General features: G+C 39.1%; 13 protein-coding genes across 19 annotated transcripts in view; 11 read left to right on the top strand and 2 right to left on the bottom strand.

Annotated features, from left to right (window-relative positions):
- Positions 1-6,090: 6,090 nt before the first annotated feature.
- On the top strand, positions 6,091-9,441 carry LOC147217919 (actin, alpha skeletal muscle A). Its single transcript, XM_086174959.1, has 7 exons — positions 6,091-6,145; positions 6,879-7,015; positions 7,585-7,909; positions 8,153-8,314; positions 8,406-8,597; positions 8,682-8,863; positions 8,950-9,441. The coding sequence occupies exons 2-7, from the start codon at positions 6,887-6,889 to the stop codon at positions 9,091-9,093; spliced, it is 1,134 nt and encodes a 377-aa protein (XP_086031085.1). The 5' UTR covers positions 6,091-6,145; positions 6,879-6,886; the 3' UTR covers positions 9,094-9,441.
- Positions 9,442-9,563: 122 nt separating this feature from the next.
- Positions 9,564-15,718, top strand: ccsapb (centriole, cilia and spindle-associated protein b). 3 transcript variants are annotated; one of them, XM_086174962.1, is made up of 5 exons: positions 9,564-10,373; positions 11,319-11,660; positions 11,740-11,835; positions 12,847-13,064; positions 13,149-15,718. In XM_086174962.1, the coding sequence occupies exons 2-5, from the start codon at positions 11,330-11,332 to the stop codon at positions 13,329-13,331; spliced, it is 828 nt and encodes a 275-aa protein (XP_086031088.1). In that variant the 5' UTR covers positions 9,564-10,373; positions 11,319-11,329; the 3' UTR covers positions 13,332-15,718. The 3 variants fall into 3 exon arrangements, with proteins under 3 accessions (XP_086031088.1, XP_086031086.1, XP_086031087.1); XM_086174960.1 differs by having other exon boundaries at positions 12,844-13,064; XM_086174961.1 differs by lacking the exon at positions 9,564-10,373 and adding an exon at positions 10,394-10,570 and having other exon boundaries at positions 12,844-13,064.
- Positions 15,719-15,830: 112 nt separating this feature from the next.
- On the bottom strand, positions 15,831-21,821 carry rab4a (RAB4a, member RAS oncogene family). 2 transcript variants are annotated; one of them, XM_086174963.1, is made up of 8 exons: positions 21,657-21,815; positions 20,207-20,287; positions 19,650-19,764; positions 19,452-19,514; positions 18,898-19,052; positions 18,644-18,739; positions 18,106-18,244; positions 15,831-17,661 (listed from the first exon to the last, which is right to left on the bottom strand). In XM_086174963.1, exons 1-7 carry the CDS (start codon positions 21,670-21,672, stop codon positions 18,129-18,131), a joined length of 642 nt encoding a protein of 213 aa, XP_086031089.1. In that variant the 5' UTR covers positions 21,673-21,815; the 3' UTR covers positions 15,831-17,661; positions 18,106-18,128. The 2 variants fall into 2 exon arrangements, with proteins under 2 accessions (XP_086031089.1, XP_086031090.1); XM_086174964.1 differs by lacking the exon at positions 18,644-18,739 and having other exon boundaries at positions 21,657-21,821.
- Positions 21,822-22,301: 480 nt separating this feature from the next.
- Positions 22,302-33,070, top strand: phf10 (PHD finger protein 10). The gene is made up of 12 exons (XM_086174957.1): positions 22,302-22,439; positions 23,633-23,742; positions 23,957-24,087; positions 24,211-24,294; positions 24,402-24,526; positions 24,660-24,809; positions 25,415-25,524; positions 25,615-25,762; positions 26,100-26,252; positions 31,181-31,289; positions 32,308-32,496; positions 32,604-33,070. Exons 1-12 carry the CDS (start codon positions 22,368-22,370, stop codon positions 32,699-32,701), a joined length of 1,479 nt encoding a protein of 492 aa, XP_086031083.1. The 5' UTR covers positions 22,302-22,367; the 3' UTR covers positions 32,702-33,070.
- A 2,911-nt stretch (positions 33,071-35,981) lies between these two features.
- psmb1 (proteasome 20S subunit beta 1) lies at positions 35,982-38,555 on the top strand. The gene is made up of 6 exons (XM_086175040.1): positions 35,982-36,170; positions 36,491-36,598; positions 36,809-36,890; positions 37,278-37,407; positions 37,573-37,679; positions 37,815-38,555. Exons 1-6 carry the CDS (start codon positions 36,070-36,072, stop codon positions 37,998-38,000), a joined length of 714 nt encoding a protein of 237 aa, XP_086031166.1. The 5' UTR covers positions 35,982-36,069; the 3' UTR covers positions 38,001-38,555.
- Positions 38,556-39,666: 1,111 nt separating this feature from the next.
- On the top strand, positions 39,667-43,084 carry mpc1 (mitochondrial pyruvate carrier 1). Its single transcript, XM_086174956.1, has 4 exons — positions 39,667-39,833; positions 41,262-41,358; positions 42,095-42,227; positions 42,501-43,084. Exons 1-4 carry the CDS (start codon positions 39,759-39,761, stop codon positions 42,523-42,525), a joined length of 330 nt encoding a protein of 109 aa, XP_086031082.1. The 5' UTR covers positions 39,667-39,758; the 3' UTR covers positions 42,526-43,084.
- A 637-nt stretch (positions 43,085-43,721) lies between these two features.
- On the top strand, positions 43,722-52,935 carry kifbp (kinesin family binding protein). Its single transcript, XM_086174953.1, has 13 exons — positions 43,722-44,209; positions 44,765-44,863; positions 45,458-45,537; positions 45,700-45,758; positions 46,996-47,120; positions 47,242-47,335; positions 48,005-48,117; positions 48,274-48,423; positions 50,224-50,298; positions 50,772-50,934; positions 51,063-51,237; positions 51,318-51,503; positions 52,179-52,935. The coding sequence occupies exons 1-13, from the start codon at positions 43,757-43,759 to the stop codon at positions 52,315-52,317; spliced, it is 1,911 nt and encodes a 636-aa protein (XP_086031079.1). The 5' UTR covers positions 43,722-43,756; the 3' UTR covers positions 52,318-52,935.
- Positions 52,936-56,502: 3,567 nt separating this feature from the next.
- LOC147217912 (uncharacterized) lies at positions 56,503-63,432 on the top strand. The gene is made up of 4 exons (XM_086174955.1): positions 56,503-56,651; positions 58,451-58,592; positions 62,804-62,976; positions 63,087-63,432. Exons 1-4 carry the CDS (start codon positions 56,597-56,599, stop codon positions 63,191-63,193), a joined length of 477 nt encoding a protein of 158 aa, XP_086031081.1. The 5' UTR covers positions 56,503-56,596; the 3' UTR covers positions 63,194-63,432.
- A 1,237-nt stretch (positions 63,433-64,669) lies between these two features.
- vps26a (VPS26, retromer complex component A) lies at positions 64,670-71,623 on the top strand. The gene is made up of 9 exons (XM_086174954.1): positions 64,670-64,810; positions 66,086-66,235; positions 66,534-66,609; positions 67,638-67,794; positions 68,436-68,600; positions 68,718-68,824; positions 68,940-69,041; positions 69,214-69,323; positions 69,487-71,623. The coding sequence occupies exons 1-9, from the start codon at positions 64,808-64,810 to the stop codon at positions 69,601-69,603; spliced, it is 987 nt and encodes a 328-aa protein (XP_086031080.1). The 5' UTR covers positions 64,670-64,807; the 3' UTR covers positions 69,604-71,623.
- A 515-nt stretch (positions 71,624-72,138) lies between these two features.
- Positions 72,139-79,292, top strand: supv3l1 (SUV3-like helicase). 4 transcript variants are annotated; one of them, XM_086174633.1, is made up of 16 exons: positions 72,139-72,538; positions 72,734-72,811; positions 73,431-73,538; positions 73,633-73,747; positions 74,019-74,187; positions 74,321-74,432; positions 74,513-74,590; positions 75,298-75,389; positions 75,502-75,682; positions 75,914-76,007; positions 76,392-76,511; positions 76,616-76,715; positions 76,809-76,889; positions 77,352-77,528; positions 77,780-77,928; positions 78,244-79,292. In XM_086174633.1, exons 1-16 carry the CDS (start codon positions 72,271-72,273, stop codon positions 78,671-78,673), a joined length of 2,352 nt encoding a protein of 783 aa, XP_086030759.1. In that variant the 5' UTR covers positions 72,139-72,270; the 3' UTR covers positions 78,674-79,292. The 4 variants fall into 4 exon arrangements, with proteins under 4 accessions (XP_086030759.1, XP_086030760.1, XP_086030761.1 ...); XM_086174635.1 differs by having other exon boundaries at positions 72,143-72,538; positions 73,431-73,542; XM_086174634.1 differs by lacking the exon at positions 72,734-72,811.
- A 137-nt stretch (positions 79,293-79,429) lies between these two features.
- Positions 79,430-90,687, top strand: LOC147217909 (hexokinase HKDC1-like). The gene is made up of 21 exons (XM_086174631.1): positions 79,430-79,878; positions 81,869-82,031; positions 82,155-82,312; positions 82,406-82,528; positions 82,649-82,744; positions 82,987-83,086; positions 83,757-83,940; positions 84,031-84,186; positions 84,384-84,617; positions 85,192-85,330; positions 85,479-85,635; positions 85,746-85,885; positions 86,496-86,615; positions 86,780-86,875; positions 87,176-87,275; positions 87,366-87,469; positions 87,544-87,704; positions 88,108-88,263; positions 88,517-88,604; positions 89,963-90,108; positions 90,192-90,687. The coding sequence occupies exons 1-21, from the start codon at positions 79,816-79,818 to the stop codon at positions 90,325-90,327; spliced, it is 2,820 nt and encodes a 939-aa protein (XP_086030757.1). The 5' UTR covers positions 79,430-79,815; the 3' UTR covers positions 90,328-90,687.
- Positions 90,688-99,378: 8,691 nt separating this feature from the next.
- On the top strand, positions 99,379-119,338 carry hk1 (hexokinase 1). Its single transcript, XM_086174632.1, has 21 exons — positions 99,379-99,801; positions 107,298-107,460; positions 109,097-109,245; positions 109,393-109,512; positions 109,705-109,800; positions 109,895-109,994; positions 110,125-110,308; positions 110,911-111,066; positions 111,166-111,253; positions 111,417-111,562; positions 111,655-111,847; positions 111,938-112,049; positions 113,285-113,433; positions 114,318-114,437; positions 114,722-114,817; positions 114,938-115,037; positions 115,155-115,338; positions 115,472-115,627; positions 115,780-115,867; positions 116,689-116,834; positions 117,579-119,338. The coding sequence occupies exons 1-21, from the start codon at positions 99,739-99,741 to the stop codon at positions 117,724-117,726; spliced, it is 2,757 nt and encodes a 918-aa protein (XP_086030758.1). The 5' UTR covers positions 99,379-99,738; the 3' UTR covers positions 117,727-119,338.
- A 2,333-nt stretch (positions 119,339-121,671) lies between these two features.
- tacr2 (tachykinin receptor 2) overlaps positions 121,672-123,620 on the bottom strand; it is a 7,650-nt gene continuing 5,701 nt past the window's right edge. The window contains exons 5-7 of the mRNA XM_086175115.1: positions 123,511-123,620; positions 123,359-123,435; positions 121,672-122,638 (exon numbers count right to left, since the gene is read on the bottom strand). The exon at positions 123,511-123,620 is cut by the window's right edge and continues 10 nt beyond it. Of these exons, the coding sequence (XP_086031241.1) occupies positions 122,293-122,638; positions 123,359-123,435; positions 123,511-123,620 (533 nt within the window). The 3' untranslated portion in view covers positions 121,672-122,292. The remainder of the gene's footprint in view (positions 122,639-123,358; positions 123,436-123,510) is intronic.

Below are 123,620 nucleotides of genomic sequence, written 5' to 3'. Positions count from 1 at the left end.
TAAATACAATTAAAAATGGATAAATGTTAATTATTACCCATGTTTTTGTGCTAAGCACAATTTTAACACAACCTTAACATCAGTTTTGTGTGAAAGTGATTGTCCAAATTATGCTGCATCATTTTCTGTTTAATTTCAGCGGCTTCAGTTTGTACTTTTGTTAAGTGCAGTTACACATAGCTTTTGCATGAAATGAACTCTTTATATTAGTCATGTGTAGGCCTGGAAGATGTGAGGTAAGATGAGAGTCAATAGTACAGTAATGTAAGATTTAACACCTGATGCCCTCTTTGTTTTGCAGGGATTATTTCTGTCATTATGTCAGTAAATTGAGTCTTGTAAGTCTTTTGACACACAAGCCAAGGTCAATATAGATCAAACATTTCACGATTACTTAAACTGCACTTTACTGCTGTGAATCAAATTGCCATTGCATAGCTTGTGTTACAATCAATACGATGAGTATGCACTTCTTTTACACTGAGGAATCTTTCAGAAATTCAGTTTTAGACTTATATTTGGAAACATAATTATTAACTTGTTTTAGATGATTAAGAAATGTATCTATCTCCTTCCATCATCTTTCTTAGTTGATCACCTACTCCGGGAAGTACAAAATAGAACCTGTCCTACCCCTTTTACCAGCTGTTTTGCATTGTGTGTGTGACAAACATGGTATTTTGCAAACAATTCAAAGATAGTACTTGACGGTTGAGTACCGTGTAGTTGTAGTACCCCCGGTCGCCACTGGGTGGCGCTGTTAAGTTAAATTGGACGGCAGCCAGACAGGCGGATCAGCGAACATTCAGTTCATCGGTCTAAAATAAAACTTCTTGGTACTGATTTGAGTACTGTGTGTTCAGCTGTTGTGTAGATGTGATGAGAGTTGTGAGCTTGTCACAAATAGAATGCAAATATTGATTTCTCTTGGAGAAGCTTCTGTCACAGCTTCTGAATTTATTGAGATTAATAAGCTGTAAATGAACCTATCTGAATCACATCCAGGTTTATAATTAGTACGAGAGTAACATTACACCAAATTCTGTCACAAGAGAAGAGACTTTTTTGTAAAATAACCACTTTGATTGAAGTATTTGATCATTGTGGTTTGAAATTGCATGAGTGGGTTTAAACTGCATTTAAAATATAACACCACCACCCCCCCAAAAAAAAACTAAAACACATTGCAAATAGTATCTTCTCCCTGTCTTTAAACATCAACTCTCTCTGCTCCACAGCTCTCTTTAAAATGTTACTGAACACACAAAGCAGACAAGTGTGAAATAGGCAGTTGGCTGACACTCACTTCAGAAACAATGTATATTTTTCAGTGCAAGGAGACTTTAAGCGCCAAGCCAGCAGTTACTCCCCTGCTCAGCTGGCTCTGGCCCTTCATGGGTTTCTAATTTCTGCCTCCATGTGCTGCGGCTCCTCTCACTTTCCTCAGAATCCGCTCAGTGCTATTTGAGGAACTCAAGGAAATGGGTGTCTGACCTTTGTCACGGGGGCATCACAAGTCATAGTGATTGATAGATTCATTCCAAAATTGGAGGGGTGAATTTCACATCACACCAATTACCCAAATGGCAAAAAGTCCCTCAGTTGTTCGATTCAGTTTAAACAGGAAAAACATAATTTACCTGGCACTGCATACCAGAGAATGAACGTTCAATTTGAGGCCTTTTCATAACTGGTTCTGTTACCACATCTCCAAGGAAAGTATTCATTTTTAGCCTAATGCATTCAATTCACTTCACCAATTCTTAGTTTAAAATGTTGCATATTTTTGCTTTATTTATTCTATCCTGTATATATTTTTGCCTTTTTATTTGCACTGTTCTATGTATCACCGGTAGGTCGTGTTGCTTGCTGCTGGAAGAAAACAAACATTCCCTCAGAAATCAATAAAAATCGATCTAATCTTAATTAGAAAAAAAAAAAAAAATCAAGTGATGTATTATGAGACAGCAACCGTCACCAAGGTCTGTCATTCTGTTTCTGTGCTATGTAAGAGGAGCCGACTGTGTAGGAAACTCCTGCTGGGTTTGCAGAGCTGCTGTCAGGCCCCGGTTAAGATCCTCGGTCTCTGTAATGAGACTCATCAAAAGCCTGTCGGATCCCCTGCGTTTCCAATGGCGTTTTCAAACTTTATTTTTCCATGCTTGTGTTAAATGTGCGTCAGATCCTCTCTGTCGTAATCAGTTCCGTCACTTTAAACACCTAAAATACCGCAGCTCTCTCCCAAGCAGCTATAGTCCTGCTGAAAGTCAAACTGATCATTCACAGAACTCAGCAGAGGTTCAACAGTGGGACACCAATAGTTTTACTTAATTGGAAAGGGAGATGTGTGATAATATTTGCATGTAATAGCATGAAATCAATGCATTCAAATACTTCACATACTACCTGTGCCTTCCCCTGCAATAAAGTACCAAGAAAATATGATTATACATACATAAGAGGAGGATAATAAATACCAATCAGGGTTTTTTAAGTAAAGAATAGTTCCCAGGTTAGCGCTAGACAGCACAGTTGAGACAGCAGGATTGACTTATGTGACTTATGTTTATACTCGTTCCCTTTCGTTGCTGTCATGAAACCTTTTTTTGCCATGAGGAATTAACAACCAAACTCCGAGCTGTGGTGATACATCAGGTATTCAGTACCTGGGAGAAATGCAGTATTTACTGTGCGGCATTTAATACTAATTTCTGTATTCCAGTTCTTTCTACTACCTCCTCAACGCCATCACAATCTTCTTCTCCCTGTGAAAAGCATGAATCCCCCGACGTTTTGTTTTACCATGTTTATGATAAACCGAAAGAGTAATTGTTTCTTGATATGATGAGAGATCTCCATCTCCTGAAAAGGAAGACGCATCGTTACAAAGCTGCGAGCGGTTTGTGTTTTTTGGCCTCACCCAGAAAAGCACTCCCATCAATGAGCTGTGAGGATCTTTGAGATTAAAATACCCAGCAGTATTTGAACTCCTTAAAAATGACCTCGGCTTTTAACATGTACAGCAGTGAAGTACACACGCACATTAATACAGCAGTATCAACAATCAAATCATATAATAGTAAATAACACTATTATATTATCTTACATTTGCTCATCTCAGTACATTGTGCTGATCATACTTACATACTTTCATTTATGCAAGGTATTGAACTCAGGACTTAGATTGTTACTCTTAAAGAGTAGTACATCTACTAAAGTGAAAAATACGAATACTTCCATCTATTATTGGCCTCATCGATCAAACAACTTAAAAAACTATTAAAAAAACTTCAACAAGATGTGTTATTTTTAAACCAAGCTGTAGTTTTAAAAAAGGCTATAGTGTAATGGAGGTTCCATCGCTATCTGTGCAATTCTTAAGCTTTGTCGAATATTCTCAGCCTCCATGTTCTTGTTGAAGAAAAAAAGATAACACTTGAGAAATAACCAATCAAATTAAATGTGAAAAACCACCTATTTCCTCCACTTGTCCTTGAATTCCCTGCCTAACACGCTCTTTGCTCCTCTCATCTTCACCGCGGCTTCACAAAGCACCGAAAAATACTCTCCATATCCCAAGACTCCTTCAGCTGGCTCGGCTGCATATCTTCTGCCAAGCACAATTTTTCGGCCACCTGCTGCATACGCCCTCTCACCTCCCCCTGCTCCTCCCCCTGAAGCATCCTCCCCCCAGACCTCTCTCCTCCCCCTGAGCTCCTCTTCCCTCTCTCCCAATCACCCCCAACAACTGCCCGGCCACTTACATTTTAGGCGTTTCACAGGCCCTCTGATCCAAAATGGCTCACAACAAGTACATAAAAGTAGCTCAGCCTTGCTGACCCCTTCCACCCTCCACCCCCTACCCCACTGCTACACACACACACACACACACACACACACACAGATTCACTCATGCGCTCACTACATTTGGGAGTCTTCCACATGCTACCTTCCACTGTCTCATTTTTTTGTCCCTCTTAAAAGCTTCTCCTCCCTCCTTCGATCCATTTTCATATATTATGATATTATATATGAATATTATGATATTAAAACTTATCTGTACAAATACTACTACTAATAAAAACAATAATGATAATGACACCAATAATAAAAACAATAATGATAATGACACCAATAATAAAATCTAATACTAGCAATGCAGTACAATAGAATATTCCTTTCATCATTCCACAGTGTGAACATTTCAATTCACATGGCAGAAAGGTGATAATAATGTCATAATGGTAGTTGATAATGTGCAAGCAGTAAGATATATAAATATCAGGAAAATAAATATATATATATAAAATAAGCAGATACAATCATAATAGGATAAATATGAAACAATTATAATCATAACTGTGATAATATAGATGAAGGTCCGAATCGACACACACAAGCAAGCAATGGTAAAATGCTGTGGAGAAGAACAGGGATGGCCGCTGTTACTGACAACTTGACACAATTGGCTTCATTCTCTCCTCATTCTGTTTTCTCAGGGTGTGAAGGTCTTGGACCTATGTGACTACTACAACAAGAATCAAGGGCATGAAAGGTTCTTAACATTTTTTCGTAATGTCGAGGCTAAAAATGCAATCATATGACAGTTATTCATGATGTTTTATTTTATTTTCATATCCTCCTGATGAAGCAGCAACAGCTAGTGATCCAGGAGGTCAGTGATCAAGATCTGCAACCAGTGATTTAAAAGAAAAACAAAACTGAGTCCAATGATGAATATATTTGTCCTTGTAACTTTACGCTTTCAACAAAGCCGTGCCTATTTTCTTCCCTGCATGCATCTCTGTCTTTTCTTCACTTCTTTCTGCCATCCCTCATGTCCTTTGGGTTTATTTTAACCTCCGCTGCACCCCCTCTTTCTCTCCTTGTGGCCTCTCATGCTGCAGCACCTGCTGACACACATGTGCATGCATGTACGCACACCATATTCTGGCTTTCTCGCTCTCCTACAGGAATACACACATGCACAAAAACACTATAGCTTGTGTGCATTCGAGTTATAATTAATCCAGCTGCTCCGGTGACAGATAAGGTTTCAGGTGGTGGATGCTTTGGTCGGTGCTTCCTTATTTATGCAATCGGGCTGTCAGAGATGTGTGTGAATAGCGGGCCATGTGCTCTGCAGGACGGCACATTCTGAGGGAAATGAATGCTCCTGGGGTGGATTTGAAGATTTAGTCGAATGTGAGATGATTGATTCCATACCTGAATGTTAAACATTCGTTGAACGTTTTGCAAAGATGCATTTATATCACCCCGACCGATCTAAATATACCATTTCACAGCTCTTTATCCTTTAAATACGCTATCACGTGCAGCACAAGTGTTTGCTGCAGATATTTTTTTTCATCGTGTGTTCAACTCTAATCTAATGCATCAATAATACTGATCAGTCTGTTCATTAAGATGTGATATGTATGGCTTTCGTTATGAAGGGCGTCACAGGTTGCAGACACACTTTGTTCCAAAGCTTTAGAAGTGAATTGTAATGCATTGATCAGTCTGATCAACTGTTCAACCCGTCAATCACTGGGTGGTGGTGTTTGGGGGGGGGGGGGGGGTCCCCTGGCCTAAATCTGTTCAGATGAAGAAGCGTTTTCCCATTTTAAGGTTGGATGAGGCCTATAGCTGCAAATCTATAACCCTGCTTGGTAGCAACTGGCATCTCCCCTAGACCCTCTCCCCACCCCATTGCCCTGCGCTCTCCTTATACGGCCCTGAGGTGGGACCGTGAGGCGCGATGGGAGGTCAAAGCGACAGTTCCATTTATGGCACGCGTCTCCTCGTCGGGAGCGCGCAGCGTCACTTCGGATCCCCCCCCCCCCTCCATCCCCATCCCATACGCACCCCACTCCCCACTCAAACCTGCTGTATACACCCCACCCCCAACCCCCCACGACCCGATGCCAGACGCGCCTCCTCCGCCGTACCCCACCCGCGCACACCTCATCCACGTCCCGTCAGCATCCTAATATGGCAGAGGGCCGGGATGGGGGCCAGTGCGCAGCTTTGTGAATGGTGGAGGTCGGGTATATAAAGTGCACGGGTGGCAGGAGGGACCGTAGCTGGTTCAGCAGCAGCACTGGTTGGGTCATTCTCTCCGAGCCGCAGACACTCTCCTAAGGTAAGACACCCGCAGGGACCGGTACTCACTTCTTCAAGACGCGAACCCAGGTTTCCAAGCCGGACCGACTGGGGACAGAGAGGCGGGGGGTGGTTAGACAGGATCAGGAGGGTCGAGGTCCGAAGAAAGAAGAAGAAAGATAAAAAAAAAAAATCCAAGTTTTTCGAGTCTAAACTCAGTCTGAAACTGTTGCGCTTAAATTTAGACGCAACAGGTGGAAGACAGGGTTCGGATTAAGTTCCTCGCCCGGATTTTGAATCTGACACCTAAGGGGAGAAGGAGGGGCTGATACCGCGATTTTCTATCGCGGTATATTCTTATATTCTTGGAAATATGATATGTTATAGTTACACCCATATTTGAAGACGAAAAAGGAGTATTGCTTTGAGGGCGGAATGACAGACAGGTGGATTTCAACTGATCTGAAAGGGGCACCGCTTAGACGGTGAAATATTTTACCTAAAAAAAATGATGATGAGAAGAATAAATCGCAGTGTGTATTTTTCAATTTGAGACAGATATCCAGAAGAAAGCAGAAGAGTTTTTCTCTCTCTAAATTACAAATTCCGGGTTTCATGCGTCGTGCGTAATGGTTCGGTGCCAGCGTTGGGGACAATAAAACCACAGTCTTGGTCACCAGGACGCAGACAGTAATATACCAGGAAACAGCAGGCTCATTTTAAGTGTGACTTTGTGCGTGTGTTTGACTAAAGCCGACCTCTCATCCCATCAGAAGCCAACATGTGTGACGACGATGAGACTACCGCCCTTGTGTGCGACAACGGCTCCGGCCTGGTGAAGGCTGGCTTCGCCGGAGACGATGCCCCCAGGGCCGTGTTCCCCTCCATCGTCGGCCGCCCTCGTCACCAGGTAACCAGAGAGATCACAACATTAAAAATGCAGAAATATAATTTTGAAATATCACAATGATTATCACAGAGACATCCCCGGCAACTGCAAGTAATATGATCAACGTTTTAACTATACTGCGCATTCTTTGAAGCCGGTGTAAACTATTTTGGCTACATCTGAGATTCCTTTTAGAAAGAAATCTACATCTATTTGGTAGATCTGAGATTTCTTTTAGACCCCACCCCCCAAAAGAAACAAACCAATATATATAATGTGTATATATATATATATACGTTTCTATGACAACTCGCCGGTATTATCCCGGTGTGGGGTGATGTCATGCCAGATCCTGTTACGACCGCCGGTCTGGCCTTTGCCTCCTTGAGACAAAATTAGTCACAGATGAATTGCAGGTCACACAATTGCGGTCGGTCCGTCTGTGTGACCCGCGGTGCTATTTGGCACATTGACGCAATGGCCACCGTGCCTTCTGCATCCCCCGAGTAAAGACTTTAATCCGGCTAGAGTAAGGTCAGACCGGATCATTCCTCACCTCTCCATCGTTTTGTCCTTCCTCCCCCCTTCAGGGTGTCATGGTCGGTATGGGTCAGAAGGACTCCTACGTCGGCGACGAGGCTCAGAGCAAGAGGGGTATCCTGACTCTGAAGTACCCCATCGAGCACGGCATCATCACCAACTGGGACGACATGGAGAAGATCTGGCACCACACCTTCTACAACGAGCTGAGAGTCGCCCCCGAGGAGCACCCCACCCTGCTCACCGAGGCTCCCCTGAACCCCAAGGCCAACAGGGAGAAGATGACCCAGATCATGTTTGAGACCTTCAACGTCCCCGCCATGTATGTGGCCATCCAGGCTGTGCTGTCCCTGTACGCCTCCGGCCGTACCACCGGTGAGAAACACCTCCCCACGACGCACAAACAAAACACACTTGCATAAAAACACCTTTATTGATTAAAAAACATTTAATAGAAGAAAACACAACCACGCATAGATTATATTCAAAGCCCATTTGCTCGAGATGTACCGCTTTTACGCACAGTCGTACCGGCCTCTCTGAGACTGAGGCGTGGTTTTACGCACGCTTTCTTCCACGTCCACGCGTGGCTGAGATCTCCTCTTTACCTCTCCTCAGGTATTGTGCTGGACGCTGGTGACGGTGTGACCCACAACGTCCCAGTCTATGAGGGTTACGCTCTGCCCCACGCCATCATGCGTCTGGATCTGGCCGGTCGCGATCTGACCGACTACCTGATGAAGATCCTGACTGAGCGTGGATACTCCTTCGTGACCACCGGTGAGGAACTCACTAAATCCCCGCAGTCCCTTGACGACCCACCCTCTCACGTCAAGCTCTTAACGAAACCCCGCAACTTGCTCCCCGACAGCCGAGCGTGAGATCGTGCGTGACATCAAGGAGAAGCTGTGCTATGTCGCCCTGGACTTCGAGAACGAGATGGCCACCGCCGCCTCCTCCTCCTCCCTGGAGAAGAGCTACGAGCTTCCCGACGGCCAGGTCATCACCATCGGAAACGAGAGGTTCCGTTGCCCCGAGACCCTCTTCCAGCCTTCCTTCATCGGTAATATTTGCGGCATTTTTGTTTGCTCCTCTCGGTGCTAGGAACATCCGGAGACGCTCACACTTGTGCTTCTCACCTGGACAGGTATGGAGTCCGCTGGCATCCATGAGACTGCCTACAACAGCATCATGAAATGCGACATCGACATCCGCAAGGACCTGTACGCCAACAATGTGCTGTCCGGTGGTACCACCATGTACCCCGGTATTGCTGACAGGATGCAGAAGGAAATCACCGCCCTGGCCCCCAGCACCATGAAGATCAAGGTAAAATGCCCATAAATATCACGATCTCACTGAGCTGAAGCAAATCTTGATCGTCCACTCATCCCAACATCTGCTCCCTCCTCCAGATCATCGCTCCTCCCGAGAGGAAGTACTCCGTCTGGATCGGTGGCTCCATCCTGGCTTCCCTGTCCACCTTCCAGCAGATGTGGATCTCCAAGCAGGAGTACGACGAGGCCGGCCCCAGCATTGTCCACAGGAAGTGCTTCTAAATCCTCCATCTTCTACACCAGCTTCTCCGCCCTCCTCACCAACCACCTGTGCGGAGATCGAGCAAGGAGGAGGAAAAACCTCTGCGGCATCGCAACATTCTGCTGTCAATGGACTGTCTGCGCTGTTGACGTGCATATGCATTTTTTTAACCTGTTAAAAATGTGCATATTGTAAAGCTGTCTGTTGTCTGTATTGCACGGAGAAAGGCTGTGAAAAAAACCAACTCTGAACCATGCATCCACCCAAAAAAAAACTTTAATAAAAAAATAACAACCACATGTTGCCCAACACATGTGAATGTAAGTGTATATACATATTGATAATTTATTAAAGTCCAATATTTGGTATATTTGACCCTGGATTATTTATTCTGATCAAAAGGGGTTAAATAGCCTGCAAAAATAAGCCTTTAAAATGCATCCTAAGGATATCAACGCGACTTAATATTTAAGAACATATTTCAAGTTAAATTCAATACTAAGAAATTCCTGGGGAAAACAAACTAGGATAATTTAAAAAAAACTTCACTGGCGAAAAGGACAAGAAATGGGAATCATTTCTACTGGCACCTGAACATATGGAAACAAGGCGTCCCCAAAAATCGATCATGACAGGTGTCGGGGTGAGGCGGCGGTCTCACTGTCCTGTCACCCGGGCGGCTGAAAGGTTACGATGTTAAACTTAGACAGTCTCGGTTTGACTCGCCAGGAATCCGGGAATGCGCCCGGGCAGCAGGAGCCACGGCGGGACAGCGGGAGACGCGGCGGGGCAGCAGGAGCCGCGGCGGGGCAGCAGTGCGCAGCAGCGTTCGGTTCTCCGTGACACTCGACACCTGAGTCCCCGACCAACTTTAGCCGGGACCGGAACTCCGTGGGGGCTGCCTTATAAGCACACACGACCGATGCGTGGGCTGCAACGGCCGCGTCCTCGTCCCACTTGCGCCCACTTCCGTTCACCTACCTGCTTGGAACGCGTCTGCACAAGATATCGCGAGAGTTGCGAGGGGGTCGGTGGACGCCACTAATTCGATTAATACCAAGTAAATTGTCACTCGCGTCATCGGTTCAATAACACACGCAAGCACAAGGTGCTCTTTTAGTGTCACCCTTGCGTAGTTATCACGCAGCTTCGGCCGCGTCCCGACGTCTCCCCGACCACCTGTTGCGAGTGTGTTTGGCTTTTTAAAAGCGCCTTGAGGCGGGCGGAGCTAAGAGACGCTTTGCAGCCGAACCATGATCGCCATCTGTCCCGCTCCGCTGCCGTGAAACCCGAGCCTGGAGTGAGTATATCGAACCACCCACCGCATTAGAATCTGGCATCCCACGGTTTCTCCCGTCAGGCTTTGCTTTAGGTGACGATAGCGATCGATGGATTGGCAATGACACTGATATCGATGACCGGGACATCGTGTATCTGTCATCGTTGGCAGTTGATTATTAGTATTCCCCGAACGTAAACAACGAGTGCATTAATGAGGTAAAGGAAGTAATTTGGTTGAACGAAAATCAAATCGAGACGGTCACGACTTAGGGGGATTTCGATTGACATATGCCGCCGCGTATGAAAAATTAATAGGAGCTGCTCGACAATTAAAGTGCAAACAGCATCCGTTCAGAGCAAAACGAAGGCGCTTTCTAGTTAAAAACGGCACCTTGTTACAACGAGGCCGCAGATTTAATTGACGCTCACGTTGACGTTTATTTGGAGAATTTAACAACCATAGTCATCTCGGCAGCCAATCACAGGAGGGCGCTGTTACGTCATCAGTATTACGACGACGTGGTTCGCGTCTAAAAGGGCGATACATTTCTTATCAACGCCCTTCAATATATTCGGAATGCTATTTACACGCCTAAATCAAATAATTTGTTTGTAATTTATTTCATTTAATAATTTTCCACCGTCTGCTTGAGTGGGCCTGCTAGCTCCGGGCAGAGCAGGAAGTGGGCGGGGCTTGCAGACCCTCAGCTGCTCCCTCATTGGCTGTAACCACGGTTTGCGTTATGGTTTAAATGTCTGGCGGTGGAACGCGAGTCATCCCCGAGTCAGTGTTACGAACCCTGTCGTTGTTGTCGTCGTTGTGTTTCAAGACTTTGTAAAGTATACGGAAATATACATGTTGATGTGATGTAGTAGCGACAACATAGCTTCCGAGCTCGTTGTATGTGGGTAACGCGGTTGCTGTTTACATTTTTTTTTCTTTTTGTGCTCCATCTGGTTCAAGAACTTTCCAAAATGGTGACCAAGAGGATTCGCTCCGAGTACATGAAGAAATTCAAAGACCCCAAATGGGAGTCTTACACCAAATGTTACGAGGAGATGCTGAAGTACAGGCTGACCCGACGGCTGCTGGAGCACACACACAACCCCTGGTTCTGGAACGGCTCCGACAGTGACTCGGAGTCCGGAGGAATCAGCCCGCCTCCCCCGGGCAAGAACCGAGTCCAGAGCGAGACCACCGGGGCCGAGCTGGAGGTGTGTGAGGGGGCGACGGGGGCCGACCAACGGCCCAGAGACGTACCCAGGCTGCCTCTGCTGGAGGAGGAAGTAAAGGAGGGTGTTCATGGTAACAGATACAAATGAAGCGGGATCATTGTGCTGGATGCTGGATTGCTACTGTCTATGTAATCACTCACTCCTTTCAGGTTCTCAGAAAGGAGCTCAGGAGGAGAGGGAGGCACAGGCAGCCTGCAGCAACAGAGGCAGTAAACATGTTACACTTGCTCAAAGAGAAGAACCAGGTAGTCACATCTCCGAAAACACTTTGCGTTTGCAAAATCACGGGAATATTCCAGAGTCAAATGGCACTTAGTGAGATTTTGTCAGATGATAGGCAAGAAATTGACGAATCTATCGTAAAAAATGATCTAAACCGGACAAGAAATTGCCAGTAGAATGAAATATCTTGGTAAAATGTTGCATAGTACCGGTAAACAGTAATGGGAAAATATCAGTTTTCCCTCGGTTCACTGTCAAAGTCCTAAAACTCCTTTCCTGTCTCAAGTTCCCCGCAAGAGAATTGGCAGTATATTCATAGATGTTTAGTTTTTTAATGAGGGAAGCTGATTTTTAGCATTATTAATCCCCAAGGTAATTCTTGTGTCAGGCGGCTCCAAAATTACAGTAACAACAGTACAGATATGATCAATACAGCATAAAATTAGCAAAGTATAAAAATAACCTGTACTTATAACAACTAAACAGTACTCGATAGAATACCAGTAAAAGTAAGATAAGTGAAGTACAAAGTGAAGCAAAGTGATGCGAATTTACATAGAGAGTAAGATTGGCAATGCTGCTGCGAGGTTATATTGCACCGGATTATGAATGTAAAGATAGCACATATATTAAGATACTAGCATAGACATTAAATGCAATTACATGATAGTAAACATAATAATAATAATAATAATAATAATAATAATAATACTAATGAACAGTGAAGAGTAATATAGGCCATAACAGCTACTGATAAATTATAACTGAAAGAGAGAAAAGCATTATCGACATAAGAGCAGTATGCCCTTGAAATATACCCTGGAAACTATTGCCTTTTTTTTTCTCCTCTTTTGCTTAACAGTCCCTCATGCTTTTTAAGTGTTTGCAAAACAATGCTTCTCGAACATTTACAGCACATGTGGATTGCTTTTCTTGAATTTCACTGTAATAGGGCCTGTAAATTATCATTTTTATAAATCTGCCACATTTGTGATAGTTGACCACTCATCCTCATCTCTTATCTTGTGAAGCAGAGAGAGGTCCTGCAGGTTCCCGGCCACTACAAACCAAGCCTTCTAAACTTTCCAAAAAAGCGCGACACCTCCAGCGGGTGAGGCCTGTGGTGACCCGGCCGCCCAGGGAGGACGGCAAAGACAAGCATCCTTTTGCTTTGTATGGTTCAGGCGAAAAGCATGCTGACATTGCAGGTAGAAAGACACACAATGTCAGGCCGGCTGCCTCCACCAATGAGGTATTCTTTCAGTCTTTCATGTCTCTCATATATGTTTCCTTGTAAATTGATGAAAAATGTCAATAGGAACTGTTTTCCCTGTAGATCTATGAGTCAGCTCTGCGGGCGAAGACCAGGCGGGAGGTGGAGCGGCAGATCCAGACCCAGAGGACTGAGCGACGGAGAGCTAAGTCTGTTGATCTTGGCAAAACCAGGAAGGTGGTTCAACCTGAGTTCAACCCCTGGCTCACTGAGTACATGCGCTGCTTCTCTGCTCGCTCCCGATGAACTGAGGACACATAGAGACCAAACAAGAACTCAAGCCATATTTCTATAAAGACCATTGAGGTTAAAATGTCCACTAGTGAATGATACAGCACATTCTCCAAACTGTGGCCTATTGTGCATTTTGCAAAATCATCATGTAAAATTCCAACAAAGAAAAGAGTAAACCTGTTGAAGCCAAAAACGGCAACAAACTTATTTTACAACTCCATAATTGACAAATACTTGTCAGTGCGAACATACAGGGTTGAAAATGAATTTTAAAGCCATATGCTGATCCAATCCCTTTAAACATACACTGTATCAGATGTGAACCCACATTCTTCAGACAAATGTTTCAGTGTTGGAGATTCAGATGAGTAATGATTGCATGTAGCCATCCGCCTGAGTACACTTAGCTGTTTTCTGATAACACAGCTTTCAAAGAAAAGTGTAGATCATGAAGACTGAACAACAACTGTGTTAATTTTACCCGAAACAGTGATTTTTAAGCATATCACACTTTATTTGACAGTTTACAGCTTTTTTTGTGGGCAACTTTAGATTTACAACTGCTTTTATAGATTTACGTGTTGCAGTCAGTGTAACAAATAGATTGTTGCATGACATGCACTGACAGTCACTGCACAGTGAAAGACTACAGTGATGTGTTCAGGAGGCTGTAAATTAACAATTGTAGGTTTGTGACTTCCTCACATTTTTATATGAAGTTTGATTGCATGAATTCATTAATCTGCCTCTGAACTAATCAGTCAGCTGGATCTGGTAAGACAGGGTGACACTTTTAACACCAGCGGGTTACTGTCCACAGTGTGTCTTTTCATAAGTCGTGTCCGTTTTTTCACCCTCAACATTTTAGACTTAGAATAGCATGTTGTTTATTGTTAAAGGTGAAGCCATTATTTACCCTAATATAAATGAATGTGCTTTTAAAATAGCGTTTTTAAGGTCTGGGCTATTGCTGTTCCATTTGATGTATGTGAAAGGTCAGATTAAGACATTGGTTACACCACAATATACGATAAGTTGTCATTTTCAAATTAAATGTCACCATAATATGTTATATAACACACATAGAGCTTGTAATATTCTAAAACATTCTGTAAAGACAACGGATAAAACATTATTATGAATTATATAACAAAGTAAAGGAAATTTCATTGTGATTTTGTATTAGGCTAATTATAAATTGATCAGGATGAGAATCACAAATGGGATCTGGTTTTAATATATAATCGTAATCTTTAACTTCTAATTTCCCTTTGCCAAATTATACTATGCTAATTTCCCGCTCATATACTCTTACTATGAGAAAATAATTTAATGACACTGATGATCTGTTTTGGCCTCGACAAGTAATCTGACATTACTTTTCCTCAATTTTGTGATGTTTCTCTCCGCCAATTGAGCCCCTCCCACCTACTTTTATAGCCCCTGAAGTTTTTCAGCCATAGCACAACCATTGGGATATACTGAACAGTCAAGTTCATCTTGGTTACTGACAGCCTCCTGGATGAAGTAGAAATGCTGTGAAGTGTATTTTGATCTGCCGTCTATCATTCTTTCTTGACCGTCTGTGTCTGTGTTTGAGGGAAAGCACCCAACTGTTCTCACTAACATTGCACGATACATTTTGAGATCTTTTTTATGCCTGTCAAAACTACAATAAATCTTTTCACAGAGCATCTTTGCTGTCTAATAGTAACAGCAAAGATGCCATCCAGTTTATACACCACTTGGTGTCACTGATTTTAAAAAGTGTAAATAAGAGACCTCTGCTTTGTAGTGGATACTTAAAGATAATTTCCCACATGTTGTTGCACTTTTAGAGTTATGTATTCATTTGATTTTTGAGAGTTTTGGTATAGTTTACTTATGTGTGTGGTGTAATTCTGACTGAAGGCAGATGTAGTTTAGTGCAATATTTTGATACTGGGAGTAGGTTACAAGTGAACCTTGACAATCTTAAAGCCGGAGCTAAACAGCATGGGAAATGCATACCTTTATGCTTTAATACACCGATGCACAAATTTGTCAGCCTCCTATGGGTTTGCATCATCAGTGTAATCTCATAAACATTCATCCTCCTGAAAATGTTTTGACTTGGTGAGGAAATATTAAGAGCTGTACCATCAGTATTAAAACCTCTGGGAGTCAAATGACACAGAGAACCAGAATAATTCACATTCATAATTAGATTCCAAAATAAGTCCAAAAAATATCCAAATTTATTGCTGGTAACAACAATGTAACAACTACTTTGTCATGTGAAATTCTATATTGTTTACACACTTTAGATTTTCATCTTGTAACAATGTGATGGTTTAATATAAAGAATGAGGTTAAAGTGTGTCATGCAAAACTTTAAATAAATCACCCCTTTTCACCTGTCAGTTCTTTTTGAATTTCTCAGCTACTCTAGATTGAAGATTACCTTAACACCCATGGATCATCACACATCTTCACATGCTCAAGCAACAAAAACAACATTGAGGTAACTGGTAGATTTGCATTTGTTTTTATTTTAAAAACATTAAACTTTTATCATACACAATAAATTAAAAATTCCATGATATTCATAATGACAAGTGAAAACTGACATACATAAATAAAAACTAGGGACATGTTGCAGGGCAGCCACAGTCAGACAAAACACACAAGGGTCCTCATGATGTATTCTTGCAGTGGTAGGTAAACCTTTAAAAGTTAATTTAAAAAGGGGACAATCCAAAATGATCAAAAAGCAGTAGATTTACATGTCCTCATGCTTCAATATACTAACTGGTAGAGAATCTGAAAACATTAGAGAGCATGTTCAAAAAAATCCTCGGAGACCAAATAAATCCAAACACATCAGACACCTTCACATCGCTGATATTTCAGATGTATCCAGTGAGTTCTACCGTGGCAGTCCATCAGGTACATGTGTAAATAAGCAATATTTAGTAGTAATTGAAGTCCGTGGGACTAATGTGATACACTGTCAGATATGTCATTATTCTGAATAAGTAAGTGTAAATTACAAGCAGACATGACATTTACTCTTCAGATGTTTGCTCAGTACTTCACCTAGGAACTTTCTGCCTTTTAAGTCTGTAAGGTTAAAGAATGATAAACCTCATCGCTCATAAATAAGTTAGCAAAGATGTAGTCCTCATCAACAAGTTCCCATTTAGAAATATACAAGCAGCTGCAAACAGTACTGCCTATCTATACCGTTTCCAACTTGACAATGTATTGTAGTGTAATGAGATAATACAATGGATAATGTAACTGATGCCGAATATAATACTTTAATATACATATCTCTCGATTGACATATTCTATTTTGAGAAAACATGCATTAATCTGTATATACAAAACATTGTACAGTGTAAGAAGCTGCAGGGGTAAGGAGCTAGAAGTGCGCACAGTATATTGTTATTCTTGATTTGAATATTTTCACTGTTTCTGAATGATAAAGACAATTTTCTCACAATAATGAGTGAAAAATAGTGGGATTTTTTTTTTTTATACTTTGTTTACATTGAATTCCATCTATGACAAAGGTGAGAGGATGGTTACAGATTTAAACTACTGAAATCATCAACCATCTTTTCAAAACTGGGTGAGATTCAAATTAAGGTTTGCTTTGAGCTGCTTTCACAAAAAAATTATGTAACAATTCCAACAATTGTATCATTAATTCAGAAGTGCATTTTTGCCCCTGGAAAATGTCTCATAATTGTGAGTTAATATCTCATTTATTCAGAAAAACAGCAGAAAATATGTTTGTCAAGTGAATGCATTTGGAGTCTGCAACAGTGTTGAGCGGCTTGAAATGATGGAACTTCTGACAGGTGTACTTGCCAGGATTTGCTTCACTGCAGTTGAGGAAGGCATGGCGGTTGTGCTAAACGTATGAATGTCACAGGACTGTTAGTTTATTACCACAGGTGAGCAGGCAGTCACATAGAGGGCTAATAGGAATCTAGAGGTTGTAGTAGGTGGGTAGTTAGTTGTTATAGTTGGGTTATAAATAGCAGACAGTCATTTTGTCAATGTTGGTCACTTTCATCCTGATTTGACCTTGAAAGAGGGGTTTGGTCCAACAGAGAAGGTTTCTTTAGAAAGTGGTTGGTTACCTTAAAAATTTTTGGGGAGTTTTGAGCGGTTGGGGCCTGAAATACGGTTTGGCTCCACGGAGGTGCAGCCATGACAACGAAGGCTCTAAATGTTGCGTGCAAAGGTCGAAGATACAAAGGTCAGGGAGGAGTCACCAGCATAGCAGTCTGAACCCAACATGTTCTGGGGTCCCACGAAGCTTTACATCTTTCTTCTAGTGTTCGCAAACCTGTCTCAACACACACACACACACACACACACACACACTAGTAATAAAACCAAACATAAATATATTCTACTGACAGTTAATAAGACATTTAAAGATCTAATTAAAATCTAAAGAGATTTAGTGAACGCTTATCTTGAAAGTCCTCCTGACAACCTAAAGGTCTATCACAGTCAGGAAAATACTTCCTGAACCAGGGAGTGAAAGTAGCAAAAATCTACATCTGCAATTATTTAGGCAGCAGGGTTTGTCAATCACATCATGAGTGTCTAGGATGAGAAACGGTTAAGTCTGCTAACAATGATTGAATAGCTGAAGTTCAGCACCACCTAAATGCCAGCAATGTTAAAATCCAAAATATATAAAAAAATTACAGTGCATTTATTGTATCATACACACCGTACATTTACAGTATAATAGCAAACATAATGGAAACAGTTGTTTTACCTTGATTCTGTATGTTACGCCTACTAGCAACCACATTCTTGGGAACCCTGTGGCTGAGCACGGCGAGGAGAACGAAGCTGTCGTAGTGCAGCATCTCCATACTGGATACCCGATCCCATCCTCTCAGGATCCAGCTCCCCTATACAAGACAGAGTGGAGAGAGAGAGACCAGATGTTAAGATGCACCCACTCCAAATGATTTTTCGATGGAAAGCTGATACAGTGCTAGCCGTCTACGAAATCTGCCTTAAAATTATCAGTGTTGATAGAAATGTAGTCTTAAATGAAATTGTGAATTGAGGGTAAGTAGAAACATGTAACAAGTCTCATAGTGTCACAGCCTGTTAAAATGCATATACATTTTTGAGCTGGATGCATATAATGTGGTTAGGTGCCTAAAATTTAAGATAGTTCCTGATTTCATGGCTATGAAGAGCTGCAACAGTGCAGGTTCAGGAGTCCAGCCTACTGTAAGCCTGTTGGGATAGCAATAGATTCAGAATCGAGGATTGTGCTTTTAACTACGGTCAGACTTCACCTGATTCTATCTTGTTGAGGATTTTCCTAGCACATTGAACAAAAGCTTCTTCAACATTTTCTCCTGTTAGAGCGCTGGTTTCCAGGAACATCAGCTCTGAAACAAACAATTGTCATCCTCTCAATCCCATTATATACCGCATACAAATATCATGCTATGAACAATCAGCATGTTAGCAATACAATCATTTCCTCAAAAAATGGGTAAAGACTTGTCAAAAACAATTCCCTTCTACTGAATAGATTCAATCTTACCATTCTCTTGAGCAAAGCGTGAAGCTTCCAAGAATGTCACTTCTCTATCAGCATCTAGATCCTTCTTGTTTCCACACAAAATGATGACAATGTTCTGACTGGCCAGCATCCTTGCATCACTCAGCCAAGTGGTCAGAGCATTGTAAGTCTCACGACTGATGCAAAAAGAAGTAAAGACAAACACAGAATGATTAGTAAAATCAACATAAACTTCAGATAGAGCAAGCGTAATGTGAGCTCAAGATAGCAACAACAACAAAAAACAAACAATCTACAAATTGTAAAAGTTCCCCAGCGACCCTGAGTGCAGGATAAGCGGCAGACGATTGATGGATGGATGGACTTAAATAACTGTTCACCTGCATTTTATATTCAATCTCATTATGGAGTAAACGTTATGGAAATGCCGTGAGGCTGTATGTTCATGAGAATGAAGAATCTATGAATGTTGGATATACAAACAATCCCAATTCAAACCCAACTGATTCAAGACAATGGTGTTTCTGGAATACAGATGGGGTAAATTGATTTATAATAAATATAAGATTATTTACCTGGTGATATCATAGACCAGCAGGGCACCTGCTGCACCTCTGTAGTAACTTCTGGTCACAGACCTGAGACAAAGATAAAACAAAGTGAAAACAAACATTGATACTGTAATATGACTTAATAATGTCAACTTCTATGAGAAACATATACAAAGGGTGAAAGGTATCAGCCAGGCTTTTAATGTTGAGATGTGTTCCTACCTGAACCTTTCTTGTCCTGCAGTGTCCCAAATCTGCAGTTTGACCATTTTGTTGACAACACTGATAATTTTAGAGCCAAATTCCACTCCAATTGTGTGGTTTGACTCATCCTTAACTGGAAAACAAGAATTCATATACAGTTTTGTAACTTTAGTTAAATGCAATGCATTTTATGGTGCATGGCCTGCACCATATGTTTTCATCATAGAAATGCAGTGTTGTGAAAAAAATATAAAAATGAAATCACTATTTAGCCTTATGTGTAAGTTATAAGCCATGATACATACTTGTTACTGCCCTGAATCTTTGAACACATCTCAGTTCATAACTTTGCTGGATGTATCATAACTTGAAGGAACTTTCCCAAATTGGGAAGTGTTATTTATTTTCTTCTTAAACTGCTGGTAATATGAAAAGCAGGTACATAGGTAAAAATAGTCAAGTGCTTTGTTTTTTCCAACACTTGGGGGATAAAAAAAAAAAAATCAAACACTGACGCTGCTAAAGAATTTGAAGCAACCATTTGAGATACCATTGCTGATTATCCCATGACTTACATCTCTTCTCTATGAACTGGTGCAGCAGACAGGATTTTCCTGTTCCAGCGTTCCCGATAACCAGGAATTTAAACAGGAAATCTGAGGAAGCACAACACATTTGTTGACACAAATATTCTTTACATGTAAAAATAGACACGATTTAATTTCTGGTCTGCCATCCCTTTATTTTTGGTCCACTCTAACCACTTTATCCAGAGAAAGTGGAGGCTGAGACACAGACATAGATGTTATTTGCTTTGTTTGTTTTTTTGTTTTTTTTGCATTTGTTTGTATCAACTAAGTATCCTGTTAGTCTGTCAGCCCTAGGTGAGTCTGACAACTTACATCTTCAGCATCAGCAAGGTATTCATTCATTCAAAATTGAAAACTCAATTGAGGAATCAAACAAAAACATCTGCTGCCTGAATCTAGTCGTGAGTAATACATTAAAAATGAACTTGGACATTTGGGGATTGTCTAATTACAATACAAAAGTCTAAATGATGATAAACGTTAGACCAATACACAGTATTATTCACTATTTGGTCATATGATCAGCTCAAAATAAATGAAGTCCAATAATGTACATGATATTGCAGTCATATTGCAAGATAAAAACCTTTTATAGACCGTCTGGCAAACATCACTGTCAAATAAATTTTTAAGTCAACAGTACTATGTCATTTCAGTTATGATCCAGATAACAAGTGTTATAAGCTCAATCAAGGGGAATTAGTCGGGCACATTCATATATGTTAAACGCCCTATCATAGCAGAAAATATATCATTTGTTACACGCCTTGAAATAGTTCTATCGCCCCCTAAATCCATTCAAGCTTCGATCAAAGCGCATAACGGACCCAAGACAGACAGCGCTGTTTCTACCGAGCCAGTCATCTTCTGGTTGACAAGAAACAGTAAGACTAGTAACAGTAAGAGGATATTGGGGGGCACATGTGAAAGAAAAACAATACAGTACCCAAGAATAATGACATCAAGTTACGGGTGAAAACAGAAGAGTATTGCTGAGGGCACTGGCGTAACCGTTACCACTCACGGCAAACTAGCACAATCGACGTGCTAACTAGAAAGCTGGGGCAACAGCGAAATCGTAATCTTATTTTTGTATCCCAACTTGCTGCTATTCGCGGGACAAGAATCACCATCCTCCTCATCCTCGCCCCTGTCCCTTCCGTCCGTTAGGCTAGCCTGAGAGGGGATTTCCCCGCACGGAAATCTCGACGGCTGCTTTCCAACGACCACCGTTCACTTGAATTTATCCTCCCTGTAATATTCCTTGCGCTGACATGACATTTAAAGGCCAATATCCTTCAACATCGGCTGAGTTAGCCTGCCAGCTAAATATTTACGCTGACAGGAAAAAAAAACCTTTGACACACCTGCCTCTTGCCATCTGTGATTGTATGAATATGCTGACAGTAGCCGGACGCCTGAAGAAACTCCTTACCGTAAGACTCCGACATCGCCACTGTGGCGTTTTAACGGCAAAATAAACAACAACTGAATGTGGGAAAGTAAGATCCTGAAAGATGGATAGCTAGCCCAGTGAAGGAAAACAGTCCTGTTGATGATTTCCGTGGATTCCAGCTGATTTCGCTCCAACTTCCCGTTCTGGTTTTGTTATTTCAAAATAAAGGTTTCTGTAGCTGCTCAATCGTTGCAACGTCTTTAGCTTGTCACCAAGTGGTGCTGTTTAAAGACATTTCGGGGCGATTAGCGTCGTCTAAATTGCGTAGTACAGTAGAACTCCGTCACCTGTACGTATTATTTAGTCGTCGGTAATATAAATTGGGATCTACACCTCCGTTCAAGACAATTTACAGTTAGAATGTATTTCTAAAGTGGTACCATAACTCACTGACGATGCTAACAAATACAGCCGGTTATGTTCTCTGGAATGGAAAGGCGGATCATATATTCGACGATTTCTAGCAAAATATACGCCTAAAACAGATTTTACATCAAGGGTTTAAGTCATTTTAGTCGCTAAAAACCAAAGTCAAACGGTGGATGCAGTTCCCCACCAGGTGGTGACTCTGTGCGCCTTTAACATCTACTCTAATCCAGCAAAGAAGAAGGAACAGACCTGACAGTCTGAAGACAGGAAATTTAAAAATCGGCTAGCGAGGTAGCTTAGCATAGCTTCATCCAGGCTAACATGGCTGCCGTGCTGCCCGTGAGGCCGCCGTGCGACAGCAACCCCGCTACTCCCGGAGCACAGTCTCTAAAGGTGACGTTCGGAGCCCAAGGCACATTTCGATGCTGTTCGCTGGGCTCTAGATTGTTGTGCCTTCAGCTTATGGCTGGTTAGCCGTCCGGTGGTCGCTCCGGACCGCGAACGGTTTCAATTTGCGGCATCCCCTTTGTTTTCTGGTGCATTACAAGGTTAAGAGCGGGTTGTATTTATTAGCCAGGTAACTTGTATCAATACGAGGTGTTTCTATTTTAATATTTGTAAAAAAATATAATAGATAAATAAATGAGAGGGTCAGAGCCGAACTTGTGTCTTTTGTAGGATTTTCTTTAAAATTATTTACCCATCACATCCTACAAATAGATTAATGTAAGAGCAAGACGAAAAAAACCCATGACAACCATTGACACGTGTTAGTTACTGTTGTTCATAAACACCGATATTTGATTTCGTTATGGTTAATGATTGTTCATCATTTGAATTGATTCAGTTTCAAATTACGAGACAATCCACTGTCTTTTTAACAGAGGTCCAAACATGGTCAACCTGTGGTCGATGTGCCAAACCACCCAAGAACCACTTTTTTACAGGCTGCCAGGTCGTTTGCGCGGAATTTGAATAACTTTTGTTAAACTTGCAAAATATCAGCTGCTTTCTTGGCTTTGAGAGATTGCCCTGATAATGAAGAAGCCTGTTTAAAACATCCTTATGTTGTGTTGCCTTGTGGATTAGTATCATAGCTTAGAAAGTAAGCACTGCTGTATCTCGAAATTGTGGTAGGATTTGATGGAGAAGGAAAGGTTGTTTCCTACTTAAACAGATGTTTCCTAGCCTTGATGATTTGAAAGATAAAATTACAGTCAGAATCCTTTACTGCTTAATGAGTAAGTGTATGTCAATAAGCTGAATTGATGGGACATTTATTGCTGCTGCCCCTTTTACTAGAGATACACTGGTAAATCTTTGCAATTATAAGTTGCATAGCCTTACTGTAATTTACCTTTTAAGCGTTCTTAAAATATGTCCAGTTTCTCATTTTTTGCTGTTTTATTGTCCAGATCCCCCTTCATTTCTGTTTTTTTTTTTTTTTTTTGCATTTTTAGTGCAACTGTAAATATGGTTGTAGGTATATTTCTAACACAGATCTAATAACCATTCTTGAGTAAAAATGTTTGTCATTTAGATGTTGTTTTTTTATGTATTTTTATTTTTTTCTCAAACTTCTGCAGGAGGACATAATAGAGGAGGTGTCCAATGATGGCAGCCAGCCCCTAAAGCGGCGACGAATGGGGTCGGGGGATAGTTCACGAAGCTGTGATACTTTCAGTCAAGAGCTCGGGTGGGTTGGATTTTAGTGTTTGCTCGATTTTTTTATTTTTTTTATTTTTCTTCTTAATCATCTCAACGTTGTCAACGTAGTTGACAAAGTGATGATATTGCCTTTTACCAAGCTTCAAAGCAAGCAGCTGCAATACAGCTGCAAGAATATTTTTACTGTTATTAAACATCTCAACTTTTCCTGTCCTTTAACCACCAAACCCTCCTCCTGACAGTCCAACATATTTCCCAGCGGAGAACCTCACAGAGTACAAGTGGCCAGCAGATGATACAGGAGAGTATTACATGCTTCAGGAGCAGGTCAGCGAGTATCTCGGAGTGACATCCTTCAAAAGGAAATACCCTGGTATGGAATTGAAGAATGCGTTTTTTTTAACACATTAAACTGAGAAATTATTCCTGAAATTATCAGCTTTATGTTTCCTACAAATTGCTGTGAAGATGAACTCTTGTATTTTTTTTTAACCAGATATGGAGAGGAGAGACCTATCGCACAAAGAGAAATTGTACTTGCGTGAACAGAATGTCATCACTGAAACACAATGCACTCTAGGTAATGGCTATCCCCAACGCTAATATTAACAGCTATCTTGCATTTATCCAAAGGATATCATACAAAAATTGTCATTCCCAAATGTGAATGTTTTCCTTTCCTTCAAGGGTTAACAGCCCTGCGAAGTGATGAAGTGATAGACCTGATGATAAAGGAGTATCCCTCCAAACACTCCGAGTACTCCATTATCCTGCAGGAGCGAGAGCGACAGAGAATTGCTAAAGAATACTCTGTAAGTATGCAAAAAAAAATATGCTAGACTGGTGACCACTGTCACCAGTCATTTTACACAAATGCATTTCATAAAAGACTTTGCATATCTCTATTTAGAAACATCTGATGGTTGTTCTTTTTCAATTTCCAAGCAAATGCAGCAGCAGAACCCTCAGAAGGTGGAGGCCAGCAAGGTCCCTGAGTATATTAAAAAGGCAGCAAAAAAGGCTGCAGAGTTCAACAGTAACTTTAACAGGGAGCGAATGGAAGAGAGGAGAGCTTATTTTGACCTTCAGACTCATGTAAGTTAAGTCAAGACTGCAGATGAGTATGGGAACTGTTTGAGTTCCAAAAAAAAATCAGTTGCAATTGCATATGTTTTTGGAGTCCACTGAAAAAAAATTGTGAAGTAGGGCTTGGGAAATATGTAATTGTAAAGTTGTATAAAGTTTTGTTACCAAACATTTTTAAAACAGTTTTACTGTCTGTATCAACAAAAGACTCCATGTCTCCCTAACTATTGCAATTATGCATTGCAATGTCAATCCTGTTCGACACAAATAGACTAAAACTATATATTGTGTTTGTCATGCAATGAAGAAGTTCAATAGTCGCATTATTGTCACATTTTCCACATGTACATGTGGAAAAATCGACACCCGGGGTGGTGCGCATCTGACATAACTCACCAGATATTTTTTATATGTATATAGAATCTTATCACATTTTTTTCACATTTATGAATGTGTTACTGTATCACCCAGCCCTTCAGCAGTTGCCCAAAGATCATGTGTGTGAAAACACCAATTTTTTACTTCTTCACACCCAGCTACTTAGCTTTCCCTCCATCTTTCCAACCTTTCTTGTTTCTTCATGAGGAGTCATGAGTTGTCTTGTGTTGTTCCAGATCATTCAGGTTCCCCAAGGTCGGTTCAAAGTGCTTGCTCCAGAGCTGACCAAGACAGGACCCTATCCTGTGGCTCTCATTCCAGGACAGTTCCAAGACTATTACAAAAGGTATATTTAGGACACGGTCAAATTCCGTGTTTCTAATGGTGAATAGCTATACTGATAGCATTTTTCTTGAGCTTGTGTTGTCCATGGCAGGTACTCTCCAAATGAGCTACGATACCTACCGTTGAACACAGCTCTGTTTGAACCTCCACTGGATCCTGAGCTCCCTGCACTTGACTCAGAACCAGACTCTGATGACGCAGAGGACGGCAAGGATGATAAAAAGAACAAAAATTCATCTGTAAGACTTTAGGCCGCTTAGGGCCTCTGATTTTTTATTTGTAATAAAACAGTTGTGATGTAAACTAGAAATGAGTTACCTTGAAAAAGAGCAAACATTTGCATGAAAAATCCCCCAAAAAGCAGGACGAAGTTTCCAGAAATATTTAGGAAAGGAGCAGATTTATAAAAAAAAGATTAAAAAAAAATTGTTAAACAATTGTCTAAATCAGCTGTAAGTCATTGTCCACATGTAAGCAGAAACAAGTTATCTGTGACATTCAGCATCAGAATGTTCTTTAATATCCAAAAGTGTTTTACTCATACAATTCTCAATCAACACCTCGTCTGCTCTGCAGGATAGTTCTTCAGGCAACACATCAGAGGTTGATAGTCAGGAGGGAGGAGGTGCTAACAGCCAAAAGTCCAAGGCCAAAGACAAGACATCCACACCAGGCAAAGACAGCAGCCACCGCCACTCTGCTGCCAACAAAGCTGGCCCGGGGTACAAGGTAGAGGACAATACCACCTGAACTCTTCTTCAACAGCAGCAGCAGCACTTTTCTAGCCCCTCCTCCTTTTTCTACTACTACCACTTCCTTACTCCATCCATCCCGCCACCCCTCCTTAGCTTTCTTCACTTTGTTCTCCGGCTTCTTCAGTTTGTCACCATATCAGCTGCAACAACTTGGTCCTCAAAAACACACATACAACACAGTAACTCACTGGGGCTCCTTTCTTCGCTTTTTTTTTTATTTGATTTTAGGACTGACGTGTGAATTTTTCCCCCTTCAAGTCAGACTGAGCAATAAGAACATTTGAAAGGAACAGTCTACGTGTTTCTTTTTCTCTGCTCCTTGACATTTTTTTTTTCCAGAAAAGAAAGATTTGAACTTAATTTTGTTTCCTTTTGAATGTCTCAAAATACCTCTTGTGTATCCTCACTTGTCAAAAAAGAGAAACAAACTTCCATGACAAGTTAATGGATGTTTTGGCTGCTACGTTTTCCTTTTTTTCATTTTGAAAAGAATCGTCCTTTTTGTTAATGAAATGGAAAATATAAACCACATACATTTTTGTAGTTACTTTTAAAGAATAGTTGCTGTTAAAGTGAAAATTTTAACATTTATACCTGAAGTGTATAATGCACTTAACTAAAATGTTAAGTTTGTAATGATATAGTGTGCATTGTTTAAAAAAACAACATGTTATGTCCTTTTGTTCAGTAATCCATGATCATCTGAGAGCCGTGTGCTACGGTTTTGCTCATCCCCTACAATATCAGCTTGAAGAATCGAAACCTTGTTCTCACTGTTGCTGAGCTGAACAGGAGGATGTTTGCACACTATTGTTGCACACATCAACCCCCTTACCGGTCATTTTAAATATATGTTGCATCTTCATGTTTCAATCACGTCGGAGGTGCTGGGAACTTAAACACTTATCAGCCTTCTGTTATTGATTTTGACATTAGTTTGTTTCATTGTCACTTTAAGAAATATTGCTGTGTAGTATGGTCAGTGGGAGAGTCCAGTTGAGTTCAGCTCAGCTTATTGGTGTGGGCATGGTCTCTTTCAAGTGTGTGCGTGTCTGAGTGTGTGTGTGTGTGTGTGTGTGTGTGTATGTGTGTGTGTGTGTGTGTGGAGCCCGACCGATACTTGATTTTTGGAACTGAGACGAATAGTGTGAAGAAGAGAAAATCCGGTGTCATTAAATTAATTTATTTTTTCATTTTTTTTTAAAAAATCCATTTATATTCAAAGAGTTTATTAATTTGAGCAAATCTCTTTCACGAATCGAAAAACACACATACTCAACATGTAGTATGATTTATTTGATCATTTATATAATCATTTATTGACAATTGAGCTGCACTTAAATGTGGTCAAAATACAACTTATTGCAATACACAATACTGACAAATTCCCTCTTGGCAACCAGCTGCTCTTGATGTCAAATTAACATTGTATAGTTACCATGAGTAGAAGTTTTGAGTTAACTATGAAAAAGTACTTATACATTGGATTTTAAACCAACAAAATCATCAAGAGACATCACAAATCACATTGTAGATTACAAATTCAATGTTTGTATGATATTGGATTTGTTAAAACCATGGTATCAACTTAAGCTGTCTTTAATATGCCATATTTAGTCATACAGTTTGCATTCAGCAAAATATCAGTATCTAATAAATGTCAGTGTCCTTTTTTTCCCTGATGGGAGATATTTTGCACAAAATATTGCTCTGTCAATTTTGAATATTGGCTCATATACACACTGCTTTTGTGAAAGGCTGACATTAGCTCTTATCTATCGGTCGGGCTCTAGCGTGTTGACTAGTTTCCAGTTTGTGTGTTCAACTGTGACAAACCAGCTGAAAGGTCCTTACACGTCTGATCACTTTGCACGCGGTTTTAGCCTCCCCTGCATGAGCTGAGTTAGCCTGACCTTTAGCTAGAATTTTCAACATACTTTTATCAGTCTGTAATGAGCAGGGGAGGGGACCTATAAATGATATAACTTAAGATATTATATTTAGAGAACTCTATAGTTTCCAGAGTTAAAATGTTACATTATTTCTGCAGCCCTAGTCAATGTGCCAAAGTGAAGTTGACTTAGAATCCACATCCTTCTTCCCAGTAGTTGTTTGATACATATACACATATATATCTTCTTATCCATCTATAAAATGATTTTAATAGGTAACTAGTTATAACCGTTTTTGATGGTTCCCATGCCTCCAGAGTTTGTATGATGCAGTCAGTGATGCAGACTGCTAATTGATAATGTTATTTAATTCTAGTATTGCTGCCAACTACAGTCTATATACAATGGTTTATGTTGATATATGATTGGTGAAGTGCTTGAGTTCTGTGATATTTTCACAATGCGGCTCATGAATAAAACAAAATATTGAAGTATTGCTTCCATCTAAAAACATTTGTGAGTGTGATGGATGTTGCATATCTAAAATTAGATGCAACATGCAGGGGATAAAGACCCTCAATGTTAATGTATTTTTGAAGTGCTGCATTAAATGCCCACCCAGAATATTTCTATTATATTTTCTTTTTCATAATTAAGTCTCACTTGATATTTTGCTCAGACTAAATGAGGATGTTTATTAGTCATCCGATTCCTGTGTTGAGAGTGTCACGTGTCTGACATTTTAAACACAAATACCATGTTTATGATTGTGAATTGCAAGGCGGAGTTGGTCTATATGCCCGGACAGGTCTCTGTGAGGGACAGGTTAGAAGCTGTATCAGTAACAGTAATGTTAATAATACTGATAAGTTAACTTATACTCTTTTCAGAAGAATCAGTCAGTATTTTGACATAAATACCAATATCACAAAGACGCTGTCAATATATAAATTAGCATTTTATCCATAAATCCAAACGATTCAGTTCTCTGGCTTTGAAGTGAATCTCTATAGATTTTCTAATACCAGCTTAGAATGTTTAAAAGAAGTGAACAAAACTACTGCCTGTCTTAAACAAAGCCATCTCTGTCTTTTCTTTGTATTATGTCAGTAAATATTCCCTTAATGGAACGTTCACAATCATCTGTCTGAGTACTCTCTAGTACAAAATTACTGTTTTTGTGTCCTGTTTACCATACAAACCCTAACCCAATAATAAAAATGAAGAGTGAGAGAGAAAACTGCTGTACTACCTTCCCTCTCCAATCCAATTTTGCCTGAATTCAAAACAAAATGCTGGTGGACCCATAGCTAAACTCAAGGCTATCATAAAACGGAGGGGAAAATCCACAGATTGACGTCATTGTTGCACCAGCCCCTTCTTTCATATAGTTAATGCTTAAAAAGATAATTTTCCAAAGCGATGTATTGACTTACTAGTGTAGCAGAAGTGTGATTGCATGCAATGAAAAACATTAATAATGGCTTCATTACAGTGTTAGAGGCCTGTTGTACAGAACTGGTTTATACCAATCTTTTCACACTGGTCAGTGATTTTTGTTGCTTGCCAGATTTTTAGTTTAGTTTTTTGTTTTTTCTTTTACTTTTTGCTTTACTTCAAATGGACATTTTATCTGAAGAGAATTACTGTGCATTTCCTACAAGCCATTATGTCTGCTGTGTAGAGCTGTTGTGCAAATCACTCTAGGCCTGGCTATTCTTTTCTTTTTGGCTGATCCCTTCAGGGGTTGTCACAGTGAATAAACGTCCCCTAGGTATTGCTAATGGAGTAAAAACAGGCCTCTTAGGATATTCACTGCCCTTCCATGTTTGGCATATATCTCAATATTTGATTTGCATGATAACTATTTTAATTACACTTTTATATACATTTTTTGAAAGGCATCAGCACAGAGCCAAATGCAGCATTTTTAGAGCCTGTCACAAGAAAATGTGTGAGCTCAGCAATACAGTGACCTTTTAGATAAATAATCACTATAATTTGACATTTGTTCATTATGATATTTTCATGGTTGATCATTTTTTCTACAATTTTTTGTACAATGGATCACAAATTTAAAATAATTCTGAATGAATGGATCACATATTTAAAATAATTCTACTTCTATGGGCATACTGACCAAATTTGTTTTTTACAGTATCAGGATGGTTTGTCCAATCCTTTACCCAAGTAAATTTCATGTAATACTTGAAATCAGTTATGATCAAATACTCCAGTGATCCAAAATCAATGACGTACTCAACTGGTGAAATTTCAGCTCCTCTGATAACTTCCCTTTCCTGCTGCTGTTTTCTTGTAGTCCTTTAATTAGTTTAATGCACCTGTGTTTTGGCTTGTCTTGGATTTTCATTACTAAGAGCTTAATTGACCCCCTGTTTGTACTTTTGGTCAGCTTGTTTAGTCATCCCAATCTCCTCTTAAGTACATTTTGATTGATAGAACTCTAAAAGAGACCCCCAGAACACCATGTGGTGCTTTTCAGATAAGTATTGTTGAACTATTGCTTGTTGTTGCATCACATTTTCCATTTTAGATGGGTTTTGAATGATTTTGCAATACAACAATTGAACCTTGGTCCGACTGTTGTTTTACTGTGTGACCTCCTCCATTTTGACATCAGGCCTGAACTTCACCACAGTAATAAGTGTTTCACAGAAAACAGCTGCCAAAATTGCTCAAGGAAGTTTCTCATACTTTATTTGCTTTTCATATGTCTCCACTGAACTATATTTTATTCAGGGGCTTTTCACTGTTTCAGGTGTAAACATTGTCTTTAGCCTGGGAATTGCTAAATGCTGTAGTGACTAGATCCTGGTTGGATGGCAGCTTTGATGCAATTGATAAGTGGAAAAAATTCAGACTTCATCTGGATATTGTACTTTGTTTTGTTTGTTTTTACCTCCAAGTATGAAAACTGTTATGTTCATTGACCATTCACTACTACATAATGCTTTTTGGTTGGTTTTATAGCATTGTTCTGCCCTTGCAGCCTAAGGTCATTGCCAATGCTATATGTGGCATTTGCCAGAAGGGTAAAGACGCCAACAAGAAAGGCAAACCAGAGGCTCTCATACACTGCTCTCAATGTGATAACAGCGGTAAGTCCACACACTTCATTTTACAGGAATCTTCCCTGCCATTATACTTGAATAATGTTTTTACAATCTAGTTCAAAAAAAATTTTCTATCAAAATCTTGTGGACATGTACCATATTTAAATTGGAATATTTTGTGCAATTCATGAATTAATTCTACATTAGTTGTGTATTAGATTAACTGCATTACTTTCTCCCACATATAAATCATTGTGGCAGTGTGGCAACTGAGATAATTTAATAATGAAATGAGGGAAAATGTAGAATTAATCCAGAATCCTTTTTTGTGTTAAAATTGAATAAAAATTGACTTAGAATCATTGATCTGATATTTGTTTTTTTTTTATGTTTTGTAAGTATTTTTTGATGTTTTTATCTGAATACTAATTTCTTTACAGTGTGAAGTATTTTCAGTGTTGAATTGTATTCGTGTCAGAGTTTGGGAAAACAAATACCTACAAAGTTGAAAATAAATGGATAAATTGATTCATCATTTTTAAAGAAACTTGATATTGTACTGTTTAAAAAGGATCTTACATATTTTAAATGGTCACAAACAAAATAAATGTTATGTAATGGAAGACATTTTCTGAATTGCTAAGCAGTAATGGTTTCAGACTGAAAGTAAATACATTAAATTAACAAGGCAAACTGTCGCCATTGTGGAAAAATAAGGCCTGTTGATTTCTGTAACCCTTAAAAATTTGGTTGTGAATTGACTGTTTTAAAAAAGGATAGTAACAATTTGAATAAAAATGGAGACCTGATGACCATTTCCTAGCTCTTTGATAACTATTGCAAAGATAGACTCTTGTTTTCATACAATGAGTGGCTTTCTGATATTATGTCTGTATTTGTAATTCCTGTGTGTGTGTGTGTGTGTGCATGCGTGCGTGCGCGCGTGCACGCCCTGGCATTTTTTTCTATTCCTGTATTTGACTACATGTGTGTATATGTCTCCCTGCCTCCTGCTCTCTGCATGCATGTGTGTTTCTGTGCATGCTTGTGTACAAAACTGTAGGCCACCCATCCTGTCTGGACATGAGTGAGGAGCTGGTGAGTGTGATCCAGACATACCGCTGGCAGTGTATGGAGTGTAAGACCTGCACAGTGTGTCAGCAGCCTCACCATGAAGATGAGATGATGTTTTGTGACAAATGTGACAGAGGATACCACACCTTTTGTGTGGGTATGGACTCCATACCTACTGGTGAGTGGATGAACACACCTTTTGTAATGTGCTGGACTGTACACACTCAGTGTTGCCAGGCTTTATCTTTGGCATGTTAAATAGTTGTACAATTTCTCTCTTCACAGGACTTTGGGTGTGTGAAGTGTGTGATAAAAATTTCAATACACCCAAGAGGAGGGGAGGAGCCAGAACACCCAGGAAGACAAAATCAGCTCAGAAATGACAGATGACATCCCTGTCCCAAAATCCTTGACCAAATTCTTTATTGGTTTAAATTGTAACATTCAGGATGATCAGAATGGAATTTGTTTCAAAAGCTATTTGGAAGTCTTCATGGCACAGTCTGTAATCTCTGTTTATTTCAAGAGAAGCACCAAAATCAAAAAAAAAAAAAAACACCACATCAAAAGCTACAGCTGTTGTAACTGATTGAGGACATTTACATGCACATAATATATTACTAAATTTCATATACTACAGTATTGAGAATTTGATACTTGACATGCAAAAAAAAATATTTTGGATTTGCTGAATGAGGCCTTAGTCAAAGTTTAACCTTGTTTTTGATAAAGCTATCTGTTATATGCTGTTATTCAGGTATTTTGGAGCATTCTTTTGGTACAACTTCAGAATCCTCTTCTCAGCTAGGTTTTCGCTATCATTGGAGTCACACAGTGTTTAGCTGAGGACCTCAACTTCACATGTTGTGAACTTGTAAATGCCACCTGCCTTCAGTTTGTTCGATCTGGTGGTTTTAGCAGCATGGAGATCTTCTCCAATCACTTTGTGTATGAATCTTAAATGTATGTACCCAAACGTTTTGGCAGTGATGGCCTACTGCAGTGTAGTTGGTTCTACCACATCGTGGTGGACAGTTGTCTCAACATCATATAAAACCTGGCATTTTTGGGTATATAGAAGTTTTCACACCACTCTCTATCACGAGACTCTAAGGACCACTTCTCTTACCAATCTCTGCTTTATATTCCCATCCAATATTGCTTGTGTTGTTCATGGTGCTGATGTTTACTCTCTCATGATGATGGGAGCTACGGCAGAAGTTGTACGTCCAAGACCGTTATCTTGCATTGATTAGCTTTGTAAAGTATACAAACCAATGGCAGTGATTGGGAATCACAAGAGCAGCATGACGATAGCCAGAAAATGACTGGAAAAATAACAAATATCGTTAAAAAAGGAAACAAACGAATAGGAGGGGTATTCCTACCCCTCTTCCAGTGAGCTGCATATGTATGTCCCCATGCAGATTTGGGTTTTAGCAGAGAATTTATTTTCAAACACAATGCAAATTGCTCAGTTGGAAAGTATTGTACTATTGTCAAGAGCTAGAATATATTTGAAAGCTAGAATATGCAAAAGCATTCAACGTCAGTTCTTCACCAATGGACTTGGAGTTTCCAAAGCTGAGTAATAGCTGTGGTTAATCTTGAAAAGACCTCAAATATGTCTGGACAGTCAAATGTAATCTCAGAAAAACACGATTACCAGTTTACATTTGTAACCTTAATCTGAAACCATGTCGGTACATTGAATGGCATGCATGATTAAAAGTTGAAGTCCAGTTCAATAATCCAACATCTAAAACCTCAAGGGAACAGTTGTATGACAAGTTATCTAAAAACTATGTTATTGGCTTTTCTCCTTAACTACTTGAACAGTGTTAAAGATGTTTCCAGCTCTGTTGGAGAAGCCCTAACAGCAGTTCAACAAAGGAACTTAGGAACTTGATTTTTGTCTCAGATTATCTGCTGTGTGAAAATATTAGAAGGGGTGACTTTATTCCTGCTGAATCTCATGAGGCACTTTCAACCTACTAAACAATCAGAATCATAAACAGTGGGGATATAGTGTTTCGATTGACCATCGACTATACAATGTGGTTGTGTGCTTTGGAAGGAGCTCGGGAAAATGTGATTGATCAAACTTAATCAAATTAATTTCCTTTGGACAACAAAGACTGCCACTGACATTTTCATCTTGGACAGATTTTTTTTTCAACATGATTTTCATTTTTACAAATGACGCCCTTTTAAATGGCTGAAACACTGCATTAATGTCACAATATGTAGCAGGATTCAGCTTTTTTGTAACTTCGTCAGGTGAGGCAAGTTGGTAAGGCTTCTTCTTGACCAAAATGAATTTTCACTTTTTCACTTAAGTGCCCAATCAGTACTGCATATGTGAGTCTCAACAAAATGCTCACTTCTTAAATATCTTAACGATCTATATCTAATTCCAGAAAAATGCTAACTTTTTTTTTAATCACTTGCATAAGCAAGGATACCTCATTGAGCCTAACAAGTCACTTGTTAAACCTTTGTGAAATCCATCAGACTGAACCATCAACAGTGCTACTGCGCTGTTGATACTGTCATTCCTGGTTAAAAAAAATTCTGAGACACAACAGCATAGATGTGTGTCAGGGGGAAAATGGTGCTTTTTACTTTTATACTACTGAAACTGATCAACCAAAACCAGATATTTCAATCAGAAGACATTTTTGATATCATATGAGCTACAGCGTGTTATTTGATTTATTTAATGAGATGGGCCAGTAAATAGCAATGTTATTTAAAGGAAAAGTCTTAAATAATTACATGATACTTATAATCTTGTGTAATATGTAATTGATGCGTCTCTGCGTCTGCAGGGATAATGTGGAATTCATGTCCTCCCATTGGAACAATCGTATTCATGTAACAGTTTTGTCAACCCTCAACCATGGATGATTGCAGAATATTATAAACACTCACTGAAAGTAATTTTAAGCTCATTTTGAATTTTTTTTTCCTGTTGTGTTGCAGTGGTTGTAAAAGGAATATTTGTGATAAGGTCATAGCCACTGAATTCTATGTTCCCTTCCCCTCTTTACAGTAAAAGCTCCAGGCATGAGTAAAGAAAAGTGATTTGTGTCTCATTTGTTCACACAGGGTATAATGCACAATACCAATCAAAGTTTGCACATTGCAATCACCCTCTTTTCTGATCTCTTTTATTTGGCAGTAGTTGAAAGAAAAGCGAAGGTTTATTCCTAAGTTACAGTATCAGTTTGCAGTGAATTATTTTGATAGTAGTTCGAGTACATTTGACTAAATGACAACCAATACTCATAAAGATTTAATATTCAACTTTGCCATCAGAAAAATGGAAATCTTTTTTTAGTAATTTTACATGCCAATTGAACTATGCGCCAATAATTCAGTACAGTGACTCAGCAGCATTCATGTGATCATTTTTCTTTTACAGTTTGGTACTAAGATGTGGAAAAAAATGAGCATACAGTTCGAGTTTTGAAAGGTATTCTACAGCTGACTTTTGTGCCAGCTCTTTTTCAGTAGGACACTGGACCTTGAAGGTATCTTTGTGAATTGTCGCAAACATTTACTGATATGAAATACAAGCTTCAGTCCATCCTGAGATTTGCCATGTCGATGTCATCTAGCTGCCAGTAGGGTGGCGCCCTCTCCCACACGACAACCTAACACATTCGTTGAAGAAGAGTCTGCCATATTGCAGTGATACAGCGAGTTTAGCAAATTGAAGCCTCTACTCTGACACTCGGAAGCAAATATGATCTCCACTCGTACTTTTGGAGACCCTGGCAAGATGAAGGATTATCATTACAGTGGTCCAGTAGAGCATCGCTTCTCACCGTACACGTTCAATGGAGGGTGAGTATTACTTACCCGCTGTGTTGTTAGCCTACTAGCTAGTATATCCATAACGAAAGCGATTGTTCGCCAATGAGCCAAACAGGAAGAAAAATAGTTAATCAAATTTAGATCATATAAAGGGGAAAGTTATAGTTCCAGGCACGGTCTGAATCCCGTTTTAGTCTTGAAAAATTTAGCGATGGGTCGTCCAAAAAAAAATCTAGGTTAATGTTTCACTTTCGAATATGTTGCCTCCGTTAGCAAGTGTGAGCTAAAGCTACTTCTGGAGATGAATGAGTATAACAATAATGAATGTTGAGCGTATCTTTTTTTTCCAGCACTGTACTCGCTGTTGCCGGTGAGGATTTTGCCATTGTAGCCTCAGACACCAGGCTGAGTGAAGGCTATTCAATCCACAGCCGAGACTCTCCAAAATGTTACAAACTGTAAGTGCACCGTCAGCTCGGAAGAGCATGCGTACCTTCCTCGAATACATTTGACATCAGCCCTGCCATTTGGTGTATAGGTTAATACAATTAGAATGAGTAAGATACCCTATAGAGGAAAAGTGTCGGATTGTCTCTATGTTTCCTGGTTTGTTAATCACATGAATTATGACTGTTTGTGTCACTTATTTTGACCTTGGTTTTATATAGGACGGACACAACTGTCATCGGTTGCAGTGGTTTCCATGGTGACTGCCTGACCCTGACTAAAATCATTGATGCCAGGTTAAAGGTACATGAACATAACAAAACTTCTGTTCTCATTGTCTGAGCTATCATTGTCTGGTAACCCAGCTGAAAGAAGTATGTGTTCCGCTATACAGAAAAAACAATATAAAGCCAATATATAGAATGAAATCTCATCAGTATCCAGCCAAATGCTGTTCTTTTTGGCCAGACACCAACTCGAAATATTAGAATGCACCAATACAGGAAGCAGCTAGAGGGATACATTTGTGTTTTGTCAGTAGTAGTCCACTAAAATGAAGCCAGTGCCTCTTAATTTCCAAACCTCCAAACAGTACCAAGAGTTCAGTTTATCTTAGTTACAATGGCTAAATAATGTCAAACTTCCAACTAAATATGGTAGGAAAAGTTAATGGAGCTGTTTCTCTCTCAGATGTACAAACACTCAAACAACAAAACAATGACAAGTGGAGCCATCGCCGCAATGTTATCCACCATCCTGTATGGCAGGAGATTCTTCCCCTACTATGTCTACAATATCATTGGAGGCCTGGATGAAGAGGGTAAGCCCCCAACTAATATTAGAATTGAAAAGTATGTTGCTTTTATGCCCTGTGATGTGAAATTATGCAGAATAACATTTTGCTGCAATTGGTCCCACCTCCCGAAATATGGGACTTGTACGTTTAACAACCTTTTTTGTGTCGTGTATAAATTCTGAATTTTAGGCAAAGGAGCAGTGTACAGCTTTGACCCTGTCGGTTCCTACCAGAGAGACACCTACAAGGCTGGCGGCTCAGCCAGTGCCATGCTACAACCATTACTAGACAACCAGGTGTTTGACACACACACACACACACACACACACACACACATCAGTGCAGCCACAATAGCTACCCAGAGGACATGAAGAACCTGAACATTTAATGCTTCATGTTTAACTTTCTCATCTGCTCTGTTTAAATCCCAGATTGGTTTCAAGAACATGGAGGGTGTGCAGCATGTTCCCCTGAGTAAGGAGAAGGCAGTTCAACTTGTCAAAGATGTCTTCATCTCTGCAGCTGAAAGAGATGTTTACACCGGAGATGCCCTTCGAATCTGCGTCATCACTAAGGATGGCATTAATGAGCAGACTATTCCACTGAGGAAGGACTAAGGAGGGCTCATTATTTTTTTCCCTCTGATATCTTCTTCAATTTTTTTTGCCCACATTCACCCTCTGCTGGTTTTGTCCTTTTTACAGTTGATTTTGTAGAACAGGAGTGTTGACCTAGGATTTATGTCTAGCAACCTCAGCTTAAGTCAAGCTTGAAGCAGGGAAACATATTCATTTTTTAATACTGGTTATTATCTGTTATAATTTTCTTCCTTTTCTATAGTTATTCACTGAATTTCTTGCTGTCATCACATCCACTATTATATGTGTCCTATGGCAACCAGATTCTAGATCTGCACTCCTGTTCTATAAATCAAGTTCTATTCTCCAACCTGCAGACAGTCTGTCTCTGTTTGGACTTTTCATACATGTTCAAAGGACAAGTACTCTGCTCTTCTTTTTACATTCTTAATAAATGTAAAGAATTAACGTAACAGCTTCTCTTGCTCATTTCACATGTTCTCTCATGGACGCTCCCAAGTTAGGTTGTCCTGTTTCTCCAGCACTGTTTGAGCTTAAATTTCCTTATAAAAGAGAGTTCGTTATAAGTAAAAATGGCGCATGAGTTGTGAAGTGAGGACATTTATACAGACCATATAGCATCTGCTATCTGATGCTGAATGTTTTGTAAGTCATTGGAGGACTTGAATCTTATTTTGGAATACTTGTCCTGTACTTGGTCCTGTGTCAGTTTTTTTATAGTAACTCACTGGCATAAATCAACTCTTGAAAAAGGGGGAAAAATAGTGTGTTTTTGTCTTTCTCTATGCTGGTCATTAATGTGACATACTTTCTCGACAGAGCTGTAACAGAATTACTTCAACGGTTAGTGAGAAAGACAGGAATCATTACATTATTTGACTAAATCTGCTAGAATTAAATGGAGAATGAAAATGTAAACTCATGCTTGGTGTTCATGAGATTCCAAACTTCTGTGCCCATGAAACAAACGTGAAATTGTTGGATAAAAATTTGATGTACAGATCTCATATTTGCTAAATTATTTGACTTCTCAGACACTGGACAGAAGACCATTGTCTTGGCCAGAGATCTGATCCAAAAGGGCCCTAATGACATTTTGAAAAGGAGAACTTATCCTCTTTTGGGGCCATGTATTTATCATATATAGTATATTTTCCAATTAGGGTTTTGATATATTCAATTATTAATACTTTTATTGCAACAGCCCTATGGTCATTTCAGGTAATATATTATATTGATTTTACCCACCCTGATTAAACCTTGCAAACACTCAGCGGAGGAATTGGACAAAACAATTAAAAATGCATGTTCAGTTTACAAGTAAAGACAGTCTGTGCTGTATATGAAACGTTTATAGCAGTGCAGTTTTACACAGACATTTTTCTTCCTCTATTTAGTTCATACTTGTTTTGGGGATGTACTCCCATCTTTAGTAAAACAAAAAAAAACAAACTTAAAAAAAAAAAAACCTGAAGGTACTATTACACATTTGAAAAAGTTGTAAATAATATTACACAAAAAGTAATTTTCTTTCTATTTAGTGTCCGCTAAATTTCGATTTTGACAAGTTTCAATAGTGTAAATAAAAAAGACAGCAAAATGATGCTCATTGAACTACACGGTGATTCCCCCACATTTCCGTGTTTGCGACAATGTCGTAAAAAGCGACTCCTAGTCGGTAATTTGACCACTCGTCCTCTGACATCCAGTTTTCGGTCGCCCTTCAAGGCAGAACTAGAATCTGCACCAAAACCGACCCCAGCCCAGCGCTTAACCATGGCCGGAACCATTGCACGGAAAGCGATAGATCACCTGAAGAGTAAAGAATTCAGGGATTATTTGACGAGGTTTGTATTAAAAATTGCACATTTCTAACAGAACATATGATAATGTCGCTTGCTAAAAGCTAGCAGCAAGCTGTCAAGTGCAAAGTGCTGTTTGGCAGCAAACTTGAGTTTTCCGCTTCAATATTTCGCGTAAACGTTATGGATATATTCTACGATTGCGATAAACTTTCAACGGGTCGTAGTTTATTGGTTTTACTCTGGCTAGATTTTAAAGACGATTAAGTTTTAGTTTGAGGTGGAGTGTATGACGTTAATACACACTGCTCAGTAAACCTGTTTACCTACATCACTACATGTTCAGAGCCGTGCGTCGGGAATTTACCACAATTTTTAAACCAAATGTTTGGGGATTGCAAGTTAACGTGTGTTTTTGTGGTTCTATTTCGGATGTTGGTTATTAGTTACGAGTCTCACAGAACTCTCAACAATAGTAATGAGCCATAATGGCGTTATGGCTCATTACTGTTGTTCATTCCGTTGTTGGAAGATTTTCTGATCCTCCAGGTCAAAGACAATTTTTGAAGCCATCATTACATGATACTACATTCTTGAATGTCATTGGAAATTTATCCAGAGTCATTTTGTGAGAGTCTTGATTTCTCTGTTAAAAATGGTTATTAGAAAAAAGAAGCATCCCCATGCATGATGAAAAATCATGTCATGGTTAAAAGCAAGCGTGAACTTCCTATGCAATCCAAGTGCAGCCCTAATGGTGTCCGTGTACTTGCAACACACAAGCTGCATGTTTGTATTTTAAACCAAAGGTCATCATTGTTGACATTTGTCACAAGCAGGCTGGATGGTTATCTCTTCAACCCGCCCCAGATTTTAAACTCTAACCCATAAGAAACACAATTCATTCTATCCGTCTGTCCTACCTTTTTGAGGAACAGAAGTATCACTTACTTTATTTTGTGTTTATATATTAAATCACTTGACATTTCCATTACATATCAATTTATTGAAATATTTACATGTAGTTTGAAATCTTAGCCATGTGGTTCAATTCGAAAAATGACCAGACCTGTAAACTGTTAAGCATGATGTTTGTTTTTGTGTGATTTTTCACTCCGTGTAACTTTATTTATGTTCTGTTCTTTTCCATGTGACTGCCAAATTAAAAAAATCCAAAACATCCAACAGCACAGTAAGTTTTCGTCCTCTTTTTGAGACAGTTTTGTTGCACAGCTTCTGTCATGTACAGTATCTACCTTTCTGCTTAATGTTTGTTATTGTCACCTTTTTGTCATAACTTTGACTTATTGTGTGTATTCTTTGAGGCCATACAGCCACATTGCTGTCCTCTGCATTTTGACATTTAGTTTGCGTCATTGTCTTTATGAGTATTTGTAATTTTGTTCAATATTACAAAATTAGTTCAATAAATGTATGACCCTAATTTTTGTTACCCTTAAAATATTTGTGTTAACAGCATTTCTGGGGTCCTGTAGCAAACTGGGGCCTTCCTATCGCTGCCATCACAGATATGAAGAAGAGCCCTGAGATTATCAGTGGCCGGATGACATTCGGTGAGACTTCAGCAGACACAACAAACCAAGTCATATACTTGTAGGAAGCACAAAATATTCCCATTGCTGATGAGAATTGTGTATCTTTGAAGTTAAAATCTCTAAGTGCCATCATTTTCACAGTGAGTGTTTTGGTTTTATTTCCTGCTTCAAGTTAAAGGCTGTCCTCCAATTAAACCTCTATCCATGTGCTGCAAGTTTTGGTATTTGTTTTTTTCCAAACTCATCTACCTCTCATTAAAGTGAGGTTGAATTTAGGACATTTAAAGCCATGTAGTGGAATTTGAGTTCAATGATAAATAGAATGTGTGTCATAATATCCAATTGGATCTATTAATTCCTACCAAAGAGCCTTTGAATTGGATCATTCTTATTGTATTCATTCGTAGCATCATGAATTCCCTTTCCTTTTCTACCCGCTGTTATTAGGTAAAAGATTGCGCTTCACATGTTATCTTAATTTCACTCTATTGCAAGGTTACTTCAAAGAGAAAGATAAGAATTTAACACTAAATGTAGCATGAAACCACCCCTCTACTTGAAACTCTGGCACAATTTCCTTTGGGATTAATAAAGTTGTTCTCATCTCATCTGTGTGTTACATCATGAAAACTGGAGCTTCAATCTGGACCTCAGAAGGGCCTTTGAGCACAAAAAACTTGAAATTGAATTAATTGAATGAAAAACAATGATATAATCAAGTAATACCCCTGCGTGTTTATTCTTTTCTTTTCAGCTTTGTGCTGTTACTCGCTGCTTTTCATGCGTTTTGCCTACAAGGTGCAGCCACGTAACTGGCTGCTATTTGCTTGCCATTTGACCAACGAGACAGCACAGCTCATCCAGGGAAGTCGCCTCATGAAATACAAGTAAGTGATTTTCAAGTTTGTAATCATTTATCTTTACTACGTTCACGTATCTTTACTATGTTCAAATAGCTTATTTTCTTGAAGTTATATTCAACCTGCTCTTATATTGCCAATATTTTACAAATTATTTTTCTAAACCAAACTAAATGGGCTGATATTTGGAAATCAAATCATTTTAAACAAAATTGTGTTTTATTAAGGCTTACATTATCCTTTCTATCAAATCATAACAATAATGACTTGTACTTTGACATTTTATTTGCATCATTTCAGCATGGAGAAGAAGCTTGCGTCTTAGTGGTGGTGGTGCACACCCTGCAAACCATGACTCTGGACTTGAACCATCCTGCTTTAACAGCCGCATAAATTAAAACATCTCGTCTTTTATTTAATTTAAAAATTTGTGACAGCTCTATTTAACCTGACATTGATGTGATGTCTCACGCTGTTTCTAGCATCTATACACATACACAGTCAGGTGTACTGGTTTTACGAATGTGTCCAATTTCACAGGCTGCTACGCCAGATTAAACACTTTAATATGACAATTTTTTAGATTGATCACAATGATGATGAATACGTTCACAAATGCTGAAATAATAAAAACAGAAGACAGCACTTGTTTGTAGGTAGCAAATACATTGTCCTTGGTATGAGACTGTATATGGAGGTTGCTGAAAGATGTGTTGGTAATAATGACTGGGTAAACCAAGTTACTTTTGTCTGTACTGACCAAACATCTACTGTGTCATTCTCATGAATCAACTCCCTCATAAATTTAATTTATAAGCCCCTGATCAGTGATGTGTTTCTGTGGGTTTGTAAAAATAAACAGACTAAAAACAACCTGGACACAATTCGGAAACTGTGTGATTTTCTTGAGAAATCTCAGGTACCTTATGAAGCAAACGGTCAGAAAAGTGCATACAAGGCACTTCAGGTGATTTAACCTAAACTTGTTTAAACACTTGTCTTAACTTGATTCTGCTCTATTAGCTCTCACTGCCTGTCATTCTTGTTGTATTAAGAGTTTATTCCATCCAAATTCTTCATAAATTTTTACTTCTTAGCCATTTTGCAACATATCCGTCAAAGCAGTTGAAATGTAAGTGCTACTTGGCTGGCATGAGTATGCGTAAAACAAAGAACTTAAAAGTGGAATTAACCCTTCTAAAATACTATGGCAGACAATAAGTTATATGGTTTGATAATCACCTTTTGCATTGTTTTGTTACAAATTAAAAAGTTAGAATGAGGGTACAATGGGTGTTAAACTGCCCTGTAAACAATGTTAGAGGGCACCTGTTAAAGGGCCAGAGGGGAGTGGGGGATAACGCTGAAGAACTGTCCAGAAATAAAGTAACTTTAATTCGATTTTATTTACGACATTTTAACTTAATTCGGGATTGTCAAACGTCACAGCCTCCCCGCCGGCAGGTGATGGAGGGGCGGCCTGACCCACCCCGCCTCCCGGTGCTCATTTAAACGCCCAGTCCTCGTCCGCAGTCAGGCGACAGCGGAAGACCAAGATGGCGTCCCTCGGCAGTGATGAGTGGAGAGCCGTCTGCGACAAATTCACCAACGCCCAAAACCTCTCCGAGGTCGAGTCTCGAAAAGACCCAGAAAATGACCCATTCCGGTCTAAGTACAAGGCCAGGGAGCTCTTCAGGGAAATCTATTGCATGTTGAAGAGCTTCGACGGCGGCGACGGTGAGGACTCTGTCGAAGAGACGGGAGACCAACCGTCGGTGGAACAGCCGGTTGACGGGCAGGGGGAGGACGGGCTAGACCGGGGCATCAGCGGCGACTCGCCGGCTGGGTTGCGGGCCGCCAAACTCGGGGCGGTGGAGTACTTCCTCGGCGTCAACCACGTCGACACCGAGGAGCTGTCAGCGGGCCAGGAACATCTGATGAACTGCATGAAGCTGCTTGAAAGATGCGAGGTGTCCTCGGTGAACGTGTCGTTGTTCATCCATGCCCGGGTAAACTCAAAACTACAATCCGTCGCTAGCTCATGGTCCGACCGGCCTGCATTTTCTGTTTGCCATTTCGTTCCCTACAAAATCCTGACTGTTATCATTTTGCTAAAATTAGTAACATTTATGCATGTTGACAATGCTAAGGCTGAAGATATTTGATTATTGACGGTGCTCCTGCAAGCAGTGGAGCTAGTGTTTTGCTTTTTTTGTATTTTTCAAAACACTTTTCATAAGCAGCAGCCTCACAACAACAAAAACAGCGACCCCACCCCCCAATGATCCAACAAAATCAGGATAATACTAAAGTGGTACTCATTTCTTGTCAACCCTTCTACAGTGATGCCAGAAAGACCAGACTATCACTGACCCTTGAATGTGAGAGACTGGCCGTGCTTTGCTTGTACCACTGGTCCAGCTGACTAAATCACATTTACTATTATCTATGCCTGGATACAAACTATAGGGAATTTTTCAAAGATCAGTAGCACTACTGTTAATGATGAAACAGTTCAAATTGATTATGCAGGTTGGATAACAGATCAGCTGTTTTGATTCCAGAACCAGGTGGGGATACTCTGGGCCGGTCGGGACGAGACAGAGACCGCACAGGGGTTCCTGGAAAAAGCTGAGTCGATCTACCAAAAGTATATGAAGGAGGTGAGGTTGGTTTTTCATGTAAATTTGTATGGGCTGATAATTTGGCGGTATCACGGTTAGCGTTTCTGCCTCACAGCATTAAGGATCCGGGTTTGATTCCCATACGGGAGGCTTTTTTGGTGGAGTTTGTGTTATGTTCTTCCTGTGTCTGTGTAGACTCCCTTACACAGACCAAAACCATGCAGGAGGCTGATTAGAATATATATTAGAATGATTGCCGGGATGTGTGAATAAAAGAATGAATGGTTGTTTGTCCAATACGTGGCCATGTGATTGACGGGTGACTGGTCCAGGGTGTATCCTGCTCTTGCATAATGACAGCTGGGATAGACTCTAGCATTCTCACCCCCCTAAGTGAAGAATAAGCACTTTACATGACTACAAGCAGTAAACAGTCATTCTTTACATTCATCATTAGATTTTTGCACACTCATCATTAATCTGCTCATCTGCAGTTTTGAGGCCATTTCATCATTTGGTATTTTGCCGAAAAATTATCGAACTATATTAGAAAATTGTGCCCGCTTTACACCATGACACCTCTCAAACACAATTTATATGGATGGTTGTTCATGCTCCCAACTTTTTTCCCAGGATGGAAGTCCCCCCACCGATATGACGGAGTACTTTACAACGGAGGATAATCTGCTGACACACCAGGAGAGGATCAAGAGGTAGCTTGCAAGCTTTGCACAGAGTTACTCATAGTCATATTCATTCAAATTTCATGATTATGATCAATGCAGAAAAATACTTCTGGTTCTTTGTGCATTTCTGCTTCCATATATCCCTCTGTCCTACATTCTTCTTTAATCTAACTTCCTTCCATTCACTAGATTTGAGTTGGCCTATACCCACACTATGTACTACCTTGCCCAAGTCTATAAAAACCATGGTGAGTCTAATCATGTGTGACTGAAACAAGTCAGTTTAAATATATGCTCTTCTTTATACTATTCTCTTACATAGATGTGATTTATTTTATAAGCTTATATCAAGAATCCAGAAGTTTCTTTTTTTCAGTTTCATGATAGTTTTCTTTTTTTTTCGGTTTCACAGTAGTCTGTGAAAGAAGAAACGGCGTTCAAGTGATACATAAAGTTCAATAGGAAAGTACATTTAAAAGGGGTTTATAAGAAACTAATGGGTGGAGTTGATATCTATGATGCTGTAACTGCAGAGTCCTGAAGGCACTAAGGACAAAGAGAAGGTCTTCTGCTCGACTGGATGCCTCTTATACAAAGATGGCTTTGTAGAATTCTGCCCTGACATGAAGAAAGAACTGACAGATTCTATCTGCAGTTTTCACTCCTTCACTGCTGGGACCAGCAATCTGAAATAGATGGCCTGGCCTTTCTAGTTGGAATGAATTGAAACCGTTGTCTTTGATACATTTAGTTTTAATTTTCACATCCAGATTTTAATTTCCGCGGTTGAAAAATGAGCATCCATTTACTGATTACATTTTCATTTAGCAAATGCATTTACTAGAATTATTAAAAATGCTATTAATAAATATGGAATATGTATATAGTCTCTTTAACAATTGTCAAGATATTAGTTAAGAAAATCAGGGCAATAATTTGGACATAGGAAAATGTCTAAACTCAAAAGTAAAGAATGAAATATTATGGAGTCACAGAAATGCTAATTAATTTGCCTGGGATTCTTACATCTGCTAATTCATTATAAAATTGACACATACTGTTAAAGTTAAAATTGAAAAAACTCAATTCAATGACATTATCATTTTTCATTAAAGAAAAGATCTTGGCCTCAGTGTTAAAGTGTCTATTTAAACAGGTGACATGTTTACTGTCTACTCTGACAACTGAGGTCTGTGCTAATGGGTACAAAGATAGGCATTTTATTCTTTCTATTCTTCTATCCATGTAAGATTTTCTTTTTTATTTTTATCTTTAAACGTACTCTTTGAAATAGTTAGGAAAAATGTAATGGAATTTCTTCAAAATCACTCCGTTTTGTAGAATTTTTTCAAGCCCCTTTCAAAATATCAAATACCTGTCTGATGTGAAACCTTTAGGCTTACGGCAAGGTGAGTCAAGGTGAGTTTTTTTTTTTTTATTAATGTGTTGTTATAAATGGTTATCTTTGTTATTTTTTTGTCCTAGGTGAAAATGAACGTGCTGCCACTTACTGCCACAGTACACTTCAGAGACAGCTCCAGTTAAACCAGTACAATCCAATGGAGTGGGCTCTAAACTCTGCTACACTGTCACAGTATTACATCACTAAGGTAGGACTTACATTTATCTTAATGGTTTGGAAAAATCAAATCCTAAAAGTGTTTTATTATATTTTGTATTTTTTTTAAGACCTTTATGTCATGAGAGGTGTTCATTTGTTTGTATGTTAAGGGTCGTTACATGGAGGGCAGACATTGCCTCTCAGCTGCAACCGTCATATCTGGTTTGGCAGGGGAAGTTCCCTCAGAAGCTGCTGCTCAGGAGAGTAAGTCTTTACACTTGAGCCTGTGTTTATCTGAGGTCTAGTAGGTCTTTCGCCCTTCCTCAGGTATTTTAGATGTTTATTTTCTGAAGAGTTAGAGTCAGTAAAATCAAATGAATATTTCAGACACACTGAGTATGAGGGAAAATAACAACGTTTCATTTGGTCATGAGGCTATGAGAGGGCTGGGAAAATCAGCAGTAGCACCCCTTTTTCACGATAATATAGATGAGATAAGATGAAAGATGAGATGTGTTTTCTCAAAATTCTGATTGATATTTTTCAATGTGATTAATTGTAAAATGGATTTGCTTCCAATTCTCCCACCAATTTGAAAACAATCAAGGGATGTGACCAAGAAAAAACATTGGTGTATTAGCAGGAATTGTGAGGATTTAGCAAATAATTAGGAAAGCTACCGTTGATGAGGCAGGGTCACATTTTTTCTGCAATATTGAATTTACAAAGAATTCTGGGAACCATCTGACAGTTGGGACAACCATCTATATATTTTCCAACTCTTGATTTGAAGAGAGATGGTGAAACAAATGCAGCCTCTTAAAAGCACTCCTACAAATGTTCCTATCCTTATAATTACACCTTAGTTTCTTATTTATGTATTGTTCCTTTGTTTTATTTAAACAGAAATTTTCCCTCTTTTTTCTGGTCCAGATGAGGCAGAGAGTGAGCGAAGAGAACAGCTGAGACAAAAGAGAGCAGAGATTGCAAGATGCTGGATAAAATATTGTCTCAATCTCCTTCAGGATGCCAAGAAAGTGCTACAGGTAGTGATTTTTGTTGTATTTGGTGTTAAATGTTGCCCTCAACTCAGGGCATAAGAATTACATACAGCCTCTACATAAATGTTGTCACAAAAAAAGAACAGCAGCATCAAAAATCTCATCTTCACTTGAGAAAAGTTTATGTTTGTGAATGAGCAGGACAACGTCGGGGAGATGGATACTGATCGGCAAGAAGAACTGAAGAGAGCAAGGAGACTTGAGGAGGAGGAAGGGGAGAAGGGAAGAAAGACCGCTCTGCTGTTTGGCTCAGAAGACACTTTTGATTTGATCGCCAGCCAGGAAGAGAAGGTACATAAACTGTGTTTCGTATCACTACTGTTGCTACTAGGCCAGAGGTCGGCAACCTTTAACACCCAAAGAGCCATTTGGACCTGGTTTCCACGGAAAAGAAAACACTTTGAGCCGCAATCACTTTTTGACGTCTAAAATAAAGGTACCACTGTATATATTGCTTTCTCTTACCTTAACACTTTGTATAAACAACTATAGTGTGTTGCTCATGAAATCCACGAAAGCTACAGAGGCAATTTAATTTTATTTATGTAATGAACACATTTTGAACATTTTGAATTCTTGAAAAAATAATAGCGGGTAGCCCATCCTTAAGGAAAGTCAAAGCACCAAGGTATACGGCTGGGCGTTAACCCCGAAGAATTAAAAGAAAGTTTTCAAAAAAAGATAATTATTTTTTAATAAATGCGTGTTGTTTTTTTTTTTCAAAATAACAAAAAAGCTATACCCTGAGTTGAATGTCCCTTTCAAATTCAATTAAAAAGCTGAATTTAATTATCCATGTAGCAAAAAAAATGCTGTGAGCCGTCATCCTGGTATCGCCTCTTGGCTTTCAGAGCATGTTGCGGTGCCTTGACCTGAATTTTGAAAAGTAAATAGGGAAATTTCCTCTCTACTCCCTCCTGATATTTTTCAGGAAAGGCTCTGTGTGTATTATTTTAAATATCTTGCGACATTTAACTTTTTATTGTTAGTCAGTTTTTTTCCCCCACAAATTAGGCATATTGGTTGGCCGTCCTTGTCAGAGGTAAATGCAAATTAATCTGCTCAGGCATCATCAAATGTTCTGTTTTCTTCAGAAACTTTTTCTTCTCTGACATTTCTCCATATTTTGCCTACCTGGGGCAGAAAGTATCAACAAATTGACAGCGTTTTGGCGGGCATACCGTCTTCCGCGAGTGTGACGTTTATATTGAATGCATTGAAAAATAAGATAATCCTATTTTAATATTTCAAGGTCACAATAATCTTCTAATTTAGAACTAAAATTAAAAAAAGGAATTAACACAAATAAAATACACTTCCATTAAATACTTGTGATTTATTTTCCCAAGCAACTCGGAACGTCAGTGTAAGGATGAAAGAGCCGCATGCGGCTCCGGAGCCGCGGGTTGCCGGCCCCTGTACTAGGCAGTGTTATATTTATAAGTGTTACAGATCATGCTGTTGCCCATGATCCAAATATAAACAATTATTTCTTTGTCCATGGCTGTGGAAAAACTCTCTCTGAAATCAAACCTTATCCCTTTTTCATGTCTATGTTATGGATGATTTTCAGTGAAAATCAGTCCAAATATTATATTCATGTAATGACATCAAGGACAAATCTAAGAGCAGCTGAAGGGTGAAGTATCATCTATTGTTTCACTAGATTATTTTATCAGGCCATTTGATAAATTTTGAATCCTAGTTTTAGCCTCTTTCATTGGCTCAAGGTATTTCAAATTGATTTAAAATTTTCACAGTTTTTTTTTTTTGCCCTCATCACAGCCTCTCTGCTGAACTTTTCTTTCTGGTACAAACTGTCCTTGGGCAGAAATCTGTGTGTGTTCCAGACTCCTCATGAAGTTGCACATCATTTGCAAAAAGGCTTCAGAAAAATCTAGCCGAGGAAATTAGTTTGGCTGACCATTTTCTTTGAGAGCCTTTCATTATTTCCGCTGATATTTAAAGTCCTTGCAAAACAATAACTTTGTAAATTAGGGCTTAAAGAACTTTAGAAATTAAATATATTATTTGTAGGTCCCTACTATTTGTAGTTGTGTTCAACAAAATGTCTACATTCTGTCCCCACAGGTGAGCTGTTTGTTCCCTTTGGACTTTGATGAGGCCAGAGCTGTCTTCCTGGTGGGACAGAATTATGTTGCACAGGTAGACACACACACAAACACATGCACACACAGACCCAAGTGCACGCACACAAACACATGGACAGATTATATTCATGACAAGGTTGCCTTACACCGCTTATTTCTATTTTATTCCAAAACACAGAGACTGCTAAAATTGTTTGGAAACCAGAAATGTTTAACTGTGAAAAAATGTGATGTGCTTCGTTGAGGCTTTCTCCCTTCATCAACACAAGAGATTCTTTGAGCTGTATTCTGTGTTGTCAGTGTTTTCTTGGCTGATGAAAATACTGTATGCACTTTAAAAAATCCAAACTAAGACTTCTAAATATTAAAATCTAGTTTTTGAACTTTGTCAGGAAATCTGTGTTGACAAGTAGGTATGACATACAGCACAGGGCTTTATTAAAGGGCGGACCCTTCAGCAGTAAATAATGTGTTGTGATTGACAGACAGCTTTACTGATCTTTCTGGGTCTGGGTCTCAATACTTCAGGCTAAGGAGTACTTCCTGATGGATGGCTATGTCACAGACCACATTGAGATCTTGCAGGATCACAGCGCCCTCTTTAGGATCCTGATTTTCTTTGAGGAGGATTTGGACAGGCGCTGCAAAATGCACAAACGCAGAATTGACATGCTGGAGCCAATCTGCAACGGTACTCTTGAACTTTGTTTCTCGGCTTATTTCATTTATCTTTTCAAACAGAAACATGTTCTTTCAGTTTTGTCTAAATTTGTCCAAACAGAGAAACATTGTCATATGAAGTTTTCTTTTTCTGCGTAGACTTGAACTCTCAGTATTACCTGATGATCCGCAGACAGCTGATGTTTGAGCTGGCGGAGACCTTCAATGAGATGATGGACCTGAAACTCACGCTGGCGAATAGACAAGCTGACACACAGGCTCTCGACAATCACACCATTAAGAAATTCAATCACCTTTGCTCCAACTCTGCCAAGTCAGTACAAATTCATACAAAGACCTTACCTTTTCTTGACGCTTTTCTCTGTATGATGATTATTCTGATCCCCTTTGCAGGTACTTCCAGATGTTTTTAGACTCTCTACGTAGTCCAGAGGGGAAATATCCAGACCACCTGGAGGAGGAAGTGCTCAGACCTGCTCTGGTGGCCCGCTTCAGAGTAGCCCGACTGCACAGTCGTTTAATCAGCTCACTACCGACGACACAGCTGGAAAACCTCAGCAAGTCTCTGGAAAATTACAAGTATGAGTATATGTCTTTCAATTTGAAATGAAATCCAAAGCCTTTCAGAGTTGCTTGTTGAAAGACTGAAAAGAAGTCAGCTAATTTTCAACATGGGATGGGCTCTGTGTTTTGAGTGGAACTATAATGTGACATCAACAGTCTGTGTGAGTGAATGGTACATCCTTCTTAGTTGAGCGAGAATCCCATCATTGGAACATTGCAACACACAGATGGGGGTTACAAGATGATTTTTAGAAGACATAAAATTCTGGTCACAATAAATTAATGTTAAAACAGTTAGAATATTCAAATCAAGAAATCTTCATAATCAACTAGAAATCAGTGTTTTGTACTTAATTTTCAAAATCATGAGAAAATTTATCAAGTTGAGGAAATACACTAATCATTTGCTTACTTGTTTAATTAAAAAATGCTTTTGTCACAATTTTAAATGGATCACCCTCATAGGACACTGGTAGCAACTTATTCTTCACTTAATAAGTTAGTTGCTTATTGGAGGTATTGAACAATAGTGGTAGAGAGTACTCAAAATGGATGTGTCAGAGTTAAAGGAGTTGGATGAGATTGAATTATGATTTTAAATTGTTGTAGAATAGTGGATGCACTCTGTTCTCTCTTGCTATCATGTTCTTGAACATGCTAAGCCATACTTCAATCTCTATCTGGTTCTAGGTATGTGGTGCAGTACTGTGACAATCACCCCGAGGCAGCTGCTGCCGTGGAGACAGAGCTGGAGCTGAGCAGGGAGATGGTCGGCCTCCTCCCTCTCAAAATCAACCGCCTCAAAGCAAGAATGGCTGCAAACAACTGAAGCCACTAATAACTGACAGATAAGGATCCATGTCCATCAAAAATAGCCAGTCCAGCTTTGTGGTATGATTTACGGACTCCTGTAGCTGATATGACGGGAATCAAACCTTGTCATATTCATGCTTTCACATTATTTCAGACAAATAACAAATAATGTAGGAATACAGTTGTCTTTTAATTTTCTTCACGACAATGTCTCTGTCATTCTGGTCTATTTAATACTTTGTATTTCAAACTGTATTAAATTAAATGTGGCTCTATGTTCTGGGAGGCACAGTGAGATCTCTCCTTCGTCTAACATCTAATATATCTTCAGCTATTTTCAATACTAACTTTGTCTTGAGGGTTAAAAAGAAATGAGCATGTTATCAATGTTTGTGTCACTATTAGAAGACCGAGGGTTGGTTTTTTTCATCCAGATGGCACCAGAAGCTTCTCTTAGCTCTATGATAGGGCCTCCTGAACATCTCTGAGATGTCAGAAATGCCCTGCTATAGAATTTCGCTGCTGAACCTGTGAATTTTTTCCTGTCAGGGAGACAAAGACAGCCTCTTGTTTATGTAGATAATGTAACGATATAGTCACAGTGTATGTAATGGTAATAAATTATGTCCCAAAACAAGTATTTTCCTTTTTCTGGGTGAAAAGCTGGTTAAGTCAATGGAACTGGGTTCAAAAGCAAACAACTTCAGTTGGGGAGTTTAATAACTTTTAACAGACATTAAGGTTTGTTATAGGATGGTGGAGTCCAACGCTATCTGCAAAATCAGCTTTTTGATGATAGCCTCTAAAAGTTGGAAACCTCTAAAAAGGCAAGTTGACTCAGCAATCATCCAATATGTTATGTTTCTCTTCCACATATTCCCAACCGTAGGTGTGTTGCAGCTTCATATTACAGCTGCCAGAGACCAGAGGAAATGATATCAATTGTAAAAAAAAAAACAAACAGCATTTCAGAGCAGTTTAGAAACCATTTACCATTGACGGGAATTTTCACATTTCCGACTGAGTCACCATTGTGACAGATGTCTGAGATCCACAAGCACCGCCCAGAAACCCAGGCAGCAAATCTGATTCTTCGTAAACAAATGCTTTTGGTATTGGCAACTGAAGACCCGGGTTATTAAATGTATCATCAATAGTTTCTGCCTTCTTTTTTACACTGAAAATAATGCTTTTGATAATGATTTTAAATTAGTAAGTTGTCCTTTTAGAAGTATTTGCATCTGTTGACCATTTTTTAAACATTCAAAATAGAAATAATTGTGTTTTTTAAGAATATATTGTCATACTGAGATGAGCAATACTAATTACTACCCATGTCATCATTTCAATATTCTCATGTATGGCAGTGAAGTAATAGACTTAAGGAGATATTAATGCAATCCAGTGTTTACTGCATTCCTTCGAAGAAGGAACTGACTATATCCATCCACTGTGTTTTGAGCGTATCTGCACTTCTACCCAACTGGTGAAGGAGCCTTGAGGTTTGATCATCGTGTTGCAACGTGAACTCAACCCGTAATTTTTTTTTTTTTAAATCGATATTTCACAACTGGCTTTGCAATGTTTTCCACCTGTGTGTCAGACGTGGTGGATATAACACTGCTTACTGACAAGAACTGAATTTTTTTTTTTTTTTTTTTTTCAGGCAGTGCTTGACAGATAAAGTTCCAGGGTTGGAAATGGAAATATTGACTATAGATTTACTAACATACTAAAGCAAAGCACCTTTCCACTAAACCAACGCGTATGGAACATTGAGTTGTTTAGAAGTTCGAACATTTGAAAGTGCAATTAATATTTAGTTTTGGGGGGATTAAAGATGATGAGCTGAAGTGTTACTCTATATGATGATAAGATGGTATCTCACAAATGTGGCTTCTCAAGGCCGTAGTGGTGTGTGCGTGTGTAATACTTGTCATTTCCTGATTATGACAGCTTCCAATTTGACCACTTCCTGCAACAAGGCACAAAATGTCATAAGTGAAAGAGTGACCAAACCAGTAAAAGACCCAAAAACAGTGAGAAAGAAGAGAAAAGAAAAAGGAAACATCAAACAAAGACAAGAATGTGATATTTGGCCTCAGATGCATCGCTTTTATAAGTACTCAAATCTTTGACTGACCATACTCCTGGTCAGTGTCTCAGACGGGGAAAAAGAGACCATCCATATATCATATACTCCAACTCGATCAAAAAACAGGATGGCAGGAGCAACAAAAATGACATGAGGATTTTTGTATGTGGGGGAAAAAGTTGTTTGTGGTTTCCAAATGTTTCAATGTTGACAAATGTTGAACGTACGACAGGGTAATACTATTACCGATATTTTTTTTCTTTGTTCTAAGATTAACACATTCTTCTAATTCTATTTCCCTTGAAGAAGGTAACATTTCATGTAATTTTCCATGTTGCGTGTGTGTTGATTTATTTATCTATTAATGAGGTCTGATACATGAGAGTGTAAGTGTGATGATGGCAAACAGGACATGAAAGAAAAGGAAAGTAAACAGTAATAGTGATTATTTAAAACTTAAAAAAATGTTCAATCTGGACGATTGAAAAAGTCTCTTGGTAATTATTTTAAAACTTGTTTACAAATATCACAAAGTGCTTTAAAGAACACTGCACATATAGAAGATAAAGAGAAGAGCGTAGAAATAAGATAAAGTTGTTCTGTCTTGTTTTTTTAAACAATTTTGATAGATCTCGTTACCATGGTATTTTTAGTGTTTATATATATATATATATGTGTGCATATGTGTGTGTGTGTATATATATATATATATACACACACATATATATATACATATATATATATGTGTGTGTGTGTGTATATATATATGTATGTGTGTGTGTGTGTGTGTATATATATATATATATATATATATATAAATATGCGCGCATTTCAATAAAGACTGAATCAAAGAACTCAAGTGCAAATTCATCCACAGACACACACATACCAACATCATGCAGTGTGATCTGTTGGCATGCGGCCCACAGAATCCTGACTAACGTGTGAGTCATTAACGTGACCATTCAATAAATACTCGTATCCTGAGTGAGTCCTTGGGACATACCAGCTCTCGATGTGTCTCAACTTGTGTTTCCGATCACAACCTTACATCATTTGAAAAAAGCAGCATGGGTGTTGTCACCTTTCAGTCGAGAAACTGTAAAAACACTAAACATGTCCCATTTGCATGTAAATAATTATATAGAAGTAGCACTGGGTCAACAATAATTACTGTTTTGGATTGTTTTCAAATACAAACAGAATTGGATTAGATTGCGATAATTGTTATTTTACTACTGAGAAGTTACTATGACTGAAAATACACACTGCCACAACCAAGACCTTCAAAGTGAAGTCAAAGTTTAGATAGTTTTGTTATGGTTTGTGATCCCCAACAGTCAAACTCCAAGAAGAAAGAACCATCGAACCAGTTGGGCCTCCGTCCCCTTGAGAGTCTCTAAAACTCATCTGATCCTTTGGTCTTTCAGGTTTTTGTCAAATTGATTGACGGTATTTAGGAATAAAAACAGAACTTACAACTTTTTACTGTAGGCACTGTTGTTAATATCCCTTTTTTGGGCATTTAAAGACCAGAAACCCCATAGAGTATCACTAATACGGTTAAATATGTATTGCTCCACAAATGTCATTTTCAAACCCTGTTGTTTCTAATTTCTCATCTGAAAAGACACATAAGTGGCATTTTTCTTATAATGTTTCTTATTCTCATTTGATTCCTTCAAAACCAAATATTAGAAACAACCAATGTGTTACGATATCATACTATGTTTAGTCTGTGTACTTTTGTCTCTTAAGGTTTGGATGCTTGTTTGCTGGTTTTGTGCTGTTATTACACCCTTACTACGCATCTGCTGTGTGAACATACACCAGTGAGCGAGGTAGTGATGCACGGAAACAAACACATTTGTAAAGGAGAGAAAATGATAAGCTTCTGCATCTTCATAAAAAAGAACAAGAAAAAAGAAACTGAATTAAAGCCCTTATCACAAAGAACAGGAAGTCCATCAGATAGACCTGAAACAGATCGCTTCTATTTGAGGTTAACGTTTCCGCTGAGGATGTTCTATTTTCTATGTGTTTTTTCTTTTTCTTTTCAGAAGTCTAACTAAGGAAACAGTGACGCAGGCCGGGGGCTGAGCCACCCCTCCTTCTTCCCCTCCCGCTGCTCCTCTACCCAGAGACCCGCCACCTCTGCTCTCACTTGTTTCCTTCAGGTCAAAGTGAGAAGAAGCTGAGGATGAAAGTGGTCCTTTTTTTGGTTTTCTGCCACCTCTCCTTGCCCATCGGACAGGGTGAGTTTTGGGACTTCAAGGTTATCATTTATGAATGTTTATTTATTTATGTATTTGAACAAACAGATGTTTACTGGTTTGGCTTATTGTGAAAAGGGAAGTTGGGAAGAGGAGAGAAAGCCCCCATTCTGATAGCTGGTGTGTGTGTGTGTGTGTGTGTGCGTACACATGTGATTGACAAGCACAATTTGGGGGCTGTTTCCTGAACTAATGACTCATGTTCTCTGTCAGCAGACCGCATTTTACCTAAAACACTATCAAAAACCACTTACGTCAGTTAAAAGAAAAGAATGGACATTTCATGTCAAGAGTTCTGTTTCATCATGACGCGCAGGGCTATTTGTGCCCGAGAGAGACTTTTCTTTCCAATTTCTCCTTCTCTGAAAACTTTTTGAAGAAATGATACTGAAAGATAAAAAATATGCCCTTGTCACCATAATACATTTTCATGATTAGCCGTATAAATCAACCGTTACACAGAAGCAGTTTATCAACCAGTTTTGTGTTGGACCTTGTGCGTCTGACCATGGGTATAATGAATTAAATCTTTCTAAAGAGAGCCCACAGGCTTTTATTTTTATTTTACTTATAATTGTTCACCCTTTAGACCTGAATAATATCATCCAGAACTTTGTCCTGTAGGGACAGGTGTTTTTTCAACAAAAAAGTAACTAAATAACCACTTTGCGCCTGTATTACTCCAAAAAGATTAATAGTAATAACAATAATGATAATATAGTAATTTGGTTCGTGGATGAGTGGCATAATTTACATGTTTCAACCATCTATGAGGACAGAAGGGCCATTTTGTTGGGTTCAGCGCTTAAAGTTTGGTTACCTGTGAGATATATGTGAGTGTGTGTGTGTGTGTGTGTGTGTGTGTGTGTGTGTGTGTGTGTGTGTGTGTGTGTGTGTGTGTGTGTGTGTGTGTGTGTGTGTGTATGTGTGTGTGTGTGTGTGAGTTTGCAGGCACACACACAGTCATTCAGGCACTTGACCCAAGGTGCTCCATTTATGGCCTTTGAGTATTTATGACCCAGAAAGTTACATCCTCCATTTCCCAAAAGCCACCTTGCAAATTTTTGCTTGATTCATCCGTCAAATAAGAGGAAACCAAATATAGGGCAAATACAAAAAAAAAAGGTCAAATTAAAATGTAAGAAAAAATACATTTATACCGTTATAAGATTGTCACAGTTTGAATGAGGATACAGGAGCCAGAAAGAGAAAATACTTTGTTTTATTTGTTATTCACCAGAACACAAACAAGTTTCAAAGTTACGGAACGAAATACTTCAGACCACATTTTTTCAGGAAATTGAGAATGACATGATATCTGTTGAGATTTGTGCACATTACGCTTCACTTTTGATAAATAAAAGTAAAGATAGGAAACAAATAACAGGCCAGCTCAAAATAAATAGTCGTCATATTCAAAGAATTGCGTCATAGGTTACAGCGTGAAGACGATGAATGATAGCTCTAACAGATCTGACAGATAGAGATACAGCCACGGCTTGTCAGCACGACAAGACGTTTGTCGGTTTGAGGATTCAAAATAATTTGATGAAGCTAAAAAGAACTTTCTATGCTTTCGTTGTTGCGGGATGCCATCTTGCCAAATAAAAAAAAAAAGTTTTGAAAAAAACAATATAAATATGGACACTTGTCATTGAAATTAAACATTACAAAGGTGTCTTCTGAATTCTTTGAATCAGTCATAAGATATTATTCACTCATGAGACTTGCTTCATGTATTGAATGGGAATTAACACTTGTGTCTGTCTTTCTGTTCCAAGGAGCACCCCATACTGCTGTGTATAAGTTTGTGAAATGTCTTCCTGATGGCGACAAGGCAAACTGTGTGACTCACCAAAGTCCAGAGCTGGACTGGAGTCCAAACCTGCCAGGCAAACTGTCCGCTGCCGCCGCGCAGTATCTGTAAGTCTTCATAATCAACACGTTTGTGCATCTCTGCTGGAATAAGCAGTTAGTATATAATATTTTTTTTAAGTTAGTGAGACGAAGGTGAGATTTTTTCAAAGGTAGAAATATCATAAAATTGTCTTAGATAAAAGCACACTCTGGCAAAAGAAATGTTGATTCAGCTTTGTTTTTGTTTGGCAGTAGCTCTGACAGTCCATTTGTCTTGTGTATCTCCTTTTGTATTTGCATTTCTGAGTTTGTAAGTCCAAAGAAAGGTGGCCACGAAATGCTTGAGATGAAAGAGAAGAAGGAAAGTTAAAATTATATAAAAGAGCATGAGGAACTGCATTGCATATGAATTTGAAAATAGTTCTAATATGTATGCATTTTCATTTTTTTATCATTTTGCCTGTTATGCCCTCATTAAGTTTTCGAAGGTATGCGTGAAATTATATCAGAAACAAAATTTGACAGTGAATATTGAAATAGTGTCTCAAACATGTACAGCTGGCAGTCATATGTTTGCGTGACTGAGAGAGAGGTGTTGCACAACACAAAGTCTGCAGAGATAAACCTCATTAGGACTTAAGTTCACACTGGATGATGACTTCCATTTGAGTTAATATCTCTTTTATCCAAACAGATAAAAACTTTGCAACGTTCCCTCTGACTAAGTTTCTTGTGACTCCATAGTTTCTACTTCAGTTTTAGTTTCACTAGGATCAGGTAACCTTAAAAATAATCAAAGTTTGAAGTTTAAAATGGGCATTAAATTCAGTCAGACATAATTGTTTGGCGTCTAAGACAATAAGCTGTCAGTTAACTTCCCTCTGTCTTCCGACTGCGTGCTTAGATTAGATAAACGACTCAGTTGCCTCAGATAGGGAGATGTTTGGGAATCGGCAGGCCCCTGCACCAAAGAATTAAAACTCAGGTGGAAGTTAAATACCAAGCTGCTGGAAATAGATCATGTTGTTTTCCTGTGCTGATGCAATTGTTTAAACATGTGGTTTTGTGATTACATTTCTTTGGCCATCCAGTATCTTGGGAATGGTATGCAAAAGTTCCATCAACTACTTTACAACGCTTTTCAAGTTAAGGCCCCCAAATCACGTTGAGATGTGCCCTTCCCCCCCTGAAATTAAGAGATAGAAATTAATGATCAGTATATCAATTCATTCTTCACATCTCAAGGTAATGATATTGCTGCTTATCTGGGATTCCAATGGAGGCACATTAGTTAACTTTTCACCTGTTCCACTTAATAACTTGTATCATTTTTCGAGATTCAAAGTGTTTATTGTCATGTGCAGTCTGGAAACTTGTTCCCCTGTACACTGAACATTTGCAGCTTTGAATGTGCAAACTCACAAAGTGTAGGTGCAGGTTGTTTGCAGAAAGTTCAAATAAATAGTTAAATGAATAGCTAGATCCAGTTACATCTACATGCTGCACATCTGACTGGATGTAAAGATCTGGTTAGAACAAGTTCAAAAGCCACCGTTGAGCCTTTTTAACCGTCTAGGTTGTCTTGAGGGACCAGGTAAGGTCCTCACTGATGTGAGCAGGGGCTCTAGGGTGTCCGGAATGTTGCTCTGAATGTGGGCCAGCACCACTATCTCTGCTAATACTGGCCTGTTTTCATTCAGACAGGCTGGTTGGCTTTTCTTGGGTAGGGGGGAGTGATTATTGTGTTTTTGGAGTGGGGGGGGGGCTGCTCTGTCTGAGGGACAGGTTGAAGATGGGGGTGAGAACATCAGCTCATTGGCTTATACACTGAGGGCCTGTCCAGGGATGTTGTCTGGTCACCGATCCTTCTCAGGGCTCTGTGTACTTGGTCTGAGGATACTGTTGGGGGAGAGGAGGGATGGGGGGGCATTGTGTATGTGACTCACCTCTGTGCTGTTATATTTTTGATACAACGTGGGTTCTTACCCAGCCATATATGTATTTCCTTGCCCAACCCGGATTCAGAGAGGGAATCACTGGCCTTGTTCACATAAAGATCACACCACAACAGTTTGAAGACACCTGAACAAACCTTTCCTTTTCCGTTCTCTCGTGCAGTGCTGATGATTCAGGAGTGGGAGCTTCGGATGTGAGCCACTCATTATGTTTTTGAGATACACTTAGTTGTATTTGCAGTACATGGACCTAAGTTCCAGTAAATATATTTGTTGTCACAGATACATTTAATTGGCGTTGTCTCTATGTCATGTTTCTGCACTGTTTTTATTGCACTGCAGTCTCATGATACATGTCAGCATGTAGAGAATCTTCCGCTGCATTTAAATGGCTGATAACAGACTTTGCACTTGGGAGATGGTGGATAGAAGAGAACTTAGTGTCTGATTTGACTAATTCTGATATCTGCTGTAACTTAGAAAAACCATTCAACCTGAATAATATCAGATGTTGTGCACATATGTGTGCTTGCTTGTGTTTTCACACACACCCACACACACACACACACACACACACACACACACACTAGTCTATATCTAATATTAGGAGTTGTGTATGACTTCTGAGAGAAGTCTATCAATTTCTGTCTTGAACCATAGTTCCTCTGATGTCTTACTGATTACTTATCAGTAATACGTAAGTGGAAGACTCTATGGTATCAGTACCACAAATTACATTTTATTTAGTGAAAATCAACAATGACATATTTCTCTCCATGCTTTCATATGTTGCATGCGTAAACTGCTAATGCACAAACTAAAGTATAAATTCATGTATATGAAAATAAACAACATTCATTTGGGCATTGTCTAACTGAGACAACCTTGTCATTGACCAGTGATTTAAAACCAGATCAACATGAAGTTAATGACTGTAGAGGATAGAGGAAGCAGGTTGAGTTAAAGTCTCTGGACTGTGAAAACGTCTGAAATATTTCTTGTGAGTATGTCTGCCGCTGCCTTGAGCAGGAAGCCAGAGGGAAGTGTTGAGAGGAAGTGTGCTGTGACGCCTAAAAGCCTGCTGTTTCTACCCCATTGTTTAGAATCTGCTACAGTGGTCTGACTCCCTATTTGATTACATTTACAAGAATTCAAGTGGCAACAGTCATATTTTGCCCTGAATAATTTATTCCAACTAGTCTGGAAAAATACTGTTTATAGAGCTAATTAGGACCAGATTATCGACTCTGTAAACTGCTGTTGTCTTAAAACAAGGATGCGTTTATATGACGTTCTTACTTTGTTGGAAAAAGAAAGACAAATACTAATGTTTAGAAAGTGTGAGACACAATTTTTGTTCAATTCATGTTGAAATATTCTTTTCATGAAAGAAGAACAAGAATTCACAATGGCCTGGATGACTGAAAACCTCTAAAGAAATTCTATTTAAAGCTCTTAAAATGACTTTAAAATTACTAGAATGGGGTTGTGCTGATATTTTCTCTTAATCACCAAACACATTTGTAAATCCTTATTTTCTAATTCCTATAGCTCTCTGTTTTTTACCACATCAGTAACACATAGTATTCATACTTAATTATAGTATATTAAAATATATTGTGTTATTCAGATCATATAAGATATTACCAGAATCTGAAGGGTTTATTTTTAAAACTAAAAAACCTGTCCATGCATATTTGACAATCAGGCGAAAGCTTCCACTCTTGTGTCCCAAATAGGGATCCATGAATTACAACTGATCAGGAATCAATAAACACACTCTTCAGTTAGTATATGAGATTATGTATCTGCATATACTGAATAGCAATTTATTTTAATTCTGATTTTTTTTTAGCATTTAATTTTTTATAACATTACATGTAGGCTGTTAATGTGTCAGTGTTCCTGATTATATTTGCATTTTAATGTCCTATTCAGCTTTTATGTAAAGTGCTTTGAACTGCATTTGTATGCAGTTGAGGGTGGGTGGTGGATCAATCCGAATGCAAATCAAAATACAAACAGAACCTCATGCAGGGGAGATCAGGGGCTGGATCACAAATACACAAGAAAACATTTCAATGTAAACTCTGTAAAATTCATTCAGAAAGCATGCCTGTAGTGTTGCTGTTGTGCTGCACTATGCAAGAGAGAAGTTGCTCCTGTTAACTGGGAGATCTCAAAACTTTCAGAGGAAACTCTGACAATGTGAATTTTTGTCACTTTATCATCATCATGGTCTCTAATGGATGATAGAGGACTTTGGTAAAGTGATAACATAAGAGAACAGTTTCCAACGTCTACCTCCCATTCCTTTTCCAGAGAGGCAGAGCCAGCACAGGAAGATGATGTGGAATTGGAGCCAATCGATGAGGAGGAAGGGTCTGGTTTATCTGTCAGCTCTGAGGATTTTTTGGATATGCTTTCAATGAATGCTTGGAGTGAGTCAGGCTCTGGGGAGTCAGAGGCAGGGATGGAGAATGAAAAATTCAAAGGTAATTTTCAATGTAATGTTGTATTGAAGGAATGGATGCAATACATTTCTCCTTTCCTCGTTTCCTCGCTTCTGCCCTTCCTGATCTATTGCTGTCTCTGTTTTTAAAAGATGACAGAGTTATTTCGCCCATCATGAAGTTCCTTGGCCCTCTTCCGTCCACCAAGACAAGACCGGAAGAGCAGGAGCTGAAAGAAGACAATCTGCTGCAGTTTTGAAAACTACAATCAAATAATGACAAAAAATTGAAGGCTTGCAATTATTGTATGTCTGCCCTGTTACTGCATACTTGCCTGTTGAAAAGAGCTTGGCTCATGTATCTATTTTATATTTACAACAAATTGATGGGCTCTGTTCAAGTATCACCAATGGTCTGCACTGTATAAACACTTAGATAACTTGGGAAATGCTTTTATTAGAAAAATTCAAAGCACACATTAAACATTTATGACATCTGTGCAGTAGTAGATATCGCATTTGTCTCATACAGTGCAGCTGTTTTTCCAACAATGTTACTTTTGAGTCATGGAAGATTTTTTCTTCAAGACTCAGTATATACATATTTATATTATGTTAAATCTTTGCCTTAAGTGTTGTGTTTCCCTATAAGGATGAACAACTTTTCGGGGGATTTCTTCTAGCCTGCAGGGGTGAACAAGATCTCTTTTCTCAAATTTTATATTTGTAATACATCTTCAATAAAGACTCTCTAACAATAAAGCAATAAAACCATTTTGATTTTGATCACTTTTTCAGCTTCTATTTTCCTTATTTCATGAGAGAATGTCAGGGAAAAAAGTGACAATGTGCAGGATGGGGACAACAAAACAGAATTGTAGGGAAAGTTAGCAGTCAGTCACAAAAGCAGAATGTCTGAGTAAGTATTTATTACTGAAGGGGTCCACATTTGCTTCTGTTTGTGCAAGTTTGCATTTCTGCTTCTGTGTCTGTGTATGTGAATGTGTTGTTGGAGTGGGTTCTCTGTGTCAGAGACATTCTGTTCGTGGGAAAATAACCAAACATATTTGAAAACTGGTTTTCGGGGTCCTACGGTCTTTTTGTTTGTGGATTGTTATTTTTAGCTGTGGTTTCATCTGTAATAGGAATTTAATGAAAAAACAACAACAATTTCAACAACAAGTTCTAGTTACACAAATGACAATAATCTAATGTTATGACAATGAACCACAGGGGGCATTAATGGTTTTCGAGATACGAAAAACAAGATTAAAACAAAATGTTATCATTTCTTTCATTTCTATGACACTGAAGAGACTTTCGTGTAATTTTTGCCTCCAAATAAGGCTTGTGTCCCCTCCCAACATCTCTTCCACGGAATGCAGCCTGGGAGGTTGGATACTGGATACTTTAGATTTGATCAACACAATGAGTAGTCAAAACAGCGAGTTGAAACTCCTGACAGTGAGTCCCTGGAAACAGACACCGCTTGAAGTGGAGACAATCTACCAATGCAAGTGTAACTTTTTCATTTGTTTCTTTTAGGGGGTTGGGGTGGGGATGCACATTTGCCAGATGTTCCAACTCTGGCTGAACTCCGCTGATTCAAAATGAAACAAAGTGACTTTCAACGCTGGAAAAAAAAAAGACAAAAATGATAATTCCTTGCATCTGTGCGCAATCTGATAATGTGATGAAGATATTCACGAGAAATTCCTCAGAACAGGCTCGGCGCAGCGCAGAGGGGTGGGTAATCTTGAGCGTCTCTGTCCACATGACCCGAGTCACATGACGGTGATTCTGCCTCCTGGTTCACACGGACTAGCTTCACGGTGCGAGGCTAGCTATTAGCTTCAACTGTCCAGACGGCCGAGATGGTGAGTGGAAAAAAAAAAAAAAAAAAAACAAAACACTACCTTTGGGGACTGTCTTTTCGAAACTGCGTGCGTTTGCAACTTATTCGAAGCTGACAGTGACAGCAGGGTCGGTCGACGGTGGCTCTTTAACAAACATGGGAGGAAAGCTAACACGGGTGGTTCTTATTAGCAACCGAACGTTAAGTTTGGAGGCCGCCTGCGGTGCCTGTCAGTGTTTAAACAACGAACGGCTTACCAGTAACATTTATAATAATGCATAACTGTAACACCTCTGCTCAATTGCATGTCATGTTCTAACTGTCGACGGGGCGGCAAAAAATATGTCAGCGTTTGCTAATGTCGCAGATAACTCTTGGTTATGTTGACTTGTTAGCTTGAGGCAGTGTGGAGAAGTTAGTGTCAAGATGTGAGATAGTCCCGAACACTTATCCAGATCGCTGCTCTTTTAAGACAGAGGACTGTCAACGACGTTGTTGACCAGTCTACCAAAGTAAACACTCTACGCTGTCACCAAATTATTACGATTATTATCAGGTCTTTTTGTCATTTTAAAAAATAAACGGTCGCAGGTTTTGTGGTTTCTTGCTATATATTTCTCCATTTGGTAATCTGTTACCGGAAAGCATTTGGGATTCTCTGAAAAAAGTATATCTGTTGTCTGGTATGTTTTATTTGTAATCAGTCTCTCTGACATCTCAGTGACGGGGCTGATTCCGCTACATTCACTGCCACTGCTTGTTTTACGATTTTGCATCAGCACGGCGGAATCTATGGCAGGTTGCAGCTTCTTCCACCTGTTTAAATGAATGCGGAAAGAATACATGTAGTGGTGACGGCCCGATATTAGACGGCGAGCTGCTGTTGGAGTTTAGAGCAACTGTGGACTTCTGTCATCCGTTAGCTCCTATGTTCTCTAAACAGCTGTTTGCCACCTGTCCAAGTGACATGTTTTTCTGTCACGTAATATGTTGACCTATGAAAAAATCGAAATCTTTGATATTTTAGATGACAACGTGTTGAAGATGAAATCTTATTGTAACCCTCTCTTTCCATCTTCAAAATAATACAGTTGAGCACACAGCCAAGTGATGAATTGCCTGCAGTGCAGTCTTCCTTACTGTGTTTAACCAATTTGGTGTTCAGAATTCATCACAAACAGTCAGGTTTGAAAAGAACCAGACCTTGAATTTTAGAGGCTCACTGACCTACTTGTTTTTACATTGTTCAGGTTGTCGCGTCAAATTTGTTTTTTCATGTTTTGTGTTCTGTTTGCAGAGTTTCTTAGGTGGTTTATTTGGGCCTGTGTGTGAGATAGATGTGCTGCTGAACGATGCAGAGAACAGGAAGACGGCCGAGCTAAAGACAGAAGATGGCAAAGTGGAAAAACACTTCTTGTTCTATGATGGAGAGTCTGTGTCTGGCAAGGTAAATCAAGGTGCAAAGAAGAATACTTACAGTTTGACTGTGCAAACTGTAAAATGTTTAAATGTTTATTTTTATATTCTTCAGAGATGGAATGAATTTCCCACATATGTTGTTCTGAATTGCAGTTATTACAAATGCTGTTTTGTGAAGCATACCCTTTCATAATACTGTTCTCTATAAAGTAATCATTCTTCAGTTGTTCTGTCCAAGTCCAAGTCAGTAGCGTTTGGGAATTTGAAATACCTCTAAATTATTGTAAAACACGGTTCTTGTTTTATGACAAAGTATCTCCCACCAGGTAAACCTTAATGTGAAACAGGGAGGAAAACGACTTGAGCACCAGGGCATCCGCATTGAGTTTGTTGGACAAATAGGTGAGCTTGTAGTCTGATCTGTCGCTTTCTCCCATCATTCCAATCTCCTGTTATTTGCAACACATATGAATAGATAACTATGACAAGCTTCCCCATGTGCCATACAATTGCCCCTTGAGGACAAATGAAGTTTATCTGAATCTGATATGCCAAAATACCAGGAATTTTGTTCTTGTATTTAGAGGGATGATGCTGATCACTTACAAATTGTCAGTGATCAGCACAGTGTGGTTGTGCTCAGCAGCAACTGCAGCCTCTGGTAATGGGGCAGAATCCAGAATTCTTTTTCCACTCCATTCTCAAATGAACACATCTGTCTGAAGCTCACCCAAACAAATAATTGGAAGCATGGAAACATTGTCCCATCATCAGAGTACAGAAACATGTTTTCTTTTATGGTACTATTGGATGTTCTTTATGGGTTTGTCCATCATTCTATACCTGTAGAAGTTGTGTGCATGTAAGAATGCAGTTGAAGCATATCTGCTTTACACTAATGATTAGCAGTTGTCTTTTTTCATGGTCTTTTCCATCCTATCTTTTTCATTTCTTTAACTCTACTAAAGGTACTGATTTGGGGAAAAAAATCATACAGAACTTGAGGAATGAAAGTGCACAATTTTTCTTTTCAAAATTATGGTAAAATGAGTCTTTTAAGTCGATTTCCTGAACATTGTTGTTTCAGGATTTATAGAAGCATGAATTGTTTAACAAGCTCTTTAAAGTATACCCAACCTCATACCTACAAAATTGCTTGTCAACAAGCACCATTTGGTTTTCTTATGTGGTAGAAATTTTTAACAAGACATGTGATTGTCATGTGAGGCCTCCTGTGGCAAAGCTAAAGCCTCTTCCAACTGTGTGCAAAGTTGGAGCAGAGTAATGTAATTGGTGTTTATAAAGAATGTGGGATATAATCCCCAAATACATGATATGTCGCTTCTAGTCGTAAGAACATTTTTGTGTCCCAGTGTGTCTAAACTCTGGAATTGAACCCAAATAATAAATAAATCTCTTGTATATTCCAGAGTTGTTCTCTGATAAAAGCAACACCCATGAGTTTGTGGATTTGGTGAAAGAGCTGGCTTTACCGGGAGAACTTGCCCAAAACAGGAGCTACGACTTTGAATTCATGCAGGTGGAGAAGCCCTATGAGTCCTATACAGGAGCTAATGTGAGGCTAAGGTAATATGGGTGAATGAACATTTCAAGTTTCAGTCCCTCCTGCTGGTTTTGGTGGGTGGTAAAGTTGTCATTTTGCATCCAGCCAGCAGGTACATTTAAGAAAATCATCAACATAATCCAATTTTTAACAGTTAGTCATATGGAGTGTTACAAAGTCTAAAGTTAGAAATATAATAATTGTAAAACGGTAAAAAAAAACAGTACACAAAGTTTGAACTCAGAACCATGGTTATAGATCAGGTCAGTGATGCTTGACTGATGAGGTCACCTAAAATACATGAAATAGAATAAACCAAAATCAAGTCAAAACATCAAAAACCTTCATCTTGTTTTTTTCCCCATTCTTTTAAAAATGAAATGAATTCAAGCAAATCTCAAACGTTGACATATCTATTGCAATGAATGAGTTTACTGTGTCCGAATAGCTCTAATGGTCTGACATCAGTAGTTGTTGCCATATTCAATAAATATGCAAAATACACCACGACTCCTTCCTAGCCAAAAATCATATACTACATTAACATTGCAGTGGATAGTAAATAAAATAAGTCAGAAGTGATCCTGAGTCAGTCCCACATTGTCAGAGAACACAACTTTGCTCTAGTTCGAATATAGAGCCTGTATTTATTTTCTTGTCTCAGGTATTTTCTCAGGGTGACAATAGTTCGTCGTCTGTCTGACCTGGTGAAGGAGTATGAGCTGATTGTCCACCAGTTAGCCACCTACCCCGATGTCAACAACTCAATTAAAATGGAAGTTGGTATAGAAGACTGTCTACACATTGAGTTTGAGTACAATAAATCAAAGTAAGATCAGTTTGTAAAGTTTTACTTTCTCCTCCCATATCATACTTGCAAATCCAGATCAGAAAATACACATCTTGGATGATCTCAGACAGCTGCTGTTGCTGTATTTTTTGTTAGATACCATTTAAAAGATGTGATTGTTGGGAAGATTTACTTCCTGCTGGTCAGGATCAAAATCCAACACATGGAGTTACAGCTCATCAAGAAGGAGATAACAGGCATAGGTAAGAATCCAGAGTGCTAAAATAAATACAGTACCATGTTGTTTGGTCTATAGTTTGTGACATGGAAATGGGGTTCCATTAGTTATTTCAATGTTTTTCATTCTTTCCTTTTCAGGACCCAGTACAACCACAGAGACAGAGACAGTCGCTAAGTATGAGATCATGGATGGAGCCCCAGTCAAAGGAGAATCAATCCCCATCAGATTGTTCTTAGCAGGTGACTTTAGTTAGTTAAAAAACAAAATCTTATCATTTGCTTGTATTTTCCTAATACGTATCAGAAGAATGGTAAAGTTTAGCCTGCTTTTGTTTGTGTTGTGCTCTGAGAAAGTACACTTTTAAAGATGAGGTGTAAGCTTGTAGATCAACATCACTCTGATTACTACCAGGATATGACCTGACACCCACCATGCGGGACGTCAACAAGAAGTTCTCTGTGCGTTACTTTCTGAATTTGGTCCTGGTGGATGAAGAGGACAGGAGATATTTTAAACAACAGGTAATATACACAGCAATATAATTTCACATCACTTGGGTAATCTCTCTTTTAAGAGGAATTGTCTCAATTATTAGAGTTTCCTAATTCTATCATCTTTTTGTTGAACACTTGATCTTTTGTGATTATTTAAAATTTCTCTTAATTGACCTGCATTTGTGTTCAGGAAATTGTTCTGTGGCGAAAAGCTCCAGAGAAGCTGAGAAAAAGAAACTTCCACCAACGTTACGAGTCTCCTGATTCCCGAACTCCACCAGTTACTGCAGAGCAGCCTGAGATGTGAGGGCAATGACAAGAACTGAAGACAGACACACACACGCACACACACACACACACACACACACGCACACACACACGCACACACATACACACACACACACACACACATACACAAAACCCCCTCCAACTCTTCACTTCTGAGCAGCCAGCGGTATGACGGCTACTCCATTGCCACCGCAGATTTGAACACATACACACGCCTTCAAGAATCCTCGTCACTCCATCTATGCTTCAGGTGAAAGCTCCTTCTGCCATCACTTTCTCAAGATGGAAACACACTAACCTACTGATGCACAACCACACAATCCAAATCTGCCCATTGCTAAATTTCAGGAATAGAGCAAATCAATCAAACCAAACAGCGAGGCACCCCGTTTGATCCTGGGACCTCAGACTGAAAACATAAATGTGCACACACTTGAAGCCATACTGTCTCAGCTTGCTGAATGAATGACAAAGACAGGAGCAAATATGATGACGACAGGGTTACAAGCATCGACTGCATCATTCAACCCCTTCTCTACAACTGGAATCACTTTGATTTGGATAGCGACCTACTTTGGATCATCAAACTTTCCACACCACTACTATACAAATGGTGCTTTCTAAAATACAGGTGGACATGAGCAAGGGACATGATTCAATACACACTCATACACTGTGCTAATTCAGAATACTTGACAGTAACTTATGATGATGCCACAGTGCTCTCAGTCATCCATTTTACAGGGAATATAGAAGAGCCCAGTCACTAGTTTTTTGTCAAGATGTCAAGCTGCTCCTTTGGAATTGTCTGCTAAATTGAGAAATGAGAAATAATTGTTTAGTTCATGATATAATTTGAAGCTTATAAGTCCTCTCAGATGATTTAATTTGTAAATAATATTACCTGTTTCCTGGTCTTAGCCACCTCTTAGTTTACCCAAGAAAAAATGAGACAAAAAAAATTGATACGAGATCAAAACTGATTTTCTCTTCCCTTGTCTGAGTATTTTGTTTACAGCGTCAGCATGCTAAAGGTTCTACAGCTCATTACATTGCAATCTTTATCAGTGTATTTGATCCAGTTCCAGCAGCTTTTGTGCAAGATAAAACCTTGTTTGGTTGGTTTTACTGGAAAACAATCATTATCACATGGGGCTGTTAACATTTTAAAAATTCAAAAAAATAATTGAAATGTTGCGTACCATGATCACCTTTCTGTTGATTAAGTCGTGGGGTGTTTTGAACTGAATGTCTTGGTCATACAGAAAAGTTATGTAAAGAATTGCTCTTGTCTGCTATTGTAAGCACTGGAAGTGACGCAGAGTCAATATACTGTAAAGTATGTCCACTGTGATGCCCACACCTATGGTTAAAAGACATCCGTGTAGTCATGTGATGTCTCCGGACCTGTGCGTTGGGTTAATTCGACCATAAGCTATGACCTGTGGCCAGTTTTGCACTTTCCCTCTAATGCTTAGCTTATTTCTCGAAGCCGAAGCAGAATATCAGTCAAGTTCACCTCAGAGATCTTCTTTATCTGTTTTGGCAGTGACACGATCATTTTTATAAACTACACCTTAAAATTGGACTCATAAATACAGTATTTTGCTGTTGACTATTTTTTTGTTTTTTTGATGCACAAGTCATTATCCTGTTACATTTCATTGCATATTAGCTGAGATCAAGCTTCTCATAGCTGCTGAATGTGTATTGAGTTTATTCCTGCATTTGGGAACACTATAATAACACTTTTATTTCTGACTGTCATGCAGACACAATGTCTGTATTTATGATCTCTACACAAAAATAATCTGTTTGGTATACTTTTCCTTGCGAATTAAGAAAAATCTCCAATGCCAAAACTGTCTGATCCTGTCTGACCTACTGCATGTTAATTATTACACCATGTCTAATTACATTATGTTGTGTGTGCATGCATGCGTGTGTGTTTGGATGTGTGCGTGTGTGTATGATAACATGTATATACATCGAACATAAATATATAGATAAAATAAATCATGAATAAAGCACATTTATATTAAACATAATTTGAACTCATTTTTAAGAAATAATCCCATTGATCTGAGAGGAGTAAGACAATGAACCATCAGTGAAAGCGAAAGACCACACAATATATATTCATGATCAAAGGAGTTTAACTTAGAAATCATGTAGCTTGAGTGGTTTCTCTCTGGTCTGAGTAGGGCGCAAGGATAAACGACTTATGATTCATCCTGGGGGCCTGTTATTGGCTGACCCCTTGATAAACATTGACCTGGTGAACACGTAGGTGGATACACATGTATTCGACCAAACACATGTATACTTAGCATTGATGTACCTGTTGTCACTTAAATGACAATTTTATTGTCATTGTTTGATTAATACGCGGGTACTTGAATAAGAAAAGACAGATGAAAAAAAAGTCCCTTGTCCTGCATGTTACATTTCGCAACGACTGAGCGATTATTATGCGCCTTTCTGAAAAAAAAGTTTCATGCAGGCACATTTGTGGGCACCTACATACAGACCGGTCCTGACCCACGTTGCGTCTCACCAGGAAGTGAAGTGCGTTGACCGTCCTCTGGTGAAATTAGTGGGATGTTGAAACCGTACGAACACTATGCCGGCACACTGAGACCATATTTTGCGCAGCTCTCTTTAGCGCTGGAAACGAGGGGAAACCATGTCAGTAAACCGGTGTTTGTATTTGTTTTCTCGGCTCCAGTGCCCCAGTGTTCGTCTCGCCGCCCGTAGCTCAAGTGTGTCCCGTTGCTCCGCGTTGTTACACGAATGTCGTCAGACTGCATCGCCGGTTTGCCACAGAAATGTTTCGTCTAACGGGTCTTCATCCAAACCGGTGGACACCTCTCTGTTTGTCCCTGTGTCCGTGAAGACTGACTCCACGGTGGACGGGGCTGTGGGAGCGGAGCTGACACAGCCGCTGGACAAAAGTCAGTATATTCATCCGATATTTGTTAGATATGTGCAAAATAAAGGAAAGGCGCATACAAATTTAAATGCAAATTACTCTCTTCCATCTGGGCTGTCTGATGCTTGATATTCTTGACATTTGTCACCTTACAGTTAACTTAGTAACCACATTTCAATCTGTTTTCTTTCTATCTCGCAAATCTGTCTGGAATCAGGTGAGCTACTGAAAATTCTGAACCGGTTCTATAAGAGGAAAGAGATGCAGAAGCTGGCAGCAGATCATGGCCTGGATGGTAAGAGACAAAACTGTCCATTCATCGTCGCACAATTGTAAATTCATCAAATCCTTTATGAATACATGTTCTCACCGTGTCGATCGCGCTGCGGGTATTCAGTCACAACAGATTGTTCTAAATCCATGTTTTGTTGGAAAGACCACAAAGTTTCATTTTCAGTATTATAATAATGTTGAAGTTGAGTAAATGTGATGCTAGAATTACGTTTCAAACAGATTTAAAGTAAAAACATTTAGATACGAATTTGGTTACTAAAGTAATGTACATGAGTGTCAGAGATTAACACTTTTAAAATAAGTTATTCTAACCATTCTTTATGTGAAATGCTAGAGTGATGCGCTGGTAGGATTTTTCACCGTATTATTTTGAATTCTTAGTTATTTAAAAGTTACTTTCTTGGGACTATTTTACACTTCTCCAGCACTGTACAGGACAAGAATGACCTTTATCAACTGTTTTATCTGTCAATGAATGTCTGCACCTACTTAATATTTTACACCTACCAAATTGTACAGCCCTATTATACTAATATATCCACTTCTAATATTCTAGGTGTAAACATCTTTACTGATGGCTATTACTGATGGTTTTACTCATGTTGTTTGTGTGTATACAGCTCGTCTGTTCCACCAGGCCTTTATTAACTTTCGGAAGTATGTCCTTGAGGGGGCCTCACTATCCGCTGATCTCCACATCATCCTTAGCGACATTTGCCATGGAGCTGGTCTGTCAGTCCTCAATAAATCCTCAAAATGTCTCATTAGTTGGTTTTGAATAATTCTAAGTAAAACTTAAGCTGTATTACTTTTTCTCTTCAGGTCATATAGATGACATCTACCCATACTTCATGCGTCATGCCAAGCTAATTTTTCCAATGCTTGACTGTATGGAGGACCTAAGAAAGATCTCAGACCTCAGAGTGCCCGCTAACTGGTAAGTTTGTATAGTTTTAAAGTCTGAATCACAGAATGAATACAAGGATAATGAATGAATGGAAAAACAAAACAATACAATTTAATTTTACTGTCTCCATCCAGAAGGTAGCCTTTTTTATATCAGTGACTTTGTCAGTTTTTTGAACACTTATAATGTGATTCTGAATCCAGCTCTGCAGTTAGAATGACATATTTTTTTTCTCTCTGTTACCCAACGCAATTAATTTTTATTCTGTATGAATGTTTCATCACTTGTATGTGTGAAACAGGTACCCCGAAGCTCGGGCCGTCCAGAGGAAAGTCATTTTCCATGCTGGTCCCACCAATAGCGGGAAAACATACCATGCCATCCAGCGTTACCTGGCTGCAAAGTCAGGAGTGTATTGTGGCCCCCTAAAACTTCTGGCTCATGAAATCTTTGAGAAAAGCAATGATGCTGTATGTATTTTTCATTCATTCATATGATGACTGTTTCAATAGCAAAGTCTTAGTATCATCATCACATTAAAAACAATCTCCATATCTTTTTATCTCAGTATCATTCACTTCTCTTGTGTTTGCATATTTCCAGGATGTAGCATGTGATTTGGTCACTGGAGAGGAGAGGATATTTGTGGACCCTGAGGGTCGGGCTTCGGGTCATGTGGCCTGTACAATCGAAATGTGCAGTGTCACCACACCATGTAAGTAAGCAACTCACCTGCAGGCTCAGTTGTTCTCCTTATAAAAATGATAACTAACATTTTCATTATCGTTCCTGCAGATGAGGTTGCTGTAATTGATGAAATCCAAATGATTAGAGATCCTTCAAGAGGCTGGGCCTGGACTAGGGCACTCCTTGGTTAGTAAAACATAGTCAAGCCTTTCACTCTCACAGGCTTTGTTCATTAAGGTTTTTTGGCCTGATTCAGCCTTCCCTCCCTCACAGTCTCACTCAGAATAGTTAGTTTTCAGAGTAAGTATTAGTATTTAACGTGAGTGTTACTTAAAAGAGAATTTGTTATATGTATTCGGGCTAATGATTAGTGGTAGCACTGAGAATTGCCAGACTCAATCATGCAATTATTGCCACATTACTAAAGCCACAACAATTTAAAATGTCTTTTTTTTTCTCTATTGCAATTTATCAACATATTCTGCTGTACCTAATGGTCTATGCCATCTAGGATGTACTTGCCAGAATCTCTTCATCTGTCACTTTGTTTTTCTCACTCAATTTTATTGTAGCAAAATGCAAGGGGTCAGTCATGCATTGATGGTGCAGTAAGTTGGGGTTCATGTTGCCAAAAGTCAGATTGCCAGGCAGCCAGAACAACACCATCATAAATGAAGCACTAATTTTTACCAAAACTTCCTTGTGTGAGTGTGTGGAATGACAGATTCTATTTTGTTCAACACATGTTCTAAACAGAAAAGTTACTTTATTTTGCTCCCGCTCATGTAGCTAAGACAGGCTTGCTTTGTAAGGTTCTTTAGTCGTGTTTGCAGGCCCCTTTACAATGATCAGAATGTGTTTAATTGGACCAGCTTTTGTTTGTGTTCCTGAAGGTCTGTGTGCGGATGAAATCCATATTTGTGGGGAATCTGCGGCAATCGACTTTGTTAGGGATCTGATGTTCACCACTGGAGAAGAAGTGGAGGTAAGACTACAGCAGGAAGAGACACTTCTGCCTCCGATGTTCTGAAACTTTCTTTGCAAGAGTAACAGCAGTCTCCTTTCCTTTCTCTACCTTGCCATCTCTCTCTTACCAGGTCAACACCTATCAGCGCTTAACTCCCTTCTCCATCTTGGATCAAGCTGTGGAATCTTTAGACAACTTGAGACCCGGAGATTGCATTGTGTGCTTCAGTAAAAATGACATATATTCAATAAGCAGACAGATTGAAGCAAGAGGATTAGAATGTGCCGTCATCTATGGGAGTTTACCTCCAGGTAAGAGTGTTTGGAGGTTTATCACTTTCTGATATTCAGCCTGTGTATTCCCTGGGTAGTCAGTCTCTCCTGGCCTTTGCATTCTGGCCAATATCAACGTCATATTTTGATGAGCACATTCTTGTCAAAGGTTCCTGAAAGCAGTGATAATAATGACCATCAAGACCAGAGCACTCTTTTGTCTGCATGGTTGCAAATGAAAAGTTGATTTCAGATTCTGTGTTTTATAAGGCACCAAGCTGTCCCAAGCCAAGAAGTTCAATGACCCTGATGACCCCTGCAAGATCCTGGTTGCTACAGATGCCATTGGGATGGGCCTTAATTTGTATGTAAAATCTTACACTCTGAATTACATTTGTTCCTATGACTGAATAAATATAAGAAATTAAAATGGGCCACAGTAAAATCATGCTGGGGGGAAAAAAGGGTTTTGTTCCAAACGGAGATTTATATTTTTTAATGATGATGTTCCTACGTATGAACCTGAAAGTTCTGTCAAAAGTTAACCACCTGTAATTATTTTGAAACACATTTTTCAAACAACTGATCAATACCAGAGTATTGGTTGTTTGGCAGTAAACTATGTCTGACTTTCAAAACTGATATTAAGGGACCAGAGTCCAGTCTCCAAGGTGTTGTTAATATTGTTGTGTGTAGCTCAATTTTTTTTTTCTGTAAAGGACCTTTTTCCATCTGTCTTACTCTCTAGGAGCATAAAACGTATCATCTTCAATAGTCTTGTTAAACCAAACGTGAATGAGAAAGGAGAGAAACAAATGGAGACTATCAGCACATCACAGGCCCTGCAGATAGCCGGTCGGGCAGGAAGGTGCGTCTCTTGCCTCGCACCCATACCAGAATATTTTAATGTCACGTGGAATATTTTTCTTTAACTGTGTTTTTTTGGGGGGTTTCACTGACACCCCCTCACAGATTCTCTTCAAAATTTAAAGAGGGAGAAGTTACCACTATGCACAGAGATGACCTCCCTGTGCTGAAGGATATCCTCAGCCACTCAGTAGAACCCATAGAGGTGATCAGTCAGTTACTCTCTTCCAATCAATCTTAGAAAAAACCCAGTTTCAAAATTGATAAACCTCACTCTCCTTATCCTTTCATTTCTCAGACTGCAGGTCTACATCCAACTGCAGAGCAGATAGAGATGTTTGCTTATCATCTGCCTGATGCCACATTGTCCAACCTTCTAGTGAGTATAGTCTTCATATCCTCATGTCATCCAATCAAATGGAGGAAGAAAAGTAAGACTTAAAGAGTTAAATAAGTGAAGTAGGTTAATAAGTGATGATGACTTTTTATTTCACTCTGTGTCAGTTACCTGTTCAGTATCATCTCTAATAACAATGGTGAAAGTATGATAAAATTACTTTTTGAATATATTTTTTTATTGTGTTTTTAATTTTCTTTTTGTATTATTGTTATCTATGAAAATACTAGAGAGTGCAATGCAAACAAAATCTCATCCAATAGGATGACAAAGTTTTTGAGGCAGAATTTTGAAATCTGATGTGACTGCATTCCAGTTGGAGCAAACTGCCAGGGGTCGACTGACTTTCACATTACTGTCCTGTTAGCCACTTGCCAGCTGTAGCTTCAACTTGCTGTGGAGACAAAGTTAATGACTCCATGCTTTCTGTTCTCTGTGCCTCAGGACATCTTTGTCAGTCTCTCCCGGGTGGACGGCCTTTATTTTGTCTGCAACATTGATGACTTCAAGTTTCTGGCTGATATGATTCAGCATATCCCCCTCAACCTTAGGTCTCGCTATGTTTTCTGCACAGCTCCCATCAATAAAAAGCAACCTTTTGTATGTACCTCGTTCTTAAAGGTAAGGGCTAGTAGACCTGAAGACAGCAAGATGGGATGGACTAATTACAGAAAACCTCAGACTGCATTTTTGTTGGAATCAACATATTATGTCTAATGCTATCATAACAGCCCAATGGCTTTTTTACTATTGCTGTCACTTGGCTGTTTTCGAAAACTCCCTCTTAAAGTTAATACAACAAAAAAACATAACATCCTCTCCCAACATCAGTATGATGCCGCATTTTTTAATTTTATGGCTTTTTTTTCCAGTTTGCACGCCAGTTCAGCCGAGATGAACCCCTGACTTTTGATTGGATCTGTCGCCATGTCAACTGGCCCGTGACTCCACCCAAAAACATAAAAGACCTTGTGCATCTGGAAGCTGTTCATGATGTGTTAGATCTTTACCTGTGGCTAAGGTAATTTATAATATACATAGATTATGAGTGTGATATGAGTGAGATCAGCGCATTTATGTTATATATCTTTATCCATACAAAACAGATACAATTATTCTGTACTTCATAATACTTTTATGTAGATTATTTGACCCGTTATTTGCAGAATTATGATATATATCAATATTGAAAAAGGATTATTATCTTTACACTAGTTTTTCAATCAAGGGTTAATTCAAGCCATGTTATTGATAATATAACATTCTCAAATTCAGCCCTCTTACTTTGTTGAGGTTCATGCTACTCCTTAATGTGTTCAATCTCTCCCTTTTCCAGCTATCGGTTCATGGACATGTTTCCAGACACTGCCTTCGTTCGGGAAATTCAGCGGGAACTTGATGACATCATTCAACAGGGTGTCAGAAATATCACCCGTCTAATCAGAGCCACAGACCCAACCCTTACGGACCCTCAACAGATGAGGAAAACAAGTCTCAGTCAAAAAAATATGTCTGGGGAAAGTGGAGCGGGTCCTGATAATTTGACCAGCGGGAGAGGTCAGAGGAATCAGAAAGGGTCAGGACAGATGATGGACACTTCACTGGCGAGTCGCTTGGTGAGAGAGGGACTGCTGACCCCTGATTTGCTACAGCAGCTACAAAGAGAGTGGACCAGAGGCCGGAGGCAGGACACCACTAACCAGAGTGCCCTAGATACAGAATATCACAGTAACAACAAAACAAAAAGGAAAAAAAAGAGGAAGTGAAGATTAAACCCATTACATTCACTCATGTTCAGCCCCAATCTTACAGAGATCAACAACTGATAGATGGCAAGTATCAGAATTTGAAGCAGCAACCCATTATTCATTTTCATCCTCAGCACAAACAAAAAAAAAATCTTTTTTTTTTCTTTTACACATAATCATGCAAACTTTGGATGGCTAGAGAATGCACTTCACATTCTCATGCATGGTGAATCATGTATCAGATAAGTATTCGTCCCGTTCACTTTGATTAAAACATGGCTAGTTCAGTCACAAACTGACCTGGAGTGTGACGAAATACAGAACTGACCAGCCTCACTGTTGTCTGGTGGTTTAATGGTGGTTTGTCAAAATGTTTTCTCATCATGAAAAAACAAAATTCTGTCTGACATGAAAGTCTTGAGAGGTGTTTTATTTTCATCCTTGATTCAGGATTTTTAGTACCCACACCAAGCAAAACTAGATTATTGACATTTGGTCAAATTATTCACTTCAGCTGAGAATTGTGCTAATAGCTTGAATAAATCAAGTTGAGACTCTGTCTATATGTATTATAGATACGTTATTTTGCAGTTTGTATGCTCTGAGATGTGTTAGTTAATTAAATGTGTATCTTGTTTTCATGTTTATGCTCTATTTATAACAATCACATGGGTTGCAAAATAATACACGTATATAAAGAATATTTTAAGATTATTTGCATGTGTAAAAACAGGAGGTCCAAATGAATATAACACAGTTGCAGTTGACAAAATAACTCAATTTTTTATTTGCCAGCCTTTAACCTCCATGAAGAAATCAATCTTAAATTGAGTACTATTGGATGTCATCATGAATTATGCTCCATGATGTCTGCACAACTCCAAAATACAAATATCCATCCCCTTTAGATAGGAACTGATACACAAGTCAGAAGTTGGACACATTAACTGTGACAAGGAACTGACTGTGAAAGGGGTTTGGCTTGCTATTAATCTTTGAGTTGGTCTCTCCCCAGTGGACTCTGAATCTGAGACTAAACGAGGCAGCCTGTGGGACTATTCAGAGGGTGTGTGTTTGAGCTCCTCACAGAAGAAGACAAATCAAAAACAAAAAGCAGTCTGAAGTGTTCATGGCGGTATAGTTTGCAGGGGTACATCAAGATGTTGGCTGTTCATCTAGTTTCCTTTATCTTCTCTAAACTCCAGGAGGATCCTACAAAGAAGGTAAAAGCTACCCCACTGTGCTGATTGATACACGTTTACCTTATTTAAATACACACACATTAAAATTACTACTTGGAATATGTTCAACTTTTATCAGATGAAGTACTATGAAGAAGTATACTGTAACACTGAAATAGATCGTATGGTTGAATAAGTCGAAAACTGCTTTTTATAAAAATGTTTTGGTTGTAAAAGAAAATTGATTTCATATACGAGTATATCTAGATTGCAAAAAAATCCCAATCATTTGAATCAAGTCATATTTTTTTTTCAGGCTTTGTGTTGCACTGTTTTGCACTCCTGGCCCTGAGAAAATGACATACCATTGTACTGGTATAGATGGACTTCAGTGGAATAACTTTAACTGAAGTTGAATGCACTTTAAACTGGGATTACCTTTCATTAAAAGAATATATTTATATATGTGTATTTGTATGTGTTGAGTCCCTGCAAGCTAATCGCTGCTGCCAGCTAAACCTTTACAAATAAGTCATTATTGGTTTTTGAAAATATTCTATACAGACATGAAAACTACCAGTGAATGGCATTAATCAAATCTGGTTGTTTCCCATTTGTATGGTATGTCTGGTTTTTCATTTTTCAAATTTAGCACACAGAATCTTTTCTGAGAAGCTGGACTCCAGCTCAGTTTTTACCCAGTTGAATGCAAAAACAAATATAATTTATCTGTTATGAAACTGCACATATATTCTCAACAATCTTATATATCTCTTGTGTTGGCTGCTGCATGGTGAATTTTTTTATTGCAGGCTCTATTACACCACAGTAAAAGGGATAAGAATTTTACGGCACTTTATCAGGTCTGATTTGAATTCTTGTTCGTTGCAAGTTTGGAGGAATCAATTCAACTGCAATCTGAGTTATCGTGTCAAGATGTTTGGATTCTGGACACTGAGGATTTTTGTGTTTTGAAGATACAAACTGGATGAGATGCAGAGGAAAAAAAGTGTTATGAAAGCCACCATTTGTCTCTCCATGTGCAATCATTAACAACAGCATTCACTGCTGCAGATGGTCCATCACACACTATCATAAACACACACACAAAAACACAGTGCAGCCAGAGGGACCTTGTCCCCTCAGTGTGTTAAAGAGACAGTCAGGGTTGCTCTTAATGTATAATGCACCTCCTGCTCTATTGAGGATGAGTGTGTTCCAGGACTCTTTTTTTTACTTTATATTCAAATATGGTTGATTTCTATAATCATTCCTCTGTTTACACTCGATAGTTGAAGGCCCATATTACATGAGTGATTATGGAACCCAGAACCTCTGCTTTTGCTAAATAAGTGATAGAGCAATGTTTCCTAGTTCATCACAATTTTCCATACCTGTGACAAATATGTAATGTGTATATGATAATGCTCTAACCTTGAACATGCTTGAAGGATGCAGCTTTTTTTGTTATCACAATGGTAATGATATGGGTGAGACATTGAGACTTTTTCTTTGAGAAACACAAATTTGTTTAGTGCAATCTTGACCTAAAGTCTCATCTATAAATGATAGTGCTTGTTATTTAACATTTCTTAACCATCATTTGACACTTTTAATTCTGGAAGAAGGAACCACTGCTTAGATAACAGTTCACAAATCAATTGGAGTTAAAGGTAAGCATGAATTAACTACTTACTGATGGGCATTATTATGGTTATGGTACTTCATTCTTATTAGTAACATCTTCATAACGGGAAATCATGAGCACTAGATATTACCTTAAATTTAGTTAATGCCTTTTACTCATTGTGATAAATACTTCAATAAACCCCTAATTTTTCCATGTTCATGTTTACCCCTAAAACAACCCTAAAGCCTACATTTTACCCTTGAAAGCAAAAAAAAAACAAAACTAAAAACCAACAAAACTGAAAGAAACATGTACTGAGAGACTGTAGCCATAAGTGTGGACACAGAAAAGCAAATCTTGATGGGTCATTTCTCTGTGTACCCTCTCGTCACATGTTTTTAGGTTGACAGGTTCCTCTACTCAATGTGTCTCCAAGACGACCAGCTCAAAGACATCGCCGTTCGTTTCCAGGCCGAGATGAAGAAGGGCCTTTCTGCTGAAAGCAATGCTGCAGCAACGGTGAAGATGCTTCCAACACGTGTGCGATCCACACCGGATGGATCAGGTTTCTGACATTTCTGGTTTTCACACAGTTTTGCAGTGCTGTGTGCTGCTCATGTTTGAAATACCACCCATCTGCTTTTGTGGAAAATGCTGACATAATTCATTCATTTTCTCCTTTACACAGAGAGAGGACAGTTTCTGGCTCTGGATCTTGGAGGATCCAGATTTAAGGTGCTTCAGGTTAAAATCCGAGAGGGCACGGGGATTAGGAACGAAGGAGTAGAGGCGGTGGAGAAGACCTATCCGATACCTAAAGAGATTCTCAGTGGGAGAGGCACTGAAGTAAGGATTTGAGGAGAGAAGTGGGCCAATAGGGGGAGGTTGAGTACAAATGTAGTAACACAGACATAATTGATGCTGTCTCTCTGTGTCTAGTTGTTTGACCATGTATCTGAATCGCTGAAAGACTTCCTGCAACAGGAGAATATCAGTTTAGAGAAGAAACACCCGCTGGCCTTCACCTTCTCTTTCCCCTGTGAACAGTCCAATCTGGATCAGGTAATGGTGCTGTACCACCAACAGGTGTAACCTGCCCGGAACCTGTGTGTCATCAGATTGGAAGCTGAGTATTAATTTTCACACTGGTCATAGATTAATAACGGTGTCTGATCTGTGCAGGGACTTTTGTTAAGCTGGAGCAAGGACTACCGAGCCCGAGGCCTTCAGGGCAAAGATGTTGTCCAGGCCCTCAGACATTCGATTGAAAAAACAGGGGTAAGATGCCAGGCCAGATGAATCTATGAATAAATTATGTGATTTATGATGAGAAAAAAAAATCATATGACTCAAAATACAGTATCAAGACAATTTTAAATAGCACACAAATTTCAACAATACAAAATCTAATGAGATCAAGTGAGACTAAGTGTCACACAAAATTTCTATTTCACTGTAATGCCACGAAAAATAGATTTGGGGCAAATGCTGCTTGTTTCCTGACCTCTGACTGTCTGCAGGGTCTTGATGTGGAGGTGATGGCTGTGGTCAACGACACTGTAGCTGCGATGATGTCCTGCGGTTTTGATGACCGACGTTGTGAAATAGGACTCATCATTGGTATGTATTCTTTTCTACTGCTCACAGAAGTTGCGAGATGCAGAAAATTCACTAACAAAGTTTGCCTTTTTGAGTTTATCTCTCCAGCACATTTTCTTTTTTTCTTTTTTTTTTTGGGGGTTTATCACATTTTTATTTGCAGATGGAGATACAAAGGTGAAGGCAATTGAATGTGCAATTTATGAAACATCAAAAGAATTATAGTATTGCTTTGTCATAATCCTGGTCAACCCTATGTTGTATAGAATCTTGTAACTTGTTAAAGAAATGCATATTTTATGTCCAGTGAATGTTTTCATTTTTTGTATCCTGATCCTGACTAATGTAATTTCACCAGCATTTATATTCTTAATGCTAATACAATTTGAAATGTTGGACTAAATTGATAGATAGATATTCAATTAGATATATATTTAATTTTCACAAAATTGATATTTATGCCTAGAGCACCTTATTGTTAGAGCTTGAAGTTTACATATCTCCCATCCTCACATCATTTAATAAGAATCCACTGAATAGGTTATATTTATCCATCGTGTGTTCATTTAATTTATGATTCATATTTTAATGATTTCTGTGACATTGGAAGCGGATTCATATCAATCCTGCTGCTTTGGCAGCCCCACTATTTAAGGATAAAAATATAATCACAGATTTTGTATGTGTTTAGGAACTGGAACCAATGCCTGCTACATGGAGGAGCTGCGTCACATTGACCTGGTGGAGGGAGACGAGGGCAGGATGTGTGTGAACACCGAGTGGGGGGCCTTTGGGGATGATGGCGCTCTGGACGACTACATCACCGAGTTTGACAAAGATATCGATGCAGCCTCCAGCAACCCCGGGAAACAGCTGTAGGACAAGCAGCATTGACTTTTCTCTCAAAATGACCTACTGCTTTTGACACCGTATCGGACCTCTCAAAATCCTTTCCCTTTTCTTAGTTTTGAGAAGATGGTCAGTGGGATGTATCTGGGTGAGCTGGTGAGGCTGGTTGTATTAAAGATGGCCAAAATGGGACTCCTGTTTGATGGACATGTCTCCGATGCCCTTAGGACAAAGGGCAACATAACCACTGCACATGTTGCTGCCATGGAAGAGTACGTCTGGATTTTGATTTGTTTTTGTACCATACTCTCTATCCTTACACGTAGTCCTTGTTGGTGGTCATTCAGTCATGGCATAGCACTCAGTCAAAGCACTCCGTTACACATTCACTATATTTGTTAATATAGGACTAAACTAATAAGCTAACTGTTTTTCAGCCTGAAAACAGTAACGTGTCTACCTTTCTCAGGTACAGAAATGGCTTAAAGAACACCAGAGACATTCTAAGCAACCTTAATTTGTCCCCATCCTCTGAGGACTGCATTGCGGTTCGACACGTCAGCACCATCGTGTCCTTCAGGTCATCCAACCTGGTGGCTGCAGGACTGGCTGCTATTTTGGCACGAGTCAAGCAAAACCGCAATCTGAGGACTTTAAGGATCACTGTAGGTGTGGATGGAACTTTGTACAAGACACACCCACAGTAAGTACTGACAAATACTGTGGCTGGTTGATATATGTGACATGATACTTGATTGAACATACCTGAATGTGGAATTGTCATATACACATATATATGGAGAGACAGCTAAACTGGGAATTGCAACTCTATCAGTTGAATTATTTATCAATAATTTGAAGCTCAACCTAATAAATGTAAGAACATTTTTGACTTAATGAACACTTTGAATATACAGGACTGTCTCAGAAAATTAGAATATTGTGATAAAGTTCTTTATGTTCTGTAATGCAATTTCAAAAACAAAAATGTCATACATTCTGGATTCATTACAAATCAACTGAAATATCGCAAGCCTTTTATTATTTCAATATTGCTGATTATGGCTTATATCTTAAGAAAACTCAAAAATCCTATCTCAAAATATTAGTATATCATGAAAAAGTATTTTTTTGTTTTTTTTAATTGCATTGCAGAAGATAAAGAACTTTATCACAATATTCTAATTTTCTGAGACAGTCCTGTATGTATTTGAGGGTGATTTACCTTATTGGTTATTATATTTGTATCTTAAAAGTGCTCCCCTTTTACTTTTCAGATATGCTAAACGCCTTCATAAGGTTGTGAAGCGTCTGCTCCCCGAATGCTTCGTCAGATTCATCCAGTCAGACGGTGGCAGCAAAGGAGCTGTCATGGTGGCAGCTGTTGCTAAACGACAGGCATCGCAAAGAGTAAAGGTAAGGTTGTTTCAGTATTTCTGATGGCGACATCCATACAAAATATCCAATGAACTTATTTTTGACCTTTTTTTAATGTGATTTGCGCAATGTCTGATACTTATGATTCATGAATCGTAAAAATAATGCAGTTCTCTTGTTTTCCCAGGTGGATGAAACTTTGGCTCTTTTCAGATTGAGCCGAGAGCAGCTCCATTTGGTCAAGATCAGGATGAGGGCTGGGATAGAGGCAGGACTAAAGAGTAAAGATGCCTCAGCCATCAAGATGCTGCCTTCCTTTGTGTACCGTACCCCTGATGGCTCAGGTACAGCCCCAACCTGAAGCGCCATTGTACTGCCTATGCACACACATATCTTGCACTGACCCAGTGAAGTCGCTGTATTGACTTTTTGAATGTAACTCTCGTGTTCCAAGAGCATGGACAGTACCTCGCCTTGGAACTGGATGGAACTGACTTCAGAGCGTCACTGGTGAACTTGCAAAAACAACACTCAGGACAGCACAATAAGATATACCACCTGCCACCACAGATAGTGCAGGGCACTGGAGAGGAGGTAAGACACCTACATACTCATGGAGTTTTGTTTACGTTAATCTGAGTGGTGCAAAATGGTTGTCAGAAAAAAGGATTTAATTAACAACAGAACACCCACACATCACCTTATTAGCACGAACCAGTTTGCTCATGAGCGTTTACCGCTGCCCCCTGCTGGTAATGAGTGCAATAGGAATGTAACAGCAGACTCAGAATCAAGAGGCAAAACAAAAATTAACCAGCCAAGAATCCAAGAGTGTCTCTGGAAATATATCTATTTTTTGAATTCTTTACAGTAAGATTATGCTGGAGGTCACATACGGAGACAATCTATGATAACCTAAAGCCTTAAAAGTTTATGAATCCTTTTGTTCTAAAAAGGCCAAGCTACACACTGTTAATATTGTGCTTTTGTTGAAATTGTATCACTTTTGAACCTTCGTAAAGGCTGTTGGAATAATGTACTCTATATGAGATGTTTCACATCTCATCCTAAAGGCTTCATCGCAACCATGTGTGGTTGTTAAGGTCATATGTAGTTTGTTGATTTTTGATGGGCTCATCTCCACCCCTCTGTATCATTCCTGAGATGTTGAAATTAATGCTTCTCTTTCTAATTTTGTCTTTAGTTATTTGATCATTTAGCGCAGTGTGTTGGGGACTTCTTGGACTACATGGGGATGAGGAACAGCTGCCTATCAGCAGGCTTCACCCTCTCCCTCCCCTGTCATCAGACTGCCATAAACACTGTGAGCGTTTATTAAATGTATTTCTCTCTGCTCTTTGCATCCACCTCATTAATCCCGGAATGGACCAGTATTTTCATGTAATAGTTTATTCATTATTCAATAATATGAATGTGATGAATAAGGAAAAATCAGCTTGGTTACTTTTGGTGACCTCTTTCCTGCAGGGCACTTTGGTTAGCTGGACCAAAGGGTTGAAAGTCACAGGATGTGAGGGATATGATGTTGTCAGCATGCTGAGAGACGCCATCAAGAGACTCAACGTGAGTCACAGCCCCATAATGACAACAATAGATGTGAAATAAAAAATAAATCGATGTATATGCGTAAAGTGAAAGGCTTAATTATACAGAATTTAGTCCTTTAGGTGGAAATGCGGAATCAGTCTTAAGGTTGCCTCTTGTCACTACTCAATTCTATTAAAGTTTGTTTTTTGTGCTTTAAATCAGTATAATTATTTAAATGTCTGTGGGGATATCTGAGAACATATAGTTCAGGCTTTTCACCTGAATATGTGACTGTGTTCACCATGTCATGCCGACACAATTTGTGTGTATCAACAGAAGTTTGACTTGGATATAGTGGCAGTCGTGAATGACAGTGTTGGGACGATGATGAGCTGCGCCTGCAAAGACCCCCGGTGTGAAGTCGGACTGATAGTCGGTGAGACAAGAGAGTGGCCTAGTTTAACAAGCAACACATAATTTGAATGCCTGCGTTATTTTTGATTCATTATTTTGTATATTTCAAAAGGAAATGGCACCAATGTATGTTACATGGAGGAAGTGAAGAATATTAAGAAGATTGATCAAAATGAAGGAAGGAAAGAAAGAGAGGAAGGGCCACCTAAAAACATGGTAGGCGAACTCTCATGAAAAACGTCTGAGGTTTTTCTTTTAAGGTAATCCTGATTAGTCTCTCTTCCTGGCAGTGGTGGGTGGAGGGCGACAAAATGAACAAGGGTACGGCAACATCGAAGATGTGTGTAAACACTGAGTGGGGGGGTCTGGGCGATGATGGCTCGCTGGATGACATCATCACATCGTTTGATGATGCGGTAGATCGAACCTCATTTAACCCTGGGAAGCAAAGGTTAGAAACACTCATTGTGTGTTAACTTTTATATGCCCCTACTTTGAAAGACACATATAACTCACCATGTTGTTGTATCATTAATGTGCATATTGCCATGACTGCAAGGGTTTGTGTTAATGTCACTGAGGGCAAAGGTTTAGCAGAATGTAATAAAGAAGTAAATTCTGAAGGAGTGGGTCAAGATTTATGGTTATGACTGGACCTTGTGACATTGTCACACTGTCACTGATCCTTTTCAAACCTTATTTGTGCTCATGGAGGATGTTTCTTCTGTTAGGACCCTTTAATTGGATGTGTGCGAATCGAAAATCAGTAAAGATGTGTTTTCACTTGGTCGGAAGACTTAAACTTTCTCATATATTGTCATTCTCACTACGAAAATTGCGTGTTTTGTTTTCAGGTTTGAAAAGTTGACCAGTGGGATGTATTTGGGGGAAGTTGTTCGCCAAGTGGTCTTGGATTTAACCAAAAGGGGATTGCTGTTCAGAGGGCAGGTCACCGATGCTTTAAAAACGGCAGGAATATTCCAAACAAATTATCTGGCACTGATAGAGTGGTATGTAAACCTTGCCTGTATGTTTGTGTCTCTTTATGTGCTTTGAACAATGATATTTTACCTTTCAAAAGTGTGTATTTGCAGTGATTTGACTATGCAGTGTATGCATGTATACCCTTTTAAAAACTTGAAACTGGATGAGGTCAGAAGTAGGTTCATCGGGGCCATAGCCTCAAAAGACTTAGGATTACTCACTTGCTCGCTCGGTCACTCACATGAATAATTAATGTGCATCTATACTGTTCCCCCTCAGTGATCAGTTGGCATTACTGCAGGTCAGAACCATTCTGCAGCAGCTGGGACTGGACAGCACCTGTGATGACAGCATTGTTGTCAGAGAGGTAAAGATGAATGATAGAAAGAAATCTAAAGCACCAATCTTGCACCAAAAGCACCATCTTGTTGTGAGACTCAGACGTGTGATTGAGAACGATCATGATGGCAGAGTCCCATCCAATTTTCAGGCTGGTGTGACTCTTGATATTGTAATTTTTTTCCTGCATTTTGTTTTTCTTCAGACTCCAGATCAGAGAAAGAACCTTATCTGTATAGATTTATAGAAATAAATGTTTACTAGCTTCAGGTCTGGGGAACTTTTGAGGCTATTTAAGGCTATGTTGCTTTTCTGGTAATTTTTGACACAAAGACTCAGGTATTATGTGCCATTTTTATTTTTACGATCATATTCAACCCCATATAAAGTATGATACAATCAATTTTTTGGATTTTAATACTTTAAGATGCAAAACATTTAGGGATAGATTTAGAGGACTCAAAGACTCAGGAGCATACAGCTGAAGCCCATTGAAGTCATAGGTATTTTGGGCTGTTGTTATTACGTTTGGGATATAATAGTCCATTTATATAAACAGCACTGTGGTGTGATGACTGACACCAGTTTTCCAAAGAACTCCCATGTAGTCATGTCCTTCGGAGGATCACCGTAGTGTCTGAGGCAGTGCCCGCTGAGGGATGGAAAGTCCATGAGAAGTCAGATTTGGTTTTATTGCAAGTTGGTGTATCTCTCTGGATTCTTTAAAACCTCTGATGATACAAAGAAATCTCCAATCTAAAATCTCTAATTTCTTGCAGTTGCGTGTTAAGCAAAACTGATAATATATTTTACAAACTGGTGAATCTCTTCATCTTCTCTGACTAATTATGTGGAAGGATATTATCTGCTGTTTCCAACCGACCCCTTTTTCTCTTGAATTTGCAACCAGGTTTTTAAATGTTGTTTTTTTTTTTTTTTTTTTGCAGTCTTTTATTGCTTGCTCACAGTTTGCATATATTTAAAAAAAACATGAATATAGCAGAGAAAAACATTATTATATCACCTTTGTACTGATAGCAGATAAACTTACCGGTAACTTTGATTGTTTTATTTGTATTTTACACGGTGCCATTCATCGGAATTGGGTTTTTTAGTTTTTCCTGTTTTGCCCTTTCAAGAGGTCTGTTTTGAAAATAGTGAATTAGCAAAACAAAGTTTTTCGTGATTATGGTGAACCGTTAAGTTTTTGCACCGTATGACAATATAATTTTGCAACTCTGCTGGCTATCCCAAGAATTAGTCCATAATGGCTGACAAGGGACAACTGCTTATATTTTGACTCTTTACAATGACCAGCAAAAGATGCTGCAATGTGATCAGTGAGACATTTTCCCTACAATAATGAGAGTCATCACTGTGACAAAGGTATGTGGAGCCGTGTCTCGTCGTGCCGCTCAGCTGTGTGGGGCAGGAATGGCAGCAGTGGTTGATAAGATCAGAGAAAACCGTGGACTGGATCAGCTCAACATCACTGTCGGGGTAGACGGGACTCTCTACAAACTGCATCCACAGTAAGTTATTCGTACCATCATTATTTGAAATAATTTAATATTAATTTAATATAACCTGTTCTTTTTTCACCCTTTTTTTTTAGTTTCTGTCGAGTCCTCCAAGAAACTGTCAGAGACTTGGCTCCTCATTGTTGTGTGACCTTCCTCCCGTCAGAGCAAGGCAGTGGGAGGGGTGCTGCCCTCACCGCTGCCCTAGTCAAACAGGAGTGGGGCATGTAGCTGCACAATCCTGACAGAAAAAGAATCCACTGAATTTTTTCAGGAGACAGCGAGAAAATATACATTTTCATTGTCTAGAAAACAGCTAAAGTAGGGAGCGCTTCTGATTTAAACAACTAGAAATTATGAGAAATTAACAGCTTAGTAATTTAGTAATATAAATTACAGTTGATATATTGGTTTACTCAAATTATACATTTATTATGTGCAGCTTTCAAACATGTCTAAGTTTAAATGGCATGAATTCCAATTTTGCTTTATTCTTTTTTTATTCCATTGCTTTCTAACATTATGAATTCTTCTCATTATGAATGTGAAACTTTTTCCATCTTTTTTAATAAATGTGATATGTCACTTGAGTTCTAAACTATGAAGTTATTATTATTATGTATTATATATTATCCCAAATGAATTATTTTTCAAGGTTTGTGTTGCTATTTCAGGCACATATGGACAGCAAACATTAAACAGTAGTAATTAATGACTGGACTCTCTCAGGTCAGGGATCTAGTGTTTTGGCCCCATGACGGAGTTGAGTTGCCTTTGCCTTTATGGCTGTCTAGTTCATGTCAGAGGGGAAATACATCCAACAGTGTGGAGCATGACATGGTTCAAAAATTCCCGGACAGGCTTTGCAACTAGAAAAATATGTGAAAGACTTGTATTTTTACAGAAAAAGAACAAAAGTCATCAACCCTCAACCCATTGCCTCGCTGTGTTAGGGATGTCTGCCTCCTAACACACACATACACATGCACGCACACACATGCACACAGCTGTGTGTTTGTGTCCTGTAATACCATGGTTCTGTAATTCCATGGCAGAATACTCACACGGCACACTCACTTATAAATCTAACCCTTGAAATAATCTGGGCTAGCACTTTTTGTGATGAAATAATAATAATAATATAAACTGCCAAGTCATCCACCTTGCCAACTGTTGTATAAGACTGACAGACCTTGAAAATCTAAAAGACTGTAATAACAAGCTGGGGCTGTCAAAATATGACCATTGTGTAAATCTCTCTGCTCCTCTGAAGAGGAGCCATTACTTCCCTCAGAAAGTCACGTACGGTCTCCTTATATGACCCGTCAGTTTCCTCCTTTCCTCCGCTTCAAAGAAAATTCAAGATTTAAATGTTCCCCTGCAATGGGCCGAATTTGTTTAACACTGCATTTGAGATCATGTAAATATATGCTTTGAGAAGTAACTGTCTTTTTTCTGATATTGTATTTTAATTGACAATTACAAGCTATCGTTTCAAATGATATGAAGCAAACTAATTTCAAACATTTCTATATAATCAATGTTGGCGGCTGATACTGCTTTCTGTAACTTGTTAGAACATAATGAATTGCAGTTTTTGTGTAATATTTGTGGGAAAAGTAGATATACACTGTCAGTTACTGCATAAATCAGATGATAAGGCGTTGAAATTACTTGTAGAAATCAAAATTCTCTAAGGATTTAATTTAGCACATAACGCCATTTTAAATTATATGAATTCAGAAATTACTTTATTGGCTATGTCATCAAAAAACATCAACTAAACTATGCACATTCTTTATGTGTGAATGCATGTAAGATATTTAAGTTATCACAGTAATTGCTTCTCTTTCTTCAGCAAATCAAATCTGTTTCTAAAATCATGATTGAATGTCAGGCCTAAACTTTGCTTGAAATTGGTGATAATCAGGAAGAAATCATTTAAGCATAAACAAACTTTAATAATCACAACAAACAGTTAATATGTGTGAGTAGGTGTGAGTGTTTGCATTCATTTGTGTGCCTGGTAAAGATAGTGAGACTTTTGTCTGGATGTGTCCTTTGCAGTTGAAAGGTGCTCTCCTCCACACTAATGAAAGAGCTACTTTTTCTCTAACATTGCAAGGTATGTATATGTAGGATGGATAAAAGGGACAAAGACAGGAACAAAAGGGACAGAGAGCGCCTGTGTCACTATTGATGAGAGGCAGGAGGAGGACTGGAATGCTGGTGACCACATTCCCTCTCAATAAAAACAACAACAGCTCTGTTTGGTGATTTCGAGATTGACTCTCTCCCTGCCTTTTTTCTCTCTCTGCTCCCTGTCTCTCTACATCTGTGCCACTTCGGTCTCTCTCTTTCTGTTTCATCTGTCTGGCTGGATTCTTGCCAAGGTGCCTTGTGGTTATCTGACTGTGCGTCCTAGCGAGAAAAAACACGGTCAAATCTGATCGAAACGATTGATTCCTGAAGGGTTTTGGTGTTGATAAAAGTTCAGTGTGATGATTTGAATGGTTCACAATAAAAATGTGGATTATACTATAGTTACTCTCTCGGCCAGCTGGGAATTTCACTGTAATATTCACACGTTCAAGTCTTGAACTAGTGATCTGCTGACACTGGCCTGTGAATTCTTAGAATAATCTGATTAGATGATGCACTGAGGATGAAACAAGGCAGGAAATATAAGCGCTAATGATGGCAACATTTTGGTAGTAGTACTTAATTAAACCAGAGAGCTTGGAATGAGAGATGCAAAGAAATTAGGGAGGGATAATGAAAAGAAGGAATTAGAGCGAAGGAAGAAAGGTACGTGAGGACAGGAGCCAAGCTAATCTGTTTGGGATTAACATGATAGAATGCGACCATTGGAGGGCTGCACCAAACCCATGGATGGAGACACGCATGCATGGGTGTACATACATGTAAATCCACACACTCAGAGCAGAGTAATCCCACACTGTCCTAGTACTGACCAAGTGCCTTGACACCGCTGCTTCATGGAGCAGCTGGACAGCAGATCAGCTGATTCAGAAACATTTGCTTTTTAGTCCTTTATATTTCCTTTTTCCTCTTGGTAACTCATGAAACATTCACCCTTTATACTCTGAACTTAATTTACATTTCATGTCAATTTATTTTTCATTTCAATAACTTTAAACACATGTAGGAGACATTAAAAAAAAAAAGTTTTGGATTTAACATAATGACTATGTCATCTCAGTAACAACCAAACACTGATTAGCTCAGTACTTCAACTATATTTACCAATCCTCCAAATTTTTTTATACTAATTCTCAATACTTCATAAATTTCAGTTTTTATTAAATACAGTTATTCAAAGCACCTAGGCCATTCATCAGAAAGATGGATGTTTGGTTCTGGATCAGTGGAACGTTCTCCAGTAGGCTCGGTGCGCAAGTCCCAGTGGAAAAAATGAAATCATTTTGAAGATTGCCATTCTTTTTTTCAGCCTGGACCATATTACTCAGGAGACAAGGTGTGTGTGTGTGTGTGTGTGTTTCATAAGTGTGTGGGCTTGTGTCTTTGTCGCCACTGTGAAGCAACAATAAATGCTTTGACACACAAACACACAAATGGTCAAACAGGCGGAGCGGAGCGGCATGTTCTTCAGTACCAACAAAAGAATGGTGTGTGTGACCTTGTGCCGGTGGGATTTTCATCTACACTTGAGATTTTTTCTCTCTCAGAGAGGGCATTCATTCACACCGTTATTTATTTCTCAACAGTGAATGAACCCAAGCGTGGACTACAGACCTGAGGAACAATGAGACATGACAACACCTTAAAGCATCACTGCGGCGATGGCTGCTGGGCAGCGGCTCCATTGGACCAGGGGAATGCTTTCTTCAAGAGGGTAACTCAACACACTACTTTGACCATCATTAGGATGATGGACTGGAGTGCTCATCACCTATGGTATTGGGATAAATCTTATTTGGTGTTATAAAATGAGCATTATTAATGTTTTTAGTGTGAACTTCCTCAATTGTAACGAGACTCCTGACTCGGGAATGCGAAGGAAAACTAGAAACATCACAATGCAATAATTTCCCTCCTGTCAGCTGGGGTTTCACATCTGTGATGACTCAGAGTGGAGAGTTCAAAGAAAATTCATGGCGGGCAGAAAACTGTTCCCACATAACATTCGTTTATCCTGGGTGGTATATCAGTTCTTTCCTCATGGTCTGGATTTTATTTATGCAGTCACAGGGACTCCTTGATACTGAATTTTATCGTATAGGTAGATTGTTTGATTGATAGAAAGAAAGATAGCTAGAAACAAAGAAACCTTATTACACACATTGAGAGGTGGCATAACCAAAATCGAAGTAAAGCAGAGGGGTCTCAGCATAGGAATAAATATACAGAATGAGATGGATCTATAAATAAATTGATAAATACATGTGTAAGATAAGATTGTATGTATGTATACACATACATAGTGTGTATGTATTTCTATACATAAACAGAATGGGGTGGATATATAAATATGTATGCACAGAATGGGATCGATGTAAAACATGTCATTTAGATGGTTACGTTACTAGTTAGAAGTATATACATTAAAGTTATGTTTGGGTATGTTGGCATGGAGTGTAGATGTTGGATGTCTCATCTTTGACAAGGTGTACAAGGAAAACATACCAAACCTCCAACTTGACTGTCTCCAAGCGGTCACTATGTGAAATAAGAGTCAGAAGCCACGTCACATTCTTCAGGGTCAAGCTGAGGTTAAAAATTAGGGAAAAAGTCAACTGCCACTGACAGTTGCTGCATCTCTTCAGCACTCATCTGGTATGAGGGCAGTTAAGATCAGCTGAAATCTACTGATAGTTTGTTGCCTCCTCAGCTTACAGTGATGTCTCTTGTGGTGTTTACAATGAGTAACCTTATAGGTGACAAGTTGCCCTGTGGTTTAATCTAAGATGAAAATGTGAAGCAGACTTTCTCAAAGCAAGATTAGACCTTTTTTTGTTCCTTCCTCTACTGGTTAACACTGGATACTTGTTACACCCACAGTTCTTACAGTATATATTAACCATGGGCCATTTTGGCCAAAATTTGATGATACACAGAGATCCAACTATATACGTGAAAATAGAATCCAAACTTTGTGAAGAGCAGTTTAATCCGGAGATCATTATAAAGGGAGAATGGTTTCTCAGGACAAGGCTGCCAAAATTTACAAGCTCGAGTTCTCCTGCCCTTAATTCTCTATCATAATCTGCAGAATTCGTGAAAAAGGGTTTTGACGCACAGAACAAAGGATTAAAAAGGAAGGAGTAGTGGATTTGATGTGAGTGTTAGGGCTGGAATGAAGGATTGTGCTTCATTACCGGAGCACAATCCAACGTACCTCTTGTTTTTGGAGTAGAACAACCAAGTGAGGAGATTGAACTGCTTGTCTGTGTTTACTCTGGGATTGAAGTTGCTGGAAAGCAATGTATTTCAGGTCACTTTGCAAGACCTCAAAATAGAACAAAAAAACTATTTCAATCTTACTTTATGAATCCGAGCATCACTTTGACTAACAACACCTTGTTGCGAATTGTCTCACGATTTTCCAGATGACGATTCTCTTGTTGTGATGATGATGTGTCTGTCTGAAGGGACCCCTGCATCCAACATGGCTTGTGTGAACAATTCCCTACAAATAAGCAGGTATAGCGAACTAAAAGACAGCAAATAATTTTGCGAACATCCATGTCTCTTTGAATGCCACTTTGAGATGAGTGTCCTTAGTCAGTGACGTGCGGTGAGGTTCATGGCTGGTGAGGCACTGACGTCATCACAGTCAGATTTACAAACATATGAACCCTACATAGTAGCTTATTCACATTTTACTGGCAGCAGTTGGCGTGTTTTGTTTAAAATCATATTAGCATTCTTACATGTACAAACTGTAGCATGTAAAAAAAAACTAGTTTTCTCTTACCATTACTTATGAATGAAGTCCATGCCCCTTTCCTTCTGAAGCATCGACAATGACATTAGTTTGACAGGGAGATGTGCACAGTACAATTGGAGCTGACTAGTTTACCACATTGCATTACTGTCCGGAAAAATATATTTAATATTTCGATAAATCCCCATGGCGTGTTAACTGTCACAGCTTATAATTTTAATGTTTTTAAGGGTCTTTCAGCTACTCTGCTAGCTCTCTAGCTCTCATTTTACCTCCCAAACTATATTCATTTAGGTTGTCCATAGTGCTGAAAGGAGACAAGACTGTGCTTGTTGTAAACCTCAAATGTCAGACTCTCTAAATAGTACATGTTTTACCCAAAACCCCCGCGGCGATGCTTTTTGGAGAAAGCAGAGAAAAGCTGTTTAAAGCTGTTTGACTTTCCTTTGTGTCAGCTGACACACAAAAACACAAGTAATTAATGGTGAATGGCTGGTAAATATGTATTAAAACTGCTATGAAACCACACAGGAAGAGGAAAGCATATTAGTTATTGCTGAGAAGAGCAAGGTCCCTCCTCACTCTACAGCAGTTCCTAATTTTTGAAACGAGGGAATTTCTTAACATTTCTTGTACAGTAACACTGTACAATACATTTCAATCTTACATATCTGAGGCACCAACACACTGATAACTCGTTTTTATTCGTTTACACAGTACGAAGTGTTGACTACCAGTTATCTAAAAGTATGATATACAATGAGGAACTGTGTATAAATGTAATTTTTTAAGATTCATTATAGAAATACATTACATTAGGTGATTCAGAGGGAAAATGTTTTGTACATTATTTACACATGGTAGAGCGTTGATGCTTACTGGAGATATATGTATATGTCAACACATATCTCCAGCAAGCATCTGACTGGGTCAGATGCTCAGATGCTTAACAGAGATATTCGTTGTAAGCAACTGGAGAGGAGCCTAGTTTTTGCTTGAAACGTCATGCATGCGAGAATAAACATTTTGTGTTATATGTAGAATAAGTCATCTTTTATTTTTGGAGCATGTTTGGTGTGTATATTTTTTCAAAACTACCAAGGTAATTTTTTTTTGATCCAGCACCAATCCCTAACTGGGCAGCAGATGTGTGTGTTTTTTTTAACTTGATTTACACATGCCCATTCCCCCTATTATGACTTCTTTTTTTCTATTTGTCCTGTTAACATGCTATCAGTCATGGTGTTCATTTAGAGAAGATTTTAACGCCATAAATCTGAGGTTCTCTATGACCGTTCGTACCACACAATGCTATCAAAGCTAGAGGAAATATTTAGAGCTCTATAAATCAAGTAAATCAAGAAGAATGAGTAATATTCAAACTGGTGGTTGTTCCTCAAGACAAATTTAGAGACTCCTTTGTATAGATACAATATTTGAACTCCAGGTGACACTGTTCAGCAAAATGACGTTCATGAATAACCTTTTGTTAGCCTACAGGCCAATAAGACATATATAATGACTCGATAAAGTAGAAAGCAGATTGTTTGAACATCTTGTTATGGTTAATAGCGTTGGCATGTCAATGTATCTTGTTCTATCTGTATCAAAATAACACAACTCACTAACATCTCATGCTGCCTGCACCACTGTGAGGACAGTAGCTGCAGCCCCTTGGTCTCTGTGTGAGGTTCCGTCTATAAAGCTCCAAGTTATCTTTGTTAAATACAACAACTAAACCTCCATTCATCTTTATTCTGTTTAACACCAAACAACATAACATGGATTTTCTACAGGCCAAACAGGTTCCACAGGCCTCACAGATCTTGCACTTAACACATTCCCAGTGTCCAAGAAACTACTGTCATTCGAGCTGCTATTCAGAGAGAAGTCTACTTTCCTGCCTTCTCCATTTCACCCAGAGCAGAGTTGGTTGCATTCATATCACCATAGAGAGACCCAGTCAGTGGCTCAGGTTACTTCTGTACCTAACCTACCTCAACTTGCGAGTACAGATTTGGAAAAAATATATATATAATTTGTGGCCAGTGTGTACTTTTGATAATGACTTATACTGCTCATTGTCGCTGATATTAAAGATTTAAGAGTGTTTATCCTTCCCCTTTGTGACATCATCAATTCCATAGTAAAACACATGTTCCCAACACCTCTTAATTCAATATGCACATCCCCCTCATAACACGTGACATCCTAACTTACCCTTCTACAACAGAGAAACAGACCACTGACAGAAGGACCTTTCTGGATTTTAAGTAGGAACATTAACATTATTATCATTTTTTTATTTCTTACAGTGACTTACTTCTAATGATCAAACTCTTAAACTGTTGATGCATTTTTCCATGATAGCAGAAGCTGAAATTATAGTGTGCTATTCAATTCAGCGATGCCATGAGAAAACACACACACACATTTCGAGCAGTACATTTTCACAAGCCTCTTGTCTTTCAATCAATACAACTGTGAAGTAACTTTCTTTTTTGGGGCACAATTAATTTATTATACAGACAAACAGACAAACAAAAAAAATGCTATGACATCTAGAATTGGGCAGCACTGTCGCACAGCAGTTAGTGCTTGTGCTTCACAGCTAGAAGGTTCCAGGTACGATTCCTGGGCCTGACGGGTACTCTGGTTTCCCCTACCACTAAAAACATGTACAAGAGGGATCCTACAAGTTTCTACATGGTCAGGATGAATGAGAGTGTGTATGTGAGCACAACTGTGGGACAACGGATGCAAAATAGCCCGTGGCTACAATCCACAGTGATGTCTTTACATGCATGTCTCATGTGTGTTCATTAACATGCACTGTCCCAACTGTGGATCTGCCAACTTGAATAAACCTCAGACACCTGAGGTTGTTCATTCACAATAACATGATCTAGATCTATTCAAAAGCTACAATAATGAAGAAAATCTACAATACTGACTGGCTTTTCATACTTTTGGTGAGCTGTTCCTTTAAAGCCCCCTGGGCCTCACTGGAAACAGCCCCCCCTTACTCCTCCTTCTTTCCTTCAGCTGTAAAAAAATGCAAGCAGACAAACGCCACGTAATTTGACTTGATGACTTCCACGAAGCCCCAGAATGACGAAATTCCCTCCTCACCTTACTTCCTCCTGCCACTTTATAATCATACAGCCCCTGAGAAGCCACTTGAAGAGGCAGAGGTGGTGTCTCCTTCTCTTCCCTCCCTTCCTCCTCTTGCACCACTAAGCTTCCAGCGTGTGGGCGTGGTCTCATCTGACCACGCCCCACATGACCACGCCCCTCCCTCCCCCTCCCTGCTGTCTCATGCTTCCTGGCCGCGCTCATTCGCCGGTGAGAGCGAGCCGCCGAGAGATGCAGCTCCTGCTATTTTAAAAGCTCATCCGATTGGACTCGGGATATTTATAAATCTCTCGCCGCACCAGGAACAGACCTATTGCTAGCAGAAACTTAGCTACTTTTTTATTTTATTTAAACTTTAAATTTTGTTTCCTTTTTTTTTTTATTCCCCCCATCTGATCTGTCTGTGTGCGTGTGTGTGTGTGTGTGTGTGTGTGTGTGTCAGTCAGTCAGAGAGCGCGCGAACGTGAACGGGTGTGTGTAAGTGTGTGTCTGTGTGTGTGTGTGTGTGTGTGTGTGAGAGAGAGAGAGAGAGAGAGAGAGAGAGAGAGAGAGAGAGAGAGAGGAGGACCAGGACCAGGATGATCGCGGCCCAGCTCCTTGCCTACTACTTCACTGAACTCAAAGATGACCAGGTCAAAAAGGTGAGCGTTTGTGGTCCCCTTTAGTTGTGTGTGTGTGTGTGTGTGTGTATGTGTATGAGAGAGAGAGAGAGAGAGAGAGAGAGAGAGAGAGAGAGAGAGAGAGAGAGAGAGAGAGAGAGAGAGAGAGGGAAAAGTCAAGGCTGAGAGGTGGACATGTGCTGAATATGTCCTTGAGTCAAATGATAGTTACTCAGTTAGAGGTTGGTATTCGTCTGTGTATCATTCCTTGAAACCAAAGTTATGCAACAAATCACTTGAAGGGTGAAGAAAAGTGATTCGAGCTCATCTTCTTGCCACAATTTTATCCAGTGAGGTGTATTTTTTCAGTTGTATGTTCAGGTGAGGTTCGTCAAGTGTGTGTTTGCGTGCATTTGCGTGTGTGTGTGTTGGTTAGTGGTTTTGTGAGGTGTGGTGAGATCCCAAGACTAGATGGATGAATGGATGGATGATCAGACAGATGAGGAGCCAAGAGTTGACTAGGAAACACTAAGGGGATCAGACGTGGGTCACGTAGTCTCTGTTTCTATTGAAGCAATTCACGCGTTTGAAAGACAAAGCAAGGTTAATTCTTTGTCGCTGTATTTATCACAAGTCAGTTATTCCTGCCAAGAAGTCAGGAACAAATTTGAGTTTGGTACCATTTTGGCTTTTCTAACAAGGTTGGAAAATGATTATTCAGTGCTTAGTTTCATATTGAGGGAAAGAGACATGCAGTCGAACACCTTGAATATGTCTCTTTCATGGGTTCTTCACCAAACAACCATCCTCCTTATTGACTTTCAAGCTAGAAAATGCAGCTGAAGTTGTTTTCGTTGTCTGAATATACTTAAAGGAACTCTCAAACCCAAATAGATCTGCTACACTTTGCATCACTTCAAATTTTTACAATCCACTTAAATTATTAAGAGAAAGAAGCAGGGGCCATATTTATCATTGATTACATTCTCTGATCACAACATTCAAATTGTCGTTCGAAAGAGCCATTTCCTCAACATGTGCTGTAATTCATGTAGGAGGAAGGGTCCCTTTAAGGTCCCCTACTGATGATGTCACTCATTACCACAACTGTAAATTCCTGCATCAAACTGTTTTTTTCTTCTCGAGTGGGGAAAAAAAAAGTTCACAGCGCTCCCCCTTTCTGCCTCAGTTCAGTTAGATTTTGTTCGGTTTCACAGTGTCTTCACTTGCAGTTCAGTTATGCACATGAGATGGTAAAACATGTTGAATGGCCTTTTGTGAATATAAAAGACGTTACCAGGATTGTGTAATGCACCACGTTTCCCCTCCCTCTTTACTCCTGCTTTCTTCCTCTCCCTGCCTCCCTAAAATAGGCCAGCTTTGAGCCATGTGACCGTAGGTGACAGCAGAAGGCTTACATATAAACACCGCCTCCAACACACCCGCATTGATGTTGTCAGGCGTGTTACTACAATTCGGCTTCCTGAAGAGCAGTGTTTTCTATCTTACTTGACAAAAACATCTGCACCAAGTCTTACCATGTAACTGCAATGCTATTTAATATCATCTGTCATGCAAGTAACAGATTCCGAGTTCCCACAGGGATCTTTACCTTGAAATAGGATTGCATGGATGTTACTCATTCTTCAACACATAACTCGTTCTGAGATGAGCAGCAGCTGAACTCAGGATACTTCCTTTCCCTGGAAATATAGCCCATAGCTGGGATCCGCTCAGCATGTGACTGCTCCCTTGGATGGCAATTTTTGCAAAGGAGAGCGCTTTTCTCTGTTCTTCTCTGGCCTGCACTAAGGCTGCAGATTGCTTTGCCAGCCTGCCTTGTAGCTCCTGAAACTGCTTCTGTAGGGCTACAATATCCATTTTTGTGATGCCGCCTGGGGCTGGGGTTCTATACCTGATTTGTGTGTGTGTGTGTGTGTGTGTGTGTGTGTGTGTGTGTGTGTGTGTGTGTGTGTGTGTGTGTGTGTGTGTGTGTGTGTGTGTGTGTGTGTGGGCGGGTGGGCGTGTGTATGTGTTGGTTTTAATCCACCGCTTTATTTTGAACAAACTATCCTGTTCGTGACACCAAAAATGTAACAGACGCAAACCACCCGTGTTGTGGAGGTGTGAATTTATCTCACTCTGGTCGGCCTGGAGAAGGCAAAAGGGGTCCGAGCCCCTTGCCTCGACTAAATTCGCTCCTTAATTACCCTGCAACCAATTAACATGAATAGGGCCCCAGTGTATCTTATGATCATGATGGCAACCTAGGGTGTAGTTTGTACGAGCGAGGAGTTGTATTCTATCTTATGTACCTCCCTCTCATGCAACTCTACAGCAGTTAGTGAGGCGCCCCACCCCAGAGTAGATCCCTCAAGATGAACTCTTAGATAAGGTAATAACACACCCAAGATGTAGCTCCCTTTGTAAAATAATATATTGATTGTTTAGTCCCCTTTTGCAAAAGTAAATTAAAGCAACAAAAACAAAGTATTTTTCAATATTTAGTATCTCTCACTACACTTGAATCACAATCTCCATCACATTAGAACCTCCATTGCAGTGTCCTTGATGTATATGTCAGCTGTTAGCAGGCATGTATGTGTGTATGTATGAGTGCGTGTGTGTGTCTTCATGAGTTTCATGAGTAGGGCAAAGGGATGGTATTTTCCCAGAATGTATGTGTTCAACTCTGAAAACATGCCTGTGCACAGTGGAGTCAGGTTTCATTGCTTCTCTTAACGTCTTTCATAATGACAAGGAGAACAGGTCATAGGAGGAGGAATATAAATATGAGAGAGAGGACAAGAAAGGAGGGGTGAAACAAGCAGAGGGAACAGACGGAGGGAAACAGGAGAGAGGGTGTGAACTTTTCCTGCCGCAGACACCCGGAAACGACTCCTAGTGGCGTTATGGAAAATCATGTGACAGCAGCATGTTGAAACGGAAACAAGCATAGAAACACAGACACACACGAGGGTGTCTTTGTTTAATGTTTCCGGTAAAAACCGGAAATTGCTGTTGCATTTCATCAGAATATTCAGGAACGGTACTCTTTTATGACTATTTGGTCAAACCCCGGACTGACACAGAAATGAATCCATACACACACACACACACACACACACACACACACACGTGCACACACACACACACACACACACACACACACACACACACACACACACACACACACACACACACACACACACACACAAGCTGGCCAATTCTGCACAGGATGAGTTTGTTGTGAATCTTTGAAAATTCACAGTTCATGCATTCATTACTTCACAAATAGTGTCCCTGGGATACATAACCCCCTAGTCCATTTTTTTTCCCAATAATATTTTCATCCTTATTGGATCTTTTGACATTATTTCTCTATTTCACAATTGCTTTTCTTCACTGACCTTGGAAATCTGCTTCTGCCTGCTTAAGTAGTGGCTGCTCACACGGAGTCACAGCATTTGAGTGTAAACACACCATATTTTGATGAAATAGTGGAATCCAGGCCAGTCGATCGCTCAGAGTCGGAGCTTTGGCAGGGTCTCTGCTATGTGCTGAGTCACTGTAGTAATGCTTGTTCCTCTCATGCTGCAGGCTATGCTATGGCTGGAGTGCATTGTAACTTTGGTGTTTGAACATAGAAAACATTAAGTGGACAAACTGGATGGTTCTCAATACTGCCTGGTGGTTTAGTTCTAGTGAGCCAGAAAGACATTGATTCTTAAACCAGGCTTAGCAAGTCCCCCTCTCTCAAAAAGCAGTCCTTTCTCATAAAGCATGTCATTTACATAAGAATCCAATGCGGCTAATGCTATTGTTGAGCACCTGACTGCGGATTATAATTTCAATTATAGAGAAAATTCTCATAAAATGTGGAAAGAAAGGTTTCACTCTAAATTGGAACTCAAAGTTGAATTGAAAGAAAAATAACTGGACTGTATTTTTGATACAATTTGAGGACGAGCAGGCACTGCAAGCTGGGGTTAGCTTTTTATCTCTTAGTTTGCTAGCTTGTTAGCTTGCACAATAAGAGAAGTACGCCAACAAGATCAGTTTCCTTTCAGACTTCCATCCAAACAGTCCTGTTCGTCATATCCTCCACCTGACAGAACCCTGGTGTGTATAAGAGCGTCCTAAAAAGAAACGTGTGTCATTATTTGGACATAAGCCCATTTCACTAAATGGATAACTGAAATCTTCACACTTGACCTTTTTTTAAGCTACTGCATCTGTAGGTCTAGGTCTTGAAAATAACTATCTTTCTCTTGATCTGTTACCAAAAAAATGGGGGTTATGACTTTGTTTTGGGACCATGTCTGATGATGCTATGCTCATTGGTTTGACTAGTTAGGGTTTGGGGTTTTTATGTTATATTTGCATTTCAATTAAAGCTACATTGCTTCAGTGAGAATGATTAAGAATAAAATATCGGATGATGATGGCTTCTTCAAGCCTGTTGTTTGACCACCGCTCAGGCAATGGGATAGTCTAACTCATGTTACTCTAATCCCAATGGAGGAAGGGTCTTTTTTTTGTTAGGAATCATCTGGTTTCCAAGTGCTTTGGGTTATGCCTCCTGTAAGTGTCCCTGACCAAAGACCTGGCATTGAGCTGACATTTTACCAGCATTTTTTAAAGGCTGGGTTATATGCAGGGACTAAATTTCCCTGGACAAATTTTCAGTGCATTTAATGAAGTACCGTTCACTTTTTACTTTTGCAAGGCCAGTAACGATGCACAGGAGTGTAACAAATATCTGATGGTTCGGAAAGAACCGCACAGAGTTACAAACGTCACACCACTTCAGAAATAGTGCTTTGATTCTCAGGTGCGACCTCTGTAATAGAAACTGGTTCTTTGCACTACGGTGGCACACAGTTACCCAGTGATGGGTGATTTAGAGAGATCAGACAACTTACTTGGTGGGAAATACATCATTGTTACAAAGAATTTTGAAAAAATAAAAAAAGAAAGATAGTTAATATTATAGTATCCCATTAGATAAAGTGAAGAGGTGGTTCAATAATAGCTGTCATAATACAGTAGTAAAGCAGGAGAGCATTTTTTTCTTCTTGGGTTTATATGGTCTGCCTTAGGAGTGTGTGCGTACATGTATGGCTAAAAATTGTTGCCAAATTACAGTATGTCACTCGTCAAACCAATTCTAGGCTTTGTGCACGCAACAAAAACAGGAAAGACGAAAGGTTATTTGAACTCAGCTGTGGCTTCAGAAGCAGGGCCTGTGGCCAGTGCTAATGAGTTATCATTGCAGGCCCAGCCTCCACACACAATATAAGGAATGTAACACCCAAAGAGCAGAAGACACTTGAAACTTCCCTACTTGACACTTCACTACTTGATTTCTGAACTCAGTAAATCACCAGAGCAGTAATGTTGAAATAATAATCAGCCATGCTGAAATAGTGAGTGTTACTAAAAATGTATTTCTTGGTATGTGTTTAGACAAGTGTTTATTAGATAAGTTGAAGATTCATAGTATGATATAGAACAGACAAAATTGTATGAACAGGGAACCCTTCCATCACAATTCTTTCTATTAATTGTTATGCGTTATAATGTTTATAGAACCAGCACTTTAAATCATAAATTAATTACATTTTTCCAGACCAGTGAGTACCTGAGTTGTTTTATGTTCGAGGTTGTGACCTTTTAATATCTTCTCATTGTGATATTATCTTGGAGCATTAGATTTGTCTTTCTGTGTCAGCTCACATAATTCCTAAAGTATTAAGTTCATTTATGTGCCCCCCCCGTCTCCCATACAAATGCTTTTCTCTAAATCCCCTCAAGGGTGTTATAACTCTTAATTTGCCCAGTTCCAAAGCAGAGACAAGCGGATCTTATGGTTGACACAGAAGACAGGAAGTTCCAACATACCAATCAGATGTCTCTTGCTAGAAGATAATTTTCACATGTGTTGATAGTTGATGTGTTGATAAATATGGGAATATTGTAAAACTAATACTAAATTATCTTATTATTTAGAAATGTCACATATGGATCTTTTGTTCTAAAAGTAGCATGTTCTGATGTACAAGTGGATTGGAAAGAACATGTCATATCAGAAGTTGAACCATAGTTTAGTCTTAGTTATGTGCTACTCATTCTTGTGAATCATAAAATGTAGAAATGCTTCATTGTGACACGTACATTGTGACACAACATTGGGTAAGACAGGTTTGTTTAACATCCTGTTCATGAAAGGTCTGAAAGCCCAGATTGTTGTATTTGTATACTAGTTTAAATAGATTTCAGCCAAGCAAGAAATGTTTGATTATGCTAATAATTCATTTAAGGCTTTCACTTCATGAGTCTTGATCTAATAGGGACTGGATTCAGACTTTTATTTTAAGATGAAACTAACTGTAGATGACACTCCCTCTTGTTATCAACGTGATACATATAATAAAGCACAACAATCATCCCTGTGTAATATTACTCTGATAACATAGCTTAATTGTTCACCATGAATAGGCTGCTATAAAACACGTGCAATTCTGTTACTCATCCATTTCATTTTTTTGCGCCCTGAAGTGAGGTATTAATATTTTACTGTCAATGTAGAGTGTGTTTCTGGGTTAAGCATGGATCATACTTGATGTCAGATAATTTTTTTGAGCTGGGGTGTCTTTATGGATGAGTCAAAGCATTATTGGATGCCGAACAAGTAGTTCTTCCCCAACATTTGTCATACAGATAATGAATAACAAGTCATGAGCTAACTGAGAAAATCTCAGTGCCATTTCATTTATGCTTTGTCCCCTGAAGTGAGGCCAGCATTGGAAGTGGTGATGCCAAGAAGTTTCAAATTGTGGCCCCTATTAACCTGACTAATCCGACTTTGTTTTTCTGCATGCCCATTTTTTTTTTTTTTTTTACCAACTCAGGTATTATGCATTAGAGGTCTGAACGATCTGAAAAGACCTGGCTCTGATAAGAAGGTATGAGAGACTTCTTTGTCAGGGTCATAATGACCTTAAATTTTGCAAAAGAAAGCTGAACAGCTATACCAATGTTGACAGCTGTATTGAAGAACAAGTTGTCTTTCTGGTACTCGATTTTAACACAGCTACAAAGTAGTTTCTAAACACAGGTCACCTGTCACTGTTACAACACCATACTAAATTCTGAAAGAATTATAGGGTACTCACTGCGTTGCTATCAGCAACAGAAGATGTTGTATTGTATGAATCTATTTGGTTTGCAGGGTGTTTCACATGTCAGACAGTTCAAGATTTTTTACACAGTTGTTTTGTACAGTTTATGTTAACCCTCTGTTATTCCATGGGGAGGCCACTATCAAAACTGCTACTGGAAATTCCGATGTTTTGGAGTAAGTCTTAAGTCACTCACTGGTTAGATCCTATGCTTGAGGAGAATTCATATATTACTAAAAAAACAGGTTGGAAAGCCCAGGCCAGGAAGAGGTGGTGTGGTAAAGCAATGCGTGTGCATGTACGTGAAGCCTGCTGTACACTGATGTAGGTATTTTCTCCCGTGTTTATTTTCAGATCGACAAGTACCTGTACTCCATGCGTTTCTCTGATGAGACGCTACGGGACATCATGCAGCGATTTCGCATTGAGCTGGCCAAAGGGCTGGGTCGGGACACGAACCCCACTGCTGCCCTAAAAATGTTGCCAACATTTGTTCGTTCCATTCCTGATGGCTCAGGTTTGTTTCTCTTTTCGATTCTTGTGAATTGATTGATTTTTGTACAAACTGTTTTAGGAAATGTGTCACAAAAAATATTTATGAATGTTTAGTACAATCACAAGCTCCACAGTGTCCAAAGTCTTACCATCTCCGTGCCGGGAGACATGCTGTCTTGCCCTAATTTACTGTGGTTATTCTTTTACAGTCATTTATTGGAATATGAGTCAGAGAATGCTCATCTCTCAGTGGGCTGAATCAGATTTAATTCTTAAATTCAGTTACAATGTCTAGTCAAAAGTGAGTAAAGGGGGAAAAAAATAAATTTGTTTCCAGCAAACTTCCCCCCTAGTGTCTGTGTGCACTAATCTATAGACATAACAGGTAATTTCTGTACACAATACAGAACCCATTGGGTTTTTCCCACAGTCAAATGTTGTTCTTATAGTATTCCATTTACAGTTAAGGGACGAGCCATAGAATTCGTCACTGTGCTTCTGCATAAAGACAGATTTTGAGACGTAATCATTAGGCATTATGATGATGGTTATATAGTACGTTTATACAACCTAATGATAGACATACAATGTAATAGGGTAGAGACCAAGGTCAGAAATAGCTTACTGAGTTTTCTTGTAGTTCATCAAATAAAGTGTTGGTTTGCCAGTTTTTATAATCAACCTTGTGTTCATCTTTTGGTCACTAAAGGAATTTTCAAAAGAAATGCTACAAAAGTTTTGCAACCATTTGGTTTTAGCCCCTGTTTTAAAGACAGAATTTTTCTCAAAAAACATATTTAGAGTTGCTCATTAAAGGAATGGCCTGCTTCATTTTTTCTTCAGTAAGTGATCTTGGCCTTACCCTCTAATCTGAAGCTGATTTGGCATTAGATCAAAACAATGTGACCTTGCCTAATGGAGCAAGGGGAAAAACTTTGCTGGATGATTAGACCTTTACAGCTCGGGTAGGCTCCAGCGCCCCCAACACCCTGAGAGCAGGATAACAGGTAGAAGATCGATGGATGTTCTAAAATCTTAGAAAAGCACACGAAGACTGAGAGTTATGTCTCTTTAAGGTTCACCGCAACTGTCTCATCTGCAGTACATCTTCGCTAGACTTTTGTCTTTATAATCAGAATAAATGTCTGGGGGGAAGTATTGATAAAGACACAAGCTGTATTTTGAATAAGTAGACAGGAAGTCTCATCAGTGCTCTCTCTGAGCCCTGTTAATTTTCTCAGATTTTAATCGAGGCCTCTCAGTTGTTAAGTTGAACTCAAACACACATGGATGCGGTAATGAACTTGAAGCTGGCCGGAGTTGGAAGTAGCTTTCAAAAGAAGCAACCTTTAAAGACTTAAGTTTGCACACATGCTCACGCATGCATGCCCACACACACATACAGTTTGTACCATACGTTTTCTCTATGTTAATCTTTGGAGCTAGAAATGGGATTAAGTTCTTACCTACTTGGCTGGTGCTAGATAAAAATACAGTTATAGTGATAATTCGGTTACACTGGACCTGAAGAGGTATCTCAGGTTATGTGATAGTGCTGTCAAGTCATTGTTTTCCCATTCTCTGAGGACTTCTTTATTTGATCAGCAATATAAATTCCATCTCCATCTGTTCCTCCAACTTTTATTCTATCACAATAGAGAAGGGAGACTTCATTGCCTTGGATTTAGGAGGAAGTAACTTTAGGATTCTCCGTGTCAAAGTCAGCCATGAGAAGAAACAGACCGTTCAGATGGAGAGTCAAATCTATGACACACCAGAGGATATTATACATGGCAGCGGAACGCAAGTATGTATTTATGTACACACACACACACACACACACACACACATACACACATACACACACATACACACATATATATATATATATATCAACAAACCAATTCAGAAGGCCTCACCTTAGACAACTTCTCCCTGGTCGCACCCTTTCCAGCTGTTCGACCATGTTGCAGAGTGTCTTGGTGACTTCATGGAAAAACACAATATTAAAGACAAGAAACTACCAGTTGGCTTCACTTTTTCCTTCCCCTGCCAGCAAACCAAACTTGATGAGGTAAAATCTAATTACAATTTTACATACATATTGATTGCTAGACGCGCTTCCTATGCGTCCATGGTTTTGAGTGTTTGCCATCATGCAGTATATCTCAAAATGTTTAAATGAGCTCTTCTGAACAGAAATTTTCCATTTGAATAAGGGTTCCTGTCACAAAGTAGAATGTTCTCTCTCTCTATCTGTCTGTAGGGCATTCTTGTGACATGGACAAAACGATTTAAGGCCAGCGGAGTGGAGGGAATGGATGTTGTCAAACTACTCACCAAAGCTATTCAGCAGCGAGGGGTAAGTCATGACTCCCTCAGAATCATTGATTGTTTGATTTTTCAAATACATATAATAACCTGAGCTAAATTAAAACTACCTTTGCCTATTTCAGGACTATGAAGCAGACATCATGGCTGTAGTAAATGACACCGTGGGAACGATGATGACCTGCGGTTTCGACGACCAGCGCTGTGAAGTTGGAATCATTATCGGTACTATAACTACAGCTCATAGAGTGCATTTGGCACAAAATTCCATATTACCAGTCAAAAATGGCTTTGTGCATATAAAATAAAAGTAAAATAACTGAAATGTATAATAAAGATGTTGCGTTGTGTGTAGGAACTGGAACTAACGCCTGCTACATGGAGGAGTTGCGTCACATTGACCAGGTGGAGGGAGATGAGGGCAGGATGTGTGTGAACACCGAGTGGGGGGCTTTTGGGGACGATGGGAGGCTGGAGGACATCAGGACAGAGTTCGACAGAGAGATCGACAGAGGGTCCCTCAACCCCGGCAAACAGCTGTATGTCAAAGAAAAGCTATAAAACCCTTACTCATCCCTTACTTGAATAGAATCAGTTTTATTTAATTATCAAGGCATCTTCTCTCCCCACTGTCTGCAGTTCAGATTAGATTGAGTAGATAGATAAATCAAATCATGTTTGTTTTTTTTATTCAAAGTTGAATACTTCTTTTTCTGTGTGAGGCCCAACCAATTTATGAAACAATGTTCTTAGCTGTAAGCAGCAACTCATTCTTCTGATATAGAACTCAATTGTTTAGTAAAAAATATCATGCAATATACTAAAGCTATCGCTCATTAGGTATGTGCTTTAGAAACATTTATTCCATATGATGGAAGATATAATTTCCATAATCAATTCATTATTAATTAATTACTTGTATTTTCTCTCTTTTTGTTTGTATCAGTACTAAAGACTGTCCAAGTGACAAATAAAAATCAAGGACCTTAGGACTGAAAAATGCTCAATTTTGTGCACCAACCTATTATTTTAAAATGCAGAGACATGTTCAGAAAATGTACAATGCCTGTTTTCCACAGCTGGAACTTTTCAAGATTCTTGTTCATCCTCCACTCCTGTACTCCTCTCTCATGTCCTCTAGATTTGAGAAGATGGTTAGTGGCATGTACATGGGAGAGCTGGTTCGTCTCATTCTGGTGAAGATGGCCAGAGAAGGGCTGCTCTTTGAGGGCAGAATCACCCCTGAGCTTCTTACTAAAGGGACATTTGAGACCAAACATGTGTCAGCCATTGAGAAGTAGGTCACAATTAAAGGCAACACCTACATATTAATCCATTTGCTCACTCCAGTCATTTTCCTTTATAACTGTGTCCCTCTCTGGCTTTTCCTGTTTAGGAGTAAGGAGGGATTAACCAAGGCCAAGGAGATTTTAACCAGACTTGGTGTTGAGCCCTCCACTGAAGACTGCATCGCTGTGCAGCACGTGTGTATTGTTGCTTAAATAACAGGCAGATCTTTTCACTCCTACCTTTCATTAAGGTCCTTTGAAATTTCAGTTAATATTACAGTCTAAAAACTTTTCCTGGAAGATGCGCTTCCCTCTTCTGTTCTGCCATTTAAAAAGTTGATCTCATCCCTCCCATCAGGTTTGCACCATTGTGTCTTTCCGCTCTGCCAATCTGATTGCTTCCACCCTGGCCGCCATCCTAAAGAGGCTGAAGGAGAACAAAGGTGTGGCACGACTCCGGACCACTGTCGGCATTGATGGCTCTCTCTACAAGATGCACCCTCAGTGAGTGGTCAGGATATATAAGTACATATTGAGTCATATTTATTTCAGCCATTCACTAAAAGCGGCCTCATTGTCTGCCATATCTTTTTTAGGTATGCCCGTCGTCTTCACAAGGCGGTCCGTAGGCTCGTCCCGGACTCCGATGTCCGATTCCTTCTCTCTGAGAGTGGCAGTGGTAAAGGAGCAGCCATGGTGACAGCTGTGGCCTACCGACTTTCTGAGCAATCCAGACACATCACCCAGACGTTGAACGAGTTCCGCCTGACGACCGAACAACTGCTGGAGGTAAAGATAGGGAAAGATAGAGTGGACATAAAATCCAGGCATCAAAATGATAAATTGTTTTGTTTGATAAAACATTTATTTTTCCTCCAGGTGAAGAAGCGAATGACGATCGAGATCCATAATGGCCTTTCAAAAAGCTGTCAGGACTCAGCAACTGTCAAAATGCTGCCAACATTTGTTCGAAGCACTCCTGATGGCACAGGTGAAAAAAACATCACAAACACATTTCACTCTCCAATCAACCTGCTGAATGTTTTTGGACCATTGGGGAAGCCCATGCAGACACATAGAGAACAAGCAAACTCCACACTGAAAGGTCCCCTTGTCAGAATCAAACCAGAGCCCTTCGTGCTGTGAGGCCGAAGTGCTTACTACTGCACCACCATGCCGACTGCACCCAAACATTGTTGTCAAAATTTGGAGGTGCTGCTTGAATATTTTTCCATGTCTGCATTGCATCTCCTTCATGCCCTGGAAGTTCTCATGCTGATGGGGAACTTGCCTCATGGTAATGTGAGTAAGAGCTGAGGAGTGTTGATACAAAGGGAAAGGAAAGTGATACAGCAGAGATGGCAAGTATTGTGATATTTTGCTGTATCTATGATATGGCAAAGCTTTACTGAACACAGTCAAAACAGACACTCACAGGATCAATAAAGTGAAATGACTGCTATTTGTGACTCCATTGTGTTACTTAAGGTGACTGAAGGTAGAAGTCTCTGCAAATTGCACAGACAGTTTTGCTCAAGATTCTGCTTGAACTTGTGATTTTGAAATCTTTATACGGTTGATAAATTCTAAAAACAAAGTGATATGTTTGACTATGGGGAACGTGCCCAGACAGTGAGGAATATTATCTAATGAATGACGTCCATTATCTAAAATCTCATGTCACAATGCTCTAACACACATGGTAACTCAGGGAAACTTTGCACAATACACAATTACGGGACATTTTTACTGTATAAAATGCAGCATTTGGATCACAGTGTGTGAAACCAGCAAAGACCAACGTGATAATCTCTAATCAAATTAGTGTCTTCTGTTCCCCTCCATAATCTCTTGCTCAGTTTTTTTTTTTTTTTTTTGTTCAAAGCATGGGCTTAGAAAATCAGAGAGCCATTCATTATTCATCAAAGCTTCTCCTGCTAAAACCAAAAGCTGAACTCTCGTAATGATAAAGGGCTTGTCAATCTATATGGTTTTAGAGTTCAGTTCGCATATTAATCTTGTCTTGTTCTCTCGGTTGCTTGTCTGGTTTGTGTCCTGGATCCTTTAATAAAATATTAGAATGTTTATTGACATCAAAACGAAGTAACATTGCTTTGCAGATTTAATTTGTGCCTACAGTAAATTCATTAATAGACTTCTACATGCTTATTGCAACAGGGTTTGTTTAACATGGTTAACTTTTTTGTTTAATTCCTGCCTGTCCAGAACATGGTGATTTCCTTGCTTTGGATTTGGGAGGCACCAACTTCAGAGTTCTACTGGTCAAGATTCGTTCAGGGAAACGAAGAACAGTGGAGATGCACAACAAAATCTATGCCATTCCTCTAGAAGTAATGCAGGGTACCGGAGAGGAGGTGAGATACCGGACCTGATCAATCATTTAAGCTCATGACTTGTTCCAGTGTGTTGTTTGCAATAAAGTTATAATACACCATACTCCAAATCAGTAGGGGATAGATAACGTGATGTACTTTGGGAAATGGAAAATAAGCGGCTGAAATAATAGTTGTATTTGTTTCAACAGTCAACTATGGTCATGGGTTTTAGAAATGGCCAAAATATATAAATTGCTTCTACAAGCAGCAAGTGTTAGTTTAGAGTGACTTACTGAGCTTTCTTCAGATACCTAGTGAAGGCAGAAGGGATGAATGCTGCTTTATTTTTCTAACTGGAGACATCACATTTTAATGCACCACATTGATCTGAGTGGGCGCTGGCATGAATGTCAGATCATGAAGGAGAACTGTGAACTCTCTCGCCTGACTGGGGCTGTTAAAGCTTGAGAAGCAGTTCGGGAGTGGAGCTTGTGGCACAGAGCTAAGCCTGTAAGTGGCACAGAAGCAGAGGAACATCAGCAGGTAGACAGGGAGGTGTGCTGATCAGGATTATCAGTGAAGTGAATTTGAGTTTGAACTTAACTCTCATCTGTTGCTGCCTGAGGTTAATCCTGTCTGTTACCTTTGGCCGTTTCACCCTGAACCCTCCATCTGCTTCTGGCTCGTGTGTGTTTTGGAGCACAATTAAGTTACATTAGCTGTAACTAAATTGTTACCGAATTTTACAGAGCCATTTGTGAGGGTGAAATCAATAAATCATTAATAAAAGAGAGCACTAATAACATCCAGAAATACTGTATTCAAGAAGGGCATTTTTAAATGTTGTTTTTATAACAGCTTTAATTGTTTACCAATTAATTACTCTAAAGTTTATATATCTGGAAATATTTTCTTGGTTTCAGCTGTTTGATCACATTGTGCAATGTATAAGTGACTTTCTGGACTACATGGGGATGAAGAATACTCGTCTTCCTCTTGGCTTCACCTTCTCTTTTCCCTGCCGGCAGACCAGTTTGGATGCTGTGAGTGTTTCTGCTTTTTATAAACCAGAGTTTAATTAATCCAGCAAGTGTTTATGGTTTGTTGAGCTTTTAGTTTATTCTTATGTGTGTGTGTGTGTGTGTGTGTGTGTGTGTGTGTGTGTGTGTGTGTGTGTGTGTGTGTGTGTGTGTGTGTGTGTGTGTGTGTGTGTGTGTGTGTGTGTGTGTGTGTGTGTGTGTGTGTGTGTGTGTGTGTGTGTGTGTGTGTGTGTGTGTGTGTGTGTGTGTGTGTGTGTGTGTGCGCGTGTGCATGCATGTTTACACAGGGCATCCTAGTGACATGGACAAAAGGCTTCAAGGCTACAGACTGCGAAGGTGAAGATGTGGTGGGACTGCTGAGGGAGGCCATTAAGAGGAGGGAGGTACGATTCAATGAGACTCAATCGAGAAGTTGCACTGCAATAACTGTGAAATTAGACAAAATAATATTTTTCAAAATACAAACCATTATGTGCATTTATCCATTGTGTGTCTTTTTGAAGGAATTTGATCTGGATGTAGTTGCTGTAGTCAACGACACAGTGGGAACAATGATGACGTGCGCATATGAAGAGCCCACCTGTGAGATTGGGCTTATTGCTGGTTAGTTCACTTTCCCTCTTAAGGCATGGGTTACCGACTGGGCTAACTGGATCTGAACTGCATCATGAGTTAAAGCTCTTTTGATTATTGATCATTGACATGTCTTTCTCTTTACAGGCACTGGTAGTAATGCATGTTACATGGAAGAGATGAGGAACATTGAAATGATAGAGGGAGATGACGGACGCATGTGTGTCAATATGGAGTGGGGCGCGTTCGGTGATAACGGATGCCTTGACGACTTGAGGACAGAGTACGACCGTGCTGTAGATGATTTCTCCCTCAATCCAGGAAAACAAAGGTTAAAATGCCCCCCTTCTTTGTTAGGTTGACTCTCTTGTCCATTTTTCTTTTCATCCATAGTTCATAGTTTCATCCATAGTTTCAGCATGTTTGATTATATCTATGTGTATTTCTGTTTATGTGTATCACAGATATGAGAAAATGTGCAGTGGAATGTACCTCGGGGAAATTGTGCGAAACATCCTGATAGATATGACGAAGAGGGGTTTCCTCTTTCGGGGACAGATTTCTGAAACACTGAAGACCAGAGGTATCTTTGAAACAAAGTTCCTCTCACAGATTGAGAGGTAAGATTCTTTGTGCACACACATTTTCTGGATAATCCCGAATACCATGTAATTATCTCCAGAATCTTTTTTCGCTGTCAGGTTATTGCTTAAATACATTTGTGTTTGTGTTATATTCTTGGGTGACTGAGTGTCTATTTCTGCTTGTTCAGTGACAGACTGGCTTTGCTACAAGTGAGATCCATCCTACAGCACCTGGGTCTGGACAGCACATGTGATGACAGTATCATCGTCAAAGATGTAAAATCCCAACCATAACAGTATTGCCTGCACTCATAGAGAAACATTTAATTACTCCCTTTCTGCCATTAATTAATTTAATGGCCATTGTTTAAAAAAATCCTCCCTCCAAATAAAATTAAGAGTAGTCAGGTCCTGATAAGACTTGTGTGTTTGACCTCCTTCTGATCCATCTGGAAACCTGGACTTAGCTTGGCATGTCTCATTTTCTTTCTAATAGAATCTTTCATGTTGTTTTTGTTGGAAACTCTTACATTTCCAATCTCACCAAAGGTGTTTTTCAGGGGTCCGCTTTGGAAGCTTACCTTGTGTCAGATCATTAGTTTACAGGTTGTTCTGCACCACTCTGCAAATGAGTGCTTAGGTCAGGTCATACTGCCCACATGTAACCCAGCAAGAAATAAAGTCCTTGGGAGCTATTTTATGTTCACATTTCTGTGAAAACCATTCTATTTGGATTTTAATCGTGGTGTTGTATTGTGGTGTGTGGTTTTAATGATTCATACCAAAAAGAAATGACCCAGACAAATGGAAAACAACAAGTCCAGTTTAATTCGAGTTACCTTTAATTTTATTTTTTTTCTTAAATACAAGAAATCCATACAGAACCTGTCTTTTTGCAACTCATGTGATTTTTTTGGGGGGGAGATTATACCATATCTCTGCACACTGTGTGGAAACTCACTAATTTTTTTTATCAGCTGTGCTTGTTGAATATCTTAAAGTCTTGTAAGGCTGAATTTATACCCAGTGTTTGAATAGATACAGGCTTGCCCCCGCTAAGTGTTGAAATATTAACAAATGGTTCCATTGTGATAAAGGTATGCGGAGCCGTGTCGTGCCGTGCCGCTCAGCTGTGTGGGGCAGGAATGGCAGCGGTGGTTGATAAGATCAGAGAAAACCGTGGACTGAGTCATCTGAACATCACTGTCGGGGTGGATGGAACTCTCTACAAACTGCATCCACAGTGAGTTCATTTCCTACATGAACAGAAATATTTTATGCCCTCTGATATGCTAAACATCTAAACATATAATGAGGGAACAGATTTAATTAACTTGTTTTTAAGTCGGTGATGTATATAACTGCACCATGTATATAACTTGTCTATCTATTTAGCTTCATTTTTATCCTGTATATACTCCGAACCAGGAGCGCTCAGTAGCTTGCAAAATGTCACTGTGCCTGCACAATGACAATTAAAAATTTGGATTCTTGATGTAATACGTATTTTAATGCTGGTGGAAAAGTGACAACAACCTGATGACAGTTGTCTGCCTCAAGCTCAAGTTACATTGAACAATTTTAAAGAGAAGAGCAACAGGCTGTCATACTTGAGCAGAAAACCTGTTGTTGGGTTATAAGCCTCTTCTGGCAACAACTGTGACTTGAGACCTTATTTATAGTTGTTTTTTTGTCCATTTTTAATATCTGTTAAGGCAAAACCAAATGTGCAAAGCATGAAACACATACCTCACTCTAAATCAATTTCTTCTTGGCTCCAGTGAAGCCTTGTAATAGAAAATATGAATAAAATAATGTTACTTGGTAAAAGTCAAAAAGGTGCTATGGTTGCAGGAAGCACAGAAAAGTGCGTTTCGCTGAAGTGCATCGGTGCCATATCCTCTTTTAGATGTCCAGTCTGGTATATATTTTTAGATTTGTCGTGGTACAACACACTTCATTTTTGACAAATCCTTTATCCGTATAGCTTCTCCAAGACTATGCAGCAAACCGTCAATGAACTGGCTCCTCACTGCGATGTTAACTTCCTGCTGTCAGAGGATGGCAGTGGGAAAGGAGCTGCACTGATCACAGCTGTGGGCTGCCGGCTGAGAGAAGAGCTCAACAGTAAATAGTGGTTTGGTCTTCTGGCTTGCCGGTCTCGGCCCACTTTCACATCCAAGTCTGCCCTTCCCTCGTTCCCTCCAAATCATCCAGTACAAGGGCAACACATTGTGCTCTTTTAGCTGCTTTAGCTTTATCTATTTAACAGAAAGAGAAGCGAGTGGGCTTCTCAGCTGTTGTAGCAGGCAAGGCACTATGTTGTAGTTAGACATTTGATTAAGTAATGTAAAAAGCACAGTGTATCAAGGCTTTGTGGTGTCTGACCATACCATACCTATTCAAGTCAAATCAGTACTCATCTAAGAAGGCACAAAAGAAGTCTAAGGCCCCTGTAATATAACCATGCTATGTCTTTGGTTGACACCTTGAGGATTGTTCTTGTAACTGCAGTCTGTAAAGACAACCGCGCCATTTGATACATTTGCAAAGTTGCCGACAAAAATCATTCGCAGTCCTGCAAAGTCACTGCGCAGATATAAATAATCTGTTTGATTTCCAGATTATCAACTGTGCTACCCGTTGTCTGTAAAAGATATATAGGTGATATAAGGTGACATTAATGTAATGTCATGAGATCAAAGGGAATATTTTTGCTTTAATGCTTTCAATGTCTGACCCGGATATGATACAATTTGTGATACATATATATTGGTGTTATTTATTCTATTTTTATGTCTGGAGATTATAAGAATGTTGCATAGACGACACACAGAGAGGAAGCCATTTTCAAGCCCCCCCCTCTGGAATCATGAAGGAGGGCTGTGATGCAGAGGGAACACCTTGTCAAATGCTCTCTGAATGTGTACATTTGTTATAATTTATGACAGCACTCCTGTTCTACTCTGTTGTACTGTAAAGTATTCCAAAGAGAAGTTATATTTTACTTAGTAGAAAATCTTTGTACTAATGAAAGCTGTTAAAAAGTCATTTTAAGTGCTGCTCCTGCAGCTGTCGTCACCCCGGTGTAATGTAATAATACCTGATTCCTTTGGTTACTGAGCATTATCAAAGAAACCGGTGTGTATGAGGTGCTAACACAGAGATCATCAGTTCTGTAGCAAATTGTGTGTAAGATTCAAGAACGTCCTCATGGAAAGGTGAAATTTTAATTGGACTTTTAATATTCTTGAATGCTATAAATCTTTGACCTGTGTTAGTGTTTTCATGTCCACTCCTAAATTTTAAGGTGAGTGTAAGGGTTATCTACTGTATGATCCCTTTAAGTTGTAACACATGACAATTCACATTGGTTTTCAGTTAAATATAAATGTAGGCAAAATTAAGTGCTACTATTTACAATGCTGCAAGACATGGTGGTTTCTTCATTTAGTCCAGCGAACAAAATGGAGCTCATTTGAGGTAGTTTGAGGTGGTGAGCATGTGTCCAAAGCCAATGGCAACAGGAAACTATAGCAATGGAAATTCATGTTACTTGTATCAATTTACATTCATTCAAGTCGCTATAATAGAGGTCTGACTGACTTTGTCAGGTCCAAATCTTTCCTCAATCCTCCTTTCAGGCTGGCAGGACTCTTTTGTCTTTGTATCTTTTCTCAAGAGTGAGTGTAACTTTCAAACATTGCTGCTCAATCAGTCACCAAATAAAGTCAAATCTGTGTCAAATTAATGTTGCTGCCTCAGTGCCTGATTTTACACACAGAGGTGGCCAGGGCTGCTCTCTTAGCTGGAAGTGTCACTCTACAGAGAGCTTACAGTTTTAACAAGAGAACATCACCTCACAATGAAAGCAGTTTTGACATCAAAATGATTATTTGTGAGGACAACTGTCAACACCATCCTTTGCATGTCTGAAGATGATTTATTTTATTTGTGTTGTATGTGGGCGGGTTCATGAAAAGCACACCTAAGAGAGAGATGTAATTTTAAGCAGAGGGAACTAACTTGCAAAGCAGGTTGTAGTTTAGTTTTGATCGTTGTCTCTCAAATGATTTGAATGCTCACTATTCTCTTTGCTTGGTTAAAAAAGGCCTCTAAAAATTCTCAGGATTGGCATTCAGTCATATTGAGTGTCCATCAACACATTCGTTCTGCATTTGTCTGCAAACATACACAATACGTATGTGATCACATTTATTTAAACATCACAGATTTTCCTACGGGCCTTTGACAGCTGACCCTTGTTTTGTGTAAACAAACATGTTTCACCAAGCCATTTTATGCATTCTTAAAAACAATTTTTCAAGGAATTAGTATGGATTCTTTTTTAAAGCTGATAAATTGTCAACAACAACTTTACTAAGTAAAACACCACCGTCCAATATACACAGTTCAAAGTCAGCATACATTTTAAACTCAGTAGATTACATTGTTAACTTTTGAAATGTATTGTTATGCACAGCAACCTTAATAATATTGTACAACCCAGTCTGATCAGAATAATCGATTCTACCCTGTGTGACTGAAGAATAGTACTTCAAGCAGCAAATACCTGCTAAGTAGATTCAAGTAGGCTTTCCCCCACACAGTATTCAAAAATGCCTTTGAGGCATTGTCTCTATAATTCTTAGAGGAAAAGTCACACTGATCTCCATTATCGATTACAACTTAAATATTGACGTCCCTTTTACTCAGCATAGTATTGGCAGTCAATCATCTCCTATGTGGCCATTCAGAGCTGTCACTTGTGATATTACATGTAGAATAGTTGGTTTTAAATACACTGTTCCAAAAAGGTCAACATGCACTCAGTGCTTCAGCTGTGACTGCGGGTATTACATGTATATGTAAAGGGAATTAGAAAACATATTTATTGTACAATGCCTTTTACTAATTCACTCCAGTTGAACTCTTCAGGGGAAGCAGTTTAGCATTTGGTAGGCTGGTAACATCCTCTAGTGGCTGAAGCAAAAAGTGCATCATTGATTAAGATACAAGCAAATGATAGAACTGACAATTGATTCAATCATAATTGGGCAGTAAATCACTCAGAGTTATGGGCGATAATTGGGCAGAAAATCCCAACGAAAATGACATTACAAAAAACCCTCAACAGTGATTCAAAAATCCCCCCCCCCAAAAAAAAGTCCCTGAAAATATGTATAAAAATGTATAAAAAGCAGTAAGTTATACAAATAATAACAGAAAAAGACTGAAAATCCAAAAAAAAAGAAAGAAAAAAAATCAAATTTGTATCTGGATAATGAGCCAGGGCTTAAAACACTTTCAAGTATTTGTCTGAGAAAATGACAAGACATTTCAAGCCAGAATTTGGAAAAGGTGATGACAACAGTACAACTTCAACAAAGATAAGAATAATATTTTTTAATTCTCAAGAGAGTTTGGGATTATTCAGAAATCCACATCTTAAGGTATGGACATTTTCTAAAGTTTAAATTTGATTTACTTTAATTTCAAGCCAGGTCTCCGTTGTAAGAGACATTTCTCATCTCATGGGACTTTCAGCTAAATTAAAGTAAATGAAAACTCCTCGAACTTTGGAATACACTGGAAAACCAAAATTGGCAATCGTAGCTCAACTGCACTAAGTTTTCCAGCACTTTGGTACAGGCCAGTCTGATGATAGTTCTTCAATAAATGAAGTAACTGGGCGATGAAAATGTTTTTGAACCACACAAATATGGGAATATGTGTTTGAAAGACCTCCAGTGCATTCAGGATAAGACATAAAAACCTCAAGACATATAGAAAAATTAAGGCTTGGTGCTGATGCCAGTGGACTTTTCATCCATTCTGTGCTTTTCAAACCAGTAATCACATTTAACACAGATTGGGCTTGATTTATTTACACTGGCTGCTCCATTAGGTACAGTACGACCAGTTTTGCCAAATAGAAAAAAAAGCCTTAAATAGTCATGGTTTTTACAAAAACGGTGTCGCACAAGTATTATCACAGAGATTAAAATGGTCGTGTTTTGAGGAAAATGTTTTTTTTACAAGTTTTACCTCAGAATAATAAGTCCCAGCGGCAAATGAGTCTTCAGAAATCACATACATGAACGCATTATTGAAGAAAAACTAGACATTAATTTGTACTACCATGGTCACGTACATGGCACAGCAACGGAGTAAGAAGTCACAAATCCCCCCGTTTCAGAGTATTCAAATAATACACATTATAGGACTTCTGACACTATCGTATTATACAGATATAAATATAAGCGCATTCCCCTGTATGAGCCAATGCAATCCAAGACTTTCAAACCAGAGTCGCTAGTGGAAAATAACTATAATTCATCTTCATTTTTTTCTTTTTCAGACTGAGGTCGCAGTGACCCAAGAAATTATCTTCAAAATACAGTCCAGTTCAGTTCTACTGTAAACTGCAACCAGGCAGAACTTACTATTCATCTCTGTAAAGGCAGGATATGTGGAGTAGGTGTTCTGTACTGCACTCTATCAAATAGGGTTTGGCAAATTGATCTTAGGATGTTGCTGGAGAGAGGATATATCGCTGTTCTTGTCCGACTCTGCAAGATTTTCCACATAGATGGATGTCAGTCGTGTTTGCGTGCATCCTTTGTTTATTTACTAAAACACCTTTTGTATTTATTTTGATGAGTACTAATGATGATGTCTGTTTCTCATGAGCAGAGGGCTTAGGTGTCAATGTATGTGTCCTCTATGAGTTTGACTGCAGGGGAGGTTGTATCGTCCTGCCTCTTCCTGACATGTGTGATGTGCTCGCTCGATTTTTGGGAGGATGTGTCTGTTTTGAATGACATGTGAATATCTCTCTCCGCATTGAGCTTGGTGCCAACAGCTGGGTTTTTATCAAAGGTGTTGTTTGCCCTATTGGAGGCATGTGTGTTTATGCTGTCATTGTGGTGGCTGCGCGTCATCGTGACTCTAAAAGTGTTTGTGTGCTGCAGTTCCATTTTGTCCTCCTCTGACACTTTGATGAAGGGACACCAAGCAAACGCATGACGAAAACCAGCACGAAACCTTAGGTGAAGACAAAGACAAGCAAAAAAGGAATGATAGAGTTTTATTATTCCCAGAGGTTTGAGCTTAATAGATCATTGACATATGGATCTTTTGAGAACAAAGACTTTATATAATTGATTTTTTTTTCAAATATTGAAATTATGTTGCATCATATACTAAACCCAATGTGAACATGGAATGATTTGTGTTCCTGACAACATTTGGTGATTGAAATAAATGTAATTGTTATTTTTCAACTTTTTAAAATGTCAATAATCAAAGAATTCAATTCCCTTTGATAATAAAAAGGGGGAAATATAAAGAGTAGAATGGGAGTCACTGGCATTAAATAACAAGAGGAAATCACTGAAATAATCAGTTGAATTATAATAAAACTTCCGTTGAATTACATACAATTTTCAGAGAAATACCTGCAATTTTTAAATTTACAAGAAATGACCAAATAGGTCAGTGGGGCATTAGAAAGAAGTATGAAGGATCAGCAAGTTCCCTTACAAAATTCAAAGAAATAAACATTTTCATCAAACTCAATTACCAATGATAGCTTTTGAATTATCTTTGTACAATGGAAAGACACTGAAAAGCACTATGAAAAGCATAATGCTATGTTGGATACAATATTAGATTTGAGGAATTTGAGGAGTACATGCAATTTTCAACATTTTACTTGGACTTGAAAAAGAGACCTTAGAGTATGTTGACAAAAATGTATCTTACCTTTGGTTTAGACAGCAATAAATGATGGGATTATACATGGTTGAGCTCATTGCAAACCAAAATATAGCAAGATAAACCTGAAAAAGAAATATCCTCAATCAATCGAACAAATCCAAATAAAACCAGACTGTGGACAAAGGCGAACTATTCACCTGTTGGATGTAATGGTGCGTGTAAATGTCTTTGCTGAATGATCCCAGTACAAAGTATATATGGTAGGGGAGCCAGCAGAGAGCGAAGGTAACCACCACGACAACCATCA

The sequence above is a fragment of the Fistularia commersonii genome, chromosome 27, assembly GCF_037954325.1.
Source record: "Fistularia commersonii isolate RoL2024-O1a breed Wild chromosome 27, RoL_Fcom_v1.0, whole genome shotgun sequence".
In the NCBI taxonomy this organism is placed as follows: domain Eukaryota; kingdom Metazoa; phylum Chordata; class Actinopteri; order Syngnathiformes; family Fistulariidae; genus Fistularia; species Fistularia commersonii.
Note: the sequence above shows the minus strand (reverse complement) of the source record. Positions and strands in the feature narration are given on the sequence as shown.

What these genes read in the sequence shown, in the direction of transcription:
- LOC147217919 (XM_086174959.1), top strand. Translation starts at nt 6,887, where the DNA reads ATGTGTGACGACGATGAGACTACCGCCCTTGTGTGCGACAACGGCTCC. An exon ending in CGCCTCCGGCCGTACCACCG is followed by an intron (nt 7,910 to 8,152) that starts GTGAGAAACACC and finishes ACCTCTCCTCAG; the next exon opens with GTATTGTGCTGGACGCTGGT. An exon ending in ATACTCCTTCGTGACCACCG is followed by an intron (nt 8,315 to 8,405) that starts GTGAGGAACTCA and finishes GCTCCCCGACAG; the next exon opens with CCGAGCGTGAGATCGTGCGT.
- ccsapb (XM_086174960.1), top strand. Translation starts at nt 11,330, where the DNA reads ATGGTGACCAAGAGGATTCGCTCCGAGTACATGAAGAAATTCAAAGAC. An exon ending in AGTAAAGGAGGGTGTTCATG is followed by an intron (nt 11,661 to 11,739) that starts GTAACAGATACA and finishes CACTCCTTTCAG; the next exon opens with GTTCTCAGAAAGGAGCTCAG. An exon ending in TGCTCAAAGAGAAGAACCAG is followed by an intron (nt 11,836 to 12,843) that starts GTAGTCACATCT and finishes TATCTTGTGAAG; the next exon opens with CAGAGAGAGGTCCTGCAGGT.
- rab4a (XM_086174963.1), bottom strand. An exon ending in GCAGGACAAGAAAGGTTCAG is followed by an intron (nt 19,515 to 19,649) that starts GTAGGAACACAT and finishes TCTTTGTCTCAG; the next exon opens with GTCTGTGACCAGAAGTTACT. An exon ending in ACGCTTTGCTCAAGAGAATG is followed by an intron (nt 18,740 to 18,897) that starts GTAAGATTGAAT and finishes TGTTTGTTTCAG; the next exon opens with AGCTGATGTTCCTGGAAACC.
- phf10 (XM_086174957.1), top strand. Translation starts at nt 22,368, where the DNA reads ATGGCTGCCGTGCTGCCCGTGAGGCCGCCGTGCGACAGCAACCCCGCT. An exon ending in TGAAACACAATGCACTCTAG is followed by an intron (nt 24,295 to 24,401) that starts GTAATGGCTATC and finishes CTTTCCTTCAAG; the next exon opens with GGTTAACAGCCCTGCGAAGT. An exon ending in TTCCAAGACTATTACAAAAG is followed by an intron (nt 25,525 to 25,614) that starts GTATATTTAGGA and finishes TGTCCATGGCAG; the next exon opens with GTACTCTCCAAATGAGCTAC.
- psmb1 (XM_086175040.1), top strand. Translation starts at nt 36,070, where the DNA reads ATGATCTCCACTCGTACTTTTGGAGACCCTGGCAAGATGAAGGATTAT. An exon ending in CCGTACACGTTCAATGGAGG is followed by an intron (nt 36,171 to 36,490) that starts GTGAGTATTACT and finishes TTTTTTTTCCAG; the next exon opens with CACTGTACTCGCTGTTGCCG. An exon ending in AACCATTACTAGACAACCAG is followed by an intron (nt 37,680 to 37,814) that starts GTGTTTGACACA and finishes TTTAAATCCCAG; the next exon opens with ATTGGTTTCAAGAACATGGA.
- mpc1 (XM_086174956.1), top strand. Translation starts at nt 39,759, where the DNA reads ATGGCCGGAACCATTGCACGGAAAGCGATAGATCACCTGAAGAGTAAA. An exon ending in CAGTGGCCGGATGACATTCG is followed by an intron (nt 41,359 to 42,094) that starts GTGAGACTTCAG and finishes TTTTCTTTTCAG; the next exon opens with CTTTGTGCTGTTACTCGCTG. An exon ending in AGTCGCCTCATGAAATACAA is followed by an intron (nt 42,228 to 42,500) that starts GTAAGTGATTTT and finishes GCATCATTTCAG; the next exon opens with CATGGAGAAGAAGCTTGCGT.
- kifbp (XM_086174953.1), top strand. Translation starts at nt 43,757, where the DNA reads ATGGCGTCCCTCGGCAGTGATGAGTGGAGAGCCGTCTGCGACAAATTC. An exon ending in CCAAGTCTATAAAAACCATG is followed by an intron (nt 45,759 to 46,995) that starts GTGAGTCTAATC and finishes TTTTTGTCCTAG; the next exon opens with GTGAAAATGAACGTGCTGCC. An exon ending in ATGCCAAGAAAGTGCTACAG is followed by an intron (nt 48,118 to 48,273) that starts GTAGTGATTTTT and finishes GTGAATGAGCAG; the next exon opens with GACAACGTCGGGGAGATGGA.
- LOC147217912 (XM_086174955.1), top strand. Translation starts at nt 56,597, where the DNA reads ATGAAAGTGGTCCTTTTTTTGGTTTTCTGCCACCTCTCCTTGCCCATC. An exon ending in GCTGCCGCCGCGCAGTATCT is followed by an intron (nt 58,593 to 62,803) that starts GTAAGTCTTCAT and finishes TTCCTTTTCCAG; the next exon opens with AGAGGCAGAGCCAGCACAGG. An exon ending in GGAGAATGAAAAATTCAAAG is followed by an intron (nt 62,977 to 63,086) that starts GTAATTTTCAAT and finishes TGTTTTTAAAAG; the next exon opens with ATGACAGAGTTATTTCGCCC.
- vps26a (XM_086174954.1), top strand. An exon ending in TTTGAGTACAATAAATCAAA is followed by an intron (nt 68,601 to 68,717) that starts GTAAGATCAGTT and finishes ATTTTTTGTTAG; the next exon opens with ATACCATTTAAAAGATGTGA. An exon ending in GGAGATATTTTAAACAACAG is followed by an intron (nt 69,324 to 69,486) that starts GTAATATACACA and finishes ATTTGTGTTCAG; the next exon opens with GAAATTGTTCTGTGGCGAAA.
- supv3l1 (XM_086174633.1), top strand. Translation starts at nt 72,271, where the DNA reads ATGTCAGTAAACCGGTGTTTGTATTTGTTTTCTCGGCTCCAGTGCCCC. An exon ending in AGCAGATCATGGCCTGGATG is followed by an intron (nt 72,812 to 73,430) that starts GTAAGAGACAAA and finishes GTGTGTATACAG; the next exon opens with CTCGTCTGTTCCACCAGGCC. An exon ending in ATTGGGATGGGCCTTAATTT is followed by an intron (nt 76,008 to 76,391) that starts GTATGTAAAATC and finishes CTTACTCTCTAG; the next exon opens with GAGCATAAAACGTATCATCT.
- LOC147217909 (XM_086174631.1), top strand. Translation starts at nt 79,816, where the DNA reads ATGTTGGCTGTTCATCTAGTTTCCTTTATCTTCTCTAAACTCCAGGAG. An exon ending in TGCAGGGCACTGGAGAGGAG is followed by an intron (nt 85,886 to 86,495) that starts GTAAGACACCTA and finishes TTTTGTCTTTAG; the next exon opens with TTATTTGATCATTTAGCGCA. An exon ending in AAGGGCCACCTAAAAACATG is followed by an intron (nt 87,470 to 87,543) that starts GTAGGCGAACTC and finishes TCTTCCTGGCAG; the next exon opens with TGGTGGGTGGAGGGCGACAA.
- hk1 (XM_086174632.1), top strand. Translation starts at nt 99,739, where the DNA reads ATGATCGCGGCCCAGCTCCTTGCCTACTACTTCACTGAACTCAAAGAT. An exon ending in CTCTACAAGATGCACCCTCA is followed by an intron (nt 111,563 to 111,654) that starts GTGAGTGGTCAG and finishes TATCTTTTTTAG; the next exon opens with GTATGCCCGTCGTCTTCACA. An exon ending in TGAGATTGGGCTTATTGCTG is followed by an intron (nt 115,038 to 115,154) that starts GTTAGTTCACTT and finishes TTCTCTTTACAG; the next exon opens with GCACTGGTAGTAATGCATGT.